This window comes from Cyclopterus lumpus, chromosome 18 (genome assembly GCF_009769545.1).
Source record: "Cyclopterus lumpus isolate fCycLum1 chromosome 18, fCycLum1.pri, whole genome shotgun sequence".
Lineage (NCBI taxonomy): Eukaryota > Metazoa > Chordata > Actinopteri > Perciformes > Cyclopteridae > Cyclopterus > Cyclopterus lumpus.
In genome coordinates, this window is record NC_046983.1 from 6,831,015 (window position 1) to 6,972,001 (window position 140,987).

General features: G+C 43.4%; 9 protein-coding genes, 1 long non-coding RNA gene and 1 other non-coding gene across 27 annotated transcripts in view; 4 read left to right on the top strand and 7 right to left on the bottom strand.

The window, feature by feature from the left end:
- Nucleotides 1-1,987: 1,987 nt before the first annotated feature.
- mark2b (MAP/microtubule affinity-regulating kinase 2b) lies at nucleotides 1,988-42,843 on the bottom strand. 11 transcript variants are annotated; one of them, XM_034556699.1, is made up of 21 exons: nucleotides 41,537-42,843; nucleotides 26,440-26,607; nucleotides 24,855-24,908; nucleotides 23,868-23,916; nucleotides 23,591-23,656; nucleotides 23,120-23,190; nucleotides 22,766-22,822; nucleotides 20,935-21,171; nucleotides 20,131-20,250; nucleotides 19,126-19,225; nucleotides 18,826-18,938; nucleotides 18,321-18,395; nucleotides 17,981-18,038; nucleotides 17,563-17,702; nucleotides 16,353-16,447; nucleotides 12,900-13,049; nucleotides 8,798-9,064; nucleotides 6,723-6,749; nucleotides 3,868-3,906; nucleotides 3,088-3,197; nucleotides 1,988-2,863 (listed from the first exon to the last, which is right to left on the bottom strand). In XM_034556699.1, exons 1-21 carry the CDS (start codon nucleotides 41,585-41,587, stop codon nucleotides 2,514-2,516), a joined length of 2,397 nt encoding a protein of 798 aa, XP_034412590.1. In that variant the 5' UTR covers nucleotides 41,588-42,843; the 3' UTR covers nucleotides 1,988-2,513. The 11 variants fall into 11 exon arrangements, with proteins under 11 accessions (XP_034412590.1, XP_034412593.1, XP_034412589.1 ...); XM_034556702.1 differs by having other exon boundaries at nucleotides 18,357-18,395; nucleotides 19,126-19,240; XM_034556698.1 differs by having other exon boundaries at nucleotides 3,868-3,903; nucleotides 19,126-19,240.
- A 3,690-nt stretch (nucleotides 42,844-46,533) lies between these two features.
- Nucleotides 46,534-52,017, bottom strand: krcp (kelch repeat-containing protein). The gene is made up of 13 exons (XM_034557556.1): nucleotides 51,744-52,017; nucleotides 51,265-51,426; nucleotides 51,006-51,087; nucleotides 50,572-50,628; nucleotides 49,969-50,200; nucleotides 49,525-49,623; nucleotides 49,040-49,171; nucleotides 48,749-48,936; nucleotides 48,464-48,660; nucleotides 48,262-48,356; nucleotides 48,082-48,136; nucleotides 47,850-47,947; nucleotides 46,534-47,319 (listed from the first exon to the last, which is right to left on the bottom strand). The coding sequence occupies exons 1-13, from the start codon at nucleotides 51,803-51,805 to the stop codon at nucleotides 47,087-47,089; spliced, it is 1,692 nt and encodes a 563-aa protein (XP_034413447.1). The 5' UTR covers nucleotides 51,806-52,017; the 3' UTR covers nucleotides 46,534-47,086.
- Nucleotides 52,018-55,182: 3,165 nt separating this feature from the next.
- On the top strand, nucleotides 55,183-60,274 carry cct7 (chaperonin containing TCP1, subunit 7 (eta)). The gene is made up of 12 exons (XM_034557304.1): nucleotides 55,183-55,252; nucleotides 56,314-56,397; nucleotides 56,486-56,555; nucleotides 56,642-56,748; nucleotides 56,865-57,043; nucleotides 57,138-57,309; nucleotides 57,572-57,736; nucleotides 57,836-58,024; nucleotides 58,300-58,397; nucleotides 58,487-58,619; nucleotides 59,055-59,261; nucleotides 59,406-60,274. The coding sequence occupies exons 1-12, from the start codon at nucleotides 55,247-55,249 to the stop codon at nucleotides 59,631-59,633; spliced, it is 1,638 nt and encodes a 545-aa protein (XP_034413195.1). The 5' UTR covers nucleotides 55,183-55,246; the 3' UTR covers nucleotides 59,634-60,274.
- A 512-nt stretch (nucleotides 60,275-60,786) lies between these two features.
- On the bottom strand, nucleotides 60,787-70,300 carry hspa12b (heat shock protein 12B). The gene is made up of 13 exons (XM_034557251.1): nucleotides 70,238-70,300; nucleotides 69,727-69,809; nucleotides 69,219-69,343; nucleotides 68,946-69,132; nucleotides 68,617-68,721; nucleotides 68,316-68,432; nucleotides 66,961-67,138; nucleotides 64,300-64,386; nucleotides 63,414-63,518; nucleotides 63,079-63,337; nucleotides 62,849-62,952; nucleotides 62,537-62,727; nucleotides 60,787-62,461 (listed from the first exon to the last, which is right to left on the bottom strand). The coding sequence occupies exons 1-13, from the start codon at nucleotides 70,281-70,283 to the stop codon at nucleotides 61,982-61,984; spliced, it is 2,067 nt and encodes a 688-aa protein (XP_034413142.1). The 5' UTR covers nucleotides 70,284-70,300; the 3' UTR covers nucleotides 60,787-61,981.
- An 11,762-nt stretch (nucleotides 70,301-82,062) lies between these two features.
- On the top strand, nucleotides 82,063-89,400 carry paip2b (poly(A) binding protein interacting protein 2B). The gene is made up of 4 exons (XM_034557102.1): nucleotides 82,063-82,258; nucleotides 86,552-86,718; nucleotides 87,678-87,860; nucleotides 87,972-89,400. The coding sequence occupies exons 1-4, from the start codon at nucleotides 82,252-82,254 to the stop codon at nucleotides 88,026-88,028; spliced, it is 414 nt and encodes a 137-aa protein (XP_034412993.1). The 5' UTR covers nucleotides 82,063-82,251; the 3' UTR covers nucleotides 88,029-89,400.
- Nucleotides 89,401-91,034: 1,634 nt separating this feature from the next.
- LOC117747699 lies at nucleotides 91,035-95,952 on the bottom strand. 3 transcript variants are annotated; one of them, XM_034557099.1, is made up of 9 exons: nucleotides 95,540-95,952; nucleotides 94,075-94,218; nucleotides 93,909-93,992; nucleotides 93,613-93,808; nucleotides 93,457-93,525; nucleotides 93,143-93,274; nucleotides 92,907-93,000; nucleotides 92,634-92,795; nucleotides 91,035-92,355 (listed from the first exon to the last, which is right to left on the bottom strand). In XM_034557099.1, the coding sequence occupies exons 1-9, from the start codon at nucleotides 95,561-95,563 to the stop codon at nucleotides 92,280-92,282; spliced, it is 981 nt and encodes a 326-aa protein (XP_034412990.1). In that variant the 5' UTR covers nucleotides 95,564-95,952; the 3' UTR covers nucleotides 91,035-92,279. The 3 variants fall into 3 exon arrangements, with proteins under 3 accessions (XP_034412990.1, XP_034412991.1, XP_034412992.1); XM_034557100.1 differs by having other exon boundaries at nucleotides 92,621-92,795; XM_034557101.1 differs by having other exon boundaries at nucleotides 91,036-91,566; nucleotides 92,621-92,795.
- Nucleotides 95,953-96,067: 115 nt separating this feature from the next.
- On the bottom strand, nucleotides 96,068-100,738 carry nagk (N-acetylglucosamine kinase). Of its 4 annotated transcripts, none has more exons than XM_034557098.1 (10): nucleotides 100,615-100,738; nucleotides 98,765-98,849; nucleotides 98,471-98,569; nucleotides 98,245-98,386; nucleotides 97,730-97,840; nucleotides 97,536-97,648; nucleotides 97,176-97,263; nucleotides 96,988-97,082; nucleotides 96,806-96,884; nucleotides 96,068-96,689 (listed from the first exon to the last, which is right to left on the bottom strand). In XM_034557098.1, the coding sequence occupies exons 3-10, from the start codon at nucleotides 98,528-98,530 to the stop codon at nucleotides 96,487-96,489; spliced, it is 891 nt and encodes a 296-aa protein (XP_034412989.1). In that variant the 5' UTR covers nucleotides 98,531-98,569; nucleotides 98,765-98,849; nucleotides 100,615-100,738; the 3' UTR covers nucleotides 96,068-96,486. The 4 variants fall into 4 exon arrangements, with proteins under 4 accessions (XP_034412989.1, XP_034412986.1, XP_034412987.1 ...); XM_034557095.1 differs by lacking the exon at nucleotides 100,615-100,738 and adding an exon at nucleotides 99,220-99,345; XM_034557096.1 differs by lacking the exon at nucleotides 100,615-100,738 and adding an exon at nucleotides 99,173-99,272.
- Nucleotides 100,565-112,168, top strand: dok1b (docking protein 1b). Of its 2 annotated transcripts, none has more exons than XM_034557092.1 (5): nucleotides 100,565-100,946; nucleotides 107,559-107,882; nucleotides 108,613-108,709; nucleotides 108,815-108,987; nucleotides 109,604-112,168. In XM_034557092.1, exons 1-5 carry the CDS (start codon nucleotides 100,890-100,892, stop codon nucleotides 110,942-110,944), a joined length of 1,992 nt encoding a protein of 663 aa, XP_034412983.1. In that variant the 5' UTR covers nucleotides 100,565-100,889; the 3' UTR covers nucleotides 110,945-112,168. The 2 variants fall into 2 exon arrangements, with proteins under 2 accessions (XP_034412983.1, XP_034412984.1); XM_034557093.1 differs by having other exon boundaries at nucleotides 100,822-100,946; nucleotides 108,616-108,709.
- Nucleotides 112,169-113,323: 1,155 nt separating this feature from the next.
- On the bottom strand, nucleotides 113,324-114,988 carry LOC117747702. Its single transcript, XR_004611468.1, has 3 exons — nucleotides 114,605-114,988; nucleotides 114,397-114,455; nucleotides 113,324-113,770 (listed from the first exon to the last, which is right to left on the bottom strand). It is a non-coding gene; the product is annotated as an uncharacterized LOC117747702 (long non-coding RNA).
- A 1,890-nt stretch (nucleotides 114,989-116,878) lies between these two features.
- The window catches only part of m1ap (meiosis 1 associated protein), a 27,622-nt gene continuing 3,513 nt past the window's right edge, over nucleotides 116,879-140,987 (bottom strand). The window contains exons 4-12 of the mRNA XM_034557379.1: nucleotides 138,858-139,029; nucleotides 122,445-122,600; nucleotides 122,205-122,364; nucleotides 120,789-120,930; nucleotides 120,572-120,635; nucleotides 120,293-120,435; nucleotides 119,634-119,749; nucleotides 119,442-119,523; nucleotides 116,879-118,097 (exon numbers count right to left, since the gene is read on the bottom strand). Coding sequence (XP_034413270.1) covers nucleotides 117,870-118,097; nucleotides 119,442-119,523; nucleotides 119,634-119,749; nucleotides 120,293-120,435; nucleotides 120,572-120,635; nucleotides 120,789-120,930; nucleotides 122,205-122,364; nucleotides 122,445-122,600; nucleotides 138,858-139,029 — 1,263 coding nt within the window. The 3' untranslated portion in view covers nucleotides 116,879-117,869. The remainder of the gene's footprint in view (nucleotides 118,098-119,441; nucleotides 119,524-119,633; nucleotides 119,750-120,292; nucleotides 120,436-120,571; nucleotides 120,636-120,788; nucleotides 120,931-122,204; nucleotides 122,365-122,444; nucleotides 122,601-138,857; nucleotides 139,030-140,987) is intronic.
- On the top strand, nucleotides 133,443-133,514 carry trnaa-ugc. Its single transcript has one exon. It is a non-coding gene; the product is annotated as a tRNA-Ala (tRNA).

A 140,987-nucleotide genomic window follows, 5' to 3' on the forward strand; every position in this document is an offset into this window, starting at 1 on the left:
AAACAAATAATACATTTTGCCAGAGCTGATCACCCCTCCCAACCCCAAACCCACCACTACAGTTACAGTTTGCTCAAAACACATTTTTAAATCAATGTAAATTACAGCAATGTAAAACGAAAATAATGTAAATAAAATCAACCCTGAAAGAGATAATATAACAGCAACAGCCAGAATAATAATTAGAATCCAATACCCAGCACCTTAATACATGATCAACTTTGAAAGAAAAATCTGACGTATTAAAAACTGAAAGAAAAACAACAAAATGACAGTGTATCATTGTGAAAGAAAGACAGTTAGGTACAACCAGCTGACGGGACCCAGCATTATCCCAATCGCCCCCCACCCCCTTTCTCCAACTCCCCCGCGAGTGTGTGTGTGCGTTTCTCTTCCACTTCGACAAACTGGAGCGTCAACGCAAAGTGAGAGAAAGGAAGTGACGTCTTCTGGTTCGTGGTTTCGAGCGTGAACATGAGCTCCGACGCGGGAAAACGTTTTGGCGGAGACGTTTTTGACGCTTTCTTTCGGCTTCAAGCCTTCTGGACCGATAAGGCCTTTGAAAGAACACACAGGAAATAAAAGAAAGAGGAACGAGCAGTAGTCGCCACCACCATCATCATCTTCATCCTTAAGTATACTGACAACTGCTGTCTGCACATGGGGGGTGGGGGGTTGTGTTTAATCCGATACACTGAGTGTGTGTGTGTGTGTGTGTGTGTTAAAGGTGCACTACACTGAAAAGGCAGCAATGATATGATCCGACATGATCCCTTCACACCCCAAAAATCCAAATCTGTACAAACCCAAAATTTCCAACGACACAACAAAAATATATTATCAAATCAAAAGTAGAAGAAAATAATTCACCATTGAATTTTTTTTTCTTCTTTTTTTCCTCCAGTGATCTTTTATAATACACTCACGCACACACACACACTCACACAGTTACATACTCCAAAGAAACCTTTTTGTTGTGTGCGCTTGCTCTTTGCAAACCTGTGTAGCAGAGAGCGGATGTGTGTGTGGGGCAGAAACAGGGAAAAGTGTGTCGGTTCAGGGTTGACATTATGGATATGAAGGCGTGATGCCAACCGATGTGATACCAACATACATTTTTTTTTTAAAAGTACAAATAAATCATTCAAGCATTTATGTGCTGACAACAAAAACAAACCCCAAATTAAATTCTACAATGAAAGGCAACATAAAATCCATCAACAACCCCGTCCACGAGCTGTCCTTTCCTCCCCAGTTTCCCCGTATGCCCCTCTTTTCCAGTGCACAACTCTTTAAAAGCCATAAAAGAAGAAACTAAATTAAAAAAAGACAAAAGAAAAAACAAAAGTACGGACTTGGCTTGAAGACGGGTTGAAGCCCGTACAATCGATGACATCATCGAGTCTGACTGGACCCCTCAGACTTGATGGCATGAGAGGAGAGGAAGAAAAAGGGAGTGAAGAGGCGTACAAGATGGATGTGTTTGTGCTGAGTTCAGTTTGAGATTCGATGGAGAGAGGGTGGTAAAGAGTGAGTGAGTGTATGTGTGTGTGTGGTGGGGGGGGGATCAGGGGGATTTTTAAAAGTTCATTTTTGTGTGCGGGAAGGGAGGTTTGGGTGGGCAGGTGGAGGAGTGGAGAGGGTCCTTTAACCAACAGCAGCAGTCAAAAATCCATCTGCATCCAAAGTCAATCTGTAAGTGTGTGAGAGTGTGTGTGTGTGTGTGTGTGTGTGTGTGTGTGACAGAGAGACAGTGGGCTTCAGCAACCAAAGTCCTGGCTCAGTTGGAGTCCATTAGGTTTTGGAGGAGGATCAGAACAAATTCAATCAAAACTCCTTTGAGTTTCCAGCAAAATAAGACTCCGAACTTTCTGTCAATCATTGCCACGTGTTAGAGATTCAGAGAGAAAGTAGAATTTTATTGTTTGCAGCAATTCCTGCACCCTTTCTGTCCTCAATCTATCCCCCATTGTTTAACCCCCCCCCCCCCCCCCCCGCCTCTCTATCCCCCCAAAAAACCGGCAGCAAAACCGTTGAGAATAAAACGGAATAAATAGCAGGAAGGAGTGACAGGAGTGGTCCGAGCGATCAAAGTGTGACTACTTAAAAACAGAAAGAGCAGATCGAACATGCAGAAGAGTGGAACGTCTAAGTAGAACGAGACAAAAAAAGAAAAAGAAAACACCCAGCAGGGAACAGAGAAGACCTCGGTCTATAAGTACTTCACAACTCAGAGGAAATCAACTCAGAGTTTCTAATGGCAGGGCCTCGTGAACTTAATTAAGGAACAAAACTCCTAGAAAATAAACGTTTCCTAGTCTCAGAACCAATAGCCCTACTTCAGACCGTTGTCCAGATAACAATCGTGTTATTTTTTAAAGTGATCCCACCCTTTAGCTTACCTCCACACTGACCCCCTCATCTCGCTTACAGCATCATCCTCACTTTAGCCTCTTTCACACTCCCACCTCCTCGTTTTAATCTCATCCCTCCTCGCGGCTCCTCCTGCGCACTCACAGTTTGAGCTCATTGGCAATCTTTGAGGCAATGTTCTTGAAGGCGATGGACGTGCCCGAGATCCGCTTGAAGCGCACGCCGTTGAGGGAGAGCCGCGGCAGCTTGCACACCTCCATTTCCCACTGGACGAAGTCGTCTCGCGCCGGGTTGCCCGACACGCACAGCAGCATGTAGCGCTCGCGCAGCTCGTACTCGCAGCTGTTGGAGTCGAGCACCTTGCGGATCTCGCGCATCATCTCCATGGGCTCCATGGACGACGTGGTCTTCATGGACCAGGTGAAGCGGAGCGAGCGCGGCTTGGCCGGGTCCTTCTGGCTGCCGATGGCCGGAGGGGTGCCGGTGCCACCTGAGGTGGGGTGGGGAGGGAGGACGTGACAAGAGAAAAATAAAATTAAGTTGCACCTCCATAAAGGGGTAGGAACATAAACCAATGCAGCATCATGACGAGGAAATGGCTTCCGAGTTGGAAAACAGGGTAAACTTGTATAAATTAAGAAGGAGAGGACAGGATTACTGTCCTACTGGTGACTGTTCATCCGACTTCTGAAGTAAAGCAGAAGTAAAACGTACCCGTGTTAACAGATCCTGGTGAGGAGTTGTTCTCGTCATTGTTGGAAGAAGAGGAGAGAACGCCCCCTGACGTCTTCTCTGACTTGTCCACTGTACTGCTCAGCATAGACCTGGGTGAGTGATGGGAGGGTGGAAGAGAAAGAGGTGGCCAAGGGAAGGGTAGGAAAAGAAAGGAGACGAGAGGCAGGGAGAAAGAGGGTGAGGGAGAGAATGAGGAAGCAAGAAATACGCAGAGAGAGAAAAAAAGAAAAAAGAAAAAAAGGGTGAGAAGTGAGAAAATTATTTAAAAAGCGGAGACAAAAAGTAGGGGAGGAGGGAGGATTGAGAGGAAGAGGGAGATGATGAGGTCGTGGAAATGAATGGAAAACAAAAAGCAAAAATGTCTTTAGGTACCCCCCTGTGTGTTTGTGCATGCATATCTCTCTGATGATGTGTGGTGACACATCTGTGCGTGTGCGACAATTAATTTAAAGTCTGCTTGCACACAAACACACATTTGGGTACTTCAACTCCAATTCACCCCTCGCACACACATGCAGGTCAACCTCCACACCGGCACTCTCACTCTGGGATGCTACCATTTGGTCTCCCGTCCCCTGATTGGTTAAGCTGTTATCACCGTCACCAATCAATTACATCCCAGCTCCCCCCCCCCACCCCAAAGCCATTCACAACAAGCTCATAGATCAACTACTGATTGGCTCCAGTCTACTGATCGGCAGGCGGTATTGGTAGAGACTGGGGGTTTGTAGGGGTTTTCGGGGCTGCTCTGTATCTCACCTGCTCCCCTCATCCTGACCCTCTCCCTCATACGGACTCCTCGAGAAAAATCAACACAAGTTTAGTCTTTTTGAGGGCTAAAGCCAACAACTGGACTCTCACACAGATAGAAAATCAGCTGGCTGAACACACACACACACACAGACACACACTGCGCTGCTCGCCATGCCTGACTGAATGTTCCAATCCAACCACGTCGAGCACCGACGCCAAATATCTCATTTGCACTCCAACTGTTCAAATTTAAGTCCAGAGCCACCTGAGGACTCGGCGTCCCCGTGCGAGTCCACTGGGAGTCGGCACTGGATCTCAGCTCCTCAATGAGGGGACGTCCCAAGTGTTCAATGGGTTGAAAAGAGAAGTGAATAAAGCGCCGAGCCATTCATGAATTCATTACGCAGCGTTTATATGTAAAGTCCACTTTTAGTAACTACTATTCAATGTTTTCAACATGACTTGTGTTTTACCTCGGCTAAGTTTAAAATAACAAAAGCCTGGTGTCACCAGCTGCGGGATGGATCAAAATGTAATGTAAATGAAATGTCATGTCAGAATGTTGGGAATACAATTCAATAAGGGATGATTTGGAAGGGAACGGCTCGGCTTGGAATGGGTTCATACAAATGTGAAATGGAGCCACTTGGACCAGGATGGAATGGTTTGGAACACAACGGTCGGCACATTGAGGGCGAGTCGTGCGGCTAAAAGGAGGTTAGGCTCATTGTTGACCCCAGCACTGCATTAAAACCTCTATTAGTAACATTGTACCTGCACAGGTGGTTTAAAAGTCCTATACAACACATGTGTAACATACACACACACACACACACACACACACTCTCTCTCATACCAGCAGACAAGACTGAAAACATACGAAACAAACTTAACAGAGGAAAGCAAACAACAAAGAAACACAAAGACAGAAAACATGTAAACACATGCAGAAAGTGACACATGACAAATTCAACAGTTTATGGTCTTAAATTCATTATGTTGTGGGAAAGACATCACTTTATGTTTTGCCCCATTCAAAAAAAATGATAAACCAAAACATGTAAAATACCATCTGCAACAGAAATATGGTTAAAAATATAGCACATGGGAAATGACAAGTTGGAGAAGTGGGAAACAGTTACACAAGGATGTCTTAAATGATGAGGTACAATTAAACAATTTGTGCCATTTTGCATGCTCTGTATGATTTAGCTTAATATGAGGGGATGCAAAATGGCTCACAAAGGAGGGGAAAACAAGGGACTGATGAGATGATTACTTTAGATACTTTCACTGTGCTCTACAAAGACCGCACTGTCAATGCGTGCAGCGATCCATATGCTCATAAACATAACTCAGTTGTCCCAAATGTATACATACATTTCTTTTTGAGGAAGATTAATTATTTCTCCCTCTCATGTTTCAAATGTAAATCATTTATGAGAAAGCCTAAAGGCTTTACTGCAGTATTACAACTTCTAACCACCAGGTGGAGCAACGGTGGGGATTACAAGGAGAATTGCTCCACCTGCTGGTAAAAAGCAGACAACACACTCTAAAGTGTGTGAGATGTGTTCAGCATGTACATACGTTAATGTAAGATGTGTCATCATGTCGTCATCAGCATGTGAGACAAGCAGTGTGTTCATGTTAGATTTTGTTTCATGTCTGTGCTTTAAGTGTGTGTGTGTGTGTGTGTGTGTGTGTGTGTGTGTGTGTCCATAGCATAAAAAGCTATTTTCCAGCCAGAGTAGGTCAAAGCCATCCAGTTCTGTTGTTGTTGTTGTTGTTGTTGTTAGAGAGCCAATGCCAGAGTGAAAACAGAGCGATGAAAGAAAGGAAGAGTGCAGCCTCCACAAACGAGTGCCTGAGAAACACTGCAGCTCCGTCCCTCCCGGGTCCTCTCCACCTCTCCTCCACCTCTCCATCACAACTACCAACGACAGCCGCGGGCTTTTTATTAGAAATCGCTCGCCGGGTGGGTTCCTCACAAACTTGCACCAAAAACTAGAAACACAACTCCGGTCTCTAATTTGATTTCAGAGGCCGAACCGATGGAAGCAGAGGTGAGATGGGTGGTAGTCTGGTAGGTGGCGATAAGCTTGGATGATGGTTAACATTAAACAACCCTGGGTTAAACATAACACTTTAATATGCTGAGGTCTCCTGTCCCTGTGCTTCTTTTCTATCTTGTGTGCTTATTTATGGACATTAGAGAGAAATTAGAACCAGACGCTATTCATGCGGTGACATTTCTACACCATTACCTCACCAGTTTCTACGATTTGGAGATGGAGATGTCTACAAACCTCAAAAGAGGCATAACATCACCCGCATCAGAAGCTTAAAAAGGAGAAGTTTGATCTAATGCACCATCAAGACTCGACCTAAATCTGTGACGCTACAGGGGGACACAAGCTCACACACGCTCTACCTGGTAAATAAATTAAAAAAGGATGAGGAGGAGGTGGGTGGGAGGGACGATGTGGGACAAAGAAGAAGAGGGGTGAGGTGTTATTGTGCCGCAGGATGACGATGACGATGGGGTGAGTGAGTTAAGGGAGTGGGCGGCTGGGTGAGGTCGAAGTTAGTAAAAATTAAATAAATAAAAATGGACCAAAACACGGCACGCAAAACCAGAAGGCTCAAAAAAAGGGGCCAACCACAGAAAAAAAGAAGGAGAAAAGATGAGGCTCAAGCCACAAAAGGAAGATTTAAAAAAAAAAAGCTGCACGAAACACCAAAAAGGGGAGGAAATATATATATATATATATATATATGTAAAATATATGAAGAGGAGAATATACGTGTATATATATATATATCAAGGGGTTATATTTAACGTTGGGGGTGTTGCCTACCTTCTCGGAAACCTGAACGAGAGATTTCTACAAAAACAAAAGAGGGATAAAGAAAGAGAAACAAACGTATATATAAAAACATATAGATTCATAACTTTACTGTGGAAGACAAGCTGGCCTCTGAGCAGCAAACTTTAAAGCAAACTGTCCAACATGAACGAGGCTCATTTGGGATTGAAGCAGCAAGCACCACCCACATTACATAACCAAAAAATAAAACACAAACAGTGTTACTGTGTCCACTTTCAATCCGAATGTGTTTGAATGTTAAATCACTGGTGTGAATGTGGGAACAGACATTATCAAACGCACAACAGAACACCTTAGGAGGGATTTAATGAGCTCTGTGGAAGAAATTCCATAAAGTGAACCAGTTTGAACACATTCAATCCCCCCAACAACACAAAATAAAGTGCTCCTCCATGTACGGAGCAGTCCTGGCTCATCCTGAAAAGAAGTTTTTGTGAGGGGAACAGCTCAAATTTTGTTTGTTTTTAAAAAAAAAAGGTAGCGAAAACCACCTCCTGTGCACAGACAAAGACACATTTCAAATGGGAATGCACAGAATAAGCAACAACTTAATCTTTAACACACAGTGAGAAACTTAATCTGGCGCACACACACGTATACCAGAGAAACTCTCCAGATCAAGCAGGAAAATGCAGTGGTGAGGTTATATTATGTTAATAAAAAGGCATAGCTTTAGTGTGTGTATATATATATATATATATATATATATATATACACACGTGTGTGGTCAAACTGTACAAATGCAACACAATCTCTCTGTCTCCACCACCTCTACTTCCTACCAGCACGCCAAGTTGTGTGTGCGTGCGTGCATGTGTGTCAAGGTGTCCCCACTAGCGGTATTTATAGTTGAGGGAAAAGTGATATCTCCGGTGTAACCATGGATACTGTCGCCACGGAGCTACAGTATCTCTGAGTGGGAGGCCTAGAGAGTAGCTGTGACACACACACACACACACACACACACACACACACACACACACACACACACACACACACACACACACACACACACACACACACACACACACACACACACACACACACACACACACACACACACACACACACACACACACACACACACACACACACACACACACACACACACACACACACACCTTTCGCTTTCAGTCTCATACTTTCCTGCCACCTTTAAACCCTCACTTCCTGTCCCCTCCACGCCTCCATATTCTTACGTCTCCACCGCACTCTTTTACTTTTCTCTCACTCTGACTTCATCACCCTTCATACATGAATCAGAACAAACGTCGTCTGAGCCTTTATTTATAGAACTAGTAGAAACCAATGGACACTGTAGTCAAAAGAGTTGGTTATACTATATAGTCAGTTTCTTTCTTCACTTCCCCTTTTATAACCACAATGTACTTTCTTCACCTCGTATTTACACAGCAGAGCTGGATCAAAGCTGCAAAGCTGATTCCACTTCCTTAGACAATAATACATTTATATTAAATAAATATAAAGTATCGATTACAACCAGCTACCCATACAAGTAGCTTTAATGTTGCAACCTGCAGTGGAAGACGGAGAAGAGAACTGGGCCAGACGTGGAACCAAAACCAAAATTACTCCTCAGTCACCACCGCTCCAAACAAAATTATAGAGGAGACGCAGCTGTTCCCTTCCTCCCCCTTCTGCTCGCAGCAGAGTTACAGATCAGCACAAGTTTAGTGATAGGGATGAGATGAGACCAGCTCCTTTAAAAGAAATACTCTGAAAACCAGTGATGACATGGACGTACGATACGGTGTTCTTGACAGGAAGCAAGCACATGAAGTGACTTGTAACGTAAACCCAGTAATTTTCTCCATAATGCTCAGACCTCAGTACTCAGAAAAAGCTTCTAACTGCAAAGTAGCTGGATAATAAATAGAACAGCTGCTACCACGACTGCTCTGCATCTACTAAGCTACAAACCTCCTTCTTCTCCTGCCACATATCCTCTTCCGTACCATCTGTCTTGCTGCTGCTTCTCAGGTTATGATCTCAACTATTCACCCTTCCTCTTTTCTGCCGCTCACCTGCGTACAAACTTGGAGGTGAACTTGCTGAAAATCCCCGTGGCGCCGTGTGTCCTCCGGGCCTGGCTGTTGCCATGTGACAGTGACGGGGACGCGGGTCCGCCGGGGTAGGCGGAACCCTGCTGGTCCCGGGCGCCCCGCTGCTGGCCTGCGTGGAATGTGCTGCGGATGCCCACCCCTCGGGAGAAGTTGGTACGGTCTGACGAGGTGGCGCTGCTGATGTTGTGTGCAGATGGGGAGGCACCGGGCGCCCGCTGGGGTGGGGCACTATAGAGGAGTAGTGGTGGGTGGGTGGGTGGGTGGGTGGGGGTGGGGTGGGGGGGGGGACGGAGCGAGGGATGTTAAAGAAAAGGGGATACAGAGGAGAGGGGAGGGTTTAGAAGAGCAGAGGGGGCGGATGTGAAGAAGAAGAAGAAGAAGAAGAAGAAGAAGAAGAAGAAGAAGAAGAAGAAGAAGAAGAAGAAGAAAGAGGTGTGAAAAGATTAAAGCGGGATTGGGAAGAGGTTGGAAGGTGTGATGACAGAAGAGGCAGAGAAGAGGAGGTGCAAATGTGGAAGAATTTAGGGTGGATTTGACAGGAGACAAGGGAAGAGAAAGCAGGAAAGGAAGACAATGGGAAAGGTAGATGAACAAAGTAGAAAGAAAAGGAAGAAAAAAGTTATAAAAGAGGGGGTGAGAGTGTAGAGGAGAAGTGTGGGAGAGAAACAAACAGTTAGACAAACACTGAGGAAAGTCTTTTCTTTCTGATGTGCTACTTACCTCAGTATAAGATCACACAAGTATCTATGTCTGTTCAACGTCTGCTCGCCCTGATGTTTCACATAATCCCATAAATCAGTCAAATCCATATTTAGAGTCACACAAGGTCACTAACAAACACACACACACAGATAATCCTCTTAACTGCAGGGCAAAGCATTCACACACACACACACACACACACACACACACACACACTCCAGAGCTAAAGGTTTGCATTTTCTTTGGTGTGTGTGCGTGCATGTGTATCTTCCACGCCCGCCTGTAGCAGCAGTACACCTGCAGCAGACGGCAAACAACAAAAAGAAATGGCAAAAGCACACAAACTGAAAGAAAAGACAGGAATAAATAGAAAAAGTAACATACAAAAGGACAGTAGAGGACTGCAATGGGTCTGGGACACCACATAACACATGTGGACTGTCAACAGTATCACCGCCTGACAAATATATCACAAAAGGCTGTAATTTCTAGGGTTAAGCGTCAGGGGAAATGCTTTGCCCCCCATTAAAACCAAAAACATTCAGTTTATTATATATCTCCCACTTGTACTGGTGTGTATCTGTTGCTCTGCGATACAACTTTACCTATCAAGGAGGAGGGACACAATCCAAAGTCTTGTGGTTTCCACATCTTTTAAAGATGGGTAAGCTGAATAACTGCATTGTCAGCATTTATGTGTATCGATTGTGATGGGGTGGGAGGTGACCGGTGGATCTGCTGGAGCAAGCAGTCAGAGATCACCCGAGAGAGGGATTGAAAAAGCAGTACCATGCAGACCTCTAATACACTCATCACTAGAAATAAAAAGTAACGGAGGCTTTTCAGTCATGACTAGTCTAATTGTGTGATGGACAGCTTCAACACATCTTTTGCTTTGATGTGGATGTGTTCAAGTTGTGCACTGAGGACGAAATACACTTGCACACAAAGACACAGCTCTTCTACGCATACGGGTTAGTGGGGACCTTGGTGACATATTATAGTTATGAAGAGGGCGGTTGATTGGGGGAGGAACACGTGTTGCAAAGAGGAATATAGCTGCAATATCTTCTAATTGGTTTCAACATGTGGGAGAAGTCCATTGTCACTTAGGGACAAGAGCAGTAACGGAGTTTAAGTATCTAAAAACGGTGGGATAGAAGGCGCTTCATGTATTCATGGTGCAGCTCGATGATCTTCATGCTGGGCATACTTGATTTGCGTATAGTTGACTGCACCTCTATGTTACACAAACGTGGAGCTGCCTGTTGTGCAGCATCGCTCGCTTCATTGCGGTACATCATGAATACTAGTGCAGCCAAACGGGTCGTTGAAAATAATGTCAATTCATGAGATTGGTATTTTAAACTATTTCCAGAGGGGTAATCGGGGACAGCTGGAGAAGAACAGGAATGGGTGGGACTTGGGGGCACAGACTGTGTACTGAGAAAGGTTGCCTACTCCTTACTTAGGGTACAGTCTATGTGTTGGAGCGGTACCTTCTCTCCAGCGTTCCCAACCAGGTTCTGAACGGCCCAAGCTCACTGCTGAACGACGCATGCAACAGAACAAGACTTCAACATAGAGCAGACAAAGAGCACATACAGCCAGAGGTCCACCTTGACATTTGCTCTGCTGGAATTTCAGCCTGACATTTGGGGGCGGGGGTGGGGCTTCACAAGAATCTAGTCTAGTTGTCGAGTGACGACAATGGTCACAAAAAGAAGGGAGGACTAAAACTCAAAGTATCTCATGAAGCAGGCGAGCTAAACAACAAAGCAACACAACAAAGCACACACACACACACACACACATAAGCCGAGCACACAGAAAATACACGCAGACAAGAGTTCAGCCACATGACCAGTGTCAACGAGACACGTGCAGTGAACGGCTACGAGATGAAGACGGGGTTTTCCCGGGCAACCTCAGGACTGAAATGGGTTTACGTAACAGATCGAGGCTGGATCAGAGAGCTTAAAAAAAAGGGACTACTCCAACTCATTACACATGACTGATATTCACCTGAACGAGCCAGGGAAAATCCTTTTGTCGACAAACACAACATGTGTGCATATTAGATATTTAAATATCTATACATGTAACAGATGATACGGCTACATGCATCAATACTTTTACATCAGCATGTTCCCCGGTTCTCCCCAGATCACTAACAGTTTTATGAAAAGAAATGTGGGATATGTTTTTATTAATGACTGAACAATTGTAATAACTGTTGACTTTCAATCTAAGCAGATGGAAAACATCTTTCAATGCAATGGTTTAAAACATTTAATTTTAACCTCTTACTTGCACAGGCCGCTTTGTTTGAAACAATAAGATAGTGACGCCATCCAGCCTGTGACAGACTCTTAATAATGCAGCTTACAGCTTAGCAACTTACCTGTAAATGTCAACATTAGCCATTTTAAATACAGAAACTGTGTATTGTTCCCCCCAATAACCCTGCAAATAGTCCAATGTCTGTTGGTGGACAAGCTACAATTAACAGATCGTCTGTTTAGAGGCCCCTGGTGGCCGAGGGGGTAAAAATAGGAATTTCTGGTTATATGTCCAAAGACCTTTTTCGTTCTTTTCGTCCCTTTAATAATAACATAATATGAACAGTAAATTAGGTTTCACTTAGAAGCACTCCTCACTACACAGACAGCCAATCTACAAAGGACTGCACACAGTTTATTAGCTATTGAGACCCCTGCATGTGGAAATCTGATCCCTGCTGGTCCATAGATGTCTCTTTTATGAATTTGTCTGTTTTTTCTGTTGGGAAACCAAACAAAAAAAACAAAAAAAATCTATCTCTGTTCTGTCAGAGGTACAGTACAGTGAAAAACCTGCTCATCATGTTCTCAAGCTCTGACTGCTGGGTAATGGGAGGTTTGAGACCGACTGATTGGCCAAGACAAGATCTGTCAACATCGCCACACTGAGTTTAGCTTGTACAGCCGTCCGAGTTCCACAATCTACTTCCTGGCCGTTGCTAAGTAACTGTTGAGTCTATGATGGCTGGTTTTAGAAATAGTTTTTATTGATATAATAATCGGAGAGGTTATGTAGGCCTTATACTACCTTACATGCAGTTTAAAAAGGAATAAAAACAAAACAATGGCAGTCCCTTTAATCTAGCAGTGATGGAAAGTTTCAGAGTTTCATTTTATCCTTTCTTCAGCTGTACTTTTTCCCTTTTGTCTATCGAGTTCTTGAAGGAAGGATGAGTAAAGGGGTACATGTTCAAAGGGGCTGAGGGAGCTGGGAGTGTATCCGTGTGTGTGTGTGTGTGTGTGTGAGAGAGTGAGAGAGTGAGTGAGTGAGTGAGTGAGTGAGTGAGTGAGAGACTTGCCTGGGCCGTGGTGCGTGCAGGTCAGAGGGGCATGGATGATTGGAGGAGGACAGGGACTTGTTGTGGCGGGTACGCGAGGAGGAGGAGGAGGAGGAGGAGAGGACGGCAGCGGCCGAGGCAGTGGAGGCGCGGGAGCCCGGCATGTTTAGGCTGGGAGGAGGGGGAGGAACAGGAGGAGTACCCCGCCCATCGCACACATACACACACGCAGACAAACCAAAAACGCGACCGACAAAGGACGAACACACGTCACACATTCAGACAAACAAACGAGCATGACACGTACGTTCACAAACATCGGGCGGGGTTTGTGTGTGGATGGGCAGGGAGGTGAGGTGAGGTGGAGCATGGTTAGAAGCAGCACTTATCAAACATGGTAAGGGGGAGGGGGAGGGGAGGGAGGGTAGAGCGGAGGAAGTAGAGACAAAAAAAAGAGACAGAAACACAGAGCAAAAGGACTTGAACAAAGAGGAAAGTCTGTCTTTTTTTGCTACCAACGTTGCTTCATCGCGGTTTCACAAAGATCGCAATCACAAACCTCTGTGAAAGGCGGACTGTGTTCTTGTGCCTTTGTGTTTTCATGTAAAAATCCACATGAGCACAAAAGACCAACTTTAACGCAAACACGGCTCGAAAGACTGAAAAGACACTTGAGACAAACTGTGGACAATGTCAGATCACCACATAAAGACAACCTCGGATTTCACTCGTAAGTCTAAATTTCCCAGCAGGTCTAAATATCTTTCAAATATATTATCAGCAGCGCTTGATGTGTCGGTTACAAAGTAAAATGAACTCAAACCACATTTCTCTAACAAACCACTTCCACTGTGTAAATAGTTATCTAGCTTAAGTCCCTTGCTGTTTGTCGTGAAGCCCACTGCATTGTATGGTGTTAAAAGAATTGTTTTCTACAAATACAATTGTATTATATTGACTATAACAAAGTTCAAAATAATTTTTAGACATGAGACAAGTTAATTAGTTGGAAAACAAACGATTAAAGCGCAGCAATTCTGATATTAAATTGGTTGTCTTCCTTAAAACATAGTTTTGTAATTTCTATTTGTATAGTTATCCCAGCTTCTCCAATGTCAATATTTGCCGTTTCTTGTTCTCTTTCAGACATTTTTATCAATTAAATGTTTAATGACTTAATCCAACAAATGATTTGCAGATTAACCCATTTTAAAAAGGTAATCTTTAAATTGCAAGACATACAGCCAAAATCAGAATTGAAACCATTTAGCTTCTGGTCGTTCTCAGGTAGTAACGGGCATGTTGGGATGCTGCATTCACTGTCCTGCCGAGGTTATCACTCTGACCTCTGAGCCGGGAGTTTGATGGATTTGACCCGTCTCGTGACTCCTTCTGCCCGTCAAGTCCCTGACTTTCCCTCTCCAATCTTTCCCTCTTCCTTTCTACTGCAAACAATCTAAACTATATCTGTAACAACGAGTAGCTTATTGAGTTACTTAAGCAAAGAACACTGGCTATGTCCTGAACCCTCTCTTAATCAGCAAGGTTGCTACGGGCTACAAAGCTTTGCACATTACTGACAGCTCTAACTTGACTTTATCCACACACAGAGAAAGCAACACAGTAAGAGACAGGGGAGAGTGGTACCAGAGGGAGAGAGATAGATGAAGAGAGAGCAGAGAGGGCGACATTTATAGAGGTCAACCAAACAGCTGCCAATTACACAGAAAACAAACACATAGCCGAGAGAAATGCACGCTGTTTCTGACTGGGATTAACACGGCTGGTGATGGGAAATTTACTGGACGACCCAGTGTGTGGCAAGAGTTTGAGCATGTGTGACATGTATGTTTAAGCTTGTGTGTGTCAATGAGTTTGTATGTGTGCAGCATCAGTGTGTGTTTGTGTAGATATTGTTGTGTATGTGTAAGCCTATTAAGAGGCAAGTACAAAGACCATATAATGCCACTAAGAGTTAATATTCCATCACAAGTCTTCCTAATCTCCTTAGAGAGAGAGAGAGAGAGAGAGAGAGAGAGAGAGAGAGAGAGAGAGAGAGAGGAGAAAGAGAAGAAAGATTAATATAAAGACAAGAAGGAAAAGGGAAGCTGGGAGGGGAAACAAATAAATAAAAGAAGGGAGGTGCTAAGGAAATGTGAGTGACTTAAGATCCAGAGGGACAAGAGCTCAGACGCAGATAAAAGAACAACAAACGCAAAACGTTAGAAAATCACAGAAAGGGGACAAAAAAGGAAGATTTGGGAAGGGAGGGGAGGGAGGTGTAACAAGTATAAAAGCCAAAACTTCAAAAGCATTAATGATGATCAAATAAATGAACTTCAAAATCAAAGCAGATGACAACCACTGAGTTAGCGGAGCCTACCATGGCTAAAAGAACCACGGTGCTCAAAAAAACAAAAACAATGCCGTCTCAAATGACCACATCGTCACTGTGGAGTGCTTGGACTGAAAAACAGCGACAAAAGGGAAAATTGACTTCAGACTGATCCTCCTGATCATGGACTCAATTATATGTAATGTTGTAAGCTGTGCACTGTTGGAAAACGAAGGGGTCATTTGAGACGAATTCATGTCCAGGTGATAAAGCAGTAATGACAATGGCTTAATGTTCAATGCTCATGAAGAAGCACACAAAGCATATGGCTGGTTAAGCATGAGTAATGTGCGTGTGGTTGTAATGTGGAGACGTAGCGGCTGACGATCCCGTGCATCAAACTCGAAGACAAACGACTTATTGCGTATAGTGCTTTTATGGCCTAAAATGAGGATGGCAGAATAAAGCATACCGTCTATTTCTGATTTGACTTTGGACATAATCTTTGATTAAACTACTTTGTGGAAGTCAAAGTTCATTGAAAAATAATATTTTATGAAAAGGAACAGAAAGAAGGACAAGAGCTTAAAAGACAAACGAGGTCTCAGCATATGTCAACCTGTGTGTGGAAGCGTGTGTGTGCGTGTGTGTGTGTGATTCCATCGAACCCTGCCTCCATCAGACCATCATGGGGTAATCTGTAATCTACTGGAGGTTTGGCCTAAACTCTCAAGGGAGCCTGATTTCCTTGTCCAGGAGGGCTCACCCCATCCCGGGGTAAAGCTGTGGGCCCTCCCTGAGCCAGCTGGCAGAGCTCTGGAGAGTACCAGCCAAGGTCTGGGATCCAGTAACTGAGACAGCTGTGGGACTGCCTCATTCACAAACCATGGTTAGTGTGTCAATATTATGTGTGAGTGTGTGTGTGTGTGTGTGTGTGTGTGTGTGTGTGTGTGTGTTAGTGAGGGAGCAGGGTTGTCTCAATGCAACTCCTTGAGTTGCTGGTGACAAGAAAGAGTGTGTGTGAGAGCGATTGTATGCAACTATAGTATGCCCATCTTTTTGAACCCATTTTTCATTGTGTGTATACTGTATATACACTGTATATACACACACGTGTGTGTGACTGTGTGTGCTTGTACCTGTCCTTGCCGTTCTGGACGCCCTGGCCCAACGTTGCTCTCTCAGTCAGAGGAGAGTTCCGACTGCGACCAGTACCGGTGGACAGGATGCTATTCTGAGGGCAAAGGGGAACAAAAGATGACGAGTGTTAGAAAATATAGAAATGTTTCAGACAGAGGACAAAACAGTTAAATCAGTGCAGTGGCCAGAGGATGGAGGAATGGCATTCAAGGGGAGCAATTATTACTTTAACAGCCTTGAGCAAGCCACCCAATCAGCACGGACTAGTGACCTAAATTGCCTAACATTAATTAAGTCTTCACTACACAATCACGCAATGACAAATCCAATACATTTTCACCTCTGTTTTTACATTTTTTATGGTTATTTAAAAGCATTGCACTCCCAACAAAAGGTGTTTTCCATTTCCCTGCCTGACACATCATACATCTGCTCAGAATGAGGTTGGGTGGAGCTATCTGGCAAAGTCCAAATACTGTGTAATAAAAATGATAAAAGTCTAAGTTGTCCCCGCCCGAACAGGGTGCGACTGAATGGAGAGTGACAGAGATGTCAATCGTACACAGTTTGCACACGCCCACATAGTCCTGAGGAGGAGGCCTCGTCATGTAACTCCAGGGGGAAGAGACTTTGAATCTCACATTGCATTATAAACACAATCTGACTCCAAACACCCTGACACACTTCTTCTATCATTTCTAAAACGTTTTATTAAGTTGAGTTTGCTAAAGTTTTGTTGGTAGGTGTCATATGAAAATTATTTTGTTGGCTGACATTGTTTAATACGTTATAATACAGCCTTGGGTGTTCTTACGTGGTGCCAACTAAGGGGATGACAGAGCTGGGTGATACTAAGAAATTACAAAAAGGGCATTTTCACAGAAGACATTTTGACATGTCACTGAAGGAAAATCACAAGTGCAAATAACACATTGAATGATGGTTGAAGTCCATTGATCTGCTTTGGTGTCAGGGTCCTCGGTGTTGTGGAAAGAACAAGCAGAACCTTGAACATGTTGCGCACTTCTGCTTTCTTACACCATTTTAAACCGTCATAGTTATATTGGCATTTATTTAAATTAGTTTAATTAGTAACTAGCATCTGTTTTGACCATAGATTAAGATAATATAATGTACTGTTAACGGGCTTCTTATAGAAACTTTGAGTGTTGCAAATGTCATGAAAGCAGTGTGGGTGTTTGGTCTCACGGTGGAGGGCGTGGCGCTCTTCTTGCGGTCAGTGGGGACCAGAGGACTGGCCGGCACCTTGGTAGTGGAGCTGCCTGAAGAACCTTTCCTCCCAGAATCCTCTCCTGCAGTCCGGTTGTCCCTCTTAGAGTAGGAGGAGCCTAGAAAATGAAAAAGTGGGAGGGTATTAGAAAGGCCATCACTTGCTGCGCTCTAGCCTGAGAGATGTTGTTTCATTCCCTTCCACCTTCTTCTGCTCGCCCACTCACTTCTTTTGTGGCTTTCTTTCATGCTCACTTTTAAAATCAAGGGGAACTTTTTATTGTATCACAACCTTTGAAGGCCTTGAATCTTTCATTCAATTATTTACTACACCAAGTTCTAAAACATATGATTATTATAATTATAATTTTTTTTTTTGTACGATCCGTCCACTCACCGTGGTCGGTGGCTCTGCGGTTCTGAGGCTTCTGGTTGGACGACACACTGCGCTGCACCTTAGAGAGGCAAAGTGGACATCCGGGTCAGTGTGGTATTCTATATGTCAGAGTGTTTACACACACACGTACAGCCGCTGTCAATCCACAGAGCCATTCCCAGGGGAAAGCTACAACACTGCTGGTTGCTTTGCTTCACCTGTACCTGTATGTAGGTCAACAATCTAAAAACCTAAAAATGAGCTACGTCAGAGAAGATTCCCAAGGTTCTCTCGTGTCACTGGCTGGAGTTGGGAGACCTCATTGTGTGTTAGCAGAAGACATTATGTGTTCTCATTGTACCTTGTGAGGCGGTGAGGGGGCGTTTATGTTGCTTACATCACATCCTGGCCGGGGCTTGATGCCACTTTCATCCAGCTGAGGGAAAAAGACAAATGTGGAAATCTGAATATGAGTATCGGGAGGAGATGCAGAGAGACTGTGGTGTGGATACAACAAACACAAAAGAATTAAAAATATCATTTAAATGTTTTTGTTTTTTTTACTGTTTTGAGCATAAATATATATATACATATATATATATATATATATATATATATATATATATATATATATATATATATATATATACACAATTCAGAGATCACAGCAACTTGTTTGGTCTGATGATGAAAGGGAAGACCTACATTTTCGTGTACATAATGATGAACTCACAAGAGTTGATTTGAGTGACAGTTTCCTGTATAACTTCAGTGCAACTGCAGCTCAGAGAGCTCTGACAAACCAACATTACATGGCATAGTACTATGTAACTTAACGGCATGTAAATGTGAGAAAGAAAGTGTACCTCAGAGTTCCTATAATCCAGTAGCAGGTATGCAGCCATCACATCATTGTACTTCTGGTTCACCAGTGAGTCCTTGATCTCCTCCTGAGAGAATCCCATCGTCAGCATGATGTCTGGACACACAAAAGCAGTTTATAATTAGAATGGTGAACTTCCTGCGAGTCCATCATTTTTCTCCTTAAGATGAATTTTCCTTGTGTGTGAGTGGAGAAAAAGAACATTTGTACTTGAGTAAGCATGTGCATCGGGGGAAGAAAGGAACAAATGTAGAAATTAGTTTCTGTGCGTTTCCATTACTACCTGTCCTCCTGGGGTCTTTATAATCTGGCTGGGGTTCGATGTAGGGTTTGAGTTCTTCCTCCTCGTGGCCCACATTCATCCACCGGTCCCTCATTATCTGCTGTTTGGAGGAAGCCAGAACGGACGAAAGGGATACAGGGAGAAATAAGATTTCACATTTCAAAGGTTAAGGAAAGGTTAAGGAGCGAAAGAGGAGAGGAGAGAGGGCAAAGAGAATAGTACAAAAGAGTCACCTCAGGACAATTTGGCAAACAATGGTAGGGATGCATAACTGAACTGAACTTGATGAATTCATTCTACATCATTCATCTCTTTCCATCACTAATCTTGACCATTATTTAGTATACTCTGAGGAAAACTAGGGTAAACCACATCATTCTGTTGGCTGCTTAGAAATGTAGACACATTTTAGGGTAGGTGTAAATGAAACGGTCACAGGACTAAATTCCAACACTTAAGCTAGAGTCTTCTTTCTATATTCATACAAGGCTGCCGTAACATTTTGAAGAGAAGAAGACACAGGAGAAAGCCAACATTATGGTATGTTTTTAATCCAAAATGTTCATGGGAATCTGTTTCTCAGCAGCACATATTTATCTACCTGGTCTTCTTTTTTTGCTAATAACTTCCATATAAGACTAGTTACGGTCCAATTACCTCTCAGTGCAACTAATTCAGTAACTAATAACTCCCAAACTAACATGTATTTACGATGGCTTTAAAAAGCACTTTACACTTCAGCAACAAACTCACATATAGTTGGTGAAGCAAGTCTCGGTCTACAGTTTAGTACCGTCTGTGCTACGTACACCGCTAGATTAGCAACTTAAACATCAGTGGTCTGGCTATTCAGAGTTGGACAATTTTCATTATAGTTTTCTTTTTCAATTTAAATACAAGACATTTTAAATCTGTTGATGTTATGATTCTTTTTAAAGAATCCAAAGCTCCTGAAATAAATGTTTTGTTTGTGCGTGTGCGTGCGTGTAACGGAGTGCAACGTACCTCGAGGCTACCTCTTTTGGAGGGATTCAGAATGAGGAACTTTTTGAGCAAGTTCTCACAGTCGGTGGACATGTAGAAAGGAATCCTGTATTTACCACGCAGTACGCGCTCTCTCAGCTCCTGGAGATGGACACGGGCATGAAAAGTCAGCAGCAGACTCTAAAAGTCCACCTTCAAAACATAAACACAATCCTTTTCTCTCCTCATCCTCACAAAAGCCTCAGATTCTAAAAGCAGCAAACTCACATGAATGTGTGGAGTGCACTCCAGACTATCCAAATGTTTCCAACGATTAACTGAAAATGAAGGTCTATGAACCAGTGTTTGATGATAAAGGACATGAATCTCATCGCTTTATGCAGTTTAATATCATGTGGCTTGAATTAGCCAAGCAGCAACCCAAAATGATTCATATTGTTGTTAAACAAGCTGGTGGGCATTTCAACAAGCAGTTCCAACACAGTGGTACTGTAGTTTGTTTGTGACGTTATCAAAACATATTGCTCATACTTCTCCTGGTACTTTAATGATGCGGATATTTGATTGTAGCCTATACTGCCATATAATATATATGGAAATTGATTAATTCAACAACATAATGCAGTCACCAGGAACAAATAATCAACATCACAACGCCTGTAATCTACACATTCACTCTCTTTTGAGTTCTGTTTCTGCTTTCTGTGGGGAAGAAGGAACCAAAACCAGCATGACAAATACTACAACCACCCACAGAATACAGACATCTGCTTATGTAATGAACATGAGCGCACACACACAAAAACACTCTCTCCTCTTCCTGACCTTGAGGTTCTGTCCATCGAAGGGCAGCGAGCCGCTGACCAGTGTGTAGAGGATCACCCCCAGGCTCCAGACGTCCACCTCAGGCCCGTCGTACTTCTTTCCCTGGAAGAGCTCTGGGGCGGCGTAAGGTGGAGAACCGCAGAACGTGTCAAGCTTGTTCCCCATAGTGAACTCATTGCTGAAGCCAAAGTCTGCTATCTTGATGTTCATGTCTGCGTCCAGCAGCAGGTTCTCCGCCTGCAGACAGAGAGAAAAAGGAAAAAAACATCATGATGTCGGGGGAAATAATATGGAAAAAAGGAAAGATTTATTAATATGCTGGGATTTTTTTTCTTCTAAATCATGTGCCAGGAAATTACACACCAACACTTTTGATTTGCAGTGTGTTACAATTGTAATGTGATCTTTCATTTTTCCACATATGGAATCTTTTTGCTTCCACTTCCCATCCTCCACAGGAAGGCTACCCTGTCATGCAGTGTCAGTGGAACAAAGATGTTCTCTGAAATGCTAATTCTTTGAAGATAATATATTCCACAGATAGTCGTCTGAAACACTTTTCTCTGGGGAAAAAAGAAAACTGCTGGGTGGCGGAGGAGTTTTTCAGAGTAATGGCATGGGGCCTACAAGTTGCACACAATGGGCTAAGTGAGTAGCCACAATTTATTCCTGTGAGTGTAGGTTTCTATCCTTAGCCTAAAGTGAGCCAGTGGGCAAGGAGGCTGGGGTTGCCTAGCAACAGGTGTGCGCTCCTTTACACTTGCTCTGAGAACTCTGCCGCTACTGTGTGTTTGAGTGTGTGTGTGTGCACATTAAATACAAGACTGACGTCATCTCAAGGCTCTGACCCAACAAATACAATAAAATCATCTATAGCTCATGAACAATAACCTTTCTAGTTGACCAACAACACAATTAAGATTAAGTCCAAGATTCATTAGTATAGTAGTCACAGCAGTATAAACTATATGTTGAACATGATTGCAGCCATGCTGGGTTTTTCCAACTTGGTTTTAGTCTTGTTGTGCAGCAAGCTCATCAAAATATGCTCCTGCAGTGTAGGACCTACTAGAATTAAGCCGGTGCTGGATTTCACAATACAACCCCACAGATGAAGAGTGATTAGGATAAAGGGCAGGATGGTACGCATTAAAATAATGAGAACCGTCTGCCCTCCAGAAATCTTATTCCCCATGCTGCCTGTTTTTGTAAATGCCAACCATCATTGCCTGCTTACAATGTAGAAAACAAGTGTAATGACCTTGGTTAAAAGCATTGAAATTGTTGATAAAAAAAAGCCCCAATAGCCATTACAGGGAAAAACAACTTTGAGATGAGAGGCTCCTGTATGGTTACTGTAGAAGTAATCATGATAATGTCTTGTCTACAGGTCTAGCTGCTGGCACAATAAGAGGATTTACAGCTCTGCATAATACTAGGAACCAAAATGACCTGGAAGCATTAAACCTGTGTGTGTGTGTGTGTGATTGTTGCATTTCATTTTTGGCACTGTTTGATGTGCATCAAAGAAAAGAAAGGGAAATATATGAAGAGACAGATGGAGAGGATGTTGTAATAGGGAACACAACGGGAGAATTGCATAGAAATACAATTGAGTATGGGTACGTGTGTTTTTGCCCTCGCACATGAAGGAGGACATTATATCGTCTTTGTGATTAACCTCTAGGCCGCATGTTCATGGGGGCAGGATTTCATTTCAAAATGTCAAATTCTATGAACATTTATGAGAGAGTGAGAGAGAGGGAGATAGAGAGATAAAGAGAATGGGGTTTTAACACTCAATGCAATTCAACAATGTTTGTGTTCTCACCTTGAGGTCTCTGTGTACTATACACTTCTGATGGCAATACTGCACCGCTGACACAATCTGGAGAGAGAGAGCGATGGAGTGAGAGAAAGGATGACAAAATATAAGTAAAAGTTTTAAAAGAAGTAAAAGACACAGTTCTCCATTACGATTTCATCAGGAAGCAATCATGAGGAAGTTGGGATGCAACATGTAAGTAACTCCCTTGACTGCTTACATTTAATGATTAACATTCAATCATTAAAAACACAAAAGGCATAACTGATATGGGCCAATGAATTTATTGATAAATTAACTGAACATGTATATCACACTTATGCCTTAAAGCAACAGCATTATTTTCTCCAACACACAAACCTGTCTGAATTTGGCACGGGCTTCTTTCTCCTTCATCCTGCCATGGGCCACCAAGTAATCAAAGACTTCTCCTGGGAGACACAAGAGAGGAGGAGAGCCGTTTTAGTGTTGGAACCTGATACTTGTCTCCTTAAAACCAGAGTATTGGGTCAAGGGGACACTGACATTGAAAATAGTTGCCTTTAGTCCCAAAGTACGGGCACTTAAATTAAAATACAAATACTGGACAATTTACAATAAGAGTATTTTTCAATGCAAAGGGGATAGAGATGGTCAATAACCAAAGAGAACTAAACCCATTTTCTTTCTTTTTTTTTAAACTGTCTATTTCTCATACCTATCCTTTGGATAAAGTACTTGCAGAGCCTGTGTATAACCAGGGGAGGTAGCTTTTCATTTGGGAACCATTTGTTTCGAAAATACAGAGTGCTTAGCCTCAGGAGGAATGATTTCACAGTGACGCGCACTTACCTCCACTCGCGTACTCCATTACCAGGTACAAAGTCTTCTCTGTCTCTATCACCTCAAAGAGCTTGACTGGAGGTGGAGAGAGTACGATTGGACGGGGAGAGAAAAGTAAAGTGAAGGGAGACAGGGCCCAAAAGAGAAGGCCGGGAGAGTAAGAGTGAAAGGGAAAATCAAAGAGACGAGAGAAAAAGGATTATTATGATTCTGGTTGAATGTGTGACCTTGATACACAGTCTGGTGCTCAGTGAGTGACGACGCCTCACGTTTCAGTGTGACTCACCTATGTTGGGGTGATTCAACATCTTCATGATCCTCACTTCCCGGAAGAGCTAGGGGAAAGGAAATAAGAGTGTGAACGTGTGTGTGTTGTTGTGAGTTACATTTACATTCTAGATGTTCATGTGCAAATGACCAACAATAGATTTCATATGCACATGTCGATCAGAGTTGTAATCATTGCAAAGTCTCCAGAATCAATATTTGTAATGAGGAAGAATGACACTGGAAACGAAAACATTCACTTTCAGTTCATGAGCATGTGGTTCGGTTTACTACAAGGAAAATAAAAACAAACATTTATTACCCGAGGTCTGCCACAATTTAGGATTTTTGGGTTCAACGGGGCAATGCCCTCAGCTGGTTGTAAATTCACTGCGTACTAATTTAACCAAGTCTTGCTCAACGCCATCAAGTCTCTTTCCGTGGTTAAGGTGTGAAGAGACACTTTTGACTCATTACAAATTGATTTCCTCTGACTCAGCAGATACGGTCAAACTACGCTTACAGGCAAATTATCCAGAAGACACACCAGAGACAGTGTACAACATTTATCACTGAATTTATGTTCGTCGGCCCGGTCAGTGACTTTGCCATGTTTTTACATTTTCTTGTCATGCGCTCTCGTCTGTCTGCATTTGCACACAAGTGTCTGTTCCTTATGTCTGCGGATGCATAAGTGATCGGTCGGTGTGTGTCGAGTGCGTGTCGAGTGTGCGGGCAATACATGGTTAGAGAGTGTGCGTGTAAGTGGACAGACCCCACCCTGCCACGATCAAAAGAAGTAATTGCAGCTTGTTTCCTGTAATTAAAACTCTCTCTGAAAACTAGACCACTTCAGAGAGAGAGAGGGGGAGAGAGAGAGAGAGAAAAGAGGGGGGCGTGGGGCCGGAATGGTGACTTAAAAATGACTTCTGAGAAAAGGGATAAGAAGGACTGAGGTATGGATGGTGTGCCTGTGTGAGTGTGTGCGAGAGAGAAAGGGACCCACCTTCTGCAAACTGGAGGAGTTGAGCTGCGTCTTATCAATGATCTTTACAGCCACCTAGAAGCAAAACAACATTAATTTAGACTCCTTATTCATTAATCACACTTGCTGTAGTGGGTTTGACGCATCCCGCTCACACGAACCTGCACAGTCACACAGCCTGTGACCACAGCACACATGCGCACTGCCATCATTTTGGACATATCACACACACAGAACATTCACAAAATTAGGTGATAAACACACAATCACAGCAGGACGACAGTTGCATAATAAGGCAATATACAGACAGGGACACACACACTGAGCTGAAGCATGGTTTATACAAATAACATAATGGAGGTCTATAGTTCATAATCCAACAGTGGGCACCAACGAGGGAGACAGTGAGAGAAAGATGAGGAGAGAGAGAAATAAGGAAAGGAAAAACAAAAAATAGAGAAACAGGCGGATGGGAGGGATTCAAAGTGAGAGATGTAGAAAAAAAGGAATGAGATGGAAAAAGAGTATAGGACGCAAAGAGAAACCCCATATCCCATATCCATCGCTCACTGTAAACTAACTAATTTCTTCACTCCTATTTCTGGTTGTGCTCGTCTGTCTGACTCTTTCATGCCCTCTGACTCTCCCTTGTTTTCTTTCTTTCTCTGTGTGTGTGTGTGCGTGCGTGCGCCAGCAAGTCACATGGAGTGTTATCAGGGTGTCAGGCAGAGCTGTCACACATTGACAGAGCCAGCCTCCCCCCACACACACACTCTCACACACCCACATACCCACACACATACATACAAAAGAGTGTACTTGACTGGGCCTCAGACAGACCCCAGCATGGGCTCATTGCAGACGCAGCGTTTCCCTTAAAGGGACAGACCACTACGTTACATCACATCTGGAAATCACAATGAGACAGAGACCTGTAGGCTTCTCTATTCAAGCTGACAATGGAGATATAATCTCCTGCAGCAGATGTACCGTCTCCAAAGCCATGCAAGTCCAGGATCAGACCAGACCTACTGTCTGTCTGTCACAGCATGAGCCCTCCTCTATCCTCAGAAACCAGGAAGGAAGATTAACATTTAGTCAAACTAGGTAAAGTGTTCTTCTTCTTTTTATCATCGTGGCTAATTTAAAATAGATAAATAAAATAGAAAGTGGCTAAAAAGATTTGGAGTCCATTTGTAATTGACTGATGGCATAGAGTCAATGTTTTTTTTGGCGATATTCCATTTGGTTTGTGTCAAGGAAACCAGTGTGATGCTTACTTCCGGGGTTGACCTAAAAAATACGACACCCAAGCACGCCTTTATTTCCCTTTCTTTTAGGTTGAACAGTCAAAGCAGTTCAGAGTAAGATATACCTACTTTTCTAGACAAAGGTTTATGGTTCCTATATTTCTTCTTCTTGAATAGACAGTTTCCAGTTAAAGTCTCCAAAATGTGACTAAAATGGCTTAAAATAAAAGTCTAAAGTTTAGAAAGTCAGGACAACTTATATATAGTGGAAACAAAGGATAGATTTAATCTATCCACCGTGTGTGTGTGTGTGTGTGTGTGTGTGTGTGTGTGTGTGTGTGTTCGTGTGTGTATACCTCTTTTCCGGTGAGGACGTGTCGTGCCAGTTTGACCTTGGCGAAGTTGCCTTTGCCGATGGTTTTTAGCAACCGATAGTTACCAATGTGCGGCTGGTCATCTGATGTGGTCGTGGAAACGGAGTTCCGACATCGCGGCATGCTGGAGCGCCCGGTTGACTTGGTCTCCTGAGAAGAGAGAAGTCAAGATGTGAGCACAAGAGGGCATGATGACTTGGAGGCAGAAAGTGCTGGAAAGTGACAGTGAAATGTGCCGGAGCAAAAAGCGGAGGCAAGTTTTTTTTCCCCTTCTACAGTGCCATCAGCTGTCCTGAATACTTTGTCAAAACCTCATCCGCCCTTACAAGCTTTAAATATCCTGTGATTAAATGTCCCATCAATACAGAGCCTTTGATTTCAGTTTAATTTTATGTTTAGTGTCACTGTTTAGTTTCCACTTTTCAGTAGTGGAGAGACATTCATCTCGTAGGCTAGTGGAGTGTCATTCATCCACATAAGTGGGACATTACCCAAAAAAACACAAAGATATGCTTTAAAATAAAATGAGGTTGGGTAACTCTCTACCCACCTCATCGACACCTGAGAGACAACAATGCCCTTAAAGTAACAGTTACTATCTCGCAAAAACTATATTCAGAACAGAATTATAATTCATTCATATTTTAAACTCTGTTTCTAGAGCCGCAACCGTAATGTTCACAACAGCAAAGTCACTAAATAAACTCATTAAGTCTCACTGGAAACCATCTATCTATCTATTTGAGAAAAAATTAAGGAAAAAGACATCAGTAGATATCAGTCTCCTCCTGGCCTCCCTCACTTAATCCATCAATATTAGGTTATGAGCACATGTCATTAAGAGCCACTACCCAAACACTGAAACTGTTTGATAACACTGGTTCTCTTTTGTCGAGTCAAAGTTAAGGTGCTGGGACCCAGAGCTGAGTCTTGATGTTCCTATAGTTACTGTTTTACTATGGGTAATGTTTTACACTGCAGACAGTCATGGAACAATATGCATCACTTGGTAAGATATTCCCATTGGGCTTCAAACGACTCAACGCCTAAAATAATATGGTACCCTGAGTTCATTCACTGTGCGACTTTTCTTTGAGCCACCAAAGCCAGAAGTTATTTTAATAATCTCTTTATATGGTAGTAAGGAGTAGAAATGCTTCAGTTCATCTTACAGCAGACAGTAGGTCTTTAGAGTCATACACACACCCACAAAAAGAAAACAAAACCTTGCTGTGCTGGCAAGTTTTGCATGGTTGGCAACAGCGATTGGGTTTCAACTCCAGGAAAGGGTCACAGCAAGTGTGCGTGCATTTATGTGTGTATGTGTGTGTGTGTGTGTGTGTGTGTGTGTGGTGTGCGTGTGTGTATGATCTGAGTGGACAGGTGACGGGGATCAGGGTCAGAGGAGCGGACGGCTGGCTCCAGGGTGACGAGACGCAAACACACACACACGGGCTGTGACACGAACACCGGCGCAATGATACAAGAATACACACCGGTGCGGGTACACCGACGCGCACACAGCGACATAAATCACAGACACCCCTCGGAGATCTGACGTCAACGACAGGGACGGCCCAGTGAAATTCACACTGTTGGCGCGCACCAATCGTCTCTTTCTCTTGTTCTCGTTGTATTCAGCTAATTATCACTCTCCATGAACAAATTAGAGGCTCGCATTACGTCCCAAATAACCAACAGACCACATTTTCATCAACATCTCCCTCCCTTCATTAACACATCGAGGGGATAGAAAGGACCCCGTGATTACTTCATCGTGTTTGTGTGTTTCTTGCTCCAGATGGTATGATCTAACGTCTGTGTCCCAACCCCCCCCCCCACCTCCACTTCCTCATGCTGACAGTGCAGACCTGCACAAAGTGTAATAGGCCAGATTAAGCTTCAACAAAAGCAGGGGAACTGGGATTAAAAACAAATGACAGTTACATTAAACCCAGAGGACAGGGGAAGGTCTTTATGGGGCCCTGCGAGAGGGGGAAGCAAATCATTTTTATTTTTGGATCATGTGGGAGATGGTGAGAGAAACAGTGTGTATGATGTGGACATTATTCAAGACAATGAGACCCAATCTGACCATTAAAAGCTGAGTTCTAGACTGGTCCTCACAGACGTCTATGTGATCTAGCACTTGGAGATGAGACATGCTATTTCCTTTGTTTTGATGGAATTGAAAAAGGTGTGGGAGAAGATATGCAAGTAACATAATTTACACATGAAAAGTCCAAATACAAAAGTTGAAATTAAGTGTTTCTAAAGAAGTGTTTCTAAAGAAGTATATATATATATAAAATGTATTATACAAAGAGAATGTGACATTAAGACTGCAGTCATGTTGACAAATAAATTTCACTTTATTTTGTGACGGTGCATTACATAAATCCCAGGCTGTAATACAACAAAATAGCAAAAACTCAAGGCCAGTGAATGTTTTTGCAGCTGTGCCGTGTATTTGTAAATTTGCGTTATTGTATATAGGACAGACTCTGAAGATGCTTAGGTATAGTTCTTACCTATTGAAACTAAGTGTTATTGTAGTAATGCTCAGAGAACTGCTCTAATAAATGGGACAAGTGAAGATATGAAATTCCACCACGTCCTGTTTCTTTTATCGTAACATGATTTCCTAAATATATGTATGTAAAAGTTTCTCTCATCGCGGTGGAAGATTAGCGAAACCTAGTTTTAGTCCCACAAAAAAGCAGAGCCAAAGTAGCCTTCCCAAAATCTAAATAAGTCTTTTTCCAAAAATGACAAAAAAATTTGTGTTGAAAAATTACTTCCTACTATGCATGTAAACCAGTCTGATATCCTGTATAACCTGATGATCTCATCCAAGGAAACTGGTTTCTGGGGTGCTGACCGACAAATCTAAAGCACTCTGTGATTTGGGATAATTGGCTGATATTGGGAGACAATAATACACCTAGGGCACGATATGACACACGTTGAGATGAACACATTGCTTTTGAATCAGAGTGTCTACTCTAGCTACCAAACACTCAACTAAACCGTCCAACCACACAACTGCAATGAATTACCTGGTCCAGGCGCCTTAACAAATGCATTACCAAGGACCGGCCTACTGGGACTTTCCACAACAGTGCGTCATTTAATAAAAAAACTAAATAAAAACAGACCACAACTAAACATTTTATGTAACTCTACATTTTCAGGGCACTCCATCGCAGAGGGAGCTAACCTACTTTTAACTTCACGACATGCATTTTACAACACAACTAGAAACGTTGCAGATTCACATTCATAATATAAAATATGAATCGATTAAACTGTGGTGCATTATTAAGCTGTATACAGCCTAAGTAGGGCTTAAATGTATAATTTGAACAATCAGTACAACTCAGCGTTGCTGTACTACAACTTCAATGGATCGCACACTCGTCCAACCAGTCAGCAGGCGTAACTTTTAATTTAGTCGTGTACTGGGACCTTTGTGCAAAGTAAAGCAAGCAAATCCAGGCGTTTCCTCTGAGTTCTTTCCTTCTTCCACAGTCTTCAACTCTTTGGTCTTCCTTCTCTCCTATCCTCTTTCATGTCAGACTATTTTTGTCTTCTAATTCTTCCTTCATTTTTGGGCAGCTGCAAGCAAAGCAACCCCCCCCTCTGCCCCCCACACCCGTCCCCCAACTCACACACTGCATATCCAGCTCTCCTCGCTCCCCTCAGTTTTAAATATAGATGTGTTGGAGGACAATAAGTGACATCATTGTTTTGTTCTCACATTACTCTCTGATGCTGTGTGAGAAGAACAAACTTGAAACCGCTCAAAGAATTTACTGACTTAAGATTCCGGTTTAGTCCAAAGGAAACTTGGCATATAGGCTGTGAAACGTCCGTTAAATACAGAGTTGACCGTATGCTCACTGAAAACGCAGGGTTTGTTAATGGCACTTCTCTTGTGGAAGGAGGAGAGGTAGTTCATTGGAAACAAAGCCCAAAGATACATGCATGTAAACAATCACATGACATTGTTGACCACTTCAAAATTACCGGTCAGTAAGCAGAGCAGGGAGAAAAGGTACTTTTCAAGTACGCTTAATTTAAATTACATTATATTTCTACAAATAAACAACCATGAAAAGAAGTCTTTCATCTGATTCGTTTCTAATTTTCCAGTTCAGTGAATTGTTTACATACATCTTTCAGCTCAGATGTTTTGGAAAGCATGTCCATGCCAGATGAGTTTTTCTACCACAACCATCATTCAACTTGAGTTCACTGGCTACCGTGTCACGCCTGTCAGATTGAGGGCAGACTTGATCGCTCTTTGCCTACCGCGTAGAGACCATTAGTATAGTGTTTATATCCGGCCCACAAATTCAGACCCCCAAGACACACAGAGCCATTTACTGCCACACTGCAAACACCAGAATGTGCATGTGACCACAGACACACACACACACAACACAAAGCCAATACTCGTTGTGTTTTGACACGTGTTTTGACTCTCCCTCATTATCACTGTCCTTTACTAATCAGAGTTCTTGGAGGAAGGCACTCCGATACAACCAGAATGGTGCGGTTCAGAAAGTGACCCTAAAGAATAGTTGTGCGTCGCATTATTACCAAGAGACGGCTCAAGCCAAATGCAAGATAGGCAAACATAGGCAAAAATGTCATCAACAGCAGGGAGGCAAAGTAGGGGTAATACAAAGGAGAGGGGAGCTTAAAAACACACACTGTGGGAAATTAACACGACAAATCAGGCAAAGCTGAGACAACTTAACACCGTTTACGACACTGCAAAGAGGAAAATGCTCTCATCAGCTCCGACGACTGCGATGCAAGATCCGGTCAGCCTTCCACATCTTTTGTTCTCCCAGTTTCTCACCCTGCCGGAGTAGGCGTCCTCGCCTTCCATGGCAATTGAAACTCACTTGAGATGCACCCATTGCAATATTTATGGGCGATTCCATATTCACTTTCACCGAGTAGAGCTTGAACGCATCATAATGCAAGTCAATGCAACCTACATTAATGTTAGCCGTTAGCCCGTCGGTCACTCCGATTACTCTGAGCGGTATGCATGGGAATGAATAATAATATTAGATATAAATAAATAATAATATAAGTGTCTTGTTCCAAATGTTTTACGATCGCTCCTCCGCGGCCTATTTTGGACACGAGCTGCCACACCGACGACATATTTGAACTTGGCTGTGAGGTTACAGTCTGCACCGCGTGTGTAAATGTGACCAGCGAAATATCAGAAATATGAGACTGATTGGCCGGTTTGTCCATCAATGTTGAGTTAGAGAATTACAATATAGGGTTGTGTTACACAGAAACACAATATTTATCCTATTACACAACTAAAATAATGTTGGCATCAAGAAGGGCTCAACAGAACAATGAAGACCGCATATCTCGACAGACAAATATAACCTATATTAAACTTAATTAAATTTAAGAGTAATAAGCTGCACACCCGTTAATTAGGTTAAACTTGGGGTCTTATCACTTGCACACTATCAAGAGACCATTTCCCACAATTTTATAATACATTGTCATGTTTGATGTTTTACCCAAAATGGGAGCATATCTGAAGCTGTGCAAAATGCATTAAAAGGTTTATTGTACCAAATAAAGATGGTGGTTAATATAAAATTGTATAATAGAAATTTAGCTGTCATTGATTTTTATACAACACTAATTTTGAATGTCACCAGATCTCCGCACACTGTAGGGTTTTGGCTTCCCATTCACACTGAAACGCGGTCCGAATTGTTAGGACAGCCAAACCCAGAGCGCTCTGTCCAAACTGGCATAACTTGATAGAAAGGGTGGCAATACTGGTAAAAAAAAAAAAAACACTTTTCTGCTCTATAAAACACTTAGGCAGCAGCTCTACGGTTCCACGAGTGGATTACTTAGTGTACGATTCGATTTAAAATTCAATGGTGAAGATTTCATTATTTAGAATGATGTATTGGGAATGGTAAAACTGGGGCAGTAAAACACAAATGGCCTTTTGTAGGAGAATAACTGGTGTGACAAAGAAATACTTGAATCTATTTAAACAATATTTAATATTCAATCATGAAACTCAATCCAATATTTGAAGAAGATATTTTCATTTCTAAAAACAAACGCTATATGTGGAACAAACAAGCATTGGATACATAACACACCACCACATACAAAAGCTGCTGCATTATACTGAAATTTGTAGGTGGGAGGACACACACACAAACACACACTGCCCGACTCTAGGTCGTGATGGCTGTGTTGCCATGGAGATTTGTCGCTTGCTAAATCCTGCCCTCTATCTCGATGTTTGTTTGTATCGTTATCATCCTGCTTTCATTTTCTCTCGCTCCCTTCTTCCTCTCCACCATTATTTATTTTTCCTACCCTGCAAGTCATGTTTTTGTTTCCATTGATATGCTCTTTAGCGGCAAGATTGGTTTCTAGAAGAAGAAGAAAACAAAAAGAGTTGTGGCATATCCGACGGTGGTCAAAAGAAATCCAACTTAACACAGAAGATCACCACATTTCGCCAGCTGTATAGTAGCTCTCACTTATAAACACCAATTACGGCTGCTATTAACTGGAACTACTAGATAATTACAAGGAAACACCAACAGGGTATACGTTTGGGAGGGCTCATGTGAAACAAGCACTCTAATGAGAGGGATATTAAAAGGATACAAGTTTAAAAGCTGCCAAATGCCACCAGGTTGAACTTGTAATGGAAAGGCAGTTAAACATGACCAGAATGTATAGTCATCCAGTGTGTTTGCATACATCTATTTTCGGCAAAGGATGGAAAGAAAACAACAAATGTACACAATCGTCACACACACACACACACACACACACACACACACACACACACACACACACACACACACACACACACACACACACACACACACACACACACACACACACACACACACACACACACACACACACACACACACACACACACACACACACACACACACACACACACACACACACACACACACACACACACACAGGTCAGTCTAATGGGAAAATATCTTTGAAAATCTTATAGCATAAGAGTCTGGAGTTTATAGTTTTCTCTGTCAAACCTTTTCCTGCACTAGATAACATTTATATATTGTGGTATGAATAGGCCTGCTCAGCCTATTTCAACACTCCCGTGTCTTTTCTTTTTGTGGATTGTGTGACATTTTATATGCATTTAGGATGAGGATGATTTCCAAAATGCAGAGGCTCATTGAGGGTCACAGGACCCATTTATAGCTTCAAGCACAGCAAAAAAATACAGTCTGTGACTCATACCAGTATAGCTTCTGGTGACAAAGCAGAACATTATTTCATCATGCCTGTGTTACGAAAAATAAACAATAAATCATGTAGTCTCTGTAGAGGGATTTTCACAGCTAAATATTTTTCAACTTTTAATGGTAAAGCTAAAGCTTAAGACCCAGTTTATCCCCAACTATTGCACCACAGCTTGTCAACCAACAGTAACTATACACTTGAAAAGCTTTTCAGTTGTAGTGCTGACGTGTGCTTTCTGCTCGACTGGCTCAAGTCTCACTGCAGTGCAAGACTGAAAAAGCATGTAACAATAGTGATCTGCGCAATGTTTCAAATCACAGTTTTAAATAAATGTTCTGCTTTCATGCTCCTTTGTCGCCTCTTGTATAACTTTGCAAGGCCATATCTGATATAAAGTATCGCCAATATATGCGTACAAGCTAGCCAAACTCTTCACCCACACATAAGGCTTAGTATATTTGTGAGAGGCCCCTTACTTTTAGCAAGGTGGTGTCACGCTGAGTCTCAGTTTGCTGTGAATGTAGTGTCGGGTGTGTGTGTTCTCTTGAACTGGATTACCCTAACCTCCTAGGTATGTGTATATTTGTGTGTGTGTGTGTGCGTGTGCGTGTCAAATCAATTCAGAGCTCTTGTTTGCTCTGTTGCCTTCACAGTTGAGACACGCTGCGCAGCACTTCCTTTGCGTGCCCTCGTTGTGCTGCTATGCAACTGTGCGCGAGTGAGTGTGAGCAGTGCATGTGAGCCACCAGAGCAAACAGGTCCGTGTAGCGTTCACAGGCTGGCCGATTTCAAAAGCGGATGAATACATGTATAGATCGAGGTGGTACAGGGTTTCCCGCTGTGTTTTATCACAGGTTCAGGCCCCTGAAAAATGGACCACCACCTCAAACTTTTCCCCTAAAAGATTTTTTTTTTTAAACTTGTAAAAAGTAAAACACGTAAACAAAAAAAAAAAGGTGCTATTTTATAATGTAGGCGCCTTATTTTAGCTGTGTGAGAATGACTATTGTTTAGGCAGTTATCTAACAACTAAGTGGCTTATCACCTCGGCTAAACAATTTTATGTGGAAACCCTGGCACAGTGGTTTTCAGAGTACGGTTAAATCACAGGAAGAGTGCCACAGTTATTAGCAAAGGTAAAGTAGGCGTGATGTTTTATATGATCACAAATCCCAATTTGAGGACAGATTTAATGAATCAACTGGGTTCAATAAGCAAGTCTGTAATATATTGTGGGTGTAGACTCCATGAATAAAAGATAGGGAATTAATAGCCTGATCACGAAGGCTTGCTTATCCCACTATTTGATGTGAACCCCAACTAGCCCAGTTTCACCATTCAGACTGGATTTCTGAATCAGTGCGACACAGAGATCAGAACGTTTCATCCAAAGGACGCAGTCTGCAGGACGCTAGTGGTAAAAGGACATACGTTAAAGCCACAGAATCAAGTTGCTCAACAGTTGGGGCCACTAAAAAGGATTTAAAACAAGTCAAAGACTGTTAAGCAGGTGAATAAAGTGCAAGTGTAAGTAACATCACAACAAACATCTCTGACTTGGACTGCCTTAGCCCTGGGAAACATGTTTTGGATACTAAGCAGCATTACTGCCACCTGAAAGCAGCATTGAGTGAACAAACAATAAAAGGCGTGAAGGTTTGCCTCCAACACAAAAGCGCATCTTGGAAACCTACTTTGATTTTATAGCAACATATGATTGCTAAAACAGCACTTTTATCTGTAGTTTTAGCTTTACTCTTCCACAGTTGTTTTCCTCTTTATGATAATAAAAAGGCAACAAATGCAACTTGGGCGTCTCTCGCAATTTTTCATTAAACCTTTACTAGAAATCAAAAAACACATTTGATCACAGGAAGAAATCCAAGCATTCACGGCAGACTGACATTATATGACAAACCGAAAAGGCAAATTACATTGAAGCAGTGAGCACGAAATGCACACGCCCTCAACTGACTGACGTCAAACCCTTCAATTCACAGGTCTACAGTTAGCTGCCACACCTACCACGCGGCTCGACTGGAAAGGCCTGTTTTACCCTGCTCCCTGAGACAATCCCCCCACCCACCCACACACACACACACACACACACACACACACGTTGGTTAAACACCTAGTTAGCACCTGCTTGTCCTATATTTAAGTGTCTTCCGGAAGTCTGGGTATAGGAGGAGGTAAAGGAATACAAAATTAATTAAATCAACACGTAATTTGGATCCAACCAATAACTTACTGCATGTGTCTGCAGACGAAAATAAACGAGGACTGCTAGAGTGTGTGTGAACATGATGGAGTGTGTGATCCACTGTGTGTGTGTGTGTGTATGTTTGCAGCAGGTTCTCTGTTGCTAGGGCCCTGGCTAGCTTTGTCTTTTTGTTCATCTGCCTAGTGACTGGTCTGGTAAGGAGAGAGGCATAATTTATGGTTTCCTGGGCGTAACAGCAACATACGTGTGTGTGTGTGCGTGTATGCGTTTTGGTATAGATTGCTTAAAAGATGATTCATCAATGGGGAGCAGGGAAAAGGCCAAGCAAAAAAAAAAAAAAAAAAAGGCCAACACTGGAATATCACAACACATCTTCAACAGCATACCTGTGTCAGTACTCTCACACATTCAGCGTTTCTCCCGCTCTCATCTGTATTATATTTCCAGCCCAACAGCTTTCACGCTCCCAAGGTGTCAGGCGAAATACATCCAACTGTGTTCAGCTTCACTCATATTTCCAATACTATGTTTGCTTTGTTTTTTGTTGCTGTGGCGCTTGATGGCATTTTGAACCTTCAACCGTCACCATTTCCTGTCATGGTGCAGGTTACAACGGTCAAACTGGAATGGACGGGAAACTAGGGCAGAGGAATGACAAGATTTTTACAATAAGATATGGACTTTGGGAATAATTATATGGATAACACTCATGGCCAAGAATCTCATTTTCAATCCAAAAATGGGGGAAATGCAACACAATCTGCAAAAGAATCTCTTGTCCCACTACTTTTCATTCAAGTAAAGGGAAATTACAACTCAAAAGACACCATCACACATTAGTGTCAAATATAGTGAAGTATCGATACTGAATATTTGAAATGGTTTCAATACTCCTTTCCCGTAGTTTCGATGCACGGGTACCAGCTGTGTTTTCTGCTCCCTTTCTCCCCTCTAAAAGTTGCCACACACACTGCCATTTATCTTTAAAAACAAAATTCTTAATTTGTATGCCTGCAATGTTGTATTGATCAGACCCACTAGGTCTTATTTTGAGTTTCAACTTTTTCTTTCTTCTTCTATATTAAATTTTTTTTTTTAAAAGTACTGTGTGGCGCTTCTGACCACTAGTAATGTTATGGATATAAGTTTTTACGAGTGGAGTCTCCTTTTGTGTTTAAAGTACAATCGCACAATAAAATGCATGCGCCTCACATGGAATTGGCTTGCGTTTGACGTGATACACATTTTGTGGTTTGTTTTACACTATTCCGCTTATCGATAAATGCGGTGTAATAAAAAGGCAGCGTAGCAAAACACAGCTAGTAAGCAAACACGGATGTAAAGAACAACAGTTCAAAATACGGCTTTGCAGCTATTTTTAAAATGAAGAAAAATTGGAAATGCAGCACGATTGTTAGAAAAGTAGATTACACACATGTTCTGGAGCGAAACGCTGAATGTAATAACTTGTTTGTTTGAAAAATAACTTTTAAGTGTTCAAATGAAAAAGCTTTTGCATCGACTCTGCCAGCTGCTTGGACGAAATGATGATCAGATGATTCTCCTTATTCCCATGCCATATAAAATGTAGTCCTCCTGTACAACAGATCCCATTCCCACTTTTCCTGTTTGATAAAGTACTACACAAACGGGGTCAATGTTCAGAGACAGGAAGTAGGCAGAATAACATGACGGTAGTCATTAATTTTTTTTTTTTTTAAAGACTGCATGCTCAGCCATCCTGGAAAGGTAACTTTTTTTAAAAAAGGGCAGAAGATGGCTTTCTTACTGTTTTTTAAGTTCTTGCAGGAACTTTTCCTCGCCTTCACTAAACTCAGCTTTAGTATAAACCAAGTAGGTAAGGCCGGCCTTTTATGCCTTCATATGGGCCATCTTGTGACTTGTACTTTATTTCCTTGTTCCTTGTCTTTATTTCCTTTGTCTCATTCATAAATAAACCCAAGGATACACCCAAAGTAAAAATGACAATGAAGCCCAAAATGTACTTTAGTCACAGTTTACCGTCTCTTGTACATGGCTTCTACAACGAGGAAATATCGCCTGCACAAATTAATGGTTCGAAGACGCTCACACTTCCATGTGGGGAGGATCCAGCTTGCTTGGCTAGTGTGAAACTACCAAAACAATGAAATGGAGGATGAAGTAACAATTGAAGAGGCAGACCAGTATTTCTGGCTGTATTAGTCTGTCTTTTCAGAAGACGTGGCTCAATGAATAGAGAGGGAACATTTTAAAAAAGGAAATCAGACAATAACTGATCATGTCTGGGGAAGTGGACAAAAAGCACAAAGCTTCTTAACACAAGTTGTGCAGGTTTCGGACCAAATTACTGCAATTTTAATACCCGTTTTTTGAGAAAATACGTGGTTGTTTTAATAACCGTACCATTCAGAACCTGCTCTATCCTCGTATTTCATACAGATTCCTGGCATTCAAGGTTGAACTGGTGTCACACTGATAATGAGTGTCATATCCACATAAGTTCCTCAAACTAACAGCCAGTACCTAACCTTGTGTAGCAACATGTCACATCAAAGCCACTTAACATATCTGCCATTTCACACCGTCGGAAAGATGTCAAAAGTCACTTCACTATGTTTGACAGCTCTCTTATGATATGCGCCCAGCGGCTGTTTATGACGACCGGATGGTCGTCGGACTAGGCCAGTAACTTTTACAACACAGATGTCCACCAGACTTTCAGAAACATTAGCAGCTTAGTTTGCCGGTCATGTGTGAAACGTACGTGCAAACTTTCCATCTAAGTCAACTAAATCGCCATCAGGTGAATTTCATGTCAAGTATAAAAAATAAATGGCGTTTTCCAGTCAAACAGTCGTTTTGCAGATACACAGTGAGGATATTTAGAGAACGTTTGCCTGACCGAGCGACACAGTCACCTATTTAGATCAAAATATACTGACGGGAAGAGTCATGTCAACACTCAACCCGGCTTCATGTCTGGTGCCATTTTGTCCTGTATCTTGAGACCTGACACCAAAGGCTTTCTATACATGGCCTTTAAAACAGACTGTGTTTGTGTGGGAGTATCCATCTGTGACCCTTAGCCTACAAACCCAGTTAAGGACTTGCCATGACCCCAAAACCTTTTTTTTGTACACCCCTGGATCATCACTCGGTGCTGTAAGAGCAGCAGGGGTGCATTCGGAAAAACAATAGCACTTCAGCAAAGCAACACGGGAGGCTGTATTGGTACAGTCGATTAGCTCAAAGCTACACAAACAAGGCATACCAGGAAGTTCAGTTTGGAGGTTATTAATTACCAAGATACCAAACTTAACTTTTCACAGCAGTATAGCTCCCTCCCATGAATTCAATGAGGAAGATTGCAAGTATTGAAGTTTAATATCAGCTTGTTTGTTATATCAAAATGTTCAAAAGACAGCAAACTTAATTTAAGACAGCAGCCGTAAAAATCCCCCTGGTTATAAAGAGGACCGGTGTGTGTATTTGAGGCTGTTACAGTCAAAGACTTCTATAACCAACTGTATTGTTTCCGATCTCTGTTTCAGGTAAGGGTGTAGCCATGTAAGAATATGTATGTCTTATTTACCCAACCTACCTGTCTAGCTGTCAATCTGCTTTCCTGCACACTAATGGGGGCAGTGATCCATTGAGTGAGACAAGTCAGCACACACGCCGACACTCAGTGAGATCATGGTATCAACAGACCACTTCTGTCACCATTATATTTGCACAAGAAGCGAAGACAGACAAAATCTTTGAACCTTTGAGTCTCCAACACCTAAAGGCTTCCCTATTGGCTGGTAAGAGCAGATCTACAGCGTGGTTGGCTGTGCAGCTGCAGCATACACACCTGGGTTGGGCTTTCAATGTCTCAGGTCGTAAACTGTTTGACAGAGGGTGCAGTTCTTTGGACAGATTGACAAAAAGGAAGCAAAAAAAAGAAAGAAGTACAATTAAATAACACCTCCCTTATTTACAATGTGATTTTCCTTTAAAGGCCACAAACGGTTTCAGTAACAAATGTTTTAACCAAATGTTTTTATGTTGCTACATTTGCTCTCTTTATGTTGCTAAACTCATCGAGGCTACTGATCAACTGCTAAAACAATGCATTGTGCCAAAGCCTCACCGCAGCTACATTATTATACCTACAGATACTCAAGCAATATAGAAATGGGTTAGCTTCTCTCTCACTCACACACACACACACTCACAGGCCACTCTGACAACACAAACACACACACAAATGTTTCCATCATCTCAAAAGAAATGTTCTTATCACATGATGCTTGTCAACAGCTGTCAAAGTAAAGTAGGTCATTGTCTGTATCAGAAATGGTTTTCATGTGAGTTTCATTCATCATTACAATGAATCTTCTGTGGAACCGTCGACAAGATGCTGTCTTTGAAGCTTGGGCTATATTCCAGCCTTCTAATAATGATTTACACAGCACAGCCAACTGGTTTCTTTCTCTTTCAAACTTTTTAACACAGTGTGTGTGTGTGTGTGTGTGTGTGTGTGTGTGTGTGTGTGTGTGTGTGTGTGTGTGTGTGTGTGTGAGAGAGAGAGAGAGAGACAGTGTTTCTCAATACAACTGAATGGAAACATAAACGTGCATACTTGAATCGCCAGCTCAAAAAATCCGTGGCAATTTTGATATGTATTTATGGAAATTTGACCTAAAGATAAGGGTCAGTGGATTTAGTTAAAAAGATAATATATTGTTGGTAGTGGCATACAGGGGGTGAGATTTTAAGAATACCTCTTAATTTAATATACATCTGGTGCTCTGGACCCCTTAATGTACAATTTCTTAATCAATCAATGAATGATCTGTCTTGTTTCTTACAAGATTGCATGAGCACCAACAACTTTAAAAGACTGTCTTATGTTATAAAACAGCCACAAAGTCTTCTTCCTCACAACAACAAACCAGAAAGTACAGCTTTGTAATCAACATTGTCTTGCACTAATACAACTTCTTCGGCATGGGGACTTCCAGGTCATGCTTGCACAGCAGAAGGCGCAAATATATCAATCACCCAACAAGAATGAACCTTCTCCTCTCTCGAAAAGAGAATTTGGTTTGACACTACGGATTATCAATATTTCCAATAGCCAAGGGTCGGCGAAATAGTCGAGCCGATTCGTTGATGTTGAGCTTCTGTACTTGTGTTAACTATATGATATCCATGCGGAACTGTCCGACAGGATTGTCTGTATTACAACAGGTCAAAGTTCAGAAAAGTCAAGTGGGAGGACATGCCCTGAGACACAGACTAAACAGAAAGTTAACTGTATTATTCTATTCTGCAAAGAGTGGGAAATCCACTGTGAGTGCGTAGGCAAGCCGGTGAATCACTGCTGTGTGGCAAAGACAACAGAGACAGAGAAAAAGGCAAAGAGACAACCAGCGACTGTGAAAGCAGGGCCCCTTTCAACAGCGGATACAGATCACATCCTAAAGTAGATTTAAGTGTAAATATCTACGATAACATTAATTTGGGAAGTGATCTGAAGAGTCTCACCTGTCCGGTCGAATTTTCAATGACTTGCACCAGCGGGGTCCTTGTTGACATTTTGTATAGACTGGAAGTTGCCACACAAAAAAAAGGGAACAGTGAATCAAAAACGACCCGTCAGTGTCTATTGTGCATTTAAAATCTGTCTCGCTGATGATGGAGGAAAAATGTCCAACAGATGTCCAGCGCTAGCCAGCTAGCAGCACGACAGCTAGCCCGTGAATCAACAAGTTGAATCCCACATCAGAGGCTAGCCGAGTTAGCTCGCTAGGAACTAGCTCGCGGCGACCGCACGTCCCATGTTTGTCAACAAGTATAAAACAGGAAAAAGCAAAAGTGTGTCCTTCAGCTTCGGTCTCGGTGCGAAAACAGTTCTCCACTTCGCGTTTACCAGCGTCGATGGTGACCAGCGAGCTACCAGCCGACAGCTCTGACGTCTTGACCAGCTAGCTACTCGGGCTAGCTCGGAGAAAAGTTGGGGGCAACGGTTGTATTAAACTAGACCAGGTCCAGTGAGGCGTCTAGCACGCGACCCTGCGAACTAACAACTGACGGCTCGCGAGGAACTAACCGACGAAATATTCCTCGAATGGTTTTCGCCACACGGGGGTCGACGCCTGGGTTGTTGTTTTCTTTTCTTTTCTCTTTTTTTGTGTGGTAGAGACGCGTCCTTTCAGTTCCGAAATCAAGTCCGGGGTCCACAAACTTTCAGGCCAAAGTTATTCCCGGCGAGGTCTTGACCTTTCCCAACTCGCACAAAACAATTCAAAATGTTCCCAGCGGAAGTATCCAGGGTTAGGGTATCCAAAAAAAACAAGCGGTCACATGGCAGGTGAGAAACCCGAATTAAAAGTGTCTCGCTCGTCCACGGGTCGGCGTTAGCTCCGCGGTCTCTCTCCAAGCGAAGCTAGCTAGTTAGCCCGCCTTCCTGCGGCCGCGGCGGCGGCGAGAGGCTCGGAGCAAAACCTCAAAACTCAAAATCCAGGGAAATCACCGGCGCTCTTCCTTGTGTTGCGTGATTGGAATAAGGTCGTTCAACAGTGCTGCACTGCAGTGAGGCAACACACCAGTTCGCCGTGTCGGTGCGGCGGCTGCTATTATTCCCGGAAACCAGCCGACTGTGGGAGGAATCGTCAAGTTGTAAAATCCATTATTGGTCAAGTGGGGTGTTCTCGTTAGGAGATGCGTGTCACGGGCGACAGGGGGAGAGCGGCGAGGAGCTGCGCCCGATTGCAGTCTATGCGCACGATCCTGCCCTGATACCGGAACAAGCTCGCGGCAACATGGCTGCTTGCACCACGACTGAAAGAGGAGGGATGGGGAGGGAGAGGGTTCGTCGCGCGCTCGGCTGCACTCGGCTTTTTCCGAGCCTTTACTGGTGAACGCGACAGGTTGGTAAATGGCAGGTCCAGGGGTATTGGTTATGTGGCTTTAATGAAGATAAACCCCCAGACCAGACCACCAGAGTCCCCAAAGGCCCCACATTACCGTGTTTTAAAGATCTTCATAATAATCTTAAATATAATTATCTAATTGTTTTGTTTGTGTATCGCATTGTGAAAGGTGCTGATGATTCCAGGTGCCCACAGAATCCTGCATTCCTTCACAGAGGTTATGATCCCCAACAAGACTTATCTGAAGGATCTTTACTGTTTATACAGTTTTGATAATGTGCATAATCTTCAGTCTTGTCCCAAGGCGTTTTTCTTTTCAGTTATTCACTGCTGGTTATAGTCAAAGTGTTCCTGTCCAACTTTAAAATATGAATATCAGATTGTCTTCAGGGGTGACATATTAGAGCAGCACACCAGTGAGCCTTGTGACCTTTGCTGACACTGGAGATCCTCTAGTTGAAGGGTAGTTTAGTCAAATGACTCCTCCTTTTGTCAGCCATACAGAATGTTAGTGTACAGTATAATGTTCTTCTCCATTATCCCCATCGTTTTCATCTGAATTTATCTGAGGCCATAGCCAATTATTAAACCGTCCTCTCATGCGGTTGAATTATGGGTCTTCATTGTGATCACAGCTGTAAAAAAATAAAAAATAAAGTGCCATTTTGGAATTATGTACCTATAAATGTGACTGTGAGATGCTGACAGCTGGCATAGACATTTTCAAGTTACTTAGCAACAGCTATGGACTGACGAAATAACAGGGCTGCCGTTGGGAGAGGTGATGTTTGAACTCTGTCCATCAGGAGGTCTGGAGAGACTCGCCACAATGCAAAACATACACCATCCGCACAATGCAAGGATGTTGGGGAGAAAATGTAACATAAATCAGGAAATGAAGGACTATGAGAGGCTTGTTAGTAATGACTGGGAGAGCATCCAACTGGCAGGATTTCCCGATGAATCGAGGGGAAAAATCCCATCCCTGATGATGGAAGGAGGGTGTAGGGAGACATACGCTGTTAAGGAGACGAACACCTCGGTGCACGGAAGTGTTCTCATATAGCCTTGTTACCGTACCAGAGGGACTCACTGGGTCTTTGTTGTAACTTATCAATCAGTAAACCGACAAAGCGGTCCAACTGGCAGAAAATGTCCTCTTTTTAATTTTCAGTGTGATGGCACTTTTCCATTTTGACGATGGATCACTGGAGAGCCGACGTATCTGGTGATCAGCGCTTTGTGACGAATACGAAATAAAGAATGTGCACAAAATGATATGCCACATGAATTCAAAACTCTACGTTTTTATATTTTTACATATTTTTCATGAGCTGATTGAGTAAGAATCTTGTTTGTTGTGCTTTAGTGTCGCCACCTGCAGGATGCCAGACTATATTACAGAGTGTAATATTTATCTATCTATCTATCTATCTATTTATCTATATCTATTTATCCATCTATCTATCTACCTACAGTATCTATTTATTTATCCATCCATTCATCCATCTATTGGAAATATGTATACCCAACAGTTTATCCTGAAACTATTTCCTGCTGGGTGTCCCATAAATATTTGGATGAAAATGCATTTTTTTGGCTGCAATACTTTTGCTTTGGAGAAGAAATAACACTCTGAGTAGGAGGTTGAACCGTCGACTGTTAATTGAAGCTGGTTTGAGGTTATTTTAAAGTCCTTTTGGATGAACATGAGAAAACATTGCCTTTTTTTTATTTGTATCTCCGGTCTCCTACTTCAGGGTGCCAACTGTATGTGGCCAGATTGAGGCTGTAATGACAGTTATTTTGAATATGCAGCCAATAATTTTCTGTGTGGAAGCTGGCACGCGATACACATAACCAGACTGTTGACTGCTAGGCCGTCTCTCCAGCCTTTATGCATTTTTAGTCAATCTCGACAAGAATCTAACTCAGTGTCAGTGTCAACTTTCTTATTTTCTTTAGGCATCAATACCAGTAACTTGAGATCAGATGTTCACCCTTTTGGAGCTGGACCTACTGTAATGTAGGTTATTTATGTTATTATATTATATCACGATGTGTATGTGACACATTCTCCAGAAAATCAATTGAACAATTGTCAATGGATAGAATAAACACAAATAAGAGTGCCTGTTCATTTGTCTGATCCAGCACATGAAATACCTGACTAAAGTACTTCCTCACGTTAATAAATCATACGTCCATTATTCAGCCTAATTAGACGTCTGACACTGGAACAATCTACAGTAGGTTATGACAGGAACTTTCACTGCGACCTCGTTAGACAAGATTTACTGAACATGATTATAGAGGGAATCGAGAGAAGAGGACATGAATACAAGATTTAAAATGAGTAGGGGTACAAACTATAAGGGGGATCTTTCTTTTGCCTAATTCGTGGCCTGACAGACAAAGTGTGAATAAAAACCCTTCCATAAACTGGTAATTTAGTCGGTGCTGACTCACAAGCGTGGGCAGAATTAGTGAATAAAAGCCCACGAATAGGCCGACTACACAGACTGAGCTACAGTCTCAGCCTGTGCATCACAATGTACTTAATAAGTAATAATACAACTGAATTCTCTCATTTATAATTAACCACATTATCTCTAACTAATTCTGACCAAAGTGATGAAGACATTTTGTAGTTCATTCAGTGCATTGCATGTTTTATGATTCACAGTAAAAAAAGGATTTGCATCAACGAGTCTTGAAAGGAAATGAGGAAACTGATTCATTTTCAATTGGAGCTTTTTCTCTTTAGGAAGCCAGGCTTTCCTCTGCATCACCAGAGGAAATGCCATGCTGGACTTTGCCGGTCTGTTTTCCTGTTAGGTACCAGACAAGTTGTTGAAACATTTGACCACTGCAAAGCAGCTCGTGCACATCTGTCTTCTGTGACTTCTTCATTTGGGGTCTCCTACATCTGCTCTGAGGAGTTCACAGTCGCACAGACATTATTAGTGCATTCTACTTATTCACAACATATTTACCCATTCTCGTGCTTTTGCTGATGGGACCCTTAAGTCGGATCAATGAAGTCGATCGGATCCTAATTTACCCCATCGTGGTCGTTTTGTGAAGATTATTTTGATATGATTTATGTTCAAGGGGATGAACAACAGTTCCATTAAATAAGTGGGCGTTATCTGACTCGTATGAACCTCCTGTCGCTGAACTTGGCTTTATGAATATATTAAAGTTAAAAAACAGCCACAATCATGACACTGTAATCAGCTTTTCAGCAGAAAGGGTGATAATCCCCCTCGAACTCCACTAATCTTTTATTAAAATGTCTCCATTTAGCTCCGGCTCCTTGAAGATAGCATCAGTGTTACTCTGCTAGTCGGACATCAGCTCCTGTTAGTGTTGGGTTACCGGGCCAACGGGGACGTTCTTAATGGGCCTTTCCTGTTAAAGGGGGCAAACCTCATTTAAGTGACATCAGTTTGACACTACTTGGTATAAATTATGCCTCAGCGTCTTATGTCATTGCTCATTATTCTGCAAATGGAAAAGCTGGTCAGAGTAGGCTTTAACTGTGAAGTTGTAGTAAATGAGCGGAAAGACAAAATGTTTACTTAAAAGGAATATTTTTACTTAAAATACAGAGTGGAAAAACAAATGTTTATTCAGTAAAGACAGAAATCAAGTGCAAATGACCCACGTAGGAAGATGAATTGGGATTTTGAGCATTCAGTTAACTTGCAGCTACACAAGGACGCCATGTTCCAAATATCAGCGCTTCTGAAAGCCCCACTTATTACAGTTCAATGCAATAGAAATAAAAATATACATTTTAACTGAGTAAGAAGTCGAAAAGCTTTAAACTATGTACATAAACAAATCAGTAGTATCCTTGATGACTTAAATAATCTGAATGCTTGATGTTTTAAACCAAGATCATTGTTCTTAATCATATGGAACCACAGGTATCACCTTTTCTTTGCTCAAACAGTACCTCCAATATTCCTGTTATGCACCACATGGAGATGTAGTTACGTTTTCAGATCTGCATAGAAGCAATGCCCAAACATCGCAGAAATAAAAGAGGGCTCACACACACCAAAAGGAAACAAAGACACTGTAGGATTATAAATAATAAAAGCATCTGTGGGGGCGTTAAAATAGCTTCACATCCAGAGGATTCACCCCTGACTCACTCTCTTGAAATAGCGCCGAGCAGATCCTCCACGGCGACAGTCGTCAGGTCGGAGTAGAAGTTGCCCTCGTTGTCTCCGCCTCCGAACACCAGCAGGGTGCTTCTGACGTCCACAGCCGCGCCTTCCCCCGAGAAGCGGTGGGGGTTGGCTGTGTCCATGGTGATGATGGCGTGCCCCGCCCTGGGGACGGACAGCTGAGGGAGCGTCACCTCCGTCCAGCTGTTGGTGTCTGACCCAATGAAACAAAGTGATTATTTTGATCTTGTAAATCCATGTCATTGCATTAATTAATAATACGAATAAAAACAAGTTGAAGACCTAATGTTCCACCACATTCACTGCGTAATTACTGTAATTTCACACATTTCTTCTGATTACTTTCTATATATACTATAATATTGAGTAGATAGATTTATTGCTTTATGAAAAAATGTGACAGTGTTGAAATAATTAGCCTATAACTTGAAAATGTATTCTAACAATCAATAAATCATCATTTATTAAGAAAAACAAACATTTACTGATTTTCTCTCATTTCTTCCCCCATCACTGTAACTTTTTGGGCTTTGAACAAAACAAGGGAAATGCATTTGGGTTTTATGTAATCTGTAAGTATCTGTACTGCCATTTCATAGACTACAGGATTAACTGAGAAATATTGGACGATCAATAATGAAAATAACGAGCCTCGCTGCAAGAAAACCCGGTTGAACCTTGTGTGTGTGTGTGTGTTTGTGTGTAATTGTGAGCATTTCTCACCTATATCAAAGATGAAGGCGTCACCGAGAGCGTTGTTTCCGTTGTAACCTCCGTGGATCAGGAACTTTGTGTCTGAGAGCACAGCACTGCCGTGCCAGCTGGAACACACACACACACAATAAAAAGACGCACATGAGACTTAATACTGCTTGAAATCGTGTAATACTCATGAAGATACAATTTTTTTTTTAAAGTACTGAGGTCCAGTTCTAGTGTGTGTTTCGGTGTGTACCTTCGAGGAGAGGGGGCTTTCCCAGTTGTTTTCACAGCAGAAAACTCCATCAGACCTAACAAGCGAAAACACTTTTTTCATTTTAACTATTCAAGCAGTCTTTACACCTCTATGCAGATATAGATACCCAGATATATGAAACCAAGAGCTTCCCATGAAACCATCGGGTGTGTGGCTTACCGAGGTCCAACATGTACATGTCGTTGTAGCAGACAGGAGTGTCCCACCCGCCAAAAACATAGATCCTCCTCTCCTGCATCACACATGCAGAGTGGCTGACAGAGAAACACAAAGGGGAGGATGAAAGAGGGAGAAAAGTGATTCAATGTGGGTGAGCGGCAGCCGGACGCACTGAGATGATATATAGATCAAACCATCTCACCCTGAGCGGGGGGAAGGCGTGTCGCCAGTTACAATGGGCTGGTACCAGATGGAGAGGTGGGGGTCAAAGATGTACAGCGAGTCACTGCAGCCGTCGGGATCGGGGTTTGGACGAGGGAACACTCCCCCCAGCACAAACAGCTCCCCCCGAAACATACTGCAGCTGTGGTAGGCCAGAGGAGGAACCTTTCCTTGAGCCTGGAGGAGGTGAGAGAGACAGAGAGTGAGGAGGAGGACATGAAGGAGAAGGACATGCAGCAAAAACACACACAAAACACACACAAACCTCCACCATGGTCCACTTCCAGCTCTGTGTGTCAAGGATGTGAACGTCGTTGAACCACTTCCTGTTCTTTGAGCCTCCGAATACAAAGATCCGCCTGGAGTCCGGGTCGTACACGGCTGTGTGGCCGATCCTGGCCTCGGGCGTTGGGCCCTCTGCCAGGGTCTCTGCCGCGAACCAGGACATGTCCTCTGTTGGACAGAGACGAGAACACTCACTCTGACGTCGAAAATTAAAATCCCCTTGAACCCAACTCTCACCGGAGCCCGTTCCGACTGTTGTTTAGTGACAGACCTGTGCAGAGCTTCCACATGGGATCTTTGCAGAACTGCATCCGAGATCCCTGCCCTCCAATCAGAATAGCCGTCTGAGCGTCGATGGGGCACAGAGTCTGACCCCAGCGGCCCGACGGGCTGACCAATGGGGCTGCAGGACAAACAGAGGTTTGTTATTTCCGAAGTTACTGCCTCTCAGACAAAATCTCAGGATAGATGTTTAAATGGAGGCTAACAGTTTCCCTCTGTTTCCAGTCTTTGTGCTAAGCTAAGCATCCCTTGGCTCCAGTTTCTTATACGACAGGGATTCTCGTCTAATTGTACCTGGATGCACTGTGGCCTAGTTTATGCGGACAGAAAACATTATTCTTTGAACTGTGTGTATCAATGTGTAACTGATGTGCATAAACCTACCAGCTACGGGACTGAGAGGTGATTAAATACGACAAAAAGTCCACATGAAACACAACTAACATTGTGTGTGATGTGCGTGCACACAGTTACCGGTGTGTGTGGGAGTCTTGGCCTGCCTACTCTTCGTCCTGGCTGCACTCTGAGGAGGCGTTTTTCCCACAATCCCCTGCGCCTCTCCTGCTCCATTAGCTGTGGAGCGGAGAAAGCAAAAGAGATTTGACAGAAGGAAAAAAAAAAAGTACACAATAAAAAGGCTTCACTCCTCCACGCCGCAGTAATTAGCATTAGCAACGCCCGCCTGGCTCACTCACTCACACAGGCGTAAATACTGTTTTCTTGAGAAGCTCGACCATCTGAAGTTAATACACACTCGGCCGTTAAGACAACTTTTTGGTTGCATGCCATCCGTAAAAGTATTTTATCTCAGAAATAAAGATTTGTTTGGACTGATTTGATACACAGTTACTTGGACGATAAACAACAACAACATCCTCATATTATAATTCTCATTTAACAGCATGCCGTCTCTCTCACCTGTTCCCTTCATCTTTGTTGCATCTGCTCCAGCGCTGAACAGCTTCTGGCCCCCTTTGGTTTGACCTCTGGCCTTTCGCACGGGCGTGGTCTTCTCGCCGGCGCCATTCGGACACACGTTCTCTTCTTCCCCGCCACTAGTCATTTTATTCCCGTCACCGTCTTTCTCCAACGCTCGCTCTCGCTTCCTCTTGCCGTTGAGCTCCCGGGGTGCGAGGGGAGCCGCGTGGTCCTGGGACGGTCAACAGTGTTGTTGAGCAAACACTTACTGTTTGAAATATGATTCCATATGATTTTGCTTGTAACGATAAACACCATACAACTGTCCATACTGGTTTTCTGAGAGGCATTGTGTTGTATGTGAACACTACAAAAATAAGCATTAAAACAAGTCAGACTGTCAAGTGTATAAACACATTACCGTCTTAAGATAAGACTGGAACAAGTAGCTCTTGATGTGGAGCCTTGCTGTCTAAATGGCTAACTTCCGACACTTATTTAAGTACATACATACTTGTATATACACATACACACACACATATATATATATATATATATATATATGCTTACTGTATATAAAAGTTAATAATTTACATAGATTACCTTTGGTGTGTATTCCTTCACAGACATGAGCTCTGGCTCTGACCAATCTGCTTTAACCTGAGGGGGGAATACATTTATCCATTTTATATATGTATATTATATCATCCATAACTAAATCATTGCGCAGGAACAGACTTATAGATATATTATTCAAGACACAAATGTGTTGTAATGTAATTTTACCCCCAAAGTAAAATATATATATGACTTATTGCCTATGAATACTGTGTTATATTTCAATAATTATTGTCTCATGCCTCGGCCATCACATGGTACAACAATATAACCACTTAGTCTGAATCCTGGGGTTTGTTCGGTATTTACCATTATTGCCTATGAATACTGTGTTATATTTCAATAATTATTCTCTCATGCCTCGGCCATCAGATGGTACAACAATATAGTCTGAATCCTGGGGTTTGTTCGCTATTTACCAGGTTTCCTCCTTCCAGAGTCACACTCAGTGTGACGCCGTCTGTCCAGGTCTCCTCTTCCCACTGCTCCCATGACAGACACCTGCAGGACATGAGGTGTCCTGGTTACTGAGTAAATCAGATCATTTAGATTCAGATGTAATATAGCAGTGGGAGACAGTAGATGCACGGGAGACCCAGACATATCACAACACAGTCCATTTTAATATTTTATGAGGTCGTCAGAATATTATCATAGGGACACGGTCAGTCAACCTACTTGTTATATGGAGTCAGTTTTCCGATCGTGATGGGGAAACGGTCCGCATCGTTGAGCTCTGCGTTGACGCAGATCCGCTCTCCCCACGGCCCGCTGCTAAACAGCACCACCTGGCGGACACTCGGGGGAACTGCAACAAACACCCTGGACGAACCTTCAGCACTGACACGGGGGTGGAAACACACAGAAATAAGTTAACATTGGTCTCTTGCTATCCATGAAAACGACTATAGGTGGTAACGCATGTGTTGACATGTGTTTCACCACAACAGAGAAGCTAACCAACGCATCCTTCTCTATAAACACGTCGAATTTGAAGAGGCGCCAATGGAAAGATTGACGGAACAAAAACCCGAACGTTATTTAGCTAACAATAACGCTCGAGCTCCGTTTCAGATACATCACAGTTCACAGACAGTGAGACACGTTGTTACTTCCGCGATATCCGTCAACGCGACTGTTAACTCGTTTGCCGTTACCTCAGCAGCCTTTGAGGCGGACCGTTTACTCCAAAGACCGCATATATTCCGAAATCTCCCATCTTTGCGCGTCGTCCACGGTAAAAACCCGTTTATTGTCCCAACTCTTCCTGATATGCTCATTTATTTTTTAATTTAATACCAAAACAACGATATCGTTTCTGGCTCCGTTCGACATCTCCCGCCACAGATTTGTGTTGTATATCTAAACTGCGCGCGACTTATTGGTAAATAAAGAGCGCGTGTTTTTATGTTGAGAGTATCTGCACGGGTGGAGTCTGCACGGTTGAGTATGTAGCAGAACTAGAGCTCCGCCCGTGCAGCGCGTGCTGGACATAGATCGAGCACACTTCAGGCTGCTTCTCACAAACCGCAAGCCAATCAGAGGCCTGTATTCAGCACCGCTGCGTGACGTAACCAAAGCTGCGTTCAGGAGTCTTTGACATCCCTTTTAAATCTGGGGCTATGTATTCTTGCAATGTACTGACACTACACTGCTTTTTTCACACTTTAATCTATTTTTTTTCCAATATTATTTTAAATATTTGCCTCTTTATGTTTTATGTAAAGCACATGTACTTGTACTCAGTCAGTAATAATCTCTCAACCTGTTTGCCATTTGGTCCTGTAGTACACCATAAATACTTTTATATAGCTACATACCAAATGGCAGATCAGTGTTCTTGAGGTATATGAGAAAAACAGATACAGATTTAATTTAATGCTCACTGTTTGAAGTGTAAAGAGCGAAATAGTACTGAGGATTAATCTCCCATGTGAAGAGTAGGCTGACAGCATACATGAGGAAACGCTGTCAAGTTTGATTAATGTTCATGCAAATTTTTCATGTTTGGTGTTTCTGAAGGTAGCACCTTTTTCAAATAATCCCCTCAACGCAGAGTAAACAGTGGGAACAAACCCAGCTGCCCCTTAGAGCGCCACTCACTGTGAATTGTTCTTTATAGCTACATCACTGTCATCACTGGACCATTTCCTTTTTTCCTCTGCAGAATGAACAGAACCGCTGTGCACTCTTCTTTCTCACCCCCAGCGTACTACTGGGTTGAGTGTGGCCCTTATAACAACAATGGTAGTGGCACATTCAGAGGACCTCCGGCCGGCTTCCTCATCCTCCAAATCACCTACTGCTTTGAAATACTCGTCGGCACCCGTCGAACCTCTGGCTAATCTGTCACATCCTCAATCAAAGGTAAATATCTTCTTTTACATCTTGGTTTAATGTCATGACATACGATGTAGAGACGTAATGCATCTTTAATTAAATGAAAATAAGAAAGAACCATTTTAACAAGGCATTCAGATAGAGCCGTATCCAACTTGTTGAACCAGTTCTCGCAAAGCTTTCTTTTCCTGTTTTTCTTTTTTTGTTGTTGTCTTCATCCACTTTTATTACAGCTTTATTACCATTTATTAACTCTAAAGGTCAAAGGTTGCCGGCGTCCTTCCCGCAGACTTCTTCCCCCTCCACCTGGCCCTCACCCAGATGTTCTTCTACCTGGCCGTGCCTCCATTCTTTGCCAATCACTTTCTGTGGCGGAGTAACATGGTGCTGAACCTGCTGTCTTTCCTGAACTCGATGGCGGTCATCATGAAGCCGCTGCTTCTCTGTCTGGTGTGTGTGGAGAGGTACATGGCTGTGGTGCAACCCCTCAACTATCAACGGTAAAACCACACTCGAGGTTGACGTCCTCAGACATGTTGAACATACAACCTTTTACTTTGTAATAGACATTAACACATGGGATCATATTTCTGAAGACTGGTGGCTTCTATTTCATAACAGCCCACAATTTAGAACTTCATTACCTACAATTTTTGTGTCATCAGACCTGGAAATCCTTTTTCCTTTTCCCAGGGACAGAAGTTCACATAGAAAGACAGTCTGTCTCGGCCTCTGAATGTAGTTTTAATGTCCTCTTGCATTACTCTTTTTATATGACTCTTTTTATATGACTCTTTCCCTTCCCTCCAGGTTCAAGGCGCCTCAGTATAGATGGGGATCTGTGGGTGTCTCATGGTGCATTTACGTCCTCATGACTTCCTTGGCTATTTTTTAAGCGCTCTCCCGTCACAATGTCCCTGGTGTTCCTCCCCGTTCTAGTTATAAGCACCTTCTGCAGCCTGTCTATTCTCAAAACATTACAAACGCCTCCGCCGGGGGACACAGGGGTAATGGAGAAGAAGAAGAAAGGGGAGGAGGAGAGAGAGACTGGCAAAGATGGGAGTCGAGGAGTAAAGGTGGAGGATGGTGGGGGGAAACTGAGCAGAATGAATGAAGGAGGGAGCGAGGAAGAGTGGAAGAAAGTTGGAAGGAGCAAGCCGAGGGGAAAAGGAGTGATGAATTCCATGAAGAAGAAGGCCTTCATCAACATTGTCATCATCCAAGCTGTCCTCACACTCAACTACCTCCCCATGATCGTCACCATGGCCATGTGGGGTCCAGCTTCTACCCTGCGGTGTCAGTACTTGGCCATGGCGTTAGCTGCTGCACAAGGCTGCAGCTACCTGCAGCCTCTGTTCTACCTGCATAGGTTGGGCCGGCTGGCATGCATGATGTCACAAAACACCTAGTTCAACTGGCCTATCGCAACAGGGTTAATTGAAAGTTTTTAGTCAGGATTTAACTTCCCATCTTTCCTGTATAGCGGTTTATAAACTAAGCTTGGAGGTTCATGCTATTATGATTATGATTAAAGTGTGATGGCATTGCAATAAATTATGGCGTGATGGTGGAAAACCATTGCTATATGTGAATGATAAAAAAATGTGTTGTGTAATGCTAACCTGTGTATTATTATTATTATTATTATTATTATTATTGGTTCATCATATGGTGATGTGGGTTCCCCTCCGAGAGTTTGCCTATATATGATATAACTTGCTCAACATTTTGGTGGATATGATGACCAAGCAGGTGAAGTCATTTGTTTCCCAGTGGAGATTATCATTAAAAGACATTACAAAATAAACATTCATATAAATACACTGTGAAAAACATGTGAATAAATAGTCACAAAGATTACAAAATAAAATGGGGAATTGGGGAAAATGCCAAAATGAAATTACTTTTGAAAAGGGGCATATATAATATCCAGTTATTATGAAAATAACAACAATGGTAAAACATATATGATTTCATAATGATTTGGAATAATTTCTTACTTTATGTCACAATGTATTGGTTGGTTTCTACGTTTTACACAATATATAGACTTGTTAATTTGACAATGTTCTCTTTGTGAATTAGAGATTTAACACTGTCGGGCTCCATAATAGTGATTTATATTAACAGCATTTGCACAAAAGAAGCTTGTTTATCAATAACCCTGTGATTTAATTCAGAACATTTGTAATAAATAGAAAATTCCTATAGTTGACGAAACGCTGCATCGTGTTCTTGAACGCGCCGCGAACAGCCCTTGAATTCGCAAAGCATTGTGGGATTGGACGCCGGTGGAAAGCTTCTCGAAGGAACTGCAAAGATGATGGTGAGTGAGTTAGCATTCATGCCCAAACGCAAACGTATAATCCGCGTCCATCCTGCAGTTTGTCAGTGGGGTTTTGCATCGAGACTATTCACAATTTAGAGGATTCCCACTTGGCGTTCTTCGGAAGCGATTATTTAGTGGGAATTATTTTTAAACTATGTTTTATTTGTTAGCCTGACTGTTAGCCTCGTAGCGGAACCAACGTCGATGGGCGTAAACGCCGCTAAATGCTCGCTAAGCTAGCTAGCAGGTCTCTTTGTAAGATGTCTAGCTGTCGTTAACGGCTCTGTGCTGCCGAAGAGCGTTAACTTTCATGTTTATCTCGGAGCTATTGGTCTCTCAGCATTTGTATTTGCCCAGAGATTAGCATTAGGTATCCGTGACGGAGTATACAAAAAAAAAACTTGCGTCATTAACTACATTATGTCAACTAATGAGCAGATGACAGTAAATGGAGTACATATAATACGGTTTTAGTCTGCTACAATGAGCAGTAATATTAGCAGACTGTAAACAGACATCCGGCTTCTGACGTCTGATGGCTAAACAAAAGCATCACACCCTTCTGCTCCAGTACCAGACACGGTGTGTTTGACCACTTTAGGTTATAGCCTTAAATGGTCAAGTAACACAACTTAAAGACTGTTTCCTGAGTTTATTATAGTACAAAAAAATGTTTCGATCTTGTGGTACGACAATATGGGAAGTGTAAAAGCATGAGACACATCCAATACAATAAAGAATGCTGCACTTTTTTATTACATATACACAAAAATCATTTAGTTTTTGGAGTTTGCATTATAATCAGACCTATGACAACATTTTAGTTAAACATGAACAGTAATATTGAGCTATTGCTCAGCTATTGTTTTTATGAATGAAAACCACGTTGCCTATTATTCACGCATCAGCATTTCTTGGTATTTTTATGAAACTGTACTTTGTCACAGTCATGGCTCCTACTGTTAACACTGATATACTCTGTATTGTGTGATTGTAAAGCAAATCTTTTAGATGATTACATTTCTCTTTCTTTATCCCTTTCCATCCCTCTCCTTTAGAACCCACAAGTTATCTTGCTGAAGGAAGGGACCGACTCGTCTCAGGGCGTCCCCCAGCTCGTCAGTAACATCAATGCCTGCCAGGTTAGAAAATACAACGTTTCCCCTTGGTTGTGTGTTTGTGTGTTTACCAAAATATGCTCTAAATGCACCTGTTGGGTTGTTTTTCCAGGTGATTGCTGAGGCTGTCAGGACCACCCTGGGGCCCAGAGGGATGGACAAACTGATGGTGGATGGCAGAGGTGAAGAGAGCGGTGTAGACACGGATGGAAGGAACGGAGTACGAGTTAAATTCACCCTCACCAATTTTGTGATTGTTTTTTTCCAGGTAAGGCCACAATCTCCAACGATGGAGCCACCATCCTGAAACTGCTGGATGTGATTCACCCAGCAGCCAAGACCCTGGTGGACATCGCTCGCTCCCAGGATGCTGAGGTGAGAAGTGTTTAAAAAAAAAAAAAATGTAATCACAATTAAAAGGTTGTGGATAAAATGTAGAACGTCAGCCAATAGGGTATCATAATCTTCATTTATTGATTTTTAATCCTCAGGTTGGCGACGGCACCACCTCCGTCACTCTCCTGGCTGCTGAGTTCTTGAAGCAGCTTAAGTCATACGTGGAGGATGGCCTCCACCCCCAAACCATCATCAGGGCGTTCCGCACTGCCACCCACCTCGCCGTCAACAAGATCAAGGAGATCGCCGTCTCTGTGAAGAAAGACGATAAGCAGTAAGCACAAGTTATTTACATGGCATACAGCGGTTGAGGTTTGATCTATCCTCTAAGCAATGTAGTAATATTGTGTGTGTCTGGATCCCCTCAGAGAGCAGAGGCAGTTGCTGGAGAAGTGTGCAGCCACAGCCCTGAACTCCAAGCTAATTGCTGGTCAGAAGGAGTTCTTTTCCAAAATGGTGGTGGATGCTGTCATGTCTCTGGACGAGCTGCTGTCTCTGAAGATGATTGGCATCAAGAAGGTCCAGGGCGGAGCTCTTGAGGTTTGTATCTTTTACTTTGACTCTCACTTAAATAAAACTGGACTCTGAAAGTGCTAAGACACAAGATATGACGGCAACATTAAGGGGTTAGAAAAAAGAGTTCATAGGTCTGTCATGGAAGATTTAGTTAAAGAAATTAATAAAGAAGCTTTACATTAGAGTTTACTTAAACACCTCTTGTCACCCTTTTCTGTTTTTGTGTGCTTTTAAAAGAAAATTCGAAATCCACCCACGTCACACTTTCTATATTCCTATTTCACAGGAGTCCCATTTGATCGCTGGAGTTGCGTTCAAGAAGACCTTCTCCTACGCCGGGTTCGAGATGCAGCCTAAACGTTATGATAATCCAAAGATTGCTCTGCTCAATGTGGAGCTGGAGCTGAAGGCTGAGAAGGATAACGCTGAGGTCCGCGTGAACTGTGTGGAGGTATGAACACATCGGGATGGAAAACCTGGACATTGTAAAGTTAATCTTTTATCCCTGCCCCCTGGTAAATCTTTTAACTTTCTTTCCCCTTCTCTGCAGGACTACCAGGCCATTGTGGACGCAGAGTGGAACATCCTTTACGACAAACTGGATAAGATCCATAAGTCAGGAGCCAAGGTGGTTTTGTCCAAGTTACCCATCGGAGATGTGGCCACCCAGTACTTCGCTGACAGAGACCTGTTCTGTGCTGGCAGGGTGCAGGAGGAGGATCTGAAGAGGACCATGATGGTAGGACACAGACAGACTGAATACATCACATCTTTAAAACCTAACATCTGTATTCTTAAAGGATGAGCATGGATGACTGGAATACCTGCCAGACTTGTTTTACAGTTATGGCTTTCAGCTATTTATCTGTAAACCCGCAATAGTCAACATAAATAGTATTGTGACGGGTCCACAAAATTGTCAAACAAAAGCTTAAAATGTATATACAGTAACGCATGAAAAAAAATATATACAAGAATGTATAATTTTGTATTTTCTTATTCCTTACCCTCCAGGCCTGTGGTGGCTCCATCCAGACCACAGTAAGTTCCCTGACAGACAACGTCCTGGGACAGTGTGAACTCTTCGAGGAGGTCCAGGTTGGAGGAGAGAGGTGAGGAGGACACGTTCAAATTGTGTGTACACGATACGTAAACCAGGATTCTCTGCGACCGCTCACACCCATAACGTCTGTGTCTGCAGGTATAACTTCTTTAAGGGCTGTCCGAAGGCGAAGACGTGCACCATCATCCTGAGGGGCGGAGCAGAGCAGTTCACAGAGGAGACGGAGCGATCTCTGCACGATGCCATCATGATCGTACGCAGAGCCATCAAGGTCGGTCTTCGCATGGAGGCTCATTACTTGGAGCCATTTATTTACAGCACTGTGTTGCTGTTCAGTCCACCTGTACAGCTGGTTGTGTTACTATCATTAATAAGTCATAAACCAGTCTGGTTTGTAAATTCTTCCTTAATGCTTAATTCAAGGAAATTGTTGATCAACAGCAGTTCACAGCAGACGTTTTGACTTGGCACAGATTTATTTAATAACTTTAATTATGGCTGCATTCCACGTCGGGGATGTCCTGGTCTATTTATAGTGGCTCACTGGAGGAGTTTACTGTGGCACTTAATGGAACTGAGCAATTAAGTTATTGGCACCAATTTGTGTCGAGTTGTCTGTCGTGGAAAAATGGTCTGTTTGATCAGACTGCCTGTCAATCTGTGTGCGCTGCCAGCAATAAGCTGACTGTACTGAACCCGTTTCCAGAATGACTCCATCGTCGCGGGTGGAGGAGCCATCGAGATGGAGCTGTCCAAATACCTGCGGGATTATTCCAGGACCATCCCTGGAAAACAGCAGCTGCTGATTGGAGTGTACGCAAAGGCCCTGGAGATTATCCCCAGACAGCTGTGTGACAACGCTGGCTTTGACGCCACCAACATCCTGAACAAGCTGCGCGCCAAGCACGCACAGGTCGGGAATGAAACGCAACATGCTCACCTAATGCTACTCGGGGCTTTGAATAGAGCATTTTGCATATGAACGCTTTGATGACCTTCAGTTTGAGATGTGGAGCGGTAAATAAATCTGTGTGCTTCATCTGCCATCTCCTCTCAGGGCGGTATGTGGTACGGCGTAGACATCAACAACGAGGACATCGCAGACAATTTCGCCGCCTGCGTCTGGGAGCCATCCATCGTGAGGATCAATGCTCTGACGGCGGCGTCCGAGGCCGCCTGCCTCATCCTGTCGGTGGACGAGACGATCAAGAACCCACGCAGCAGTATGGATGGGCCTCCTGGCGGTGGCAGGGGCCGAGGCCGCGGGAGACCCCATGCTCACTAAGAGAAGCAAGAACAAAACCTAATTTTGAACTGGCATTAAAATCCAAATGCAGCTAGAGGATTGTGTCTTCAGCACAGTTTAGGTTACATTTAGATAGTGTTGAATGCATCACTTCGCGTTTGACCTGCATATGGATTTGAATCTTAGATAGAATTGGGTGTTGTAAGCCGCCATAGACGCGTTGCAAATTAGGGACATGAGAAATTCATCTGGCAATTTCAAGACAGATTCTTTGGACGAGGTGAAAGGTGGCTCATTTTTTGTTTTCTTTGTCGCCTGTATGGTTTTCTTACTGAAGCTTTCACTTGATAAGGTCTGTTTTTAACATTTCAGGCCTTGCATCTTTCCATGTGTAGCCAATTCACTGAGAAATGGGATTGAAATGCAAGAAGAATGGAACTAGTCCCCCCTTTGGTTTTGAACTAAACGCACTCCTGTACCCTCCGTGTTTGCGCTTCTCTGACCTGAAGCAGCTGTTCCATCATTTCTAATCTGGTTTTGTGTTATGTGACAAACTGATGTGTAACATGGGAAGTAAAGCACTGATAAAATGTTCAGCACTTCTGAAACACTCATTGTTTTAGTTGTGTGAAACTATTTATTGGACCATTCTTATCAATAAATTCACAGCTGAAATCATACTGTTGTCTGTCCACACGTGTGTTATGTTATACATTTATTCGACGATGGGGACAGAACAGATGGTTCCCTGACCCGGTGGTCTTTAAATGGGACAAGTAAAGCATGGTATTGCTGTGGGAAAATGGTACAAGAGTTTTTATTTTAATGTTGAATGTAAGGCCATGGATTATGTAATTAGAATAATGTAAGGATGATGCTTTGCTTATCACTGCACAGGTAAAAAGCGGGGTTAGGTCGGCTAGATGAACATGATACAGTGGCTGATAATCTAACAGGAATACAGTTTATTAAAGCATACACAATATACAACGTGGCTTTGAATGGGTGTGTGATGTGGAAAGTTACATTAATACAATACAGACTAGTTAGACCAAAAAAAACTCAGTCATTGGACGGATGCATTTAAGAGGGAACCTGTGAAGACCGGTGCCCTCTGTCTTGTCTCTCCAGCTTCCCACCAGGCCATGCTGCACTTGGGCCTTTTGCACATCCTTGAGTGGGGGGTGGGAAGCCCTTTTTGTTCCACTTGTTTTCTCCTGTTTCCAAGTTAAGTAGGTAGATAAGATACCTTTTGTTTACTTTGGGTGGGCTATAGGGAAGTGAGGCTACTTGCAAAGATTGTTTTGTTTGTTGTTTTGGGCCAGGCTCACTCTGATGATTATTTATACCACATCACAATATATAAATATTGTGAACTTTAACAGCATTGGTCCTTATTTGGGAGGGGAGACCCGTCGTTATGCGGTTTCCCCGAGACTGGGCGTAACATAAGGTCTAGTGACGACAACTGATCCGTCTCCATCTACTGAGAAGCAGATGAGGTTGAAAGCAACTGGACAGGCTAGCTAGTGTACTCCCATTTTTGTATCTGACTAAGTATGGAGAAATAGCTTGTCACACAGATGATGCTCTTACCCTGATTTGCAATGAAAAATTGAATGATGACGTACTTCATGAAAAACCTGCATATTCTGCAATAATGGCACAGTCTTTCCCAGAGAAGGAACCTTAGGAGTGTGTCTCCTGCATGCTGGGAACCTTTAACTGCCCATATGACCTACAGCTTGTAGTTCAGTCTTTTCGCCACTAGGTCGAGCACTACCATAGTCACAATGGAGAAACAAAGCTGCAGTCTGGGTAAATAGGATTTATATGAGGTATCAGACCAGAACTGGTGACATATCCCTTTATAATCCATTATATGAGGGGGAGGCAGCAGTCTTCATATAATAAGATGAGTGAGTCTCACTCTAGGTAGTTTAATGCAATAGTTAAAATACACCTCGTTGCAGCAGGGAGGGCACTCAGCCACCTGCTGGCATTAGCTTTTACAGACTTCATACAAGTGTTCCTGTGAATAATTTCTGGGCAGGAAAATGACAGGATTATGTGGTGTGACATGACACCGAATTCATGTCTTCTTTTCTTGGACGTAGAGGGCGCCTGACTCTTCAATTAAGGGAGATGCTGACACATTGTTTTTTTAGTATGTACTTAAAAAATAAAAAATATTTCTCTCTCGTGACCTTTTTGCTACTCTAATGAATAAACGTGTAGCATAAACGTCTGAATTACAGGATGTGAGTTTTTTCTTAGAATGCAAAGCCGACGCCCAAAGTACCGCTTTTTCCCCCACAGTTATCATCCCTAGAATCTGTTATTTGTCCTATGTTTTTCCAATCCTCGTCTCTACTTCCTGCTCCTCCTCAGTTAGACAGGAAGTCTATGGAAGCCCGGACGGAGCGGTTAGACATGACATCAACGGCTGTGACTTTGATCTCCGTGTCTCCAAACTGCATGGTCGCCCTGATCTCTCTCCTCTCTGGGACCGCTCCTCCTCCTCCTGCTCCTCCCACTGCCCTCGGTAGCGGTAACGGTTCCGGTAGGTCCAAAGTTATCGTCCCGCACTTCCTGACTCCGGGGTCGGTGATGTAGGTAACGTCGTCCGCCGAGCTGCAGTAAATGTTGATGATGATCTTTCGCTGGCCCAGGCGAGCGGGCGTGTAGCTCCGCCTCACGACGTCGCCCAGAGCCACCGACTGGTCGACGCAGACGAACCGGTCGAGGATGTCGGTGCACCACTCTCGACCCTCCTTGATGAGGAGTTTGTCACGAGGATGGCGCCCCTCCACGAACCGGTTCAAGACGCCGACGCCGTAGATCAGGGGGCATCGGCGCACTCTGACCTGCGAGAGAGAGAGAGGCCGTTAGAACCCATCAAAGAGCTTCTCTGTTACCGACAGCTGATCCCGAGCACTCGCCACGGTGGGGTCCAGCCCGAAGAGCACGGCGCCCTTGAGTGTGGTCAGCCCGACGTCATGAGGGATGATGATGCGACACGCCCGCCCCAGTGCTCTCTGGACCGCTTTCTGCAGCATGGGCGACTCTGCAAAACCGCCGACCAGGAAGAGGAAACGCACGCCGCGCACCTCCGGCTTTGCCATCAGCTCCTCTGTGAGTGGAGAAGAAGGTTGTAAGGTCATTCATTCCATACAGCCAACTCTTCGTCCCAGGATCCAACTTGTTTGGGCGGTGTGAGCGAGTCTGCACACGCGGCGTTGTGTGTTTCTCACCAATGTGTTTGACGATACTGACGATGGTGGGCTGGAAGAGCTCGTTCATGGCTTCCTGTGTCAGCCGCAGCATCCCTTGGGACGACCACTTCACTATGTTCATACTGACACACACACGGAGGAGAGCGTTTGCATCTTCGGGTATCCACACACACAAAATCAACCCATTGTTCAATCAGACGACCATCCCCTTTCCTTCTCACACACACACACACACAGCCCACACTCACTTGCTCCTCCTCAGGGCGGCCTCCACACTCTGCCCCCTATGTCTCTTGTAGAAGTCGATGAAAGAGAAGGGCAGGGAGATGTTGAGGGCGTTGGTCCTGCCCGGCGCCGCCGTCCGTTTCCTCGCCTCGAACGCGATGGTGAGGTCCACCCATGCCGCCGGCCGCTTGGCTTTGAAGCTCTGGATGAAGTCCTCACCGAAGATCTGGCACAGCATGGCTTCGAAGGCCAGGTCTACTCCGACGGCACCGTACGGACCGCCTGGAAGAACTACTACAGTTTGGAAGCCGCAGGTTGTTTATTTTGGTGGTTCTGAGCCGACTGTGAGTGTTGGTACCTGAAGCCTTGTAGAGCTCTTTGAGTGTTCCCTGTGGCTGCTCGATTTGATGGACTGTCAGGTCAACTGTTCCTCCTCCGCAGTCGGCAACAATATACCTGTCGCCTACACAAAGAGTGCAAAAACACGCACAATTGAAGGCCTTCAGTGTCTCGGGAACGGCAAGCATTTAAAGAAATAAAATCCGGTAATAACTGGCTTAACGGTTTGGTTTTCAGGGCCAGGAAATATTTGACACAGCTGTAGGAACATGCTGTTTCTCCTCAATTTGAAGGAGGAAATTGTGGATTGTGGATTGTGGATTTTTTTTTGTGGAATGTCTAAATGTCATGTTTCCAATATATGTGTGTGTGTGTGTGTGTGTGACTCTGAAACATAAACAATCTCCAGGCCTCTATGATGGCTGCGCTCCCTCTGCTGGTGCGCGTGTTTATGTGCTGCTTTTGGCTTGTGTACAATGTAGAAGAAAAGGGAGCAGAAAGGGTCAGCAAGGGACTCGTGACTCCTCAGATTGTTGTCATGGCTCAACAGAGAGAAAAGACTGTTAGATATGGAGAGAGTTTAATTGTCTCGGGGTAGGATTTAATCATCTCAGGCAAAACTGGACACTGGGTTATACATTTAAGAAAATATATTATTACAATCCGTTTTTTAAATAATTATGAGTTTACTACATTACAAATATTGTAGATAATAAAGTAGATAAACAGCAACCACGCTGGACTGGAAGAGAACACAGCGAATGCAGTAAATAAAAACTGAGGGTTGAGAGAAATGACAGAGGAGGTGTGTCTGATGCTAAAAGTCCACCAGCTGGGGTTAAAAGTCAAAACCATCAATATCTCCGACATGCGGGCTCTGTCTGTCCCCCTCAACACAGACTTACCAGTCTGTAGCTCAGACCACAGCTCTCCAGTTCCACTCTCCACCAGGAAGGTTCTGCTGTGTCTCGATCGCCTCAACTGCTCCCTCGCTGCAACGAGCGAACACAAAGCTGAACACGCCACATGCCTCAGTTTTTTATACACACATTTGGAAAAGCTTGGGTGGTGGAATCAGTTCAAAAAGTCACAGTGAGGAAAAATATTATCGTCCAACGTCGTTTTCGCCGTCAGCGGGGCAGCCGTTTCCTGCTAAATAAGTTGTAATGCTATGCAGTAGCGAGGATAGCGAGGATTCCTGGGTCCCAGTGGCACAAGCAGGAGTTCTCGTACCCCTGAAATATTGCTCCAGGCCCCTTTTTTAAAAATGTTTAGTATTTTTTTTTGCCACACGGTTCAGACAAGTTCCATAAGCCTAGAGGCCATGTCATTTACCCGATGGATATAGTGTCAAGTTGTTTTAGATGCAATCAAAAAAGGAAAAGTCCTGATGTTTTCACATGACAGAATCAATTTGTTGTAAATGCTCTCACGTGTCAACTTTCTCTTTGCTCTCGACACGTAAACCGCAGATTGAGAGTATGGAGGGAGGCCAACGAAAGCAGAACACACGCTTAACACACAGCCGACAGAAATACCAAACACCTGACAGCCTGTTTGACAGAGCAGATACACGCAGGGGCCTTCATTCATGCAAGTAAACCCAAGCAATGAGACATGAGGGCTTTTAAGCTGACAAATAACTGCAGATCAAAGGAGCGAAAGAGGGACGATGGGTCTCTGGCTTCTTATGACACAAACTCATTGACTCATTGGTTACAGCAAAGCATGGGTCCTGATTTTAATTGTATGTGTGTTGCAATAGGGTTCGAAGTGAAATCTTTGAATAATTTCGGTTCAAGTGGTTTTTACCAAATACCCTCAAACCACATGAGTACTACACACCACAATAATTAGAAAGAAAGACGGAAAGAAAGAGCAACAACGACTACATTGTCTCGAAAGCAAACACTCAGTTGTTAAGGCTCTGGATGACGCAAGAGGTAATGTATGTGTGTGTGTGTGTGTGTGTGTGTGTGTGCGTGTGTGTGTATGTGGGTGTGTGTGCGTATGTGTGTACGTGGGTGTGTGTGTGTGTGTGTCCTAGTATGGCGGTCATGAATGAAATGCAAGTCTGGAAACCATTTACATGAAACAGCAGAAAATAAAGTGTGTGTGTGTGTGTGTGTGTGAGAGTTAATGACTCCCCTGTGCTATCTTTGGAGACGAAATGAGGTGGAATAAGCAGCTAAAGATAGTAAAAGCCATGACGACTGTGATGCCAAGTGTGTGTGTGTGTGTGTGTGTGTGTGTGTGTAAATACCGCATGTCTGTTTGTGTGGTGGTCTGTGTCTGCAGACTTGCAAAGTGTTCGACCAGGCAGAGAGAAAGTTGGAGGGGGAGGGAACGATAAAACGACTGGAGGGAAAGAAGGACAAATGAACGCAAGTGAAGGAGAGGGAGAATGACAGAGCGGGAGGGGGTGAGATCATAGTCTCACTGCACCTTGTTCCAATTACAATATCCTGTTCTTCGTGTGTGTTGTTGTGTGTGTGTGAGTGTGTGCGCGCACGCTCTGTGTGCGTGGCACTGACTGCATATGTGTAAGTGGGCCTGTGCCGGGGATTTTGGACGCCATGTTCTCTGAATTATGCATCAATCTCCTTGTTCGCTCTTTGCTGCAATTTAGTAGCATTTTCCTGTAGCTGTTGCAGCCAGAAAGTCTCTCTTGTCCTTTTATTTTGAAAAGTTATACAGTCATATAACCTTATGGATCCACATGCTATAGAGTTGCAAAGTAAGAAGAAGTCACTTGTAACTCAAATCTCCAGAGAATTATCACCCTCAGCTGTTTAGCATCTTTCAGCTCATTGTTTTGGTTTTCTGGTTTTGGTTCACTCTCATCAGCATCGTTTTCTGGCTAAACAGGACACTATTTATTTATTTGTGCAACAAATCTCCTATAAAGCCAACTGTACGCACCAAATGACTGATAGGTAACATACAGAGTGGAGCACTTAACATTGAGCGGGGACCCAAACAGAGCGTGAATATTGGACTTTTGATGGCCAGAAACCCAACCTCGTTGCAATTATAAACATAACTCCCTGCCATTGTTATTTACTCAGAATCTGAATGTAATACAAAGGTCTTTTTACAAAGCTGACCTTCAACATTTGAAGCCCATTGCATCGCTGGAGTTGTAGTTCATCTTTTGTACTGATGATTCAACCAGAATAGTTTTAATGCCCATGCTCTGCTCTCTTTGCCAGTCGCATGCATTGTCTATGCAGAAAATCAACACTGGATGCCCCAAATAACTTTGTAATAATGAATTGAAAAGCCACATTGCCACAAAATAAACACAAGATATAGAAAACCTCACATTCCCCAAAAATGCTAAGTCATCTGAGGAAAAACCACAAGTAGTATCTGAAGTCAGATCTCACACACAAACCCAGTTGGTCCTTTGCATAAACCACAATCCCCAAGTGGAATCCCACAACATTTCCAGGAACACACTGTGGTTTCGTGCTTATGCTAATGACAAAGTCACCCAGAACCCCCCGACACACACGCACACATAAAAAGTACACACACAGAAACACACTCTCGCTCTTCACTACCTTGTCTGAAGCTGGAGTCAAAGGGCCGGGACCCTTCCAGATCAAAGCCGTTTGTGATTGGCTGCAAGCTCAGGTCAAGCACCTGGTGGAGGCGGAGCTTACGGCAGTAAATGGACGCAGCTTCGGGTTCCAGTGCGATGAGGAGCTGCTCGGGACAGTCGGGAGACACCAGACCCGCCTAGAGGAAGTAAGACAGACAGAGAGGGAGAGAAACATTTCAGATAACATTGAGATATGAAGAGGGCTGAACTTGAGTGAACTTGAGAAAGAAAAGAGTTTGACATACTAGGACGGCAAAAAGGCCACTCTCAAACATCCATCACGCTTCTAGACATGTATGTAGATACTGCTTTGGTCTGTATATACAAACCCTAAGTGCCATTAGGAGAGGAGAGTTGATATATAAGCACAGTCTTGATGTATTGGGTGTAAAGTTGAGTGGCTGGCTGGAATGATATGTGTGTGCGTGTGTGTGTGTGTGTGTGCGCGCAGGGCGGGGGTCTGGACAGCACTTCCTGTGTTTGTATGCCGGTCTCCCTCATTGTTCACTTGTGATGACATCATCACCAGGAAGCACACACACCCCGACGGCCTCAAGCTGGGAGCCAGCGCAGGGTGTGTGTGCCTATAGGCCAGTGTGTATGCATAAGACTGTTTATGTATGTACGTGGGTGAGTGAAGGGCAGATGAGAGATATATGTGTGTGTGTGTGTGTGAAAACTTGAAAATCAAAAAGAAAGAAAACAAGAATGAGCATGGCATTAAGTTGAACTTCCCATGCACTATTGAATATGTACTGTACAAGTGCATACTCTCTCACGCACACGCACACACACACACACACACGCACAGGTTGGTCCATTCTCATTGATGTGTATTGTGATCGGACCCCCTGCATTCCTGTCCATGTACGTACACTTCCTACAAGTCACAGCGAGTGTGTGTGTTGATGGGAAGATATATACCAGAAAGATGGAGACAAAAGTGCAGCGTTGTAATCTGTGTGTGTGTGTAGGTGTGTGTGCGTGTGTGTGTGTTTATATAGTAAGTGATCCTCCATGGGAACATTTATCACACAGCCATTATCTCATGCCATATACGCTGCCTTTCTCTCCATCTCCTGGTTGTTCTTCCTCTCTCTCCGTCACACACACGGCTCTGATTTTGAAAAAGTTTGAGTCAATCAACCAGGAGCTTTTATAGTTACACGTACGTACGATACTGGCAGCCATTGATGGCAACACTTTGGACAATTGTCATTGTTCAGTCAAAACCAAAATGTTTTTGTCAGACCAGAGCAAGATATCATATCTATTGCTCTATGCATGGATTCATGCATGTGTGTGTGTTCCTACCAGGTATGCAGCCTCTCTCATGAACTGTTTGGCAGGTTGTCTCCACACAGCGGGGACGGTGATTACCCATCTGATATCTTCTCCCTCCAGCACCGATGACGACTGGTCCTTCACCTCCTGAAACGGGTCCAATTAAACACTTTCTTTGGTAAAACACTCAAGTTATGAGCGCCCATTAAAGCCAAGCACAATTATATAAGCCGTAATTATGTAAATACATTACACACGTATAATCCAGTGCATAAATGTGTCCACCACGAGGCATCATACTGCAATCATGAACCGGCGCTTTAAAGTTCACCTTTAGGGCATGTTCCCTGAAGAAGTGCAGGGCGTGAGAAAAGACCTCAATGGCTCGGACCCTCCGTCCGTTGACCGCCTCCAGCTCCGTCTCGATGCTGAGGTCCTGCAGCAAACACAGAAGTTGGGAGAGTAAAATGCAGAAATTCTTCAAATGGAAGCATGTTGAGGGAATAATATCCCAAAAACACTGGATATTACACTTCCCACAATGCAGTTTGCTCTTAATTGGCCCTTTTTTGTCAGGATGTATTATAGGTCAAATATGCTTTCTGTTACTTTGACCCATATATTCCATCTTTCTCATCTGATTCTCCTGATCTCTCTTACACTTGTGCTGTGGATCTTCATCTTGAACTTATCAAAGTACAGCCAGTGCCGGACCTCCTCCGGGTCTAGGTCGTGGTAGAAGTCCCGGGCCGCAAACCCAAAACTGTGGAACCGCAAATCAGGAGTCAGCAGCAGGCAGGTCGGGCTCTTCTGATTGGCCACCCCTGGGTCGCCGCCCTCCCAGCGCCTGCACGGGAAGGGAGAGAAAAAGATGTCAAGGCCAGAAAATAAAAGACCATAATTGAATAGAAGACAATACACACAGGTTCTTACTTCATCATGTGAATGGCTTCTGAGTCCTGTGTGAAGCTGAACGCGTAGCCGCTGGAGGTCGTCCCAAAGTCTATCGCCACGACAACCGAGAACGGACAGGACATCCTGGGTTTGACCTCCACCAGCTGAAAGGGAGAGTTTGTGTGATTGGTAGACGGTACTGATCGGGGAATACTTCTTCATGATTACTCCTACTGTAGCCCCCCCCCTCCTCTCCTCTCCTCCTTTAGTACTGAAATGAAGACATTTCTTTCCCACAGATTGTAGTTTTTATTGGGGAATGAGCTAAGTCTACACTTCACTTTAAGCTCTAAGTTTAAGTGTTATTATAAACCACTAATGGCAGGGAGAAGTGGATGTGGGTTTACAGGTTGTGTTTAGAAGCTAAATATGAAGAAAATAAGTAGAAAGGGGATTGGGTGTGTGTCCGTGGTGAATGTGTGTGTGTGTGTGCGTGTGCGTGTGCGTGCGTGTGCGTGCGTGCATGTGCGTGTGTGTGCATCATTACCGGTGAGGGTGAGGGTGTGAGGGGTGTGATGCTGCAGTCGTTTCTAGCTGTCGCAGGCGATGACGGGGCTGATAAATTATCCACTGGGAATGAACGGAGAAAGACAAAGAGGAGGAGGAAAGGAAAGAGAGATGTAAGGATACACAGTGGTGGCTAACTATCAAAATCTCATTATACATTACATACATTAAGATGTTTCAGCTTCGGGAAAAGCGGCAATGAACGGAATAGCCCGAAGAAACCTGTGTGATAGTCATCAACTGCTGCTGCGAGCACACATGAACACAACACCTTAGGTTTCCTGACGCTCCAGATGTCAAATGGAAAGTTTTTTAGTGAACTGGAATGACTGGAATCTGATAACAGTAATAATTCCTAAGTGGGAGAGGGCCATGGAGAGGTCGGCGCGTTCACACTCCAAAAGATAACCAGAGGGAGAAGTGAGTCATTTTGACAGGTTCGCCATGGTAACGTAGCATAAACAGTACAGTAGTGTATATTTGCGTCTCACCGGGTATCCGCAGGCTGCTGGGGCCTGGCTGCACCGCGTCAGCCATCTTTACGGGAGCCAGGGTCTGGGGGGAAACACACCAACGCCAACACGGTGCAAATAGAATAATTAATGCATTAAGGCCTCCAAAGAAAATGACGTAAAACAGTGCATGAGATAAGTAGGGGCAGTTTTGGACACACCAAAGATCTTCTTTGGCCGAGGAGGAAAGGTGAAGGAGACACACCCCGACCTTCTTTCACGGCACACTTGAACTTCAAGTTCCCCGCTCCTATGTCTGCTCAGAGGCCGTTAACTGGTCGCTTGGTGAAGATTTCAGGTTTGAGCTTATGAATCAGAACGTCTGCCAAATACTAAAAATCTAAATGTTATACGAGCCATATTTTTGTCTGGGTTAACTTAAACAAACAAGAAAAAGTGTAAACAATTAGAGAAACTGTTTATTGAGTTGTCTCTACGCCAAATGTATTTCCTCCTGCACATGCATTTACTTTGTGTCTTTGTGTGTGTGTGTGTGTGTGTGCGTGTGTGTGTGTGTTATCTGAGCCAGGAGCAGAAGAGTCCAGTGAAACAAAGCTGTGTTTGTTTGAGTCTCATTCTGTAAGTGTGTGATTCAGAAAGTGAGAGGAATAGAGTGTGGGTTAGCTTTGCGTAACATCTGCCAGCATTTATTCAGGCGTGTGCCCCGAAACATTTGAATATTTTAATGTGTACATTTGTGCATGTGTGCGACACTGGATTTCTGTCCTCTACAGTGTCTGTCCTTGCTGTTTGATGATAAAACCAGAGGTTGAAGCTCCACATCTCTCCCATGCTTTGTCTCTCTTGCACATCATTTTTTATTTCCTTCTGTTTCTCTTACATCCCATCGTCTCTGTTAGAGCAATATGCAGTGGACGATCCCCCCCCCCCCCCTTTGCCCCTCAATTATTTTCTTTTCTCTTGATTTTTCTCAGACACACGACTTCAAGCTTGCAAGGAATCAGCAGAACAAGCAACTCAGACTCCCCCGAGACGATACACTAAGGACAGATTGTGCAACATTAGGTTTATCGTCAAGTTTTTTTTGTGTGCTCATTATCATTATCATTAATGCAAAACAATACAAACATGCAAGTTTGTAGTTTAGAAACTAAAGCGCAACTCAAAAGAGAGCATACAATACAAGTTGTGATGAACGCTTTTGAAAAAAAAATTAAACTGCTTATGAAGAATGCATTCAACCGCCATATGATCAGGAGCAACATGTCATCAAAAATGATAAGTGTTTTAAATCTTAACTCACCTCTTTGTATGCTGTTGCAACACAATGCCCGTGTTCTGTTTTCACCTCTCCAAAAGTATTCCCCAATAGCGCAGTCAGAAGTTTAGAGTAAGGGAGGGAGATGGAGAGGAGAAAAAAAGGAGGAAACTGTGACTGGAAAGGATGCTTCTCTCGAAATCGCTTGTTAAAAAAGTAAGACTTCCCAGCTGCATCTGCAGGAAAATGTTGAAATTCCCTCCTCAGAAAAGACAACAGTGGGACGAGTTGCAACCTAAAGAAGGACTATTTTTCTTGTCTTTTCATGAGAAAGGTAGAACTTTTCCCAGTGAAATTCTCAGTTGGATTTTGTAGTTCTGTCTCTCTGCAGCCGAGCTTGCCGTCTCTTCGCTCTATGCAGGAATGTCAGAGAAAAGTGGTGACACACACAAACACACACACCCACACACACACACACACACACACACACACACACACACACACACACACACAAGTTGGAAGAGTGGGAGGGCTGTGACAGCGCATATGGGGGGAATGCTGGGGGATTGATTTACCTCACTGGGAAATTGTGGTGTGTGTGTGTGTGTTGGAGACTGAGGGTGGAGTATTCCAGAGCAGGCGGTGTATTAAGTCATCTTGCCCTCTCCATCCCCTCCATATCTATCCTTCCTCTGTTTAATTATCTCTTCCTGTCCTCCTCTTTTCATCTCCTCACATGCTGTCACTTTGTTTTAATTATGTGTCTGTCTTTGTCTCCTTCCACTTCTTTGTCTTCATCTCTTTACTTTCCTTGTTGCTGTAGCTGCCCCGTTAACCTTTTCGTAACCTTTATGTACATCTTTCTAACTTTGCAGATAAAAGCAGGAAGCAGCCAGGTGTGCTCTGTTGACATGCAACTGACGATGAACAATTACAAATTGCAAATGGTTCAGTGAATGGTTTGGAAATACATTTATTTGTTTTCATGCCGAGATCTAGATGATTGATATCACCCTCACGTCTGAGAGTTGTATCCATGACAATCACTTTATAGTTAAACCATGGCAAATGCATTCGCTGCAGTCTTACCCAATACATGTAAGTGTTTTCTTATGCTTTATGTGTGTGTGTGTCCACATCAATGCTGAAGGGATCTGATTTCTCCCCACTGGAGCTGTGATTGAAAGCATACATTAACCCCCAGTGCATGAAAATACAAACTCAGACACACACACACACACACACACACACACACTGAGACTAGCTGGCCCCGCTCCCAATGGGCAGAGGAAGTCAGACCTCTGAGTATTCGAAAGAAAAGGCCTCTGGTATACACACACACACACACACACACACACACACACACATACACACTTACACATACACATACACATTCACACACCTACACACACTAATTTGATTTGGAAATCTGACAGGACAAGGAGACTGAGTGTGTGTGTGTGTGTGTGTGAGTGTGTACGTGTGTACGTGTGTGCGTGTGTGTCTGGAAGCCATTACCTGGCATGTCTCCCTTTGCTGCCCAAAAACTAAGAGGCCCCATATGGATCCTGCCATCACCACTCTTTCTCCTTCTTTCTTTTGCTTTATTGCCTCTTTTATTGTTCTACATCTGTCCCTTCTTCTCTTTTTTCTCTTGCTTTTTTTTATTTGTTTAATCTATTTTGTTTGATCCCTCGCCCATATTCATTTGCTCCAGTTAATTATCTAACGACTAAAGTTAGCAGTTGCGTGGCAACATTTGAACCGCTTTGTTATCAAACCTGGGCTTTCCATAATTTTGCCTGACCCTTCTGTTTGGCAATCAGCTTCGTCCCCCTCTGCAATGGACCTGCTTAAACCATCGCCTTAAACCCACCAGGGGGGCCGCGGTCAATCTCCTCCATCACACCAGAGACTCAAAATTCTGAAACAGATCTTGAGTCGTGGTCTTGGTGTAGCCTCACCCTTCTCTCCCTGGAGGTCCGAACGCAGGAAGCCCAACACAGGAAGTGATGGAGTCAGGTGACAGGAAAGAACCCCTGTGCGGCATTCCTTTCATGAATTCCACATTATTTTTGGGACCCTGGAAGTCCTCGAGCAACGGGAATACACCCATAACATACACATGCACACATGGATGCACACACACACACACACACACACACACACACACACACACACACACTGAGATACTGTTTCTCCGACTGCTCAAAATAGACCCCCATCTCAACCGCAGCCCGAATGAGAATCTGCTACTTCCCCTCCAGATAGCATTCATACAAATAACAATCATTTTGGCAGTTAAGTTGATTATATCTAGTTGATAGCTTGACACTGTGTCGACCAAAACATACATTTATGCTAATGTATGTTAAGTTGACTTTTCAGGAAATACACATTTGCTTCCTTGCGGAGAGTTAGAAGCTAACATTGGTACCACTAGCTAACGGTTACAGCCAGCTAACTTAGCTTTAGTCGAACTATGGTCGAAACAGCTCGGCTTTGTTCAAAAGTAACATAAAAATCCATCGACCAGCACTCCTTATAAGCCCACTACTTAACACACTAAACCTTTGTGCTAAGCTAAGCCGGTAGCCACAAATTTACCCACAGACATGTGAGTGAAATTAAACTCTGCATCGATAGATAGATAGATAGATAGATAGATAGATCGATAGATAGATAGATAGATAGATAGATACATTATTCATCACAATTGACCACCGTCCCAGCTAGAGGCTAGCTGCTTCCCTCTATTTCTAGTCATTACCCTGAGCTAAACTAACTGGCTCATATTTTACATACAGACAAGAAAGTGATATTAATATTGTCATCTAATTAAGCTGTTGAAGGTCAATGTCAACTTTAGCAGTGACAGATGCTCTGCACATCCACATGCCATTTGGAAAAATGTAATTCTTTTATCAAGGTATTCACTTTGATAAAAGAATTACATTGTTGGCATGAATATGCAGATCCACTCACCTGTGCCCGTGTCGTGGGTTATAAAGTGGTCAGAATTATACAACCTCTTGTTAAACAAATTGTCTTGCACAAGCACTGCATGAATTGTTGAACAATTCTTTCAAAGCAAACATATAAAAACACACGAGGGGCCTGGAGTCTGAACATTGGTTGTAAAACACACAGGGGAAACATTAGAGGGTCGAGTAGAAATATCTGCATCTACTTAGTGACTCATTGTTTTCTTAATGGTTTCTGTAACAAATGTGTAGCAGTAATATACTTCCATGTTCACCGAAGTCCTTGTTAAAATCCTACTGTAAGCTTGTGTTGCTTGTTGAGTTGAGTTGAGTGTTGTCGTGTTGAGTGAAAACAGCCCCTCAGTGGGGAGGGTTAAAAAGACCTTGTGCTAGGAGCACTTATACGTGCAGGAATACTAAGTTTATGCAGAAAATAATGAAAGCAATATTGTACCTAGGAGTGCGTGCTAACGGGCCACTTCCTGCTCGTGTGCACGGAAGGGTGTGTTCTATGTTCCAGTATGTATGTGTCCCTGCAAGTGGCATTGGACCAACTCACCGGTGAAGCCTGGGGTGGGGCCACAGGAAAGGCTGGGGTAGAAGATACACACTTGCACACATAATACACACACACGTTAAACATGACTGCCCTCTGACATCAATTCTGGGCTATTGTGTAAGAAAATGAGAGGGAGAGCGAGGGGGGAGAGAGAGGTACAGGAAGGGAATGTATGATTTACGATTCAATAGCAAATACACCACTGAGGGGGAAATGTATAACAGAGGAGAGAGAGAAGAGCAGTGGGGAGAAGGAGAGACGGCTGTAACTAAATAGTGAGTGTGAGAACAGTATGTGTGTGCGTGTGTGTGTGTGTGTGTGTGCATGATATTGCTGCATTCTCCCATGACAATACATGTAGGTATGTGTATTAAATCTGCAATATGAGTTGTCTCATATCAAACTATTTTTCACCCAAAGATGTCTCTAACCGCTTTTTTGAGAGAGAGATATTCTACTGGAGTTGGTCTACGTTTGCATGCAACTATTTCTTGCATGTCTGCTGTGTGTGTGTGCTGTGCGCTGTGCTGTATGTGTGTCCTGCAGCCCTTTATGAGTTTCCCAAAGAGAGGCATCACAGGTCGGAGTGGATAAATCAACTGCACACCCACGCACACGCACGCACACACCTATTTGAGGTAAAACTTTGAAGAACATCTGGTGTTGCTGATTTAATGTCCCCATCGCCTTCTCAACACATATGCACAAGCATGCATCTTGCATCCAGCTGTGACAATGCAGAAATAATCCAGAAAGGTAGAAATCTGTCACTGTGACAATTTACGGTAAAGTGGAGCTTCTCTGAATGTTAACTACATAGTGGTGTAGTGCAAGTTTCAAGGAAGACTCTGCGGTACTTGTTTGGGCCACTGAGTAAACTGTACTTAACCCTCCAGATGTGATATTTACCTTTCCAGTAATTGATAGAAAAACTCTCCATAATATGTAGACTATAATTTGGGGATGTTTGTAAGCTTAGGCCTGATAACAGCAACAACATAAAAACAGATTCCGAAACCCTATTGAGGAGTATTTTAGTTAGCTTCCACTTCAACAGGCATTAGTGGTAATGGGGGTGGAGCATTTACATCCTTGGTTCCAGCTACACAGCTTCGATCGCATTGATAACACAATAATACGGTTTCTGCCAGAGGACACACCATACTGCCCATAAGGCCCTGCTGTGTGGTACAGTCGCCCTCCGCTGTGAAGTTGGAGTAATGCACCCTCTTGTTTACTGCTGACTCTGGTTTAGCTTTTAGAAGGACACATGGATTCACCAACGGCCTTTTTGAAATGTGTAGGACAAAGGTCAAAGGAAAATGTCGCACAAATGAGCCATGGATTCTTTATTTAGTTGTGGCAGTTCAGCCTTAGAGAATGAGTGTTTAGGGTGTCAGCGGGCTAATGAAGTATATGACCTCAATTATCTCTGGGTGCTGCCAATAAGTTAATGGCTATTTTGAGAGCATAACCGGATAATTACTACATGTACAATTTACTAATGTTTTCACTAAACTAAAATTGCCCTTTTCCACCAAGGTTATGTTAGATACAGGGGCGTTTCTAGACCCCCTGGGGGCCCTAGGCAAGAAGGACCATGGGGCCCCCTAGAATCATGATGAATGAAGTCCAGGACTACAGATCAGTAAAGAAATCTTTTATTAAACAATTAACATATAAAATAAAAAATGAGTTTAGAAGAAAATGGCTGAATTCACTTTACACGGAATCTGCGGAGTATCTGCTTTCTTATGCGACGCTGTTTCATTGTGTAGCATAATGCTACGTAGCGTTAGCCACCAAAACGCGCCAATCGGTTGACGAAATTCTGCGATATGAATTTTGATATTTGGTAATTCATTTAGTTAGTGTTTGGAGTATGGCTTATATATTCTTGTAGCCCAGGTTCTGCTGTTTAATTTGATGTGCAGCATGGCTATATTTGTTTGTGATCAGTGTTCGTATGAAGCTTATCTGTTACAAATGTTTTGATTTGCACCCAACTGGGGGGTCCCTCGGGCTCAAGAGGCTCATGTGCAGTAAACTTATTTGGTGCCTGGTGGATGATGTTTGGGATAAAGTGGCCGGCTGGCTGGCAGCACTACTTGTTCATAATGTAACACACATAGCTTCCACATTCCCACTTACCACTGTCACGTTTTTTCTTTTCATCCTCTTCTTGTTTTTTTTTTCATTTCGTGTGCCCAGAGTGATATGTTCACTTTCATTTAGTTTGTTTGTGTTTGACCCGCACCGCACGTCGATGCAAGTAAGGGGGCCCCATAAGGGAGATTCCCGACATGTCATTGCAGTGTCTACGGGGGTTTCAAGTTGTGTCGCTGATATGGAGCGATATCAGCCGTCTGTCGGGTCCCCCTACTAGCAACTAGCCAGTGACAACTCGGAAAGGGCCCTGTGGGGGCATTTCCGATGCGTTGTCGTTGCAGCGTCTAGAGCGGTTCCATTATTTTTTCATTGACGTCAGCCGTCCCTCGGGGCCCCCTTCAGCTCGGGGCCCTAGGCAATTGCCTGGGTTGCCTGTTCCGTTGCGGCGCCTCTGGTTAGATAGAGGGAGTCTGGAACAGTATCTCTGCATACACCGACATACCTGTCACTGTCATCATTTTATTTATGCCGAACAGGGTTTCCAACTCGCAAAACTGCTGTCATTAGTAAAAACATTGTCAGCTCTCTAAGTTAGTTGTCGCAATATTGATATACGATATAAGAACTATTAATTCCAGCATACACCACAAATGTCTAGATTGCCTCAAATCATTAGTTTTTTATTTATTTATGTCGAACAGGGTTTCCAACTTACAAAACTGCTGTCATTAGTAAAAACATTGTCAGCTCTCTAAAACTGCATTGTGGAAATGGGTGGAGCAGAGTTTTTGTTTAAAAGGTATTGAAGCCATTACAACAAAATCCTCACAGGTAAAGGTGTTTATATTGAAGCACTGGTGTATGGATTGATATTAAGTAAATTTATAAATCAATTATATTGCTCTTTTAGAGTAAACATAAAGGATATACCTTTAAAACTGTATAATTTAAAGGGTACATTTGGACTGTTCTCTGCACAAAATTAAGAGCATTGTTTAACTTCATATTAGCCGTGATTTGTTCTTCCCATGTATTTATATTTGAGTCACAGAGCTGTATGTTTTATGAAATACCATATGAATACCCATTGACCAGAGGGTTGTTTAAAATTACTTACTGCATTTTTAAAGGTACTAATCCTCACAGATTCTTACCATGCTATACACTGCACAATAAAGAAAACCTATTAACAACTGATATGTGTGACACTTTTATCAGTTAGTTGTCGCAATATTGATATACGATATAAGAACAATTAATTCCAGCATACACCACAAATGTCTAGATTGCCTCAAATCATTAGTTCAGCTATAATTACTTATCTGTGAGCGAACCACATTGTTTTTGCATTGTGGCTTGAGGTTTTTCCACATGATCAGCACCAGACATGTGCTTTTAAAGCTTCTTTTGACTCGTGATAGTCAGATAGTCAGATATCAATGATCAAATAAAGACAGTAGGCCCACTGTGTCTGTGTACAAGTTTAATAATAGATTACAACAAATTGCTGCTAGGGTATTTCAACAAATACCTTTCAAATATTATATTTCCGACGAACACAAACTGGGGATATCCTCGCCCATGAAAAGCATGTGCACGCTACTGCTGACACTCACACACGAAATTCTTGAATGTGCTGTACTTTTACTCCGCTCGTGTTGCTTTCTCGGCCCTAACAAGCTTAACAAACAGGCAACTGGAGCTTTGTCTGTTAAAGAACGGCCGGACCCGTTTTAAACAGCCACGTTGTCAAATATTAACTAGTCATATTGATTACAAAAAAAGGGGGCAGCGAGAAAAATGGGATATATTTTGTTTACCTACATGAATTGGAGTGGGGCGGGGCGTAATGTCGCCTGGGCCAATAGAATTGCCCGGACGTTGCCTGACGTAGATTGCAACCAATTGCAGGCGTGTACAGCTGGACAAACGCGACCCACGACACAACGTTTTTTGCCCCTCGACGTTTCAGCAGAGAAACAGTGGATTTATCCGTTCCTGGCCACTCGCGCGAGCTCGCTGACAAAGGAGACACGTATTGTTTTGGCGTATTGGAGATTATTAGAAGAATTTCTCTACTGTGTGGTTTTCCTGTGACGCCCGGGACCGGAAAAGAGCCGTTTCGTCCCACCTCTCCACCCCCGACAGCTGGTTTGCGGATTCCCCACTATAAACACTTGAAGTTGTGTGGTGAGTTGTTGTTATTAGTGGAGCAACGGGGGGAGCTAGCTGTTTGCTACATGAAAGAAAGAAAGACAGATCTGCGAGAAAGCAACAACAAACGCTCGCAGTGTTAATTGAAAAGCAAATACTGAACGCATTTATCCTGCATGAGAGTATTTGTTTTACTAACTTGCGTGTATTTCACGGATAACGTTACTTCTGGTGTTGGACCATGAGTCCACAAACAGTCTGAAAAGAAGAAAACACTCATGGAAATGATGAAACGGTGACTAACCAACTTGAGAGTTATACATAGTTGTATTGTGCTAGAACAGGACACGTTCATTAATCTATGTTGTATTTATATATTTGCTTAGATCAGCAGCACTATAATATATATATATATATATATATATATATATATATATATATATATATATATATATATATATATATATATACACACGTTGTATACTGATTTGAACAACATAACTTATGGTTTAATAGTCTGCCGTTCACACTGTCAGTCATTTTGTTCTGCACAAAAAAAGTTAATTAAAGTGCAGTATTTGTGATCTATCGGAAGAATGATTTTTATTTTCAAAGCCACGCAGGCATTCGTGTTTCGGAAGAGAGTAAAAAGTATAGCGGTGCTGTAGCGGATCTTGAAGGATGTTTGTTAACATGTTGCATTCACGTACCCGTTGCGAGCCCCGATTTTCGCCCCTCCGCGTTATTGTGACGTGTTCCCAACCTTTGTGGCTTTTAAATTGAACACCTTGGGCTTCGAGTTGCAAACAGCTCACCAGTAAGAGTGACGCTGCCTTGTGGGATGATGCAGCGAAGACGTTTTCAGAATTGCAAAGCGGTAAAGATACCCAGTAGTTTATAATAAAGAAGGTGAGATAATTTGTGTTGAACACTTTTCATATTTAGAATAGGTCTCCACATTTATCCTTGTAAATGTGAGAACAGCTGCTTTTCTCTCGCATATTATTGAAAATGGAACAGTTTAGAGTTTTGTTCTGTTTGTTTGGACAAAACAAGGAGCTTGAATATGTACTTTAAACTTGAAGGCATTGTGATGCATTTTTCCCTATTTTATTAGCCATTAGCTACCACTGGGACTGTCGTGCACTAACATGCACAGGCGGCTGGACCAGCTACGTAAACAAAGCACAGACATTGTAACAGTCTGTCTTTATTCTATGCCCAGGACGCCATTACTCCCCTTTAAATTGTCATTGCATATAGTTGTGTGCTGCTATAGGAATGGTCTGAATTTTGAATGTAGCACATTGAAACGGATGATGAAATAACTGTAGCTGCATCCCTAGTAATCTGTTTATGTATTAACAAACAAAGCTCAAGATCTGCACCAAAAGAAGTAGTGTTCTCCACTCAGTTCATTATGTCCACCGAGCTAAAACTAATGTTGTCTACTACAACATCTCCAGTCGTTCATTCATGAACGTTAGTGAGGTGTTTGTTTCTTTATGGGCATTTTGGTGCTGTGTGAATTAATTTTATGAGAGTTGTTGTAATATTTAGTCTACCCGCATATAGACATGGACAACATATTAGAACTCCATCTCAGTAAAGTGTAATACGACTCAACGGCACCACAAACTATGCAGTATATTGTTTGTAAAATTAACATACAATTAAGTACTGGCCTTAACTACTAACCAGAGAAGAAAGACACATATCTGTTTTAGGTTGTGAAACTCAAAGCCTGAGTTGTTTGTGTTGTATTTGTGATATTTCATGTTGATTTGAATAGGAAAGGTAAAAAAAATCTATCCACAATTGGTAAATTTTTTCCCAACTGAAAATAAAGCCTCGCTCTTTTTCACAATGGATCGCAGAAGAAAGAGGGTCAGTGATTTACAGTATTTTGTACTGCAAGCTGGATCTTGATCAATCTTGGGATCCGTCATAGTCATCATCACACCCTGTTAGCCTCTGGGGGGAAATAGGAATAAACATATTGCGGTAAGATATAACCAGATTTTGTTGTGTAGCAGCTTGCATATCACGGCTACACCAGATTCTTTACAGCACTGCAAATATTTATCTCCACACTGGACAAACGGAAATTCTTTCTGATGACATTTTGGTCAGTCTTTGTCTGCATGCACCGACCATCTACCTGGTTCCTGACTGCACCCTGCGTTCTAATATCCGTCAGTGTTGATGCGGTTAATCCATCAAAATGAAATCGAATGTTGTCACTAATCCGATGAATTCGGACGTCTGAACTGGGGCTGGTTGATATGGTTGAATTCACAGTATCACTAAGTATTTTCCAATATCATCATTACACTTCGACTATGACATTATGTTTGTTTTCCAATACCGCACATAAGAAACCTAATCAAATGTTCACTGTTGTGGAGGACATTAGACCAAACTCTTCATACTTTATCGATAAAATAAAAGCACAAACAATTATTTTGTTCGTTTTTGTTTACAGTTTGCTCAAAGCTAGAGCTAAAACTACAAGTAGTTAATTGATGAACACATGTTTAAGTCATTTATCAAGCAAACAACAAAACAATTTTCTCCCAGTTGAATAAATGTGATTATTTTCCTTTATCATTGTACACTGAATTTGTTTTGGGTTTGGTTCGGTGACACTTGGAGAGGCCACCTTAGGTTGTGGGAAATAAGGATTGGTATTTATTTAACATTTTAGAATCGCTGTCATGTCAAATTTATATAGCAATTCCCACACTCGCGAAAGAACTGAACGCAGCACCAGACCCACGTGACCGAGCCCAGCTTTCTAACGTTAGCAAGGTGGCTAACAGGATTTAGCTAACGTGAGCTACGTTGCATCGCAGCGCAGAAGAAGTAATCCCCGCCGGAGAAACGACGACTACCACGCACTCTTCGCCGTGTAACTCGCTGTAACTTTACGTTAACGCCACACTTCGAAGCGAGCACCGAGAGCACAATGCCAGGTAACCTCAACTGTTAAACCGGGCGACGGTTGGTCTCGTGAGTGTGAGCGTGTGGTACCCGGAGCGGAGGCTTGTTGTGTTGACCTGCTCCAGAGACGCTGCCATGCTGTAGCAGCGTGCTAGCGGGACAGGCGACTTTGTTTGGCCTCAAGCAGCCGAACGGGAGCGTGGTTCGGGGTTTGACCTCGGTGTGTCGGTTATTTGTGTTTAATATCGCACCGTGTCTTTCTCCTCTGCGTTTTATTTCGTTTTCACGCCGAAACCACTCGCAGACTTTGATGGAAATACCCGATACCCTTTGTTGTTACTGGGGCAGCTTCCACCTTAGGCCCGTCCGTTGACAGCACAGCTATGCGCCTCCATCTGTTTGCAGCTACCGCGAACTAGCCGCTTAGCACGAGCGTTGCCTCGCGCTCAGTCCGTCCGATCCATTGACGACGTCCCCAGGTAGGCCGAGACACCTGGTTAGCCCGTTAGCTCCCAGAAGGCGTTAGCGTGCTACAGGCCACTACGACACAGCTCCCGTTACAGACAGGACACTGAGTGTTACATCACGTAATCTGACATGAAGCGGGTTATTCTGTCGATGTAAACGTGGCTTTTATGAACAGTTGATTGGAGTTTAAATAAATCTGTCTTTGGTTTCCCCGTGTTCTTCAGTTTTCTGTCGCTCCGCGGATCTCAGTTGGAGGTGTTTTTAAGTTTTTCTTTTTTTTCTCTTTTTTTCTCCTTCTTTACCGGCAGGTACCCAATGTATCTAACGTGTATTCTAATACATTAACACGTTGTATTTAAACAGGGTCGTGGGCGAATATTTGGACATATAAAAAAACAACTAATTTTTTTTCTGGTATTCATGATGTTACCTAAGCGTTTTTGTTATTATCCCACTTCAACTGTTTACAAAGCAGTCTAATATTGGGATGAATGAGTTGACTTGTAGAATTGTCTTTTTAGGGCTGCCCCAAAAAATATTTTCCTAACCGGTAAATGTTTTTTTTTTTTAATGTAATGGTTTTATTCTTTAAAACCTCAGTCTTTGTGAAATGTCCTTCACAGTTGCCCCATGCCCACAGTGACATTGTTACATTTCTTAATTTCTTAACACTTGTACACCAAAAAACATTACATTTATAATGATACCCTATAAGAAATGGTAATATCCATTAGATGTTGGCTGTTTTATAAATTAGTAAAACAGTGAACCGAGTAAACTAGTGGCATACTTTATTGGCCATCAGTCTCCTAGAGCCCATGGTGTTGCTTAAAATATTTTTGATCAGACCTACAGCTGGATTTTTTTTGTTTAATTTTATACAGAAGTTGCTGGAAGAAGTGAATTAATGTTGCTTTGCTTGATAAATTAATCAAAAATAATGTTTTAATAGCTACATTCTTCTCCCTTTTTATAACTATGATGATGATTTCTATGTATAGTTTTTCTTCCGTCATCCTGACAGTTATCCACTCATCGAAAATATAGATTTAAAGGTAAGGATTTCCAGGGGGGGTCAGCAGGAACATCCAGTCAAACTGTTGACATCATCTATAACTAGGCAACAATAACATAAGACCTTATCGCTTTAATTAATTACAGTTTTATTTTCTGTGTAGACCTTCTGAAGAGCAGATTTTTACCTTTCCACTCATCAAATCACACTCTGCTCTAGGGCATAGAGGATGCTAGGCTCCGCTAACTAAATATTACATGGTGACCAACACATGGTTATGCAACGTGAACATGTTAAGTGCTACATGCGGGACATAATGTCACAGTACTCCCGGTTTCCACTTGTTCATTACGGTTCACCCGACGTGCACCCTTGTTGGGATCCTCATGATACTTTTTTAACTTCATGGATTTAATACTTTTTTGAAGAAATCTCTAATTTTGCTATAGATGTTATAGTCATCTTGTATATACGTTAACCATTTTTTAGCACAGATAAACTGTGGAAAATGATGTTGAAAGTCTTGTTCCATAACACGTTATAGACAGCAGTAAAAGTGTTTAAGCACACTGGCACATGCAGGTTTCAATCGCCTTGCTCAATTAATTTGTATTCTTTTACAACATGTTTTTTCCTACCCTCTGACTCTCCTCACCTGACTCCTATTTGTCTTAGCAGCTAACATCTTGTTTAGATCTGCACCTCATAATTGGGCTGCTTTATCATTGTTCCAAGATAGACAGACACTGACGGCTTTGAGCGAGGCAGACACACACCCTTGTAGTCTACTAACCTACTTAAATGTTTATTTGAACTCTCCAAAAGGACAGTGTGTCCGTACCGTCACTGTGTACAGTTGGCAGCAGTCTACCTCGGGTCAAACTTGGCTCTCGTATGTTGATTGAGTCACATCGACCGAGACGGAAACGGAAACGGTAGCAATCAGTGTCTATTTAACATTATGTCCTGTCTTTCTTGAAATCAGGTTCTTATTGTGAAGCTGCTGGGCGTTCGTACTCGAGTCCAACACAGTGTGCCGGCGTCACGCTGTCCCTGGGGCTGTGTGTGTGGCTCGGTTGAAATCATCGTTTTTCTTTTTTCTATTTTCTTCTCCTTGCTGCGAGGCCGCGGTTGAGTCATGACAAGTCTGTTCGAGCTGGCTGGCAGTATGAGGATTATGTCATTATAGTGGGCATTTCTCATCAGAGCAGGAGTTCTTTGTCACATGAGGAGGCATGCTACAAATAATAATGTCTCATCACCATTTTTTTCACAATTACACAAGGTATACGTGTGTGTGTGGAAGAAAATAAAAGCTGTTTAAACACCAGAAGAAGTGATGGAAGTCGTCCAATAGGATGGAAGTTTGTTATGCTGTTTATGCTCTGTCCCATGACCGTGTTTCCGTTCAAGGGATGGTAATGTCATTCCATCAGAAAAGGCAAGATCAAATGTGCAGCAAGTACACAATATGGCTAAATGACGTGCACTCTAGACATACCAGTAGTGCATAAAGCTCAACACTAAAAGTACACATTTAGGGCCACTGTAGAAAGAATGTCAGTTCAACATCTGTGCTGAACTGAACTTTTTACTGTATGAGCTGATTTGCTTGCTTTTTACCACATCTCAGTCATCTGGGAGCAGCAGGAAATATGTGTGACACCTGCAGCCTCTTCGTTGCAACATGCAGCAACATTACACCCGATGACTCACTGATTCACTGTCTTTTTATATGTGCTACATTTGATCCTCCTAGCACGAATAAAGGGGCGATCGATTATTATCTGTGTGAAGATATAGTGGAGTAATGTCAGCCTGAGCAGAGGATGAAGTTGCTCTCCCTTTGTGTATGTGTGTTGTGTGAGCTCCTCTTTGCTTTGTTTACATAGCCGGACCGACCACGGATGCCTTTTTTGATGCATGTGGGTGCGTGTGGGCGGTCCCCGCAGGCGAGCTCATATAGCGGTTACAGACGTTAACGGCACCCCGACACAAGGCATTGTCCCAAAAGCGGTGTGCTTTTGGGACATTTCCTTTTTTTTTTTTCTTTTTTTTTTTGCTGTCTCTGACTTTGATTTAAATATTTAAGTCTTAGATTAAAATCTTTGCGATGATTGTTTTGCTCCACACTCCGAAGCTGAACGCTGTATGGAAATGAGGAAGTTGACATTGTGCTATATTTTCTTTTTATTTACGTAATCCAACTGATTTAGCACGATGGGTGCTTTTTCGCCTGTGAAAGTCACTATGTCTTCATGATGTCAGTCTGTGTGTGTTTGTTTATGTTCCTTTTTGATGATGATGCATTGTGGCCTTTTACCACATTTGATGAATTGATTGGAGTCGTAAAATGCCAACAACTCTATTAAGCCCTCAGACACGCATTTGGGTGTTTGCGGTAAGAATAGTTTCAGAAATCAGAGTGGTTTTAGAGACGAGGTGATGACGCAGGTTTCTATCCATCTCTTATTCAGATCATGAAATGTGGAAAATTGGTATTTGGCGGTTTTATTGTTTGCGAGTAGTGAGATTCGTTGAAGACAATTCCACCCTTGGGTGCAGTTTTTCAGGTGTAGCTGTATCAGCCCGGATCCCAGCCTGAAATGATGCAGCCTTGATTATTAGATAATGCCCAGCTGTGGGCTAATGACTAGGACACAAGTCAAGAGTTATCTGGCTTCAAGAATGGAACGGCGTAATGAAGTTTGCGTGGTGTTAAATTTGTTCAAACATATTTTCAATCCATCTTTACAAGTATACTGTACCAATATTATTTGTATTCATTTTTTACCATGAAGTTTAAGTCTTTTAACTCTTGCTCTTATGTCCTCCTGTGCAGAGCCGGCTGAGATGAGCGGTCCAGAGGTGGCCAAGACACCGGGAGGTGGTGCTCCGGGCAAGGAGGGAAAGGAGCCAGTGGCCAACGGGCATGCAGGAGAGGGCAGCGACGCCAACCCCTTCGCTGAGTACATGTGGATGGAGAATGAAGAAGAGTATAACAGACAGGTGTGTGTGTGTGTGTGTGTGTGTGTTCTCCTACTGTGTTTTAATAGGTGGCCCAGCTGATTTTAGAGCTCTTGAGACTTAATGCCTTCATCATTCTTATAGTCTCATTCTTTTTCCGAACACCTCTTTCCCCACAAACACACGCATAACGTCTCTTATGCCACAATCGTCTTCTTTCCTTCGAAACAAGGGTCATCCTGGAAAATTCAGCACAGGGAAATAATAAGTATAGTCAAAGTTCTGGTATTATGGGCTCCTTCTAAATATCAGAACTTTAACCCCACACTAAAGGTCATTTTCAGACTCAACATCTGCCTTTCTTAAGAAATGTCAAGGATATCTTTAAGGTCATTTCGAAACATTGTCTCCATTACATGGATTGTCCAACAGAGAGCACTGGTATATGGTTTATTTCAAACATTTGTATACATATGCACCCGAATTATTCCATTTGCTGTTCTGTCCTGGTGCTTCTTATCCTCTCCCCTCCGCCCCACACTCCTCTCCCCCTACACTCAATGAAGCTCTTTTGAACATTCAGCTCTGCCATTTTATTTTGCTTTCTGGAGTACCCCAGCCCCCAACTTTTCCTCGCCAGCCTGAGGGAGGTTCTCGGGTCAGCTGATGACTGATATGTACCCACAATTTCCATTTTTCTTGAGCTTTCTTTTCATTTCAGTTACATGGTTGGGTAGAAATGTACCTGTTACCACAGAAAAAAATGCCTTCCAAAAATTCAGTGCCTTTTTTCAGTTTTCTGTATCTCTTTCTCCGACTTGCTTGGTTGAGTCATTTTAATGCCACGGCATTAATGAGAAGATTTCTCTTTTGGGGAAGCCTTCCATCTACTTGTCATGCAAATGATCTCTTGTGTATTCCTCCTCTGTCCGCCCTTGCTTTTTTTTCCTGCTACGTCACTCATATCTCTCCTTTATTTTTTCACCCCTATTGTCTCCCAGGTGGAAGAGGAACTGCTGGAGCAGGAGTTCTTGGAGCGCTGCTTCCAGGAAATGCTGGAGGAGGAGGACCAGGATTGGTTCATCCCTTCACGTGACCTCAACAACCAGGGGGTGGGGCAGCTGCAGCAGCAGCTCAACGGCCTGTCCGTCAGCGATCACCATAACAACCTGGAGGAAGTGGCGGTGAGTCACAGATTCATCTCATTTCACAACAGAGAATTGATGAACACTTGAGCATTTAGGTTAAAAGGAACATGTTCTTACTCTTTTTTTAATTAAATTTTTCTTCTGCAGAGGAAGAGCATCTTGAATCCTGAAGCGAAGGAGTTCGTCCCGGGAAAGAAATACTAGGAGTCCCCCTCACCCCCATGGAGCCTCCATGCGCGCTCACACACACAAATGCACACACACACACACACACCAGTGCTCACATATTCTCAGAGACTCTGGCGGCCACGCCCGCACACACACTGATTCACACACTCACTCACTCATACACACTTGAAGTCAATGGCGTGCTGGCAGGCCCAGTTGGGGGTGGGGGGATTTTTTTTGGTTTCTTTCTTTTTTCTTTTTGTTTCTTTAATCTTTTTATTTCCTGTTTGTTTCTTGTAAACTGAGGGACATTGGGAACAGGGGTGGGGGAGGGGTGTAATACCAGCACCGCCCTACAGCGGGCGCTAGCTCATTATTGCATTTCAGATGACACTGTTGATGCTTACAGAGCAGGTGGGGCTCATTGATTTCCCCTTGGAACCGAGGCAGCTACCAAGCAGTGATACCAGGACAAAAAAACGTCAATCCAAAACATCTAATAAACACGGGAAATTACTGCACATACTTGTTAATTTGTGTGCTGTCAGATTTGAAAAGCATCGTCCATAGGTTGAGGGTCGCCATGACAGTGAGGACAGAGTACGACTAAAATGTCAGGGGACTTGAAGGGTTTCTGCAGCTGCTCTGTTGTGTCATCACGGTCAGTCAAATCCGTTAACGTTTGCTCCTATTTTGTCATAAGCTCATGTGACATCACAGCTCTTGTGCGGTCCAGAAATGCAGGTTCTTATTTGTATCTGCGGCGGCTCCGTTCCAAACCAATTACAGACCCCATCCCTCCCTGCACGCTTGTTTTGAAGTGATCTTAACAGACATGGACAGGTGTAATCATGGATAAGAAGTTATTTTCCCGATTTATGTGGAAGTCCATGTTTATCTTTTGTCCAGTTTATTAGAACAGAGGTGTGAGTTTCTCAATCATGCGTTGAGTTGAGCAAGAAAAAAATATTAAGAGGGAAGGTCAGAGATTTGTGAACCGTTAAAAAAAAGAAAAGAAGAAAAAAAAAAAAAAAAAAAACCTGAGTTCTCATTTAGTTTTTTTTGTTCACGGCTTCATCCTTCAGTTCTATTTGAATTTATGAGGTGTTGTGAACAACCTTGTTACAGGGGAGTATTTGGTCTGGAACACAGTCACTGCCTCTTTCTGCCAGAACAACTTGGTTTGTCCAGCATCAGATCGAGTGTCCATATCCAAATCAGGTTTTCAAATAGCCTCTCCTCCTCTTTTTTTTCTTCTTTTTTCTCCATGTTTTTGAGGATGAGGAATTTTGTGTCTCTACTGGGTACAGTAACCTGTGGTGTCCATTCAGGCCTGTTTGCAGGAGGAAACTTGAGGGGACAATATTGTCATGGCCAATCGGAATAAAGCAGTATGGAACACATGGCAGACTGTGTTGCTTCCTTGCTGTTCTTCTCTTTGTACATTGACTTTTTTGAGAAAGTTCTTTTTAACCATAAATCGCTGTTGTGGTCTGGCTTTCCCTGAAGCATCGCCCCTCAGTGCAAGTATAATCTCCGTTAGGTTGTGAGCCTTCAGGAAAAAGTTGTGTACGTGAAGATGCTTTTGAGGAAACCCAGATTCTGATCAACGGCCAACATGAATTATTTCGTACGTTTTTGTAGTTCTCAGCCATCTTGGGTTGAAAATGCAGAGACAGTATTGTCGTCTCGTGATCCGATTTTTCACGCCACTGTTCATTTGTGGTATTGGTGACAATAATGTCTCGTGTATTTTACTGCAACAGTCGACACTTGAGTGCTTGTTCACGATTTGAATGAAGCAACTCGAGTGTGTTCTTCAGTCTGCAGTAGAGACGGTGACGTCTTGGTTAAATGGAACTTCCTCACACAGTGTTGGACCACAGAATGGCGCCCTGGTGAAGCCAATAGGAATGTCCGCCAGGTGGATTGTACAACATGAAATCATTTTTGGTGATTTTGTTTAGATGCGTTAAATGACAGAAGCCGTTTAAAAAAAAAGAAAAAAAAAAAAAGAAAAGAAAAGAGGTCCAGAAGACACAGAGTATGAATTTCAATACAAATAAAAATAATGAAAAAAGAAGAATAAAGATGTTAAAGACAAATGCTCTGTGTCGGTCTTTTGTCACATTTTTAAACACACTGGACCAGCATGCTTCTTTTGATTGAATGATTTTTAGAACCTCAGTAAAACTATATTGGGGGGAAATGCTAAATAATTTTTTTTTCTCCATCGTTTTTTAAATTCATTTTCTTGCGATTGAGTTCCCTCTTCACCTGAGACGAAGCAAACAATCTAACCGCAGGTCCATGTAGTAGGAGTCCCAGAGCTTTCTATCATATCCCAGAATCTTCCTCAGCGGGTGGAGAGTTGGTGTTTTTAAATATATTTTTTCCTGCAGAGCTAACATTTTGATAGTCTGCAACTCCATGAAAACGGGGTAAAATCTCTGCCAATGAAGACTGTGATATGATTGAAAGTGAACAGCTCCTTTTGTGAAAGAAGAAGAAATGAAACTCCAAGAAGGGAAGTATTTTGTGAATATGGAGCTTGAACTTGAGCAGACTGCATCAGGTATGAACAACGTGCTTAAGTGGAGCAGTTTCAGCTAAATAAAGATGCCAGTGTTTATACCACATCTGCAGCCATTAAAGAAACAGAAAAGTAATTAACATCAATCGGGTGCTTTTTATTTTGAACGCTCGAAAGTCCTTATGTCCTTTTAACTCGAGTTCTTTTAACTTTTCAGGAAGGCGGAGAAACATCCGACTGTACACTATCAACTTGAACCGTCGTCTTGACCATCGAAAAAGCGTGCACGCTTTCACCGTCGGTGCCACAACTGCAGCGCCACCTCACCAAAGAATCTGACCTTGTGTCCATGGCGAAGGTCAGGAGACTCCCATCGGCCTTCACTGATAAATATGAGGACTTGGTGATTGCTGCGCGCTGTCGTTTTGGAAACAAAACCAGCGCGATGAACCCTGCAGCTTTTGCAAGATAAATAATGGTATTCATATATTGTGGTCCAGTTTTTAATGTAGAAATAGAAGATTTATTGATTTAAATCTGCCACAACACAAGAGAAAACATTTACAAACACTTTAGTGCTAATAAACTTGAAAAAATACAAGAAAATGTATTTGCCTACAATCCTAAAAATTCTGCTATATTTGAATATGAGCATTTTGTCCATATTGCTCCCTCTAGGCCTCCTGCTGCCCGTCCACCCAAACAGTTCATATCGCGGTTCTGGAAGCAGACCGGAGGAATGACCTTTTCATGGAGGTGTAGGGTCAGCCGTACAACGGGTCCACATCCTCCACTGCAGAGGAGATGAGGGGCGGGCTCAGGGTCGTCGATGGCCACGTGATGCTGTCAGCGGTGTGCTACTTCCCCATTGTGGAACAGGAGGAGCCTCGGCAAAAGGGGAAGAAAGAGGAAACCCACCTCTCGAAAGGAAGACTCCTCGGACTGAGCGCTAGCTTAGTGATTGTAAAACGAACTCCGGAGCAAAGGAGCATGAAGAACTAGTACGTTTAGAGATTTTCATTCTGCTGGCGTCACAGCCGGCTGTAAAAAAAACAAAAACCCTGAAGGTCACCAACTGATAAGAGCAAGCAGAATGTCATCAAGCTGGTCTGATGACCTGGGGGGGGGGGGGTCACTGAGGTCATCATACATTATCTCTGCTTGATTTTGTACAAACAGAAATGTTTATTCTATTAAATAACAAATAAAACGGTAACTGGAGAAAGGACTTGTTTTCTTAATATTTTTACTATGGCGGCCGCCTGTTTAGTGTGTTGACATGTACATTTTTACTGCAATTGAAACCCTGGGAACATTCATGTAATTCAATCATTAATAAGTCTGAATGTGAATATAACATTTAGAAGAGGGACAACTCTGCATTCTGTACTTTCACTTGATGCATTTTTACACAGCGGTATATTTTAATTTTTTACCTCTGCAAAGAATCTGAGTACTTGTTACACCACTGCACTGAGCACATTCCCACCTCATCCCAACAGGGTGACAGGAAGCCTGTGTTACTGTCTTTAAGTGGTGCCAACAGATGGTTTACTACCGTGTTATGACTCATCCTCAACGTGTGTATCCTTATACCTTGAACGCTGCCTCACTTTGAAGGGCTCTTTCATGTGTGGAGAAACCCTTCCATCCTGAAAAGTGCGGACGATTGGACAAAGACGCTGTTGTGTACACAATACACAAACACTGTTTTCTTTTGGTATTCTGCTTTGTATTGAGGCAAAAGTTGAGATTCAGAAGGAAGAATAAAACGTCTGGTGATGAGGATCACGATGGTGGATGACACTGCTGCATCTTAGGCTGGCTCCACTAGGAGGAGACACGCATGGAGATAAAGGAGAAATTAACAAGAAAACGCCATGGGGCTAGAGTTTGGTGACTCTCTCTCTCTCTCTCTCTCTCTCTCTCTCTCTCTCTCTCTCTCTCTCTCTCTCTCTCTCTCTCTCTCTCTCTCTCTCTCTCTCTCTCTCTCTCTCTCTCTCTCTCTCTCTCTCTCTCTCTCTCTCTCTCTCTCTCTCTCTCTCTCTCTCTCTCTCTCTCTCTCTCTCTCTCTCTCTCTCTCTCTCTCTCTCACCTCAGCAGTGTACCTGGCTTGGTACTCTGTCAGCGGTAAAGTCCTGCTGGGCTCTGTGCCGTAGAACGTGGGCTGTAATTGGGCCAGAGGAAGTGTGCTGCTATGAAGGATGCAGGGAGGGGAGGTTTTTATCTTAAAGCAACAACCATGAGGGCACTCAGTTTCCTGTGCACAGCTGAGAGAGGAGCAAAACGGAGAAGGTCAGAAAATAACACAGGGTAAAAGATGGGTGTGTGAGAAGAAACTAAAAGAGATTGTAAGTGTGTTAGATGTATAAAGGTCCTACTGCCTGGATGTAGGCTGTAGGAAGGTGCTATTTTTCAGTCCAATAGTCGGTTCCAAGCCCCTCAGGTAGGCGCTGACATCCCAATTTCCAGCATCTATATGAGAGGAAATAATTAAATTAAAGCACATTCACTCAGTCTGTTCAGTCTGGTGGAATTACCTGATGACCGTGACCTAAAGGTTCCGTATTGTGGGACAAGTGTCTTACTGTGTGTGTGTGACAAAGTGTCGTTCTACCTTTGGTTGTGATAATTGGACTGGAGGCCACAGGAAGGTGGAGCAGGTGCTGCAGGCCGGCTTCTCTGCAGACAGAGCGCAGTAAATCTTCACAGCAGGCCGGGCCGACATGGGACGACAACACAATCACACCTAAAAGTGCACGAATAAAGAGCAGTTTTATGGGAATTGTGTGTAGTTCTGTTCTCCAAGAGCCACTTAACCTGCAGTATTGAACAATAGATTCTCAAAAAAGACAAGCCAAAAGTACTTCAAAAGGTTTCCTTATTGAAAAATCAAATTTAAAACTCCAGAAGTAAAACGAATAATCTTACCTTCCTCGTAGAGAACATCAATCTTTTTCTGAGGCTCATCTTTTGCCTCCTGCTGCTCCAACATATTTGCTGTCAAAAGAAAACAGACTCAATGCAGCTGCCAGCTTTTGTGTGTGTGTGTGTTTTCTTTTCAGCAAGACTCTGAGAACTCCTTACCCTTTCCACCAAACACATAGTGCAGATGACCTTTCGTCTCCTCTCCAAGTAAAGGCCCGATCTGCCTCGCAACTCCCACTTCCTGTGTCCTTGCCTCTGTCGGGGCAGAGCCAACAAACGCAGGCGCCTCAGACATGTAAGGAGCCGGGGTGAACAAAGGATGCAAGGAGCCAGGAAAGAGGGACCATGAGGGAGGCTGAGAGATAGAGCCATATAGGTGATTGTTGGTAACAGAAAGCTGGTTAGAAAATAAAGGGCTTTCTTTTGCGAACTTCCTGCGTGTGAGTGCAGCCCACCTGTGGACAGCTGGTAGAGCCGTAGATGCTGTTTGTCGTCTTGTAAAAATAGTGATGGAATATAGGCCAGGTTTCACGATGACTCTATGAAAACACCACAGTCAGCTGGTCAGTGATACAGTCGATCCATCATTGAATTCTCCATCAGCCTATCTATCCATCCAACCTGAGGTGGGCTGATCAATGCAGCTGCAGTTTCAGCTTCACATCTGGACTGCAGCTGGTTGACTTGTAGCTGGCACTCCCTGAAGGGTTTATAGTCACGACTATAAGTGGTGACAAATCTCTCCAACGGCATCGGCCCAACAGACTGGAAGGGGAAAACATGCATTGTGACAATGGGTCATGTACAGTACTGTGGAAGAAGTAATTAGATGCTATACACACCAAGTATCTTCCATCTGTTGAGGAAGCAAACTGTGCATTCAAATCTATATTATAAACTAATTTATTTGTCATCACAACTTTACACACAAACACAAAATAATCGATTGCTATCATGCTGTGAATATAGACTATGAACACAAATGCATTGGGGGACCAATCAATTGTTTATTGTCAATTCTCAAATCTCATAACCGCATCGGACACAATCACTTTCACTGAGGATGGCGAGAACATAGTTACTGTTTTGCACTGTAAACTAAATACAGTAAATTGCATTTACAATCAGTCTTCCAGTGATCTGATTGGTTACAGCTGTTTTCACGGGCCCTTCTGTGTTTCCTGAGTTTGTTTTAATATCTCTAACTTTAAAGCAGACAATGTGCTTCTGGTTTAGCTAACCTGTGACCAATAGTCACATGAGTCAGGGCTTTCAATTGTGCTACAGGTGTCTTGTGTCTTTGCAAACAATAACAACAACAACAACAACAACAACCGTATCACATTTTACTATTATTGTAACGTTATTTGCAATGTAATGACACCTGCCAAAGAAATGTGAAGTAAAAAGTACATTTCATTCTGAATTGTAGTGAAGTATAACCAAAAGGTGGACTAAAGTTATCAAATCAGCTCGCTGGCAACATCAGAGCCAAGTATTGGTTCTTGGTTTCATGTGTTAAGTGGACTGAAGACCGTAAACAGAGCTAATGGGAGAGTGGATTTAGGGTTTACAAATGATAGCCTAATGTTGCTCCATATCTACTGTGTGTGTAACCGTTTGTAATTAGGCTGTAATTGGCCAAACATGGGCTCACATTAAAAATGATGTGTAATTCAATTAGTGTCATTACATTACTTGAGGACAATGCATTAAAATACCTAGATTAATCATAGCACGGTGTTATTTTTGTCGAAATAAAATAGCCCACTATAATTGCAGTGATTAAGTTGTGAGAAAAAACATTGTACTCTAAAAAGGTAAAAATGTAGCTGCATCCAGAATGAACTCACAAAGAGGAGCTGGTGGGTATGCATGAGCTGAGATTTGTGATGTATTCTAGTTAACGGTAATGCTGACTGACACAGTGATGCTGCTCGTGGATGGTGACAAGTTGGCCCTGAGGCTGTAGAAACAATTCAAAACATACTTGGAGAAACATTAAAAACATGCATTATTCAATCCGAGACGAGTTAATTAGGACAATTAAGACAAACCCAGTTGCTTGAAATCGCAGAGTATTTACCTTCGGGCGTTCGGAAGAAATCATCTGATGGTTTCTTCGATTCCTCTTCGGCAGAATAACCTCAGTGCACCAGCGCAGCAGTGAAACCGATGTGAGAGAGAGTCGGTGGAATGTTTCTGCTGCTGTTATGAATTAAATTGTATTCATTCTAGTGATGTTGATTCTATTGGCAGCACACAGGATTACTGCTACTTTGCTCCTGCTGTAGTTCAGTAACACAGCGGTGCTGTGATTCTGAGGAGCAACGGGACTCGAGGAGCGCGCAAAGAAAACGGAGCGCGACTGAGTCGAACAGTGAATTGAAAGCCAGTCCTCTGCAGTCTCCCATGTCACTGATGTTGCGCAATCATGTCACAATGTCAGATCCACTGTTTACATTTTGTGCATCCGGCATCAAGGTTTTCTAATAACCCCTAAAATCCTCAGTGCTTATGCGCACATAAAATGTGCCGTTTGACCTAATTATTCTACACATTGTATTTGACTTTGAGTCAAACAGTTGAAAGTAGTGAATGCGATTGTCCAACCTGTTTAACGGCCACCTTTAATGCATGATAATATATTTTCTCTGATACCACCCTCGTCATAATGTGCTACAGACGCGGAAAGATGATTTTTCTGTTAACAGTTAACAGTCTTTTTTTAATTTATAAATGTCAAATGTAAAGAAGTGTTGCAAAGGTGCAAAGATTTACAATTACAGTAAAATTGAAGAAATATCAATAACATTTTTCAAAATAGCCTCTATGCAGATTTTGAATATTTTCAACCACCTGGAGCTCCGCTGGTCCCAGACAACCTGGTATCTTGTAGTGAGGTAAAATCACTGCTATTATTACACAATCATTATTATCATCATCTTTATAGTACGTGCTATTAGCAAGGATGCAAATAACTTTATAAATTGGACAATATGATTTCCCTTTAGCTGAACACGTTAAGATCCCTCATTGGATGCTGTTAAAAGTGTGTCGGTAGAAGACTTTGGCATTAGCATCGTAATCCATAGTTACGGTTTCGTCAATACTCCGAGCCCCCAGACTCGCGCCGCCGAGGGCCGAGGACTGCTGCAGAGCCAGGAGGCTGTAGCCACGGAAACGGCCCTTGAACTTGTCAGATGATGCCACTTCCTCCAAGACCTCAGTGAACCCTAATCGGAGAAATGCAGAAACCAAGAGAGGGAAATGAAATTTGGAGGATCTAAAGCTCTACTTCTTTTGGGAAAGTAGGTTAAGACCTCATGGTCTTGATTTGAGGGGCACTGACCCGGTTTCAGAAGCTCCCAGCTCTTCCACACTGAGCCCACACACAGGATGGGAAGGCCGTGGTCACTACTCAGTAGAGACTGCCATCAGAGAGGGACGGAGGGAGTCGTGTGTTAATGTTTAGAACAAATGAGTGAAAGCACAGTATACGTGTGTGTGTGTGTGTGTGTGTGTGCACATTACCTCCTGTGCTGCTGGTAAAACTGCTTCTACGTGTTTCGCAAGCACTCTCCCAGCCTGAGTGAACACATGCTGACAGAGAGCGTCCTCTTCTGCGCCTGAAACCCACAATTACTTTTCATTTGACCTCCCATTCAAACCTTTTACTGGTTACCTTAACAGAAGCAAGCGGGGAAAGATGTGCCGCCTACCTTGAGCCAGCTTTTGGCACAAACCGGCAAAGTGGGACTTCTGGAAGTTTCTGTAGAGGTGCGGCAGCATGCCCATCAGATTTGACACCTGGGGAAAAAATTGTTTTTTTCACAACAAACTACATCAGAAGAGAGAAACTTTATTTCTAAAAAATCAGATGTCACTGATATTTTATTTTTATATATTATATATGTATTATATTTTAAATTCAGGGTTCATTTCTTATCCTGACTGGCACTTCAAGTACCCAGCATGCCTCAGCATAAATATTTGTGATTCATTCAGCGCTCCCCTACTCAAACCTGAGCTGACATCATTGTACAAATGAACACATTTTCCCTGTTTTTTTGCCACCTGACCTGGAAGTACTCCTCCATGGCCTTCCTGACACGGGTAACGTCATGAGGAGGAGCGACCAGGTTGTCCTTGGCATCGAACACCGTCTTCACCGCCAAATGAGCGATCCAGAACGCTGGGAAAAGAGGAGATGATTGAAGGGTTCGGTCCAATCAGTGAAGCTAAATGTAATTCATATACATATCGCCATGGTTACCTCCTCCTTCGTCACCCATCATGTGACCCCAGCCTCCACAGCCGACCTGTGAGCCGTCGGGATTGACTAACTTGCAGTTCGAGCCGGTCCCTGATATCAGAACTACACCTCCTGCAAAGAAAACAGAGACGGTCGAAGCTAACTGATATGATGTTACAATAACTGTATGTATATATATATATATATATATATATATATATATGTATCTATTTCAGCCATAAAGTGTGGACAGACACGCTATAAATGATATCACTTTGATACAGCCACACCTAAGGGGGTAAAGTGTAAGGCGTTTCCCTGTTATGACATTTTACGGTTATGATTTCAAATGCATCAGTGAGCGTCTTTCAAATGTTAACGCTACAGTCTAAATTATTTAATTGCATTTAATTCAAAAGCAAAGTTAATTGAGATTAAATTAGGTGTAAATGCAGGCTACTCCTCCACTGTTTAGTTAACGTTTTGTGCTGAGGATTGACTGCACTACAATGAAACAAGAGAAACAGTCCAGTTACCACGATCGCTGGCAGTCGCCATGGCACCGATTGCATCAGTGGTGATGAAGTAGTTGTGGCTGAGAGTGGGGAAACGTTGCTTCATGTCAGCGATCAGCTTGTCGATGGCCGCTTTCTGCTCCCCTCCGCTCAGAGACATGCCCTGCACAGACAGAAAATATGCGTTTAAAATGTTCCACTTCATCGAAGATCACGGTGAGAGCACTTTACAAACAGTTTGACTGACCAACGAGCACAGTGGCGTGTTTGGATCCAGCCCAGCCTCCATCTTGGCTCTTTGGACCATGTCGTTGATGGTTTCAATACATTTGTCCACCCCAACCAACTGTATGAACAAAGTCACACACACACACACACACACACACACACACACACACACACACACACACACACACACACACACACAGACAGAACATCTGTATGGGAATCTGTTTGTTTTTTCTGGTCCTATGCAATAAGTAAATGTATAAGTCAAGAACAACCCCCCGAATCCCCCTTATTCATGCGTTATTCCTCTCACCCAGTGGTTAGTGGACGGGCCCTCCGTCTCGGCCAGGATCTTCCCATCTGCTGCCACCAGCACCACTTTGGAGTGGGTCCCTCCACTAGAGACAGACACAGAGAGGGGGAGAGAAACTGAAACACACATGCATAAAAATGCATTAAAAAAACAAACAGATGTGCATTTGCTTCGATATATAAACGGACTTGCAAAAAAACAAGCTGAAAAAGGATCACATATTTGTTCATTTATATATCTATTCTATTCTATGGTAAGTGGTCACGAGACACAAACAGCGAACAAGCTCCCCCGGTCAGAAGACTGGTCAGTAAAACTAATAAAGTACAAGCTAGTACCCGAAATTACTCGGTGACAACCGCAAAAAAAAAAAAAAGAATACAATCTGCAACGCACACAAATATTTACCGATAATTTAAAGTCCGTGTTTGTTGTACATTTTAATAAATTCTCACCCCTCTACTCCACCGAAAACTGATGCCATGACTGACTTCCTATTTCAGTCCTGTCGATCCAGGCAGTGCGCAAATATCGCGAGAGCAGCAAGTGAGCCCAAAACTACAGTACTAATAAACTACCATTAGGTGGCAGCAGTGTTTTCCCATTTGTTAATAGGACAATTATCAAATCACAATTTTTTTTAAATGTTATGCCATACTGAATTTTAGACATAGTTAATGAGAAAAACGAACAGGTAACACTGTGCGTTGGTGATGATAAGGTACCAAGGCTGCAAATAGGCTATGTGACAAAAACTGAAAGACAGGATTAATAGGTTTTCTTGGATTGTGAAAGAACAGTGTCATAGTAAAAACTAATTGTGTCTTGGCTCATCGTCTAAGAAAACATACTCAGTGTCCAAGTATATGCCTAATATTGAATTTAGGATCATTTGGTTATGGACTGAAAACAGGGACCACCACTTTGAGTTACACTGTGATCCAGCAGGAGGCATCTGCAACACATTAACTTTGGGGCCAGCTTTTCTTTGCCAACATAGGCTCCTTAAAAAACGTTCATTCTTCAGCTATAAATGTCTGTAATATCACAGTACTCATATCGTAAGTACGAATAGTGAGAATCTCGGTCTTGCTTTATTGGTTTGTATGTGGAATAATAGCAGTTTTCTATGAGTGTGATGTATTGTGGTTATTTTCCTCAAATAAACATCATCTGTTGTTACATGCAGTTGAAAGTATAATATATGTTATGAATATAGTCTGTATATGAGAAGTTACACAAGAGTGAGAAGGAGGAGGGAGGAGAGAGGAAGAATATGAGCGGCTCGGTGCGTTCACCATGCGCTGCTCACTCTTTTTATACACACTCCTCACTACTCCTGTAGGGAGGCAGCTGCGTCAAGTGCCACAGTCTTACTGCTATACCGGATGCTAAATCATTTGTATTTAAAAATAAAAGAACACGTACGCGATCAAACTTTGCAAAGCCTATAAACAATGGGAACATATTTACACATTTCCTCAAACTCTTTTGCGTTTGTGTTGAGTTCATCTATGAATAAAAAGGTTTAGCAAACAATGTGGAAGCAAAGCATTAATGCTAGTGTATTTCAAGAAAAAAAAAAAACATTTTTCTGTGAATTTTCTACCGTTTTTTTCCACAAAGATCATGATGCCAATTGAAATGCCCGGGGCCTTAAATTGACACGTTGAGCCTTGTCTTGTGGTGCGGCTCCTGAATTAAAATAAAATGTAAAAGTCTCCATAAACTGATGTTAATTGAACTTTTATTTTGAAAGTCCCGCCCGGAAGCATTTCTTTATCTATTAAATGTGGCTTTCCTCTAGTTGAGCCGTACATGAGGAGAGAGGCGACAGATAGGTTACCAACCGACAACACCGGACACTCTTCAACTTTCTCGGGACCACCCGGTGACCGTTTCGATCTCTTTTTTAAAAAAAAAACATTTTTTAGCCCGGCCATGACACCTTCAATTGTGCGCGAGCGGTACGATACATGCGTTTCCACGGCTGGGGGGCGGAAGTGAGAGAAGGGGGAAGTTGCCACAGGAGATATAGGGGGGAAATAAACGCCTTCAAAGTGAGTCAAGTTCAAGTCACATTTCGTCTTTCGAGAGGAAGGGTGGCCCCGGAGCGTCTGAGGGCATGGACACCCACGTTAAGGAGGGACAGCTTTATGTGCAGCACCAGAAGTTTGGAAAGGTAAGTCCAAGAAAAACTTCCTATATTTCCTATAACGGTGTGGCGTTGACAGAAGGGATGAAAAGTAACTGAAGCCAGTAGTTAAACCCATAATAAGGCAGCGATATAAATGTTATGTAATTTAATGTGCCAGTAATATATGAGGATATGGATTATTCTGGAACGGGTCCCTGTATGAATATTACGGTCACTGCTGCACATCATAACAAGTCTGTAAGGCTTTGTAGAAATTTAGAAACAGATAATACTGGTGACAAAATAATCAAAGTATTATCAATTTGGAACATTTTAGAAATGATGAAGTAAAACCATATATTTATGAGAGCAATAACGCTGTTATTATTAGTTTAGGTCATGGCAGCAGAAGTAGGCAATGTGTTTGTCGATATTTCCTGAAAGTTTGTGTCCCATTAAGTCTCGAATATGTTTGTAATTATTATTATTATTATTACATTATTACATGTCATTTAGCTGACGCTTTTTTCCAAAGCGACTTAAAATCATTTTACAATCATACACCGTAGAACAGCTACAGGGAACAATTCGGGGTTAAGTGTCTTGCTCAAAGACACATCGACTAGGGCGGGGATTGAACCACCAACACCCTGATTGAAAGACAGACCTGCTAACCACTGACCCACAGCCACCCACGTAATTCACACAACAACGTTAACTTGGTGCAAATTCCTGGTTATACACCTTAAGGGAGCTGCATTTTAGATAATGACAAATAAAAAAAGAGCACATGCTGATGCAATTACAGGCCAGCCATTGTGCCCTGCGTCTTCAAAGAGAAGCACACTGTAGATGCACAGAGAGAGAGGAAGTTAATGTTTAACTGATCTGGCCTTGTTTTGATGTGGTGGCTTTGGAACAAACTGGCTGTGCATCTGTGTGTGTGTGTGTGTGTGTGTGTGTGTGTGTGTGTGTGTGTGTGTGTGTGTGTGTATGTGTGTGAGCGGGGATGCATGTGAATGTGTCACTGAAGACCTAGTGCACCTTAGCAACTTCAATAAATGTAAAAAAATACACCAAACCAAAGTGGACAGAATTGCACTTAGGTAGAAGGGACATATTTTTTAGAGTGTGTGTGTGTGTGTGTGTTAGCTGGTGACACCTATTATAACGGCATGCTTTAAAACAAGTCATGAAGGTACATGTTGACTTTCCACAATATGCACACCTTAAAAAGGCGGCACACCCACGACAGCGTCATGGAGTTGAGAAGACGAGACAGTGGCGAAAATGATCATTTCTTTCACAAAGCTGGCAGACATGTTTCCACTTCATCTATAGCTGCATCAACAGCTGTTCACACCGTTGCAAACATGGTCAACAAGCCACGTCCTCGTCGTCTCCCCTGTGCACTCATTTGAGTTTCGGAGAGCAGGACTCAGTTAAATTACAGTGATATAGCACCTGTGGGTGTGTTTGTGTGTTTAATCCAGTCCTTGACCTCCATGCAACCTTGCCTTTCGTCTCAGCGCGCCGCAGGATAAGAACTCATTTCAGATTTGTAAGAGGGTCTTTGTCTCTCTGTCTCTCTCTGGTCATATGACATGGATTAACAAAACGTTCTGGCCCCGTTTCCTGCCCTGAAATCGCAGTTCCACAATAGATATTCTGACTTCCAAAGCGCAGCTTTCAATGCCTTTTGTAAACAGTAGAAAGTACAACAGAATAGGAGCAAACATAATCTTTGCAGAGTTGAGCAGAAGAGAACCAAAGTGGATGAAAATGCACCAGAGAGGGGCAGAATGGTACAGGAAGCTGAACGTCGGCTGTGTGTTGAAACTGGTTCGAGAAGGTTGAATTATGCAATGGTTAGAGCTGTCAGTGGACATACACATATAATACATTCATAAATGCTCAATCTCACGTGCGTGGTTGGAAAAATTTGATTTAAGAGTGCAGTGACAGCCCAGGTTTCTGACTGTTTTATCATGAGTGAAGTCTGGCCAGTACAGACTTAACACCGAGGACACTCCAGCCATGCGGACAGCAAACCAGAGAAAAATAATGGCTGCGTCATATAAGAATATAATAAGAATCTGTGTAGTTTGCCGTTTTCCTGCACCCTGGAGCTACACCAAGCTTTTGGTTTGAGGTTCATGTGAACAGCTGTTTGCCAACTAACCAGCAAAGGCTGCAGATGCAGGTCAAAGGACAATGATGAAGACAGCTATCAGCCGTGAGCGAGCAGACACAAGGATAAAGTAGTATTACGTCTAAAAGTAATACCTGCCTGATGGATTCATGGGATTTGTCTGATATTCTCTTCCCTTTTTTTCAGCACAGTTAGCATATTTCTCTGAAAAGAAACAACAGATTATTTGTAGCAGGAAGAACCAACTTGACGTATAAGTGAGTAACTCCCCACGCAGACTTTGCTGTGAGTGTGTTTTCAGGAAGAACAACATGATCTAGTCAAGCTAAGTGGAAAGGAATGCTTAAGCATATGCAGAAGACAGTGATTAGTCCTTCCTTACGGCGATGGTAATAGTTTGTGTGAATGGGAGAAAAGTTCATTTTCAATTGAAGCAGACACCTTATCGTGATGAACAGATAATGTACCATTTTTTATTTTCACAAACAGATCTTTTTGATCACAGGGTCGGTTGCTCTTCGTCACTTACTCTTGTTAATTAAAACAAGAAAAAAGAAACAACACTTCCCCCCCAGTCGATTCAAGCTGAACTCATTATGAATGATGACAACCACATACTGTGTGTTTCTGATTTGTCAAAAGAATTAAAGTACAAATGAGTATTGGACCAAATGAACAAGTTGTTCCGCGCTCTTCTTCATGCCTGAGTTGGACACGCTGGACACATGAGCCGATTGTGAGTGTTACTGGGGACGCCATGCTGGCCATGCTGCGTCACGTCAAGACAGACTTCCTCGTCACATGAAATCATTTTCTGACCCGGTTTACATTTCGCTGTGTCACTTTGTTTGGTGAGTGCTAGTGTTAACACTTAACACTTGAAATGACATTCTTTTTTTTTTTTCTCTGCAGTTGAAAGTTTGAAATTTGAAAAGTTGAACATTTTGTTGTACAGTGAATATATCTTTAAGCTATAGGACAGTGGATGTGGTTTTTATTGCCTAAACAAGCTATTTTGAAAGTTAGTTCAGTTCATTAGTTTCATGACGCACTTCCTGGATTATGTTTTCCATCACTGATTGCTGTGAACAACAAAGTCTTGCCTTTACTTTCTGCTACAATAGTCGACCAACAGAACATGTTGTTGTGTCTTATAAACTGATAAACCTTTGGTCAGCTCTTTTGTTTATTTATATTTTTTACTTGACTCACCATGTTGCAGAAACCCTCAGCTGATATTCTTCGATTCCTTTTGGAGAGATTAATAATAAGTCATTACTGTAGTTCCCCGTTTTGTACAAAGTATCTTAATTTAAATGTCTGCTAAGCGTGGTTAATGTTCGGTCAGTGTGCGGTTTACTTCGCTCCACTGGACTCTGCTGCTGCCCTCTCTGCTGGAGTTTATTGTGGAGACACAGCAGAGGACTGAGGTTAGGGCAGCAGATCTGTGGTCTGCCTACTGCTCTAACACACACACACACACACACACACACACACACACACACACACACACATGCTTCTTCTCCCTCATTCCCTCCTTCTCTTGAATACACATTACACACATTACTCACATACACACACAGCTTTCCTCTGTTTTCCTTCTCCCTCCCTTTAACAGACATTAGCGAGAACAGACGCGCTCCGATACACAAACATACTTTCACTCTCTCGGATAAACACACACACACACACACACGCACACACACACACACACACACAATACTCCTGGGTGTGTCACTGAGGTCCGTCTGTGGCCGGTAGGAACATACGCGAGTGGTTTCGTTGAATAGCATCCTGACAGAGATAGAGAGGACCCTGTGTTTGAGAGGTGAAAGCTGTGGATAAATGTATCCAATAATCAGACCGCACAACGCACACAAATTCTTACAGCTCCTGGAGTGACTCAAGTGCCCACGACGTAATGCGTGCAAAATGTAAATTCGTAAACAAATAAATACAATGACAGTTTTGAAGACATGACAGACGTGGCAGAATTCGTCGTAGCTCATTATGCAAAATCATCTCAGAAAAATAAAAATAGCAGCAGCATCACCTTCAGTGTTGAATGTCCGTATAGAACCACACCTGAAGGCCACTAGACTTTCTGGGGAAAGTTGTTATTGATACCGAAAATTCCCACAAACAGAAAAAGCAGCAACATTGCAAGAAGGACATCATTACCCGGGGTTCACTCTTCTTAAAATAAAAGTTACATGTTAATAACAAACAAAGAAGTAACAGTGTCAAGGGCACTCGACTCCAACGGAAATGGATTTAATTTCTCACAAAGAATATGTTAAAAAGGAAAAGCAAACTTTTCAGTAATGAACCTCAAGCAGTGTTCTGTTTGCCTTTCTTAAAAATTTCAAATTGTCGGCGCGATAGTTAACACATTAGTCATCATGACAGTAAAGGACATTTATTGTTTGGGCAGCGAAACAGAGAACAGAGAGACACAAACACACAACTACTGCAGCTCATTTTGTTCTCGTGAAAAGGCAAGGGCATCTGTGAGGAAGTATCTCTCCCTCGCTGTGTCATGATCCTTTTTTGCATAATTTCCACTTTGTGTGTCACGTCTGATAACGGTCTGTTGCCTTATATGGAGCAGCTGTTTCACACACACACACACGCCCACGCGTCTCCGGACCGTATTGCAACAGGGCTTTAATGTTTCTCACCCTCTTCATGAGCACTGCACAATCACACGTTTGTCAAGAGTCTCTGTGTGCGATTGCATGCACTGGTGCGCAGCAACAGATGGTCCACAATGCGCCACGGGAATATGAAAAACAATACTGAAACAGATGCACACACACACATACATTGGTACACACACACACACACACTGCACCGAGACACACCTGGATGCAGAAGAAGGAAGTAAAGAGTATCCTGGGTCGTGACAATCCCACACATTTCCTGTCCTTTCTGGCAGTTAGTTTATCGGGTCGGAGTGTGTACGTACAGCACTTGTGAAACCCGGCGTGCATGTGACTTATAGAAATTATATGCATGAGTTCTGTTCTTGCAATAATTGTGCCGTTGGCATTTTTTTGTTGTTAAATGAACTGGATGATCATTTTATTGGTAAATATGATCTCAGCAGAAGGAAATCTCCCTTTATCCCTTTTCACGCACAGTTTCAGTTAATGTGAAACATTATTAGGCCAGGTGTAGAAACAACACCAGCTTGTTTAGTTTGTTTGTTTTACGGGTTCATAGGATTTTTTATTTTGTTGTTGTTGTGGGAGCAGCTCAATCAAAGGAAAGTGCAAACAGGTTTGCCTCATTATGTCCAATTAGCAGGGCGGAGCTGGGCACTGGTAACCAGTAGCACGATGGTGAGGTAGTAAATGGCATTGTGTTATTATTGGTGTGCTCATTAGTGAGAAATCTTTGTATTAATGGTACGTTCATTATTCTGTGTGATTTGGATGTTTCCTCGGTTAAGCTCACCCTATACATACTTGGGCAGATGGTAGGTCCCAGTTAGAGTAAACCACCATTCAGTAAACAATAAACATGGACATTGTTAGCGCTGACCATCTGGAGCGTTGTACACTCGCTTGCGGTCATTCTCATTCTTCAGTATTTCGAGTCATGTTGTTTGGTCACATCCCTTTTTTCCTGTCCCCGTGGAGGAAGAGATCATTGTTAGTGGTTGCTTCCTCACTGCTGTCCCCGCGAGAGACACGATGCACCTGTCACCTACTTTGGGACCGGGGTGGTATTTTTAACCCGTGAGCGGCCACAGCGCACTTCCTTGTGATATCCTTGTTATTTTGTGGTCTTACCTGTTTTCGGGGGGCACGTCTTGTCCTTGTCTGGGTTCTCGTTGTCGCGTTAAACTTTTACTCACTCCACCAACGCTGTGGTGATTCACTTGCCTCCTACATTAGGCCCCAGCTAGTAGGGTAGAAGGAAGAGAAAGACCTGGAAATGTTATTTTGACTCACATTGTCTGTGGACTTCAAACAGTAACTTTCTCCACTTTTCAGCAGTTTGTGATTATGTGAGGCAATCTTTGCATGTTGCTTTCCCCCATGCTGTCGGAACACACCACATGCGGATTGTTCCTCCCTCCCCAGACAGATGTGAGCAGGACAGATGTGTGCCACCCCCCTCCGACATTCAGAAATAGCTTTCTGATCTTAAATGCGGGTTTAGTGATCTCTGGAGGACGTGTGTTGCTTATTGTTGTAATATAAATGTAAAGAATACATAAATAAATAACAAAAGATCTAGAAATGTTCACCAAACGACACAAATATGGGAAAACCTTTCAGATGATCTACTGGAAAACAAAAACATGGAAACTCAAAAGAAAGATATGTGATACCTTAATTACAAATGTTGACAATATGTATGTTGAAGGGATGAATCAAAGGGAAACGACTGGGTCTGGTGATACATCACACGTAGTCATTTGTTCCATTGACAGCATAACAGTATTGATTAGCGCATCTTGAATTCTCTCCTCTTTAACTTTTCCACTCAATCAGAAATGGAAGAAGAACTGGTTCGTCCTCTACCCCGCCAGTCAAAACGGCATCGCCCGCCTCGAGTTCTTCGACTCACCCTCGGGCGGAGTGGGCGGGGCCGGCGCAGGCTCCGGAGGCGGGGCCAATGAGAAAACCAGGAAGCTCGACAAGAAGATCATCCGCTTGTCTGAGTGCATTTCCATCCTGCCGGCCCTGACGGAGAGCTGTCCCAAAGAAAACATGGCAGCTTTCTGTGTGGAGACCAACGACAAGACGCACGTGTTTGCTGCGGAGAAGAACACCGCCAAAGACTGGATGGACACCATGTGTGACATCACATTCCAGGTATCCTCACACTTTATTCTCTCCTTGTGTCCGTGGGTTTTAAAGGTATGAGCTCATGTCTTTACTTTGTGCCTGAATATGACCACGAATACTGAAATGAAGAACAGTCTCTTCAGTTTGGAGGGAAACGCTGAAGAACTGCTGTTTACCATTTTGCTCTCAACTGGGATGGCGGCTTAATTCTTTTTGTTGTGTGACATCCAACATTTACCACATGTCCCTGGAGTGTCTATACAGGCCACAACTTCTATTGTGTATGCGTGCGCACACACACACACACACACACACACACGCACACACACACGCACATGAACGTTACACATATTTGCAGAGAGGAAGCCGGAGGGAGTTTCCAGCAGGACGACTTCATCCGCTTCGTCCTCTGTTGCAGTCTCTCTAACTCTTAATTCTCTTTCCTCTTTCCCCTCTCTCACTCTTTATCCACTCTCCTTCCAGTGGACCGAAAAAAGTTTCTAGACACATAAACAAAAAAGCAAACTCCTTATTAACATTAGATGTCATTTAGCTGACGCTTTTATCCAAAGCGACTTACAACCATGTTACATTTATACACTGTAGACACAGCTACTGGGAGCAATTCGGGGTTAAGTGTCTTGCTCAAGGACACATCAACCTGCTAACCCAGTCGCCACAACATACTATGAGGATCCGACTGTGGCGTCTTTCTCAGCTGGTTGACTGTTTGTGTCTCTGCGTGTTTGTGCGTTAGCAGGGAGGAGGCGGCAGCAGCACCGCTGCAGACTCTGATGGAGGAGCCCTGGACCTGCAGATGGCTGAAAACCTCATCTACTGCTCCAGAGAGGAGGGTAAGGACGCTAAACAGGCTGGTCTTTCATAGATTCAGCAGATCGTTATATATATATATAAGTAAACCTCACCATAAAAACCCGTCTCCCATCTTCTCCTTGCAGTGGACGAGTTCTGGGTGAGCGTTCAGCGAACCGAGGCGTCAGAGCGCTGCGGGCTGACGGGCAGCTACTGGCTGAAAGCTGAAAACGACACTTTAACCTTGATGGAGCCAAAGACCAAGAGGAACGTTCTGGTGTGGCCCTACAAGCTGCTGAGGAGATATGGGCGAGACCGGGTGGGTGCCTGCGCTTACGAGTCGACAAAAATAACTCTCATCGGGGATCAAAAATAGATCTCTGACGCTTCTGACGAGTACAGGCAGAGGAAGTGTAATGTGTTCCATATAAGCCCAGAAGTGCAATTGATACTGTTAGCAGCAGTGTGTGTGTGTGCATGTGGTCAGGGCCTCATGAAGAGGTTTAGCTTCGGAGTCTGGTTGCTTTTGTGTCACTTTGATGCTCCAAGGCGCGAGACCTTTTAAAGTGTCTGTCTGGTTTGTCTTCTGATGTCTTGAGATGTTACGCATTTTCAAGGTCAAGAGAAGATGCAATTGATCTCCGCATGTAGGTCTTTGCATTTGTGAAAAAGAAAGCGGGGGTTTGTGTGTAAAATTGCAACAGTGAGTGAAAGTAATACAATTAGATATGCTGAGAAAAGAGAAAATCAGTGGAAAAAGGAAGCTGCCTTTTAGTGCCAAGAAAATGATAAATGATTGAAAAAGAGTGCTGGGACTTCAGGCCTGTTGAGACACCTCTGTGTATATCTAATTAGTCTTGCATACTTTACTTCCACTTTCACACGTGAACACATTCAAACATTCCCCCTTATCTTTCTCTGCTTCCTTCCTCCAGGTGATGTTTTCGTTCGAGGCCGGCCGCCGCTGTGACTCGGGCCCCGGGAACTTCACCTTTGAGACCAAGCAGGGCAACGAGATCTTCTTGCTGGTGGACCAGGCCATCCAGTCGCAGAAGGTGCTGGCTGAGGAGCGCCACCTCAGCGGCCCCAGTAACTCAGACCCAGACTGCCCTGCGTCGCTGCAGCACATACGCAACGCCGTTCCCAGCGGCGTGACGGCTGGAAGCGGAGACAGCAACAGCTGCAGCAGCCGGGAGGCCGACGGAGATTCAGGCGGCAGCAAACCAGGCTCTGCTGATGGTGTGCTCGGGAAGAGGGAGGGCGGAGATGGAGGAGGAGGAGGAAGGGGTCAAGGCACTGCAGGAGTAATCAAGGGGAGGAGTTTACCAGAACCACCAGCCATGTTGGGGGGTTTGGGAGGTGGCGTGGGGCCTCCGAAGTCTACCAGGGGACCGACGGCAGCAAAAGCTCTCGCCCCGGCTGTGGAACACACAAGTCTTTATTCTGAGCCGGCAGATTCAGTCCGTCTGCCTCTGCACTGCATCGACTGCCTGTACTCTGACCCAGTGGACAGCATCAAAGGTCAAAGCCAAACCAGCAACCCCTCCCCCATTCCAGTGCCCACCCCGCGCCTCCGACCAGTAGGAGACGAGGCTTCGGCGGGTGGCATCCAGGGGGATCATCACCTTGTAGGCAGCAACCACAGGAAGCCGCCGGACTTGTACTCACACTTGTACGACTGGATCGGCCTGGAGCTGAACCAGAAAACGAGTGCGCTGAGTCTGAACGGGGCCGGGGGGGGAGGAAGGGGCGTGAACAGTAACAGGCGACCACCAGGCGGTCAAGCAGAAGGGGCTTCGTCGCCTCCGGCTACGCGCCAGGAGCACATCTACGATGAACCCGAGGGTTGCGCCAAAGGAGGCATGTCCACTAGTTCAGGGATGAGTGTTTATGACGAGGCGCGCTTGGAGCCCCACAGCCAGAGGAGACAGGAAGACCAATCGGGATTGGAGGGAAATTACAGCAGCCCCTCCCACAGACACTCGCCGCCGCAACCTCCGGCTCCGAGGTGGCCCAAACCGTCCACCGGCCCCAAACCGGGCAGGGTCGCTTTTGGCCGAAAAGAGCCGCTGCCGCTGCCCCCTGGGAAACATGGAGGTCCTGGCAGTAATGTCAACAACAACAACAATATTTTGGGGGGAGGAGACGGGGGGAGGGAGCTGTACAGCAAAGTGTCCAAGCAGAAACCTCCATCTGCTAATTTGAGGAACAACCAGCACCATCAGGCACCGCTGAGATCACCTGATATCATCTATGACAACTTGGGAGACATATAAAATCCTTCTTTCCCTTTGAGAAAAGAGGAGAAGTGCTAATGCAGAAGACTTGCTCCATGCCTCTATCCTTACAGTTTTTTGTAGGGACTAAGCTCACTTCTTCATCTGTGGACGGGCATAATTAGTTTAGACAGCGTAGAGCCGCTCAGAACCATGAGAACACCACATGACGGCTTTGAAACATGGACTGCAACTATTGTAGGGCCACCCTCTGTGTGTGTGTGTGTGTGTGTGTGTGTGTGTGTGTGTGTGTGTGTGTGTGTGTGAGAGTGTGTGTGAGTGTTTGAGAATTGAGAGAGTGTGTGCATGGTCAAACCACTGTGTGGTTGGAACCAGCCACTTCACTTGAACACACACACACACACGCACACACAGAAACCATTTGGATCTGCCAAAAGGAGCCCGGCCTTCAGGCTTCACTCCAACAAGCTGAGAGAGCGGCTTGGCTCTCCTTTTTCAAAAATGTCTGTCGTGCTGATGAAGTAACTGGGAAACATGTTTTTGCACTTCTCAGGCTTGGAGTATCGTTGAGGCTAGAACTTCACCAAAAGGAGCTGGTCTTTTTCTCTTTGTGTTTTTCTGGACTGATCTATCATCCTCAATCTCTCGGGAGACTTACAACATGTTCAGTAATCTGAGACGCAGTTGCATTTTAGCATCCCCATGAATGTAAAAACATTATTGCTACTGTTTTAGGGGATCTTGGAACCATGTCTCATGAAGAGGTCATGGGGTCACATGATCCTCACGCAGGCTTTGAGTTACAGAGGTGTCTTCCCACACGAGACAACATTATAGAATCCTTTATGTTTCTATGTACAGACTAAATATGAAACTAATCAATCAACTGCAACGTGTCAGAATCAGCTGTGCTGTCTGTAAATATAACTATTAATAAAAATGGCTCCAAAAAACTTAAAAAAGGTTCTCCCCTTATTGCTACATCACGACGTCCTCCCAGCGCGTCTGTCCCGATAAGACGATTTAAATGTTTCAGAGACTTTCTGTCCCCGCCTTCCCGCCCCCGCACGCTCTGTTTTTGTTGTTCCAGTCGGTTTCCAACCACCTAATCGCTCCGTTAAAAGTTGAGAAGCAAAGGCTTTCTTGTCCCTCTTCCTTCCTTTCACCCTCTTCGCATTAATTCTGTTGTTCGGTTGCTCCGGTGACAGTTAATGGCGGCTGGTTTGTGCCGGACACGCTGTGCATTTCAACTGCAGATGAGATACCGTAAGAGGAGGGCAGGAAAGAGGTGGGAGGGGGGGGGGGGGAGAGAGAAGGGACAAAACACATTTAACTGACATGTTGAAGAATACTGATTATCTGGGTGTTTATCCTGAGCTGAGGTTGAAAAGAATTCCAAGGGAGAAAAGAGATGAACAAGGTGGTGACATGATGAATGCTGGCTGGATGGACCGGCCTGTGTCTGGTTGGCTGCATAACAGGCACAGGCTGTTCCCGTCAGTGCTGCTGTTCTTCCTCCCCATCATCCTCTTCATCGCCATCATCCTTCTTTATGCCCTTTTCTTTTTTTTTTTACCCCCTCCTCTCTTTATTGACCCGCCTGCTGCCCGGAGTACTTTTTTTCCGGACAGGAAAAATCCAAAAGTAACTTGATTACATATTGAGGCGATATTTCCGCCCTCCTTCCTCCGCTTCTTCAGCCAGAAAAACAGAAAGAAAGAGAGCGACGACAAACTTCTGTCTTTCTCATTAAACTCTTGGTGAACCCATCGGGAAAGAAAAGAACCGCGGCACACAAAGCACACACACAGTACATAAGTAATGTTTTCACGCTGTCCACATATGTTTCTTAAATATGGCGGAGCACTTCCTCATTGGAATATCCAAAACAAGCCCTTTAGCACATTTACAGTCAGTGTGGCGAAGACTTCTGCTCGTAAAGTGAACTGCAAACGGCCGAGAGGGAAATTGTGACTGACTGCTTTTTCAACGGCTGTTTATTGTGCTGTATCTCAAATGGCTGCATTACATTTGTGATCGTATTCATGGGACCCTTGCCGTACTTTTTGCACCTTTTTGTACGGAATCAACAACAGAAGATAAAAAAACATTTATTCGTAACGCTTGTTGATGAGCTTTAAAGGCACTTGGAGGCCCACGTCTGTACCGGCTTAGAATATTGAATATTTACCGGTCAGACACGAGAGTGTTACACTATTCCTTCACAGGGGTATGATTATGACGTTATGAAGTTATGAAATTAGTCAGAAGCAGGAGTAACAGGCAGAGATATTCTGACTAGTTGTCAGAATATCCCCATACACACTGGGTCCTACATATAATGCAGCAGCATATTTCTGCTAGACTCTGCATGATAAAGTATTTCAGACTTTTCTCATATTGTAAAGCAGGTGTTCTATAATCACCGTGGAGAATATACAATGAAAGTAGTGCACATTTCTGCTCGAGTCCCCCTTTAAGGTATGTTGAGTAAGTTGACGCCACATATTTGATATTGTTTTCAATAAAGAGCTTCAGTGTCTCATGGTGGTTTAAATACTGTTTCTAAAGACCTGAAACTCCTCAGGAGTTGTGGTATCAATAACATAACATATGGACAGATTAGAACTTCATGAAAACACAAATCGAGGCTTCCTTCCTTCCTTCCCTCACCCCTCTCTCCTCATCTGCTTTGACCTTTCATGCATCTGCAGAACAGCTCAACTGACTGATTGCTGATGAATGCGTGTGTGTATATGTGTGTCTGTGTGTGTATATGTGTGTGTGTGTCTGTGCGTGACCTCACAATAGTTTCAGATCTACTTCTGGGAGTTTTCTCAGTTTTCTGGACAGATTATTGTTGGGCTGCACGACATAGAAAGAACAAAAAGCATTCAATTAATTATGATGAATGTTGAAATAAGAGCCGCTTGAAGACGGATAGACACACCGACTTCAGTTCTTCGTGTGTGTGTGTGTGTGTGTGTCATTTCTGGCCAGCTTTATCTTCAGGTTTGAGGTCTCTACATTATCTGCAAGCAGACGTGTCTCACACACACACACACACCTTCGACCATTATCACGTCAGTCACAGTCTTCCTGTCCCCTTCTCAGCCTGTCCTCGACTGTCTCCTTAGTCTCTCTCTCTCTCTCTCTATTTTTAAAGGTCATGTCAGACCTGCTGAGAGAGAACAGGATCAGTCCAACAACAAGAGGCACTGAAACCAGACTTTACACTAAAGGGCTGGAAACTAATCTCCAGAACCTCAAAGCTCATCTCAAACTACTGAGACTCCTAATAACTCCATAACGATCCAGTTACCATCGGCCACTATTTCCTATCCTATCCTAAGTCTGTTGATGTATATTACATAACTTGTAAATATGTGTTGAGACCCTGCTTGTTTTTAATCGTGTGAGAATGTCACACCCCCTTTCAGCTGCAGGCTGAAACTCAGCTGCGTTTCCTCTTTCTGCTTTAAGGTACTCACTCTCTGAGTTTTCTGAAGGAAATGTCGGGTTCTCATTCAGATTCTCGATCCGTTGCCCCCTAAAAATAAAAGGGCATGTTCGTGAAAAACTCTGCTGAATATTTGTATAAAGTGAGACTCTATAGATATTTGTAAAAAAATATTTGTTCAGCATGCGTCAAGTGACCTGACACCCACTAAAGCAGTGAGACGTTTTCTTCAAACAAACCTTTTCATTTCCTGATCAGGTTTATTGTCACGATTCTTGTCTCCTGCTCATCGGCAAATCAGATTTCCAGATTTTTTTCTCGACCTCCTAGAACTGCATGGGCGTCAGGAACTTTCAGATATCTGTCACTCAGATTCAGGGTTCAGGTCTCGCAAACCCTGCTGACTTCACCTCCCCACTTCCTCCCAGAGATGCACTTCCTCTCTCTGTTCTCAGTGCGCTCTGCTTGTGAGAGAGCTCCTCTCCTCCTGTGAGTATTCCCTCTCTGTCGGAGTCCCGGGACGTCCCGGTCAGGACAATCACCGGAAGGAGACAGTGGACTGCAGTTGGGGAGACAGATCGGGAGTCTGACTCTTCTGCAGATTACAGTCCAGAAGTCATTGGTGCATCGAGAACAAAGCAGGAAGTCAGTGCGTGAATACGATCCTGACTCAGATATACAGGCAGACTAACAACGTTGTTGTTGTTTTTTCAGATCAGAAGAGACACTATGCAAAAGCAACGTTATCAAATGGTGAAATATTGTTGCGAACGGAACCAAATGCATTGACTTTTCAAGAAACAGGAAGCCGAAGCTGAGAAAATGTATCCGCACAATTTGACAGAGCTTATCATCCAAAATCCAAGCCGACTGATAGGCATGCACACAAAATGAGACGACAAGCCGCAAAGCAAAAAGGTCACCGTGCACTCCGCCCACAGGTCATGACAAACTCCAATTATTGTGTTATTTACCAACATTACAAATATTATTTGTCAATGCATAAGGAACGAGTATGTGTCGACGCAGGACGGGACTGTTTAGAAGAAACAAGCTGCCCTTCCAAAAAGAGACCACGCGCGGTCATATTCGTGCACTCATATTTGTTCATCTTTTCACGGCACCAGCAGTCAGAGGAGGTTTCATGCAGCCAGTGTGCTGCGGGTGGAACAGGAGGCGGTGAAGGTTCACGTGGTTAGTTAGTGCACCAAAACCACCACAACTTAAGGGGCAATTTATGAACCGTTAATGAACACAATATGTGCAGTTTCTTGACATCACCTCGTGGACTTTTGGGTATAACAAGTTCAATATGGTTTCTTGCATGACCCCATTAAGGTGATGATCTGCAAAAAAGAAAAAAACAAAGTCATGCATTGTGCATGGATTATTTATAGAACGGGACCACAATGATGAGTCTAATCTTTCGATACACATATTCTTTATCTGCAGGCGAACCAGTAGGTGTTAAAGGTTAAAAGTGATGAGAACCACCAACATGTTACTTAGTTACAGTTTATTAACCCACAGTTTATACACAGTGGTACAATACACATCTGAGAGGAGATAAATAAATATACAAATATAAAGATGTAGAACCTACAGGATCTGGAAACGACACAACAGCTGATTGGATCTCCTTCGCGGGTCGGAAAATGCACCGGGTGGAAAACAGTCAACACAAACAACTCTCCAGCTGAACAGGAACACGAGTGAGTTGCTACGAGATAAAACAACAACAAACAAAGAACCTTCGTGGAAACAAACAACGTGTCAAGACGCTCTGTACAAACTGCGCTCTGAATACATGAGCAAACACAAATAGGGACGCTTTAGTGAACCGTTGCTCATGCCTCGTTAATATGGTGACATTTAACGCTGGGGAGTGTGGCTGGTGTCCTCCCAGAGAAGGAGGCTCTTTGGCTTCAGCCTTTTGACCTTTTTTTCGGGGGGAGAGAGAGAGATGAAGAGAGAGAGAGAGAGAGAGAGAGAGAGAGAGAGAGGCTGCTGTTGTTCTATCAGAACAAATGTATGAAACTGACACACGTTGACTCTGGGCTCTGGGATGGCTGACGAGAAAGGAGAAACGGGTAAAATGTCAGTGGGAAGTTTTGGAGGTCCGGTCAAATTCTCCCCAGAGACAAAAGGATCGTTGTGGATGCAACCAGTGAATGAGGAAGTCCTGTGACATCACAACGCCATGAAGCCATTCGCCACTGGGTAGTCCCTCATGCTATAAGGTTCAACAAGGGGGTGGAATGGCGGGAGACTGATTAAGCCTGTGAGTGTGTATGTGTGAGAGTGTATGTGTCAGTGTGTGTGTGTGTGAGTGTGTGTGTGACAGGGCTGCTTGACGAGGAATACATCAATAACAGTGACGACGGGTGTGTCTGAACGTTTTCTTCGTCACAAACCTCTCGGTGTCAACTTTGAAGAGCACACTGCAGTTTTCTCTCGCCTCTGTGTCCCCCCCCCCCCCCCCCCCCCCCGCCACGCTGTCTTTTCAACCCCCGGCAAGAGAGCGCGCTGTGGGGGTGAAGGGGAGCAGAGAGGCCCCTCTGTCTGCAGCTTTACCCTCTGTCTCATTAACAGTGAGGCTGTGTTCAGACCGCGGCTTAAGGGCCAAATGGAAATGGAATGTGCATATGTGTGTTTTTGTCCCCACGGTCGGTCGGTACTACGGCTGCAGTATGTCTGCTTTATTATTATGAATCATAATGATGTATGTTTCTGTGTGCTCCCAACATGAAGAAAATACTTTGAATACATCCTTTAACCTCCCTCTGATCTTCCTCACTACCCACCGTTTGTTCTTTTTACTCTCTGTTCCTTCCCTCAATTTTTAGACTTCCATTGTCCTGCTTTTTCCCGTCTTTTCATCTTTTCTCCCACCCTTTTCATTGCTCACGGTGTGTGTGTGTGTGTGTGTGTGTGTGTGTGTGTGTGATTTGGAAGTTTTGCTGCCTCAGCAGTCTAAAAGGTGGCACAAGTCTAAACTTTCCTCCTTCTCACACACACACAGAGGGTTGTTAAATTCAGATCTAGCTAATAGCGTTTGTGTGGTGAGAAAGAATAGAGATGATTTGAAGTGCCAAAATAAGCTGTAACCAATCAGAGTTCACTGCAGAATAGTGTGTGTGTTTATGTGTTTATGTGCAAATTAGGGTGTTCTTCCCTCCTTTACAAAGCCTTGAAAGTCTTTATGAGCTGCTTGATTGCTCACAAACTTTACAATGGGGACCGATTAGCCAAAATGTGTGTGTATGTGTGTCTGTGTGTGTGTGTGTGTGTGTGTGTGTGTGTGTGTGCTGACTATGCAGTATATGTCGTTCACTGGAAAAGCCCTTTGAAGTGGCAGGTCAGGATGCTGGGGGATTTATAAATGTGTGTGTGTGTGTGTGTGTTAAATGACTTGTTGAGGATGCGCCACACTGCCTCTCTCTCTCTCTCTCTCTCTCTCTTTGGCACCTCATTGTCACAGTATTGCTCCCTCAGTCCACTTTTTTACTGCATCACCATGGAGTCATCTTCACCATTGTCTTCCTCCTGTCGAGTCGGGGCCGGGGCCCGACGGCTTCCACTGCTGCTGCTGAGGAGCTTCAGAGCCGGACGAGAAGCCTTGACAGGAGGAGGTCCCAGCGAGGAGGAGGAGTGGGAGGAGGAAGAGGGCAGGGGAGCCACAGTGGCCCTGGCCTTGCTGTTCATTCCCAGTTGGCGGCCATGGCTTTGTGGCTGTGTAGAGACAACACAGCCTTTATAGCTCAAGTTTAGGTTTTGAAAAACACGTTAGAATGATGTTCAAAAAAACAAAAAATATCATTATCTTTGATCGAATAACAGAGATTAGTCTGAGCCGTCACTTCTTGGATCAATAAGACAGAAAAGAAAAGAAAGAGGAGGCGGCAAGCGAATACAAACACTGTGCTGAGGCTGCCGTGAATAAAAAGAGAGCGGGCCGAAGAACGAAAGCGGAGCATTTTGAATACGAGCATTTTGTCCGTCGTGGACTATTTGCATGTCAGCAGTTTATCGCCCCGATGAGTCACAGGGCTGTGCACTCTCAGGTCACCGTGGGGAAGAAACACATGTGAAGATTTCTGGAACAGAAATGGACACCTAGGCGGTGAAATATAATAATATGTTATTTTCCTTTCTGAAAAGACACTTTTGAATTTCTTCGGGTAGAAGATTAGAAAGTACTGGCATGTCAGATTGTTTGACTTGATGAGCTAATCTAATCTCTTCCTGGATTATAGCCTTGACAATTATATGTGTGCGATAATTAATTATTAATTAACTACTAATTTACTCCAGTATTGTGTTTACGTACATAATTAAGGTACTTTACCTACAGTATTGCCATTTTACGCTACTAATCCTACGGTACTCCACATGAGTGTTGTACTTTTTACTCAGGTTAAACTTTGACATAAAAGAAAAAAACTTGATGATTTTATGGATACACAACTCCGTGAAAGATTAACCTTTTCAGCTCGTGAAACAGTGTGAAACATTTCCCAATCTAAACTTCTCACATGGTTTCATTTAAATACAAAACACTCCCATCAATCATCTCCAGACTCGTCAGGTTTGTCTTGTGACACCTCGGTTGGTCAGAACTAGCTCCCCCTGGAGAAGCTACAGCAGTATGAATGCTGCCTACTCATTGGTGCATCTGGATTAGTAGCATAAATGTATTATAATTTAACAGAAAGGGGGGATGTTACTGCATAAGGAGTACTTTTACATTTAAAACTTTAAGTACATTTTGCTGACTTACTTGATTTTTTTAATGCAGGATTATTACAACAGAATTGTTTGATACTTTAACTTAAATTAATTTGACAAACACATGACACAAAGGGCTGTGTATTCAAAGCACTAAACTGTCAGCGTACGGTGGTAAGTGCTGCCATCTGCAGTGCATTAGTAAAGCATGCACTCTCTTCATTCATAGATTCATAAAAACATTTTTCCTGCTCTGTGTTGTCAGATTGCTCTCGACTCGTCTTATCAACTCGTGTCATAGTCCTGGTTTCCATGACCTTTACACCGCCATAAAGATGTGGCGTTTACCTGCCGCGGCAGCCTGCTGCCTGTGGCTTTAGGGCCCTCTAGTGGTTGAGACTGGTCTCTGTGGGCGGTTGCTGGCTGCAGCCTGGAATCATCATCAATGTCACGTCAGCACAGACCTCTACATTTCAATAACTGTAACACCATAACAAGGGCTGTACACACTCTATTTGCATCATATTTCCACCCTCTGACCTGTATGGGTATCGAGGCTGTGAGAGCAGGCCTCTGCTCCTCAGGTGCTGGTACAGGTTACTGCTCAGAGAGAGAGGGTTGAACACACACTCCTCGTCCAGCTGAGTGAGACAATCCTGGCGGAGAAGAGACAGAAAACAATCATCATTTGGATGTCTGGACGCCCCTTTGTGTGCACGCTGTTCACACTTCAGCATCATGCAAATAAACCCATCGAACGCCCATACAAGGCTATATCCTGTCCGTAATTTACACGATACACGACAATAAATAAAATGATATGAATCTTGAAATAATATATAATTTCCAGGCCAAATGAGCAAAAATAAATAAATAAAAAGTGAAAACCAGGAGATGGAGCCGGAGCAATGGACAGCGGCTCAATAGGAGCAAATGCCAGCTGATAAATTATCAGTAGCTCCCTCCACCACATGCTTCAATCAAGGGGAGAACTAGCTGAAGCTGATCTCCAATCAGCCCGGGGGTGGCGGGCAGCCTCCTTTCCATCCTCGGTGAGGAGACAGGAAGGTGTCGAGGACTGTAGCCGCTGTCTCAGTCAAGTGGCACACTCCTTAGAGAACCAGGCACGCTTTTGAGTTGTGGGTGCCGCTCTCCACTTGTGTAGTTTGTTTCTAATGGACGCAGGTGACATCATCCACCTGTATCGTGTGCACGGCATCGGGTGCAGGCTCCTGAGTGGAGACGGGCAGAGAGCAGGGCAGCAGCAACTCTCTGGAGACCACAGGCTTCAGCAGGAGGGAGAGGGACGGGGACGGCTGGAGGACGTAGTGGGAACACACACCTGTGTTGTACACACACACACACACACACACACACACACACACACACACACACACACACACACAAGGGCATGTGAGTGCACTCAAAAGGACTGATCATTCCCAACTCTACTCTCTCTTTCTCACACACACGTGGACCTGAGCCTCCAGCCGTAGACCTCTGTGCAGGCTCCACGTGAAGCAGCAGGAACAAGTCACGGCTCTGAAAGAGGGGGAAACCAATCTAACATCAAAGGCAGAGGAGTACTGAGCGAAAAGAAAAAGGATCAATCCTGGTCGTCATTTAGTTAAAAGGTAACAAGGAACAAAGTGAATGTGTTAACACACACACACACACACACACACACACACACACCCTGAGAGTGTGGCAGAGAGCGTGGAACAGGTTGTGGTTGGTCTCCATTTCATCCCAGTCCAGCTGCCAGCAGGTGGTGGGGCGGAGCACCAGCGGCAGGCCGTACAGCACACTCTCACACACTCCGTCTGCACGCAGAGTCCTAAAACACCCCCCCACACACACACACACACACAATGAATCATCACAAGCACACACACAGAGAATGACATCATCCCCGCCAAGATGAAGTGAGCGGTGTGACCGTCCTCCAGCTTCATTTACATATCACTGCTGTAAATCATGACTCATCAGTATGTAAAGCACACACACAGACACACGCACACGCACACACACATGCACACACGCTTCTTCCTTAATGCACTTAGTTCAGCTAGACAAGAAGGCTGCATGGCTTTTAGACTGTAAAAGATTTGATTATATTCACCATGATTTATTTCTGGTACAGTCAGAATGAGAATAGCTTAGAATCATGTTGTTTACTGGCTTGATGTATATCTACCTATTTTATTAGTAACGTATGTGAAATTATTATCAATCTGTCGTCATAAGAGATGATGTGATTGAGCTCATTAAGATCGCTGTGCATGTGTTTTATTTGAGGCTCCGTTATGTGGGCTAGTGTCTGTTTCATATCTGCTGTATGTCAACATGCTGGAATAGCATCATGTGCAAATGTTGTGTGCTGAGTTTGATAATGTGTTGATTCTTGACTCAAACATGTTTTTTTGGTTCGAAAAGAATACAAATCCCCGTATTCATGTGAAAGCACTGAAAAGAAACACGTATATATCGAAGCATTAATAATTTCTGAGACATTTAAAACGAGTGCAACCATAATATGCTCATCCTGTAAGGACATATAATAAAAGCTAAGGGTACTATACACTGTAACTTACATGACTAGTAAGTCAGCCAACCATCACCTGTGTTAGGTCATGCATAAAGATACATTAAAATGTATAAAAATGACTTTTACTTTGTTTTGTGTTTGTTGCTTAGTAGAATGTGTTTTTAGTGAATAATAAAACATTTACAATAATTGTTTTTTGTTACTTGTAGTCAGAGTTTAGCCCTGTCCTTCGCTAGTTTACCATTGAGACCATGTCCCATAAGTTTCTACTATATGAGAAAAACATTTCCTCGTAAACATCACTTTTAAGCACAGAGACATTTTTGGGCCCAATTCTGGTTGTTTTGAGCCGAACAAATCCGACTCTGATGTGACGACAGATTCATCTCAGAAATATTCCACGAGTCCCCGCTGTCAGAATGGAGCCATTCATAGACAGGCGGGGTTTTACTGGACATGACACACATGGCTGATGGAGCGTGCACACACACACACACACACACACACACACACACACACACACACACACACACACACACACACACACACAGCTGCCCTCTTACTTGATTGCTTTCAGTTTCCGTGGCGGCTGGCCCTGATTGGCTAATCCCTTCGCGAGAGGCAGGAAGTCCCGGATGCTCTCGGTCTTCACTCCCAGGTTAGGGCTCAGGGGGATGAGGGCGGGGCTTATCAGTCGCTCCTGCATGTCACACTTCACACACACTTACACGGGTGACACATGCCATGGTGAGTATGAGGAGACGGCAGGTATTACTGTATCTGTTGGTGCGCAGGAGCCGCACCTGGAATGGGATTATCCAAGGGGTTGGGCAGCAGGAGGTGGACGTGCTCTCTGTCTCCGCCCTGCTCTTGAAGCCACGCCTTCAACACCGTCTCCATGGTGAACACGCTGTTCTCCACCCGCTGCAGGTCGACCTCGGTCCCCAACATCAGGGAGTCTGAAGGCGGACAAACAAAAATGGATTAAAGCTAGACTTTGTGGTGGTTTTCTTCTAAATGTGACATTTATTTTGAATGTTTTTTACTTCAACATGTTTTAAAATCAATTTTTTTCACAGACTAAAATACACTCCCTTTTCATCTATGACCACTATGTGGAGGCAAAATCCAATAAATTGAATTCTATAGCGCGGCCTCTGTGACTCAATGCTTCAGACTCTGAGGGCTTCGGTGTCTCTGGATCATCCAAAGCCCTTTTTAAGACTGACTGGATGAGAACGCGGAGCATCGACTGTGTGAAGAGGTGGGGAGAACCGGCTATGCAGGGAAAAAGTATAGTAATCTCTAATGTCATGTAAATCTTCTTTACAACATCTTCTCTAATGTCATGTAAATCTTCTTTACAACATCTTCTCTAATGTTCTGTAGGTACAGTTCGACTTATCCCAGTTGACAGAAAGCAGCTGCACGGCTTTCCTCTCTTTCACTTCCACTCATCATTACAGAAAAATATAAAGACCTGGCACACCTTCCTCTCCTGCTCTCCCTCGGTTGTCACCACCCAATGTCCATTTATTATCGCAAACTAGACACAGACCTGACAGAGCGCCCCTCTTCTATCTGCAGTTTAATAGTTAATGACCCATCAGGAGATAACTAATGGGACCAAGGGGAGAGGAGAGGATCAGGAGGCACTGTGAGAGCGAGGGAGGGTACAGATAGAGGAGAGGCTGACGGAAGGGGGGAATGAGACCGAGAAAGAGCAGAGAAGATGGATGAAGAGCAGACAAAGTATTTAAACTCTCCCTGCCGGGAACTTTTAGAGAGAAAATGAGAAAACTTTTTTAAATTCCTCGAATAAAATATGCCTTTGCGTCTTTCATCTGTCATCTACAGTACGGAAGCTACTTTCGGTTCTGGGCCAAAGTTTCCAAAAGTGCCTCATCCAGAAAAAGAAGCACTTCTGAGGGGAAGGAATTGTGTTTGCTGACGAGAAGACGAGAGGGAAGGGAGAGGAAGAGAGAAGGTTAAGGAGGTAAACAAAGCCTGAAGTGGCACTTCTGCTTTACAAGTTCTCCTTCTAGGTGTCAAAGAAAGCATGTAAAGTCAAGACTCTTTGCCTTCAACCCTGACACACACCTCTTAGCTCTCTCTTACGCCAATATGGATGATGGAAAAGGCAGGAATTCTCTGATACTTAATAACCAAAGACCTGCGTCCCTCTGCGTACCAGCATTGTGCCTTACTGAGCAAAGACTGTGGGAAAATAGTGTAGATGAACGGGGCCGCTTCACATTAACCCAAAAACAGTTGGACAGAGAGAGGCGTAAAAGCAAAAGCTAAGCTAAGGGACCCGAGGACAGCGACGAGAAAGAAGAGATGCGCTCTTGCCTTTAAAGAAATTGTGATGCAGAGAAATGGAGGAAAGCGGGTGGACTCAATGTCTTGTCCCAGCCATAATGTCTGTCTGGGGAATAGGAAGGGAGAGAGGAGGAGGCAGAGTAAGTGTGTGTGAGAGAGAGAGAGAGAGAGAGGGACACTAGAGAGGAAGAAATATGGAAGTTAGTGTTGATAAAAGAAGGGAAGAAGGTATAAATTACACAGAGAGCAAGAGTAAGAAGGAGGAGATGAGATAGGGAGGAGATGGATGGGTGGGCGAGGAGAGATATCAGAAATGCTTGTAATTAGACCACAGAGTGTGTATTTGTGTGTGTGTGTGTGTGTGTGTGTGTGTGTGTGTGTGTATGTGTGGGTGTTTATGCATGAGACAGAGAGTAGATAAAGAAAAAAAAGTGCTTCTCAAAGCAACATAAATAACTGTGTGTGTGTGTGTCATACTGGGTTCCACTGAGCAGCACGTCATTGAGTGAGGTGAGAGCAGTTAACATCGACGTTCAGTGAGACAGAAAAGTAGCTGAAGTGACGAGACGCTCTCCAGCAGACTTATCTGACTCCACGTGGAATGTGTGTATTCTGCGATATCCCCCCCCCCCTCCCACACACACACACACACACACACACCCTTCCCCCACAGATTACTCTCCTTCAGAGTCTTTGCGTCTTTGAGTTCAATAAGTGTGTGTTTACTGATGGTATGCAAGATTTAAAAAAAACAATTATGTGTTATCACTCGTCCCTCTCAACACTATCTCTCCATGCCTCTCGCTTCCCTGTCTCTCGTTCTCTCTGGTCTAATAAGAGGTGAAGACACTATTGAACGATGGCTGTTGTAACACTTCAATGCGACCTGCCGGATCGATATTGATCCGGTATATTTCGTAGTCGAAGGAGCGGCTGTAAAACGGTAGATAGACACATTTCATTTCCTCTAAATCCACAATAAAAGCCCAGAGTTATTTTAACTGCTTAATCCTCCTCCCTGCAGTATTTGTGGACTTGTTTCATTAATGCTCGGTTAATTCAGTTAAGACACTTCGGGCATTAATGGCAGAAACTGATTACCCGCTGCTGACTCATCACATCCCTGGAAACAGGCATCCTTTAAAAGGACGGCTGCTAAAGCCTCGACCTTCGTCTCCACCTGTCTAATGATCTGAGATCTGTCCAGATGACTCATTTATGGGCCCAGATGTGGAGGGAAGCTGATGTTGACTGCTTAATACCGTAGTGGTGCGGGGTGTCTCTGTGTGCCTGTTGGAATACAATTAAAGGAGGATATTTGTGATTCACCTCCAGACAAATGCACACAAATAACCTGATTTTAATGAGATTAAAATTAAATGACTTTGCTCGTCATTTCCCCGGAGACTTTGGTTCCCCCGTGTCGTTAAATGACCCAGCGAAGGTTGGTTTATTTGATCACCTCTGCCAATGGGGTGTCACTTTTAATTTGAAAATCACTTGCGGGGAAATATCGTAAATATTCGATCTGTATATATTCGATGATCTTTCTGAATTTAAAATTGTGTTCAAATTAATGTGTCATTTGTGGATGCTTTGGAAAGGTGACCTACAAGGAGAACTCCAGCGAACTGGCTATGACCACACACATCTCTTAAAACCCTGAAAGACATCAGCCATCGCCCAGTAATGGTTCCTTTTACTGTCTGTGCATTAGAAGAGACCATCATCAGTGTAACATTAGCTCGCGGGGGGGTGGGGGGGGTGGGGGGGGGGGGGGAAATTAGTGACGCAGTGAGCTAATGCGGTACCACGGGAGGAAGCAGACCCTGTTTTCACTCGTCCATTTAGATATGGATCGGCTTTACCCGCTGCTGATAATGGACAAGCGTAATGGTGGGGATGTCCATGGACGCTTGAAACCATCACATTGTCAAAGAAAGTAGTGGAGAACAACTTTGAAGTTTGCTACACTACTGACTGATGATGCAATTCACTTGTTGCTACAACAAAAGCGCCCCAGTTGAAGTAAGCCAGAATTCTCCTTTCCGGTTTAATAACAATAATAATGTACGATTTCTGTAATCCTTTCTCGTTCTCGTCTTATCCTTTTCGAAAGTCACCCACTCTCAATACCGCAGGTAACTCGTACGCAATCTAAATAAAAATGTCCTCACCTGGCACCAATGTGTCATTTTGAGATGCGATACCGTGACGTGAGCGCGTCGCCGACGCAGACTTCACAAAGTGTACATGAACATGCACGGAGCGTCCTGATGACTGACTGTCTGTGGAGTTTCCCTCTGACATATCCATATTTCACCAACAGAGCGACACTGTCGGGGCACACACACACACATACACACACACACACACACACACACACACTGTCCTTGTGTTTTTTGAGGCTGTGACAAACAGGACATTGATCCTCTGAAACACTCGACACACCAGCGGCTATGTGACCTAATTGCCTTGCAGTCCCTTCTGATAAAGCCACGCGGTCCATTAAAGCAGATGGGCACATGAAAAGGACAAGAGGACGAGGGGGAGACAGCAGCACTCTTATCTGGACGCCATCACTGGGGACCCAGGGTGGGAGGGTGGGGGGGAGGAAGAGATAAGATGACAGATACTTGAGAGAAGGTCAAAGAAAGGGACATACTTTTATGACGACTCATTGGCTATGTTACCACATCGTTGGATACAAGATCAATCCACAAACATGAATGAAGTCCCTCGATATTCTTGCTATTAATTTGTGCCGCTAGCGAGACGTTACCCGTAGGAACTAACATCAAACGCATCGTATGAACCTGTTGCAGCCGCGTTGATGCGAATGCATCGCGGGGCGTTGAGCTCGACTGGCAGACAGAGAGGAGTCAAGTGGCGGCAGGAGATCAACTGCCTGGTTTCAAGCAGAATCTAGAAACAGGAGCGATGGAGGAGAAGGACACAGAAAGGAGGAGAGGAAAGGAGGAGAGGAGGGCAGCTTGGGCGACTTCTTTGAAGCGCTTGAAAAAGACAAGAGGATGAGAGGAGCTCTGCAGACAGTATTCATGGAGGCACATGAGAGGAGAGAGGGGAACCAGGGATTGAAAATGACTCCTTATTTTACGGAGGTATACTTTGGGAGTCGAGTATCGACAATAGTTTATCACAGCGGTATCAAACAAGCCTATTATAGCTATTATTACTTTCCCGGAATCAGCAAAATCCCAATATCATAATCTCACCGTGACTCCCATGCACATCTGGAACTTCAAAAAAATAAAAAAGAGGACCAGAGGAGTGGAGACCGGAGCTGGGTGGAGTGATTGGAGAGGCGATAGCAAATAACAAACCTCTCAACAAAGGACCTTGTTTTCTTTAAGTGGCTTGAAAGCCAAGATGAGAGAGACACACGCTCCATCTGTTTATTCTCAGATACAGATTCAGAGGACGGGAAGAGAGACCGACATGCAGTGAATTTGTACTTTTATCGTCGGTGGTCCGCGAAATAGAGCAATGTGCAATGGAAATAGAGGAGGAAGTGAGAAACAAATCAGAGAGAGAGAGAGAGAAGAGGAAGAGAGAGTTTGCCATTACAGAAGAGATGAGAGGGCAATATTTATTTGGAAAATCAGACTTAATCACACTTAAGGCGTACACTGACTTCGTTAGAAATGAAGACTTTAATTGCTGTTTTGTGACGATAAGACAGTCCTATCTGGTGGAATATGTCTCCAGCAAAAGCACAGAAATTAAAACATTTAGCGTTACTTCCCAGCCAAGAAGGAAGGACAGCAGTCATGGACATAAATGTGATATTTGGCACCAGGTGGGCTGAGAGGTGAAGTCCAAATTGTATCACATTGTACTTGCTGCATCACTGACGGATTATTTTATATTGTGTTGCTCTTGAGATGCCTTCATGACCATCGTCCTAGGTTTTATAGACTGAGCTGATGTAAGACATCAATCTTAAAAAACATATCTTTCAAGGTGTTCCCTACTTTATTTAACTGATTTTGTATATTAGAGCTATTTTTTAAATTTTTTATTAGCCTTTATTTAACCAGGTCGGTCCCGTTGAGATACAATGACCTCTTTTTCAAGGGAAGCCTGGCCAAGACAGCAGCATAGAAAAATGTAATTTAAAATGTAATTTATTCAACCGTTATTCAACCCTTTTATTGTAGAGAGAGCGGAAGAAGACAGAAGAGGGAGATGATTGATGTGTAAAAACACTCTCTGGGTAGGAGACGATTCTCTGCTCACTCTCTTGCTCTTTTTTTTAAACCAACCATCTGCTGCTCTGAGAGAAAGAGCAAGAGAGGGGAAACTGAAACCCCAAGTCCTTGGTCCTCTTCTCTTCTCTCTGTACACTAACTCTCTTGGCTCTGTCATTCCCTCGCATGGCTTCTCCTACCACAGCTACGCTGACGACACCCAACTGATCCTCTCGTTTCCCCAATCTGAAACACAGGTAGCGCACGAATCTCTGCCTGTCTGACCGACATCTCTCAGTGGATGTCCGCACACCACCTGAAAATTAACCCGGACAAGACTGAACTTCTCCTCCTTCCAGGAAAAGGCTCTCCCACCCACAACCTAACTATTAACTTCAACAACTCAGTGCTGGCTCCGACTCCGACTGCCAGGAACCTCGGTGTGACACTCGACAGTCAACTCTCCCTGACTGCCAATATTACCACAACAACACGCTCCTGTAGGTCCATGCTGTACAACATCAGGAGAATACGACCCCTTCTCACTCAGAAGGCGGCACAGGTACTGGTCCAGGCTCTGGTCATAGCTCCCCATTGACATCAGGACAGCAGAAAGTCTCTACACCTTCCGTCGCAAACTAAAAACACATCTTTTTCGACTATACCTTGAATAGGGAAGGTGGCGCCGTAGTAGCACTTTGGTAGCACTTAAATGTCTCTTACTGATAGCACTTTGTAGTTGAACTTTATTGAAGAAATTCTACTTGCTTGATTCTTGTTGTTCTGAGTTTGGACTCATGGTTTAATGCACTTATTGTAAGTCGTTTTGGATAAAAGCGTCAGCTAAATGACATATAATAATGTAATGTAATGTAATATAATGTAATAAAAAGGCTCTCTTGTGCTGAGAAATATGTGTCTGAAACCCACAGGAAAGCCTCCGAGAACCCACCCTCTAATTCATCAGATGGTTGGTATCAACTTCTTTTTTTACATTTTCTTTATGAATAAGTCTCTCGGGCTCTACTGCAGATCTACAATGCCTTCTTTTAATCGCTATGAGATTTTCGGGCCCTTCTGACAGATTGGGCTGAAAAAACAGAAACATAGATTAAAAGGTAATTATGAAGATGTATTGACAGACAAAGAATATTTTAGGAGGGGGATTCGTATGGAGAACATTGTGTGTGCCACCAGCCGTCTCTCAGTGTGAGACTAATGGGCTCCACATCCTGGTGTGAAGAGTGACGCCCGTCTCCATCTGTACGACCACCTGCTGCACAGAGTTGTGAACAGCCTGACCTTGGTACTGCATGTGTGTGTGTGTGTGTGTGTGTGTGTGTGTGTGTGTGTGTGTGGCAATACGAAAAACACGCACTCCTGTAATTCGTGCATCTACATATGTGAAACCATATTTATGAATCAATATATAAAACACAGATTTTGACACATTCATACTGTAAGCGTGCGTGTGTGTGCTTTCTGTGTGTGTGTGTGTGTGTGTGTGTGTGACTGTTTCGCAGTAGCTGGGTGGGGTTTCCTCCCGCGCACCTCTTTGCGCTCTTACCCACCACACACTAAACCGAACTCGCTGACTGTGATGGAAAAAGAAGCGAGCGAGAGCGACGGAGAGGCAGCGAGCGACCCCAGGGTTGGAGGACCGCAGGTGTGCGGTTGTAATCGTAGAGGAAAGGTCTGGTGGAAAGTTGTTTTTACGCAGAACCAATTACACAAAAATGTAGGAACGGTGTTTGTTGACGTCCCGCGGGAGTCGGCTTTACACCGGCGTGTGCTGCACAAGAGCGAGGTCACAATTACCACGAATAATATCCTCGAGTTGCTCCAAGGATAATACACAATCCTGATGAAATCACAAACGTATTAAGCTAATTACAATCTCTGGATTTACTGGAGGCGTAGAACACAAAAAATCACTCCAATGACGTAAAACAACTGCAGCAGAAGGGTCGTAACAAAAAAGACTTGTCCCTCATCGAATACACTGAAAGAGCGCTATAGCAAGAGATTATTTCATAGCCTGCATGCACAAGAGGAATGATTACAGCAAGAAACACCTGCTGCAATGTGCATATGGGCACCTGTATATTGTTTTAAGACAGCCTTTTAAAAAAAAGTTCAACATTTGGAGAAATATGCTTCTCTCTCTGATGAATAGACCAATACCACTCTCATATCTGTCAGCTATGCGGCTACAGCTGCAGTTTAGCCTAGCTTAGCATAAAGACTGGAAACAGGGGGAAACGGCTAGCCCGGTTCCGTCTGACAGAGAAAAATTCTACCAGCACAAACTTGTTATGTCTCGCTGGTTTAATGCACACAAAAACAACTAGTAAAAATAACAATTTGCCTCTTCACAGATGAGTTTGTGTCCAGTTTCACAGTTTCATGGAATCCTTCTCCTGCTTGCAAAACAGCTGATGTTTTGGACGAGTTAGAGTAGATATGTCATCAGGGGAAATACTATTTTTAGCCCACTGAATGACTCTATTAATCTTGTTTTTAAGACTCAGCAGATTATGGCTTCACGTCTCATTAGGGGTCAAATCGCAGTGTCCTTCACTGTCCGGAGCGCCACAGTTAATGGGACCACAGTGGCAAGCATTCGCTCTGCAAAAGCAGCTTGGAGGAAGCTCCAGTGTTGTTGCTTTAGAGTTAACTCCCCGTGGAGCGAAGGGAAACTAAGTGGAGAAGTTGCCTCTCGGGGTCGACGAAGTTTCACAATATCGCCGAGATGAACGACATGAAAACGAGGCTCACTGTGAGCCCCCCCGGATGAAGACTTGTCTCACCCTTCTTGGCTGCGGGCCAGGGGATTATAATCCTCCTCTCAAGAGACCCAAATTTACAGAGTCATTATTCTGGCGACTCAAAATGGATTTGCGGGGATGTATGCTGATCCAAGTGCAACTGTGTGGGGTGTGGAAATGGCTTAAGTGTTCCGCAGGAGGCAAATAAGGAGAAGGGAAACACTTCCAGACAAAGAGAGCGCTGCGTCTTCACGGTGGCAGTCACACAGATAAAAAAAGCTCAGTACCGCAGGCAGCGGGACAGTTAACATGATTACACAATACAGAACACCCCCAACATTGGCAATATGTTCAACTGTGGTATGATGTGGAATGTATAGAATAGAAAACAGGCTCCCCACAGTGTATTGTTATCTTATATCTGTCACACGAACATGCTGATCCTGAACATATTGCTTCATGCATAAAGCGACACGTGCAAAGTGGTGCAAAGGTGCATTTTATTGAACGGAGTTTAGTAATAATTTAAGCAGACCCATTTCTAAAAAAGAAATGACAAGTGGTATAGGTGGAGGAGTACAATAAATCTAGGTTAATACATCATAAATCTATGGTAATACGAGAGAGATGAAGTGAGAACAAGATAAAAGCAGAGAGGAAATGGGATACTTCACAGAAAATCTGCAAAGTGCGAGGGAGGAGAGGGAGCTGGAGACAAAAACATAGCTGAGGATCGCTCCTCCTAAAAAAGGGACATAGGAAAAGAGGAAAAGGCAGGCGGAGGAGGAGAAAGTCATTAAGTAGCTGCAGAGAGAAGTGAAGGAAAGAGGAAGAAAAAAGGCCTCTCGTCTCTCTGTTACGCTTTGATGGAGCAAGGCAGAGATCCTGTGAAGCACAGAATGATTCAAAGAAAAAACACACACACACACACACACACACACACACACAGTGAAGGAGAGGCGCAGAGAGACACTCAGAAGTCACTCATTTGTTTGTCGTCGAGCACACATATAGGATACAAGAGTTTACGATCGGTGAAACAAACACATGCACGCTCAATTACATGAACACACATGCTCTGCCTCGCTGACACACACTCCATTTATTCTTTTCACCACAGCTGTCATCTGTCCCTTGTAAAAGCTACTTATCTCTCGTACACACCGGACGGGCAGATAGGAAAAGAAAAGATACAACGCCGAGCGAGTGCTGTGGGCAGTTTGAGAGGAGAGAGAGAGAGAGAGAGAGGGGGAGAGAAAAGAAAAGGAAGAGGGAGAGAGAGATTGCAAAGAGAGGCAGAGGATTAGGGGAGATATAATGGGCTGTAATCCTTTTCTATTGAGAGACGGCTCCAAGAATTGCTGATGGGGTGTCAGTTTGAAAGAGCTAGTTGTCCAAGATAATCGTCTGCTTTTAGACTGCTTCTACCTCTAGCTCAAAAAATGACGAGATTAGCAACATTTATATTACAGTAATGTGGTTTCAAAAAAAAAATAATTTCATACACTCATAATTCATTCATAATATATTGTATTTGTGCTTTTAAATATGACTTCACAGACATTTTAAAGCAACTGTAATAGCCTCTACATTATTTTGCTGACAATCAGGAATGTAAAACGGCAGAAAAGTTGCTGACGAATCCTCAAAGTGGAATTCTTTGAATGACAGATAAAAACTGTACTTGTGAACAGTCAAAGTGACACTTGTTTGCATGAGAGAAACTAATGTTCACCTCAAAGCTCAGAGCGGAAGTAGAGCAGCGATAAAGGAGGTTATTGATGTGAGACAGACGGGTGGATAGATGGAGGACAGATCAATGACGAGATAAAACCACAAAATAAAAATATTCAGCGGTGTTTGAACAGAATAACGTCTCTCACTCGAAACCTGGATTATGGAATGACTGTGGTCACTTTGAGAAGGAAACGAGGTATTGGAATGGAATAAAAGCTTTTGATAAAGCCGGGAAGTGATGCGAGACTTAAACTGTTTGAATGAATGTCTGTCAAAATAGGATGACGAGGACGCAGAATCTGGCAGCGATATAAAAAGGGATTTATGGGGAGTTTTTAGAAGCATGCGTCACATGCATTTTCATAACGCCGCACCTTATTGTAAGGCACGAGACAAAGGGTTCAAAACACACAGACAAGCATTAGTTATTTACCTACAGATTTGAATATCGACAAATATAGACAGTGGCGCACAAAATATGTCTGCAGAGGAACATGTACTGTGCATGTGGAGGGGTGTGGTTAAGCAGTGAACACAGGCAGGTGTCCAAAAGAAAAGGCACATCTGGCCAATCGCAGTTCTTTTCTAAATCTACTGGATTTGCTTTCAATTATTGGAGGTCCGGATGAATTATTTAAAGTTTTGGTAAACATGGGTTTTCTTACAGGGTTCTAGTTTTAGCACATTGTCCTGTTTATCACCAAAGAGACATGAGGCAACCATCTGCATGTTTTAGAATGAAAGATATTTGTGAGGAACTCCAGGGGATGTAGCTCAGTGGTAGAGCGCGTGCTTTGCATGTATGAGGTCCTGGGTTCAATCCCCAGCATCTCCACCTATTGTAGTTTTCCAGTGGTAACCTCGAGCTATAACGCCACTTTGCTATGAACATATCTGCTTGTTAGCATCAAAAACTTAATGCTAACAAGCAAATGCAATCCCTTTAAAAATAATCCAAATAATATGAATCTTGCATATTTTCTGTTTAGTTTTTCAGCAAAAAAACGTACAGCATCATCCATTTAATAATGTTTTTGAAGTATATAATCATTAGTATGTGGGTAAATGCCTGAGGCAATTTCTGCAGAAATGTGGATTTATGGAAAGGGTTCATAACGGGCTCAAAATGTCTGCGAGAGAGCCTTTAAAACACTCGACGGGTTGACAGTGGGACAGAACTAAACCCTCGCTGACTTTGCTGCAGCGCGACTCAAAGTCCGTGAGTCAGTGCGCGTGGAGCCCGACTCTGACGTGCAACAGTTGCCTGATGATAAACAGTCTTGACGGCGCCAATGATGACGAGGGGGCAAAGGGCTGTAAAGTCCAAAACTGAAGTAGCGGTTGTAGCTTTTCAAATGTGTCTATTCATTTTTACTTCAACCTCCTCAAGTCAGAACCAGACCTGAACCAAAAAGAGGAATTGTTGCTGTGAGTCAGGCCTAATGGTGAGGAAGGGGGGATGCAACTCAGAGGAAGAGCGCATGTACGTACGTACGTATCGTATACTGCATTGGTTTGGTCGCTGTGAGTACGCTGCATAGAAGACTTAAAGGTAATCTGTGTAGTTTCTGACCTCTAGTAGCTCTAGTCTGACTCAACAGGTGCGACGGGCTGCTTCAAGACGACTGTGACGGGTAAAGACATACAAACAAACCAGAGGGGTTTTCCCCCCCAATAGCTGACAGCTCTGTGGAGTTGTTTATTTATGAGCAGGACCCGTTTTGTTTGTCTTTGCTTTGGAGTCCTGCTAATAGTTTCACACTATTCTGCTGATCAACTAACTGATGGTGGTAATGCAGTGAGAAACAAGGGAATGAACCAACGAAGGCAGTGAAGAAGAAGACTACATGGATGGAAACATTTCAGCATTAAATGAAACACTAGGATCCACAAGGCACGCAGTTACTTGTTGATGCAATTTCCAATTCAACAGAATCCCCACGATCCCCATCATGCTCATACGGCATCAGAAATGAATCAAAGGTTAGATATTTCGAAAAGGTCTCTGTTGAAGGAACCTTTCTGAATCATTTCGTGAGACAGTAGCCCCAATCATTAATAAAATACCAAATGATGCCATTTTCAGTGGAGGATTGCTGTCACATTCCGTTACGGGAGTTCAAAAGCGCTGTGACATGAAGCGTTGGTGGTTTTTCAAGCCTACGGCCGCCCAGTGTCATTTCAAGATACTTCAGATATGAAGAAGAAATGTACTGGTCAGGTTTCTCAGTGGAAAATGTCTATTTCTGATGATGGAACAACTTCATTCAAATGCAAACTCCGACGGTGATTTACTGATATTGGCACCATTTATAGACTCTGCAGTTTCCAACAAAGGAACATTCATTCAGAACAGACGCGTTCTGCTTCACAGCTGACTCAGTGCAGCGCTGACATACAGTAAAGAGGTTATTGTGTGACATATATGCATACTTAGTATTAGCTTAGGTATCAAGCTGAGTGGATTAATACAAAATCTGCACACTACTAAAAAAGACAAAGAAACACAAGGAAAACTACACTGACCACACATGGCGAACATAAACAAGCCTAGATATGTATATTTACACAGTATGTCCACCAACCAGCGTCGGGTGAGGGGCTACTGGCAACAATGGTGCCTCCTAAAGATATTTCTTCATTGAAAGAAGAGCTGAACCCTGAAGGCCTCTCTCCGTGGATAAGATGTTTTCCCTCTCCTCTCGACTCGGTTTCGGACAAAGTTTGAATGACAAGTCAAATACATAAATCCCAAATCAAACAGCTATGTGCACACCACTGCTACTCTTGGTTGTATTCAGCTGGCTCACCGGGTGCCGCCGATGTTTTGTCTGACATTCTTCTTCTCTCACCTTTCCAGCATGTTTTTGACGGTCCTACAAAGATGCAAAGCACCTTTTTATATCCACTTTCCTTCCTGGTGTCAACAGAGACGCTTGATGAACCAGTGATCTTCCTAGCAGCCTCGTTTGGCCAGCCAAGTTTTTTTATATGCATCTCTTCCTCTTCTTTCAAAAAAACTGCCCCAAATTTCATCATGAGTGATAAAAGAAAGACTCTTGTGCGGAGGAGCCACGTCCAGGGAATGGCCATGTAAGGGAGTGAGCACTCAGACCTTGTGTTTCATCTGCAACAGCTATTATCTGTCTGGCATTTATGACATGACAGTATGTTATGATGTGTCTACGAAACATGCAGTTACAGCTACTAGTTTTAGCGGAAATAAAGTGGTTATAAATGGACAGGAAAATGCAGGGGGGGGAGACTTGGTGAAATCTGCTTCAGTCAACAATGCAGCTGTTCGTCTGTGAGGAGGAAAAGCAAAAACCCACTGGAGCCACGATCACTGCCGTCTCTGTCTCACTCAGTGACCCTTTTCTCTCTCCTCTCCGTGGCGCTCAACCGTACGACTACAGAAACGGTTTCAAGGATCCTCTGGGTGAGTTTCAACAAAAACAGGATGCTTATCGAGGCGTTGGCCTTTAGACACTCACACACACTACTGTACTTTTCTGAGGTCGTTGACACAATGTCTGTCCTCACCCCGAAGATAAACCGTTACAACAGCATGCCGCAGAAGCTCAACTGCAAACACACACACACACACACACACACACACACACACACACACACACACACACACACGAACAGAGTTATGTAATAACCCTTCTTTAATAACCCTTCTTTATTCTAGACCACTTTTCTTGAGATAAATGACTGACGATCAGAGACAAAGAGAGAGAGAAATAATTGATTATGTTTTAAGATCTTTGTCTCACTTTGGTACAAAATGAAAAATGGTTATTCCACCCACTTCCTATGATATACTGCACTCCATGGACTGACACACACACACACGCGCGCACACACACACACACTCACAGAGACACACGGAGACGATTAAGATTCCACAACGCGCCCAGATTCCAGAGTATTCCCAGAACAAACACTGCTTCACACATTTTTGCGTATTTGATTTGGCGTTTTAGTCGCACGTCTCCTTTTCGAAGTTGGAAATTCAAAGCGCTTTTACAAATTGAGAGAATAAACTGAACAATTGGTCTAGTTGTGTTCCAAGGCCCTTAAGGGTCGTGTCAGTCCTCTTTAGCAAACATCCCGTGGAACTCTCACGAGGGCGTTGGGACATGAGGTAGAAGTCTGAGTAGAATTCACGCCTGCTAGACATAAACTTCTTATCTTTGATTGAAGCCTGCAACGGTTTTCAGCCAGAAGAACTCTGAGGTCAACGAAGCAATGCTGACCTCGTTGCCTTTTCCATGTTCTCACAGAACTTCATCCAGAAACCTTGTGTGTGAGTAATGTCACAGACTGAAATACCATTCAGGGTACATTCAGGACAGCCTGTGTTGAGGATTTATGCTTCCAAGTTTTTGAGGTCAAACATTTTGTCGTCATGAGAAAACCGATTGGTGTCAGAAAATTCTGTTACACGGTGGGCTCAGAAACACCCGTCATTTTTATACAACCGACCCGGTAGAAAGGAGCCGCGCTCTAAGCCGCCTGCACACTTGTGCGAGCGACCACGCTGCGTGTGAAGATGTTCTGGTGGCAACAATCGCGTTCTCTCCGCTGACGAAAGAACCATCTCTAATAAAGCAGCTTCATGTGGGACGCCAGCGGTAACCGCTAGTGTTGACATAACGGAGAGCGTGTGGGCTGCAGTATCCAGACTATTATGTTTCACTCAGTGCTATAAACACTCGGAGACACTGCGTGTGGAGGAACGCAGTGATTTAGTCCCAACGGCTTCACAACGGCTTCAAGCCTGGAGGCCTCGCCATCATCAGACTATGGTAACTAACTACATAACGACGTCTCCCGGGATCCATTCCAAACATTTCTTTGCTCAATTGCATTGTCTTTTTCATTAGACACCAGAGAGAGACAGCAATAAGCGTCACTTATATGGATCGATGAATGCAATGAATACAAAAGTATTTGTACTAGAGGAGCTGCAGCAGGAACACAGTGATTCCTGATTTTATTCTAACCCCCTAAAATGATCATAAAAGAGCAGCCTCACTACGGGCATGAGCTGAGAGCCGTTTAACAAAAGTTATTTTACCTTATATAAAAACATTATCTGGTAAAGTTTCAGGAAACTAGATACCATCTGCTTTTAACAACACAACTTGTCCTCCACACCCTTGTGGTCATTCTGTTTCCATGTTCTCTGATTTCATTTAGTTTGGTTGACAAGAAAAAAGAAAAAAGATTTACATGTGGGCTCAACACTACAGAGCTCAGGACCTATTTCCATTGTGGTCCTTGATAGCTCCACGACTGGCTTCCATTGATGGGTGCCATTCACAGGTGACACCCCCTTTAACAGCAGATTCATTCTAACGGCCGGCTTTTGAAAGGCCACTCCGAACCAAGACTGAATCCAAAAGGGGAACAACCGCTGGTTCGATGGGGACAACTGGGACAAATAAGCCCCAAACTCTCCCCAGTGGGTATGATGTGGAGAAGACGGGGTAATGAGAAGCCACATTGCATAACTGACGTAACTGTGTCAGGTGAGTAAAAACTCACGACGTCGTTAGTATCATGTCTCACGCATCGCGACGCTTCTGAGAAGCGGCTTTCTCCACCGAAACAAACTGTTTAGCACCACGGGATGAATATTTCACATGTTGCATCAATATTTTCACAAGAAAGGCTCCCCTGTTTCACCACCCACCTCTCTCTTACACTTGCTCTCATCTTTCTCCCTCTTCCCTCACTGTGTGTCTTTCCTCTCTCACTTTCTATTCCTCACTCTTCTCCTCTGCCCCTCATCTCCATCCAGTCCTCACTGCGCTCTCTACTTATTCAGACCACACCGCTTGAACCCTCGTGTAATTACCGAGCATGACATATTATGAAATGCGTCTTTCGGAGAGGATTGGGACACGTTTGGACGGTAGCCGAGTTCCATAAACGGTGACATGAGTCTCCGGTGTAGATAAGTGACACACAGTGCAACATGCAGTGCAGTAAATGGGTCGGCGCAACACTGAACATGATTAAGAAAGCGCGGGGAGGGGTGAGAATGTGGAAAGTGAGGGGGAGTAAATGAAATAGACAGCAGACCCCCACGCTGTTTGACTGTGTATGTGTGTGTGTGTGCGTGTGCGTCTGCGATCCACTCTGTGTGTGTGTGTGTGTTTCCCACCGTCAGTCTCAGCGTGCCCGGCTTCAGGCGAGTGGTTGTCTTGGCCCCAGTCTGCCGCACTGCAGATCTGAACCACCAGCAGCCGCTTCAGCGACACCAGGTCAGCGCCTTTGAGCCCCGCCTCCAGATGGCGAACGACGCCCCGCCCCGGCTGACTGGTCACCACGGTAACCTGTGGAGAGCAACAGAGGAGGATCACAGTGGGAGGCCTCAGCGACAAAAAGGACTTGAGGGACACGGGAGGAACATTTTCAGTGTGCAACCCCCGAAACAGAAACAGTACGTTTCATCACCTTCATATTGTGCAAACAAGCATACCCGAAATGCATTTGGAATTTCTGGAACCAATGCTATACATCGGAAAATGTCTTTAATTCAGAGGGCCTCTTCTCCCATCAGATGCAAGAGGAGATGAAAAAAAAAACTCCTTGCTCCTTTCTTACAACAATTAAATATTTCAATCACTTTTCATTTTGCTATTATTAAGCCACATAGCTGCTCCGCCCACCAACTCTTTCCCAAAATCCAACTTCTGTGTTGCTACAGCGGCCTTTATGAAACAACATCACCACAGCAAGGCATTCTGGGTCAGTTTCTGCTGTCCTTCAGGTAAATCAAATCAAATCAAACACATGATGTCAGAACCGCTGCTCTCGTCCCAGCAAAGCAAACACCGCCCGAACTGAAGAGCGGCATACCATATGTTTCAGTGACACAACTCAAAACCACAGCTTTCAACCGCCATCTGTGATCCATAATCTCAATGTTTCCTACAACTCAACTGTCATTATCTCACACGTCACGGCGTCATGAATGAACTTCTAGTAACGCTCTGTAAGATGTGCTTCACTAATCCATTCATGTCTCGATAACGACGATCCGTGCAGCAGATTTGTTCAAAAGACATCATTGTGAAATAAGTCCTCTCCGTGTCTGATGATGGAAAGAGACGGAATTAGTTTTCTGTGGCTATTACGTGCCTAATGGGGGGAAGACAGATAAACTAATGTTAGGCTGATGTTGAGCTCCCGACTGAATTACATTAACAGTAGCAGTGAGCGATGATTATAATGGAACTGCGATGGGTTCTGCTCTCTGCTTCCATGAATGAGAGAGACGTATACAGTATATGTTAATAAAAAACATTGTATAATTGGAACAGCAACACACACACACACACAGACGCACGCGCACACACACGCACAGGGCCAAGTCTCTGTTTAGTATCTCTCTGTCCCCTAATGGGCGCTATTCATATCTGCTGCTGTCAGACACAGTGGGTCTTAGTGTAATCATCTGTCCAGAGCGTCCTAATAAAGCTGGTTGGATTTGAGAAATCCTCGTCTACAGCCCGGAGCTTTGTATCCAGAGGACTTGTTGTTCAAATTGAAGAAGAAAGACAGAGACGGGCTCAATGCTCAGTTGGCTCCCCATATGTCCAACATTCAGATGGAACAAATGAGATGCTTTCCATAATGTCAGCTAATATTCATTTCCCCGTAAACGCTCATTTGCTGACGTCTGAAATGCCACATTTGTGTCTATCTTGAGTTTTGATCCTGATGCAGAATATCGGCCTAAAGCTGGCTTTCAGTTACATAACATAACCAGGAATAAATAGTTCTAGTAAATGGACTGCATCCAAGTGACAGCTTTGACCTTTTATTAAAAAATAAAAAATAAATTTAAATTCCATCCCGAGAAGCGACGTACCGAACGAGTGGAAACAAACTCGACAGGACAGGAGACAATCTCAAAAAGGAACTGGGGTTTAAATACTCTGTGCACTCATAGGATTAGGATTTGCCACTCAAATGTAATCGCTGATCGGAGCGAATACTCTGAAAACTACTGAAGCCATACGGACGTCGCTTTTTACAGCTCTTCCTAGACAGACTGCAGCAGAGGAGTAGAGCCCATTTGCTGCGTTAGAAATGTATATGAGCTGGTTTTAAATGGGCTGTCTGATATAAATGGACTGTCAACAGAGAATTCTGTTAAGCTTTTAAAAATGAAAATTTGATTTCTAATTCAATATGCTTTTGTGACTGCTAAATACACTGAATTGGACCTGAAGGGACCTCCTTTAACATATATAAGTGGAGCCGCTTCCTCCACATTAGCATGATG

What these genes read in the sequence shown, in the direction of transcription:
- mark2b (XM_034556697.1), bottom strand. Translation starts at nt 41,587, where the DNA reads ATGTCAACAAGGACCCCGCTGGTGCAAGTCATTGAAAATTCGACCGGA. An exon ending in CCGCAGAGCCACCGACCACG is followed by an intron (nt 17,703 to 17,980) that starts GTGAGTGGACGG and finishes TTCATTTTCTAG; the next exon opens with GCTCCTCCTACTCTAAGAGG. An exon ending in TCGTTCAGGTTTCCGAGAAG is followed by an intron (nt 3,907 to 6,722) that starts GTAGGCAACACC and finishes ATTTTTCTCGAG; the next exon opens with GAGTCCGTATGAGGGAGAGG.
- krcp (XM_034557556.1), bottom strand. Translation starts at nt 51,805, where the DNA reads ATGGGAGATTTCGGAATATATGCGGTCTTTGGAGTAAACGGTCCGCCT. An exon ending in CAAGACTCCCACACACACCG is followed by an intron (nt 49,172 to 49,524) that starts GTAACTGTGTGC and finishes TTTGTCCTGCAG; the next exon opens with CCCCATTGGTCAGCCCGTCG. An exon ending in CATGTGGAAGCTCTGCACAG is followed by an intron (nt 48,937 to 49,039) that starts GTCTGTCACTAA and finishes TCTGTCCAACAG; the next exon opens with AGGACATGTCCTGGTTCGCG.
- cct7 (XM_034557304.1), top strand. An exon ending in CTCGCTCCCAGGATGCTGAG is followed by an intron (nt 56,749 to 56,864) that starts GTGAGAAGTGTT and finishes TTTAATCCTCAG; the next exon opens with GTTGGCGACGGCACCACCTC. An exon ending in TCCGCGTGAACTGTGTGGAG is followed by an intron (nt 57,737 to 57,835) that starts GTATGAACACAT and finishes CCTTCTCTGCAG; the next exon opens with GACTACCAGGCCATTGTGGA.
- hspa12b (XM_034557251.1), bottom strand. Translation starts at nt 70,283, where the DNA reads ATGGCTGACGCGGTGCAGCCAGGCCCCAGCAGCCTGCGGATACCCG. An exon ending in TGAAGATCCACAGCACAAGT is followed by an intron (nt 68,722 to 68,945) that starts GTAAGAGAGATC and finishes TGTTTGCTGCAG; the next exon opens with GACCTCAGCATCGAGACGGA. An exon ending in TCAGGGAACATGCCCTAAAG is followed by an intron (nt 68,433 to 68,616) that starts GTGAACTTTAAA and finishes GACCCGTTTCAG; the next exon opens with GAGGTGAAGGACCAGTCGTC.
- paip2b (XM_034557102.1), top strand. An exon ending in AAGAAGAGTATAACAGACAG is followed by an intron (nt 86,719 to 87,677) that starts GTGTGTGTGTGT and finishes ATTGTCTCCCAG; the next exon opens with GTGGAAGAGGAACTGCTGGA. An exon ending in ACAACCTGGAGGAAGTGGCG is followed by an intron (nt 87,861 to 87,971) that starts GTGAGTCACAGA and finishes TTTCTTCTGCAG; the next exon opens with AGGAAGAGCATCTTGAATCC.
- LOC117747699 (XM_034557099.1), bottom strand. Translation starts at nt 95,563, where the DNA reads ATGATTTCTTCCGAACGCCCGAAG. An exon ending in TTTCTTCCGAACGCCCGAAG is followed by an intron (nt 94,219 to 95,539) that starts GTAAATACTCTG and finishes TTCCCCTTCCAG; the next exon opens with TCTGTTGGGCCGATGCCGTT. An exon ending in CATTGATCAGCCCACCTCAG is followed by an intron (nt 93,993 to 94,074) that starts GTTGGATGGATA and finishes GTGTTTTCATAG; the next exon opens with AGTCATCGTGAAACCTGGCC.
- nagk (XM_034557095.1), bottom strand. Translation starts at nt 99,248, where the DNA reads ATGGCATCAGTTTTCGGTGGAGTAGAGGG. An exon ending in GGCGACTGCCAGCGATCGTG is followed by an intron (nt 97,841 to 98,244) that starts GTAACTGGACTG and finishes TTTTCTTTGCAG; the next exon opens with GAGGTGTAGTTCTGATATCA. An exon ending in TTTTACCAGCAGCACAGGAG is followed by an intron (nt 96,885 to 96,987) that starts GTAATGTGCACA and finishes CTCTGATGGCAG; the next exon opens with TCTCTACTGAGTAGTGACCA.
- dok1b (XM_034557092.1), top strand. Translation starts at nt 100,890, where the DNA reads ATGGACACCCACGTTAAGGAGGGACAGCTTTATGTGCAGCACCAGAAG. An exon ending in AGCACCAGAAGTTTGGAAAG is followed by an intron (nt 100,947 to 107,558) that starts GTAAGTCCAAGA and finishes CCACTCAATCAG; the next exon opens with AAATGGAAGAAGAACTGGTT. An exon ending in TGTGTGACATCACATTCCAG is followed by an intron (nt 107,883 to 108,612) that starts GTATCCTCACAC and finishes TTTGTGCGTTAG; the next exon opens with CAGGGAGGAGGCGGCAGCAG.